The 144179-nt window shown below is 39.1% G+C and overlaps 3 protein-coding genes and 1 long non-coding RNA gene across 11 annotated transcripts in view; 3 read left to right on the forward strand and 1 right to left on the reverse strand.

The window, feature by feature from the left end:
• TMEM244 (transmembrane protein 244) overlaps window positions 1-2715 on the forward strand; it is an 11939-nt gene extending 9224 nt beyond the window's left edge. The window contains exons 4-6 of the mRNA XM_035320809.1: window positions 104-229; window positions 1676-1720; window positions 2621-2715. Coding sequence (XP_035176700.1) covers window positions 104-229; window positions 1676-1720; window positions 2621-2715 — 266 coding nt within the window. The remainder of the gene's footprint in view (window positions 1-103; window positions 230-1675; window positions 1721-2620) is intronic.
• An 8821-nt stretch (window positions 2716-11536) lies between these two features.
• ARHGAP18 (Rho GTPase activating protein 18) lies at window positions 11537-103421 on the forward strand. 3 transcript variants are annotated; one of them, XM_035321668.1, is made up of 15 exons: window positions 11537-11661; window positions 65904-66103; window positions 68203-68438; window positions 70719-70791; window positions 77481-77650; window positions 79872-80037; window positions 82786-82877; window positions 83603-83680; window positions 87099-87258; window positions 89788-89870; window positions 91109-91315; window positions 92139-92285; window positions 97577-97701; window positions 98325-98386; window positions 101094-103421. In XM_035321668.1, exons 1-15 carry the CDS (start codon window positions 11618-11620, stop codon window positions 101183-101185), a joined length of 1935 nt encoding a protein of 644 aa, XP_035177559.1. In that variant the 5' UTR covers window positions 11537-11617; the 3' UTR covers window positions 101186-103421. The 3 variants fall into 3 exon arrangements, with proteins under 3 accessions (XP_035177559.1, XP_035177558.1, XP_035177557.1); XM_035321667.1 differs by lacking the exon at window positions 11537-11661 and adding an exon at window positions 38267-38415; XM_035321666.1 differs by lacking the exon at window positions 11537-11661 and adding an exon at window positions 64321-64601.
• A 15211-nt stretch (window positions 103422-118632) lies between these two features.
• LOC118164196 lies at window positions 118633-141984 on the forward strand. Its single transcript, XR_004749367.1, has 3 exons — window positions 118633-119044; window positions 128626-128768; window positions 141859-141984. It is a non-coding gene; the product is annotated as an uncharacterized LOC118164196 (long non-coding RNA).
• LAMA2 (laminin subunit alpha 2) overlaps window positions 126812-144179 on the reverse strand; it is a 390777-nt gene continuing 373409 nt past the window's right edge. For 5 of the 6 annotated variants that reach the window (XM_035321576.1, XM_035321577.1, XM_035321575.1 and 2 more), the window contains 9 exons: window positions 143783-143999; window positions 140948-141007; window positions 138372-138484; window positions 136563-136752; window positions 133958-134113; window positions 130490-130643; window positions 129979-130109; window positions 129136-129358; window positions 126812-127076 (listed from right to left, as the gene is read on the reverse strand). In XM_035321576.1, coding sequence (XP_035177467.1) covers window positions 126919-127076; window positions 129136-129358; window positions 129979-130109; window positions 130490-130643; window positions 133958-134113; window positions 136563-136752; window positions 138372-138484; window positions 140948-141007; window positions 143783-143999 — 1402 coding nt within the window. In that variant the 3' untranslated portion in view covers window positions 126812-126918. The remainder of the gene's footprint in view (window positions 127077-129135; window positions 129359-129978; window positions 130110-130489; window positions 130644-133957; window positions 134114-136562; window positions 136753-138371; window positions 138485-140947; window positions 141008-143782; window positions 144000-144179) is intronic. The other variant, XM_035321578.1, reaches the window with a different exon arrangement.

Here is a 144179-nt window from a genome sequence, read left to right on the forward strand (position 1 = left end):
GAGATTTTAACTTCCTAGTGTTATTACCTTTGAACATGAGAAAAAAAAAAAAAAAAGCCTTTCAAAACTATGCTTAGTGTAAATATACTGTTTTCATTTACAGTTCTTGTAGTCTCATTGGAAATAACCTTCTTCATTTGTGGTCTGTTATTTGCCCTGGTTGTGGAAGAATGGGTTTGGGATTATGCTGTAACAGTCACTGTTATTCATATCATCATAACCTCAGTTGGTAAGTAGGTTTGCTGCTAAATATATGCCTAGTGTCACAGACTGAAGGACCAATTGACCGTGACTCACCCACTGTACTATGGGACTAATTTTTCCTTGGAGCTGAATACACATTCATCTGTACTTTCCATCCATTTGATTTATCCATGTTTTTAAATATTGGCATTGAAAACTTGATTCTGTATTAGTTGGATTATTAAAAAAATAATAATAACAAAACAAAACAATTTTCATATAAAATTTCAGAGTTTTAGCTTGTAATCTGACAGTTAATGTCAAATATCTAGCCTAGACACAGTTTCTGGGAGGTGTATTCTTTTCAACAAGAAAGTAATATTTGTCCATTTCTGACATTTTAAGCGTTACTCATTAAAACTTCAGCACTAATTCAGAGTAAAAATGAGGTTTACTTCAACAAAGATGAGTCAGAGTTCTTAAGTTAGATAAATTAACTGTATTTCAATGGGGAAATGAATGCATTTTACCACTGAAGCATTTTTTCTTTATTTTCTTATTCTTTTTTATTTTTTTTCCTGAAACTCTTCCCCTTTTTGCAAATGAGGAGAAAATAACTGGCTGCTGTACATGAGCCTCACCTCCACTTTGTGCCAGTACCTAGTATCCTGCTCCTTCTTCTCATGTTGGTTAGCGGGAGGCTGCTATGGCTGATTCAGAAATACATTTTAACCCCATCCACATGGGATTTTTTTTATCCTATAGCAATGAGCTTAATATTTGTATTCTAGAATTTAGGAATTATATCATATGGTGCACTTTGATCTCCAAACAACAACAGAACTGTTACTGTTGCTTTCAAACGGCCAACCAAAGTTCTCCTGCCCTGCCAAAGCATGCACCATGCCTCCTAGCTCCCTTCAGTGCCTCAACAGCCCTGCTGGCTCTTCTGGGGGCTGATACGGGCTCATATTGATCATACGGTGGGCATATGGGTCATTGTACGTGAGATGAGGGTAGCTGCATGACACATAGCAAAGCTAGGTAACTGTGATGATTCTGTGCACAGTTCTAGCCTGTCTTTCATGTGCTGTTATCACCCATTAAACTAAAAACATTAGACAGGTTAAATTATTTGCATTGCAGCAATATGGAAGCACTCTACTAGCTGATCAGTCTCCATTATGCTAAACGTTGTACAGTTAAGTAGTAACAAACCATTTCTTTTTTAGAGATTTTACAATCTAAACCTTCAATTTAGCACACACTTTTAGTGTTTAAAGACGACTTCCAGTTCAGCTACCTTCGTGCAACAGTATGACCCAATATCTGAATGATTAGGACCTCAATAAGAGTTTGCAATTTCAATAAATCTAAAGCATATAATTTCTGAAAGATAACTAAACAGATACTGTATACTGTAATGAAATGTTTGCATATCCTCATACTTATTGTTTAAAAATTTACATTTCTCCTTTACTTTTCCTTGCAGTTATGTCTGAATTCCCTCTGATGTTACACTGGTGGCTGGCATTAGGTAAATTTAAAGTTCAAATCACTAGACTCTGGAAAAATTGCATTTACAGTATGATTTATTTTTCTATTAAATGTCTGTTGTCACAATACTTCGGGAACTGTCAGTATTTAAGGAAGAAATATATTCTTTACATTTACACTTCTTTTAAGGACGCAGGCAAGTAGCACTAAGCTAACATTTGACTTGCCTTAAAAAATCACCTATTTTAAGACCAGAATGTACACAATTTATGTTATTCTTCCTACCAAACAGCAGATATGTTCACATTGCTGAAATGAGCCATGTTAATTCCTGAATAAACAAGCTATCTATTTCATCAAATTCAGGTGTCAAAAAGACAGTTAGCCAAACTAATCTTCCTTGGTACTTCTTATAATCAATGGAAAGAAATAGACACTTTCAGAAATATTTTTTATAAACACTATGTACAGGCACTATGATAGATGAGATAAATCTCAGTCATCACATTTCCTTACAGTGAATAGCAAATCTAAATTTTAGAATGTTTAATTTTCTGTAAAATTAGAAATATAGTCATGTACTAGTATATATCATCTCGGAAAACAGTTAAGGGAGAAAGTGCTGGCTTCTGCTCTTCTTTCTTTTATGATGTATAACATGGATCGACAGCTGTAGTAAATTCCTAAAAGACAGAGACAGGCAAATAAATCCCTTGTCCTGTAACTGGTTTTGTATCAACAACTACCGGGACTGATCTCTGTGTGGGTGGTTAAAGACGGGCAAAATGTTTAAGTAAACAGACCATTAAAAAAAAAAAAAAAAAAAAAAAAAAAAGAAAGAAAGAAAGAAAGAAAGAAAGAAAAGCTGACTAAAGTTTTATTATAATGTTTGTATTCCACTGCAAAAAATAATACAAAACAGTCATGCTTTTTCTTTCAGGATCTGGAGTAATTTCCATGATCTGTGGAGGGCAGATTTTGGCATACTGCTTGTTCAAAGACAACTTCATTTATCCAGTTCTAGATGATTTCTGAAAAGGCACTTTAGAACTTGTGTTTATATTTATATAATTTCAAAGATTTCTTTAACAGCATAACTAAAATGAAGCTAGAAACTGTCTAATCATAAGGCTAATATTTAGCTTACCGGAACTCTTGTATGTTACATTTGTTTGCAACGTCCATGTAATGACTTTTAGCTATTGTATATAATCACTTTTAGTTTTTGTATGTACATTTTCCATTAAGCAATTAGACACACTGCTTCCATTTTAAAACAAATAAACCACAAGGAGGATAAGAGCTCTTGTAAAATCCTCTTGTAAAATCCTAAAAGAAAAAATGGATTTGTATTTAATGTTCTCAGACCACTTATCTGTTGTGGTTTATAAAATATTGACTGTAACTCAGGCTGGAGTCTGGCCTCTCACAAGTGCAGAACTTTAAAGTCACCCTAGCTGGCATACATCATTTTAAGTATAAAGCAGTCTTTACTGGCAAAGCCCTAGCAAAGAAGACTTCTTGAAGAGTGCATATCTCTGCATCTCTTTCCATCTTAAAGCACTCACCTAGAAGGTGCTCAAGACAGAAACAGGCAGACTTACAATCATCAATATTTAGTTGATTCCCTGACTTCCAAGAACGCTACAGCCAAATGCTTTCTGTGACAGCTTCAGGCCATTCTGTTTTTCACTAATGATCCAGTTATGGTGTGACTGTGCTGGAACGATGAAAGGCAAATGCTGCCTACAGTCACTTTTTTATGTATTCTACAGCTGCATGTGGCCCATGATGAAGTACTGGTCTATGGATAGTAGTAATCAAAAGAACAACAAACCTATCGCAGTAGTGGCTGTATCTATTTAACCATAATAAAATCTTAATAGCAAAATTGCTAGGAGGCAAATTCATCTTAAATATATTGTTAGTAATTGGATTTCAACTGCAGTTTGCTTGGAAGAGCAGGACTGGATTGGTGTTTGCACAGGAGCACAGTGTTGCATTTGCCTTAATTTTACACAGCAGATGATGCCTCTGAAGAATATGTCCCTTCAAGATCTAATAAAACATTTTAGAACACATTGCAAGTTTTATAGTTTGTATGTACATTTTAATACTGAAAGTTCATGTACAATGAGAAGCACATTTCAGACTCCCAAAAGTATGGGATTGTCTTTTGTGAATCATAGGTACATAAGTAATTTTAGAGACAAAACAGACATGTAAATACACAGTACTGAAAAGACTTAGACTTTAGAAGGGGTTTATTAAGACCATACGAATTATAATGCACTGTGTACTGAAGTTAGCAGAGACAATTCCAGAGAGTTGATTAACAGACCTGCATTGATGGCTGGACTGAGCCATGGACCACTTTGAGTTCAATGGATTTCTATCTCCATAAATATTAGTTTTCTCAGAGCTGACTGGTGTTATCTGTTTGAAAGACATTTGCATGTTGCTTCTGGATTTTTTTCAGTTTAGAACTATAAAAATGGACGGGAATTAATTAGTCCAATGTCAATCCATACCTCTGTCCTAGTCCATATGCAGTTTGTGCATGTAGGTAGGGTACCATGTGCCAGAACATCAGTGGATTAAAGCTAATCCACGGATGGAAACAAGTTACTATTTTTAAACTGTCAGGATTTTCCTCTATGGGTGTCAGCCCTGCTGCAGCTTGCGATAGTTCTGTTACCCAGTCTAGACATTTTTAACTTTCGTTTTCTCTTTAAAATCTTAAACCACCAGCAAGAAAATACCTTCAGACTATGAAGAGAGTTTTATCCCCAGAATTTCTCCAAAGCATTTACAACTAGGCCAGTGGTAGAGAAACAATCACAGTAAAAACAGTTGAAGATTAACAACCTTAGTCGAGCTATTAAAAACATCATGAGATTTTTGTATTACTTTCAAATATGTAACAGTGAGACAGTTTCAGAATTATATATTATTTGTCATTTCTGTTATTGTTATCTTGAGCATCAATCACAAATATTACAAATAATCTTTAAAGTATAGTCCAAGCTCATATTGAACAAATAAATTTAAATCCCGTAAGAAATATCAGTTAAAGTTGTTTGGGCATTACTTGATTAGAAGGTTTTAGAGGTCTTATCTATACTGTGTGATTTCTATTTGATACACCAAAATGGCACTTTTGAATGTAACAAACCTGGCTATTTCTGCAACAATAAAGAAGTGTCCCACACAAGCAATTTGTATGTGATTAATTGATAACAGTCAAGACAGGTGGGAAAGAAGAGACTCTTGAAGAAAAGAAGGGCAATTCTGCCCTTCTGTTTCACAACAGAATTGCCAAAGACTACATGAAAAGCAACCGGGACATGAAAAGACAACAGGCACATATGGAAAAGGAACAATGAAAGCAGGAAAGGAAAACACAGAAATGGGCAAGATCAGTGAAAGAAAAAAAGACCTGCAGGCTGAACTTGTAACACTGGAACTTCACAATACAACTGCCACATATACGTCACAGTGTGTTTTTTGCTTGTGCCTACATTATTATAGGAAAGGTAGTCTCCACCTCCAAAGATATCCCTATAATCTGTGATTTGATCTGTGGTTTCTGCCCCAGGATGTTCAGTATTCTCTCCTCTCTGGCTCATCCAGGCCCAGGAATATTGACTAATTGAGTTGACATAGGTTTAGTCTTTGGTTATTTAACTCCTTCTGATTAGTAGTCATGAGTTTGCACAGGTGTCATGGGGGTGTAAATATTCTAGAAAATATGGCATGCAGAGGGAGAATTTATCCACTTCTACTCTGAGATTCCAGGCAGAGTTTGCAGGGAAGATAGTTGGAACACGTAAACATTAGCTATAGAAACCAATGGAACAGTACAGAAATGCCATACCTTAAAAGCACCATACTTAAAGTCATTTTAAGATTTCTTTTCAGAGACAAAATCCTTTCCGTCATTCCCAACCACCAACTGAGATAGATTATAGTTCTCCTCAATTCAGTCCTCTCCCTAAATGGCTCTGTATTCACTCTTTTTCCAAATGGTGTCTTGCTCGTAACAAAGAATGTGAGTGAAATATATATTTTTTTTTTTTTCAAGACTCTCAGTTTATATTTCTATTCTAACAGCACTGCCTTTGATGTAATGTCAGAGTGCAAACCACATTGTGAAGTTGTTCTGGGTCCAATAAACTGACTCAACCTTGTAAACACAGCCAAACATAAAACTATACAGTACAGACAATGTAATGATTTTAGTTGGCATTTTCCTAAAAATATAGATTTTAATACTTACAGTGAATTAAACAGAGCTAGTTCTTCAGACTAAGTCCATGATTTTTCTATCTCTCCAAAACACTTTATCAACCACCTTCTTTGTATCCAAACTTAAAAATGCAAGCAAAGCAAAAACCTACAGTACTCATTATTTGTGCACTAGAAATGCTAACAATTGCAATGCTAATACAGGAAACAATCTGAGTAATACTAGATAAACAGCAATAGGTACATGAGTCACCTGACTGCAGTCTCCTAAAATGGATATTCATGCACAAGATTCCTGTGGCCCATAGGCTCCTGTGTAGAAGTAGTCATTGTGACTGAGAGGGCTTCATTAACCAGAGAAAAGATGTGCCTTATACATTCTTATACATTCTTCACTCCATCTTCTGGTATGTGTGTTGTCACACCAAAAACTTGGATCCTCGTTAATCTTCACAGGTATTTAATGCTTTATTTAAATATTTTGTATCTTCTAAATGTGATTTACTTAGAATATTTATTTCTTGGCTTAAGATCCTATGTAATGATCCATCTGCTCAGTAATGGCTAATACTCTAATCTCTCCTTTTTGTGAGCTAATCACAGCCCCAGACAGAAGGCACTCTCTCATTAGATGTCAGAGAGGATAAAGGTCTTAGGAATGGCTATAAAATTTGATGATGTAATTAATACCTTTATTATTGGCTTTAAACCTTTTAGTGTGAGACTGTGATTTTAAGACACAGACTCATGCCCCGACTCTCCTCTGTTCAGGATGAATAATATGGATCCCTTAGGAGGCGTGCCTTCCTGTTCAGAAACACATAGGTAATTATACCTATGTCATAGGGCAAGCATGCTTTGAGATGGAGTTGTACACTACTCCATCCATTTTCCAGTTCAGGGAAAATAAACCAAATAAACATTAGACCAAATAAACATCTTACAGTTGCATGCCGGTTCATATACACAGGTGTCCTCTGCAAACAAAGATAAATTATGGGGAAGATATATGCCTGGACGTCATCCTGACATATAGGATGCTGGACTGGGGATCTGGAAGCAATACTAGGACACAAACTATAGGCAACCAAAACCTGAGTAAAGTATTCCTTTGTACACTCCCAAGAGAGAGAAGAGCAGCCAGCAAAGGGCAATGGCACATGGAAGAGGGTGTTTCAAGATTGTAGTGTCTTTAGTACCCAGGGAGAGCAAAAAAGATTTTGGAGGATATGAACCAAATGGCATACCTGGGAGCAATTTTCTCTCTCATAGGAGATGTGGTGGTAACTAGGTCTGGGCAAAATTTTTCAGAAAATCATTTCTACGCAAAAATTAGTTTTAAGACAGCCAAAACCAATTGCGAACACAGTTAAATGAGTTTTGCTTGAAAAAGAGAGGAGGTCAAGAGTGTCAATGACTGTTCATTTCAGTCACATTAGATTTCAGTTATGCCAGCGAAGCTCACACGGGTACCAGCAAGAAGAGAATGAGAGGTCTGGAAAGGCGGTGGATGTATTCAGATGTAAAGTGGTAAACTCTCTAGATCTAATTCATTATTCGACTTTTTGATGTGTCATATTTTCCAGGAGCTTTTTAAGCTTGCAACACTTGATATGGGAATAAATTTTATTTTCTAAACATTTACCAATGATACATTTAAAGAAAAAACATCAAGTTGTAATTGAAAACCAGCTATTGTTTTCATTTGTCATGAGATGAAGCAACAACAGGTCTTCAGGTTTCAAGCACATAAAAATCAGTTTAGTTGAAAAACAAAGTTGCCTTAAACTGAAATATTCTCACAAAAATCTGCTTAGACTAGAAGGTATTTATATTGAAAAAATAATTCTTCCCAAATGATAATGTTTCATACTTTATTTGTTGCATATATTTTTAGAATGTGTTATGTATCACTAGATAACATTTGCAAAATGTTCCAGTTGCCGAGGTAACTATGTTATTTTAATGATCAGCAAAGAGGATCATTATGTAAAACATTATGTTAATTTCTAACACAGAAAATTGATGTCTTGCTGTTACCTTGAAACTGCACTTTTTTTTTTTTTTTTTTCCTACAAAGTGCCTTTTTCTATGAAGACTGGAAGACTGTTACAATTAAGTGTTAGAGTATCCTTTTCACGCTGATTCTGGTTGATTTTGTAAATAAATAACACAGAAAATGACATCTGACAAACAACAAACAACCATATAGTTCAGAAATTATATAGGAAAAAATGTTCCATGTATTCTTAACTAAAACACATGGATACTTGGTGAGAATTTTAGGAAGGCATATACCTTCCTATAGTTTCACTTCAAAATTTGAAATACATAATTGCTTGCTTAAGGAAGGCAAATTATAAAACTCATGTTAAGTATTGCCTATGATCAAGTATGCTTAAGTATTGTCCATGATGCAGACCAAGTAATGAACAGATCGAGAAACTGACATTTAACTGTTGATACGTTTACTAGATTGTGTATCTCATACAGCAGTACAAATGCCGTATAATTCGTATAATTTTATTGTAATCTTAACAGTTCTTTTTGAAGCTGCAGTGAGAACTGTGCTAATATTATTAGTTTGTGTTGTGTATCTTTTCTCAAGCCTGCTTTCTCCATTGGCGGCGGGGGGGACACTGTATTTCAAAATTATCAAAACTAAATCTCACAAAAATCCTAGGGCTTATAATATTGCTAAAGGACACAAGCCCCACAAATGTAGATAATCTCAAGCTACCAAATACAAGTTTTGTCACCAGAAACTTCTTTTGCCTCTTCTCTGGAGTTTTGTGTAGAGATTGTGTTAAATTATGAACACTTAATTCTCTAGATGGAACTGGATTCTTTTATGTATTAGAACATGATATGCTCAAGACATCTGATAGCTCCTATATTCTCCTGACACTTAATCACATGATCCATTTTAGAGTCAGTGAACTCTTCTGACAATACTCAAAGTGCATTTTGATGGAGAATATATTTATACAGACTGTACCTCTTCGCTCCATGAAGCTTATTTGAATCCTTTCTCAAGGATTTCCTCTGCAGGCAAAGCTGTGACTTCAAAAGACAGCAGCTCTTTCTCAAATTCTTTACCCTTAATTATGCTTGTTACGCTGGTCTTCTATTTCAAGTCACTACCCCTGATTCTAGCAATATGCCGAGGTTTGCTGATTTGTGCACATCACAAAGAGGTCTGCAAGCCAAAAATGTAAGAATATGAAAACAAAGACTTATATTACATCAGTTATATACTGTAAAAAGAACATATAATGATACAGCTCAGAGAAAGCCACCTATTAACTAATAGGATTAGGTATTAATTTCCCCTCTCCAGCAGCTTATGCCTCAGCTGTCCACTATGTGTGACCAAATATCTTATTCTAAAAAGGTCTGCTTTCATCCTTAGCATGGTGAAAATAGAGGGCTAAATTTCTGATTTTCAGAATTATTTACAACTTTCTGATGGGCAGCATTCTGCCGGAAGATAATGATTACACAGAATCCAAAAGTTTCAAGGAAAGTTTTTTTTTAAATGAGATTTGTTGGCAGAAACTTATCAAAACATGTATGTTATCCTGTTGACTGCAGAATTACAACAAAACATAATGTAAAAAAAAAAAAAAAAAAAAAAAAAAGAAACTCAAGCAATGGAGTAAAATAAAACAAACAAACAAACCCAAAGACACAAAACCCTAAGTTAAAGGTGCAAACTCTATTTATTTTAAACATTTGATATCTAAAATCTACTAAGAAATTGAAAACCAGACTTTTAAGAATTTTTGTTTCATGGAAACTTTAAATGTTTGCAAGAAAAAGAGAAAAAGTATTGAGTCTAGTGAGACAATTCATATGATTTGGGGAAAGAACACTTTGGATTATGCTAAGGGATTTGTTATACTACATCTACTTCAGCTTTTTGAATTTATTTATTTTTTCACACAGACTTATTACAAGAATAACTACAAGAGTAGACTTAGCAACTAAAGAGTAATTTAGGAATGCTGGTGAGAAATAAAAAATGCTAAGAACAAATATGAGGATAAAAAGGGGGATCCTTAAGTACAAAAGGAAGCCAGCCATGTTACATCTACTAGAGATTAAACTACCTCTCCCCCACAGATGGAGCAGAGGTGTAAATGGTGTAGAGCAGCATGAAGGGTATGAGGACAAGCAAGTGAAGTGCATGTATTTTTGAGCTGTAATTGACATGAGCTGAGAAATACAGGAAGTACAGAAAAAAATGCTTAGTGAGGAAAATAGTCACTAATGAAAACAACAAGCCCGAGGATCTGGCATATAAAGCTTTATGTAGAAGGGGCTATAAATATTCTAAATAGCAGTATTTATACAGTGGTACAACAAAAAGGATCAATTTTTAACTAGCTCCTTCAACTCTTCTGTCTTTACAGAATCTCCATATTCTATCTGATCCATCAACAAAAACTACACACGCCTTTCTCTTGAGTCTGATATTGTCAAGACTGCGCAGATGGAATGGATTAGAGACTACAGCAAACCAGAAACTGAGTTAAAATTCTTACTGGCCATGGGGATTTCCAGTCAGTTCTTCCTAGATAAACTGAAATACGATTTACAGTACTCAATTTATTGCAGAAGGGTACAGTGACCAAACTGTTACTTGTAGGAAAAAGCTTCTAAATTTTCATTAAACGTATAAGATTTATCTTTGTGGCACTATTTATTTTTAAGCTACCCACAGTCCCCAAATATGTACTGGTGAACTAGGAACATTTTATGTACTGTGACTTCTCTTTATTTCTAGAGTTTCAGTGATTTGAATATTATCAACACAATGAAGTGCTTCATTAGAATAAGTCATTATTTTAAATTAAGCGTTCTGAGACAGAAAATATGAAGTATATCTTTGCAACCTTCCCTTTTACAAGTTAGTGTGCATTATGACCATCTTTGAATTACATTCACATACTTATTTTTTTGAGATTTTTGCCTGGTTCAATGCCCATGATGGATGCATGAGAAAGGCAGGATTAGGCTGAAGGGATATTCTCAATCTGGAGTGGAGCAGAAAGGATGTAATTAATATTCATAATTTGAAAACCTGGAGTTACCACTGTGATCACCTGCTCTGTGACGTGATCTCCAGAGGAACAGAGACCAAAGAATTCTCTCAATAATTCCAATCAAACAGTTATAGAGATTGCATGTGTGTTTTATATGGAGATTTATATAGATTTATATGTGATATTTCCAGTACTTTTCAGTGGCCTACAGGAAAGCTGGGGAGGGACTCTTTGCCAGAGAATGTGGTATTATGAGAAGGGGTAATGGCTTTAAACTAAAAGAGAGGAGATTTGATATTAGGAGGAAATCCTTCACTCAGAGGGTGGTGAGGCCCTGGCACAGGTTGCCCAGAGAAGCTGTGGATGCCCCATCCCTGGAGGTACTCAAGACCAGGCTGGATGGGGCTTTGGGCAACCTGGTCCGGTGGGAGGTGTCCCTGCCCATGGCAGGGGGTTGGAACTGGGTGATCCTCACGGCCCCGTGCCAGGCCGGGGGCGGGAGATGGCGGCGGCGGCTCCGCCTCCGGGCCGGGCCGGCCTCCCGGAGCGGGGCCGGGCCGAGGGCAGCGGGCAGGCGGGCGGCGGCCCCGGGGAGCGTGCCCGGGCGGTGGCGGCGGCGGGGAAGGCGGCCTGGCGGCGGGATGGTGACGGTGGTGACGAAGCTGGTGCACTACCTGCACCTGAGGTACGGGCCGGGGGCGGGCCGGGACCGGCAGGTTCACACTTGCGAGCCTGCGCCTCCCGGGTGGCGGGCGGGAGCCGGAGTTTTCCTCGCCCGCACAGGTGCCCGGGCTTCGCAAGCGGTCCAAAGGCGAAAAGTGTCGCAGGAGGGAGCTCGGGCTGAGACAGAAGCGCAGGTGGTGCGGGCCGGGATGTCCCCGCCTGGCGGTTGTCGCTTGGGCAAATGCAGAAGACCTTTGCCGGCTCCTTCCCCTGCCTCCCTTCTCCCTTCTGGGCAGTGGTTGCTTGTTTAGCAGCATGGTGTTGCTGCTTTTGAACCAGAGCTTCATGGTTTTGGTTGCTATATATTCATCAGGTAATAACAAAAAAAAAAAAAAAAAAAAAAAAAAAAGAATTAGGAAGAAGCAAATAATGCAGGCAAAAGGGGGGACACAGTGAAACAGTTCAGTTATGTTCTTAAACCATCAGCAGCCCCATCACTGTTGGGTGTTTATGAGAAAGGATGCAAAAGTTTACCAAAGTTGTCCAAACTTACAGGTTTACCAAACTTACAGGAAGCTCTTCTCATGTTGAATGAGCATCAGATGTGAATGTCAGAAAATGTGCATGTCTGGAAATGTCACAAGTGGGTGGCCAGTGGCTCATCTGAAGGCACAATGAGGTTGTTTTAGTACTGACTGAACAAAGTGAACAGAATTCGGGTTAGGTGTTTAAAAGTCCAGCCTACTTGCTTTCATGGGAGAGGCGGAGCTGTTGGAGATGTTGCTGCAAAGGGGTCTCAGTAAATGCGCCATGCTAACTAAGAAACTGAATATAATAGTGCTGAACGAATGTGAGTTAGGGTAAGTTTCCATTTGTCACAGCTAAATAAGAGGACAAATATTTCACTGAGTATCACTGGAATAGTAAATAGTGGCAGTAGCTGGAAGGACATGAACGAGGAAAGGCGTTCCCTGGTACCTAGCAATACTCATCAGTGAGAGAGCTGATAATTTCACTCTGAGCAGAGAGGGGAAGGGTACTCTGTTGTCTGCAGGCTTACAGTGCAGCTTGCTTCTAGCACAATTGCATAATACTTTTGTCCATCCACCACACCAGATCATGACAGATAGATCCTTGTCATTCAGGCACAAACAGCAACTATTCGGCATTATAGTGGGCTTATTCTGTTCTTCCATTGGCAAGTGGCCAGCAGGATAACTACGACCCCAGAAAACAGTGGAATAGGAAAGAGAGCATGTAAATATGAGATTGTATGGCATATTCATTAAACAGTATACTTTACGAGCTTTGATTAAACCGTCTTAGTAGGCTTCTGGTTAGCTGTGAAATATTATTTTTTCATTTACATGAGAATGGAAAGGGTAAAAAAAAAAATAACAGCAAGGAAATAGAAAAAATTAGCTATTTTACTGAGTGAAGAACTGATAGGCAGCTGGAGCGCTGGGAAAAATGCTTATCATCAGCGTTGTCTCCCCATGAGCTCAGCATACAGTTAAATGATAAGGTGCTTGGGTCAGCTGTCATCTTTTTATTCTGTGTAAATACTTAACCAACAAGGTCTGGTTCATGAATTGGATTTTAAGCTTCTACCGCAGTTAAGTGAATAACTGTTATGCTAATAATGTCATAAGAAAAAGATATTTGAATGTGAAGGACTGTACTTACAAAGTTGAGAAAAATACAGCTTGTGACAAGATTAAACTATGCCAATAAAATAGTACATTGAGCAGCCCAAACAATTGTTATAATCAGATCCTCTGGGAATCATAATTATGCCTTTAATTCAATACTTACTGAAAAACAGATAATTAATTCAAATTGCTACAGGACTTGCACAGTTAGCAGAAATATGGAAATCATATGAATCTTTTTTAGCTTTTAATTTGACATCATTGCCAAAAAAAAGGATCCCAAAGCTACAGGAAAAATATTGCACCCTTGGGTACTGTATAGCAATTCTGAAAAACGTCCTTTCTGAAAATCAGAAGTAAATACACTGAAATACAGCAGTCATACTTGCTAGGAGAAATCGTGTAGCAATACTTGGTCTCTTACCTTGACTAATTAGCCCTTACAAAGGATGACTTTACCCATTTAAGTCAACAGCAACGTCACCATTCAGCTCAGCCATAAACTTCTAATTGGCTTCAGTCAGACAAAAGCAGGCTCACTGAATGGGAATGGATCAGCCAAGAAAATCATTGTAAAAAATACTAACTTATGATCAAGGGTGAGATGTTTTCATATAAATATGCTTTACATAATTATCTCCACATAATTAAAGATCACACACCATGTGAAAGCAGAGCACTGTACAAAAATGAGATGAGCAGTGATTCCTGAGAAAAACAGACAAAGGAGACAGCAGCAGATAGAACAGCTCCCGAGCACAACACCAAGCAACACAAGCTGAAGACAAAGACATAGACCCGTGAATGTAAGACATTCATCTGGGGAGTGAACATTCAGTGCTACCACGGATATTTCCACAGTAAATTGTATAGCAGAAATTTGAATTGAAGTGTACTTATGTTAGGTACAGTTTCTATTTTAGAAAAATTGAAATAATTTGGCTATATGGGTAGAAAAGAACAGCCCCAGACTTGCAGTGCTTTTTTGGAAATGCAATATTTGTTACAAATTACCTGTTTTTATAACCCACCTCAGAAAGTGGCCACATGAAATGCAGCAAGATTGTTAATTGAAACAGCAACAAATAAACCATTATTTTTCTCAGAGTGGTCATGAGACCCCTGATATGTGCAATTTTTATATTTTAAAAAAGTTGGTCAGCAAATAATGATTCTAGTAGGGCTGTCAGTCCCATCTTCCTCCAGCCTTCTGATTCCAACATCTTTACTCTCACCAGGTTGTACAGGGCTTTGGTACGAGTACAGACTTAATTTGCTTCTTAAAAATCCATGGTCTGGGGTCTGCATGGTTCAAGATGTGGCTGATGGACTGGACACTGCCTGAGGAATATCTCTGGCAGGCCTGGGAAATTTTTCTCAAAGGGCTCTGGGACTCTGGATGGGGCACTACTGCTGCTCCAGCACCTTGTTGTGTGGATGTGAGGGGATAGCTTGAGGAAGGAGCAGAGAGGATGAGGAAGCAGCATGACTCTTCCACCTGCTTGGAGGTTGAAGCTGTTGTTGCTACAAAAACACATAGTCTGGACCTCTTGGTTCGGCATTCCTGTCGACCATACTTGGACGAAATGTTTCCCTATGGAACTTCTTTTTCAGAAGATTCATGCCCCTCTTAAGGCAACCCAGGAAACTGTTGGGATTCCTGAATCCAGCTGGGTGTCCTTGCAGCATAGGTATTGTGTGCTTCTTCCACCCTAGTGTAAGAACATAGCACAAGTGGATACAAAGTTGGGAAGAACTCCCTAGAGCTCCCTAAATCCTATCTTGTGGTTTATTTAAAAAAAAAAAAAAAAAAAAAAAAAAAGGCTACAACCTCTAGTTGATTTGATTAGATAAGCATACTGAGCTTTTTTAAAGATTAAGAAGATTAAGTCCTTTGCCCTTTTGGGTGACCGTTCTGAAACTTTGCTCTTCTTGATGTTTAGGAATGGATTTCTAACTTTTAAGCTACAGTTATCAATAGAAGGTTTCTGTGCGTTTCTTTTGTATTGACGTTCTCCATTAACTTAGATCTCATCCAAGGTCTCTGTATTTATGAGCACTCACAGGCAGCAATTTCAGCTATGTTATCCTTGCTTCTTAGTTGCTCATACTGAGTAGATTCTTTACTTTCCCATGTGATTGTTCCATGTTTGAATACATCTTTCTTGATTAAGAGTGATCAGAGGTGACACTATAATTTTAAGCAATGCCTCATCAGTATTTGATGATATTAACGCTTTGCTATCTAGCCTGACACATAGTAGGACTACCTATGCCTTTTGTATTGTTGTATGGTGCTATGTCTCATGGCTGTCTTATGAACAATTAATATCTCTCATTTCAAACTGAGGAGTCCTCTGGTTTATGGCATAAAATATAGTTATTTAGTCTGTTAAATACATGCATTTATGTCTCATTTTAATTTTTTTTTTCCAGTCCTTTTATTCATCCATTTTTCCTGTACAATAGCCTGGATTTTCTCAAAATTGATATTCCTAATTTCATGCTATCAGCAAATTTCACATTTTTCTTTTTGTGCCAAAGTTATTAACAAAAATGTTAAATAAGATGATTAGTAAGGAGGAACATTGAGAAATTTTAATAGGAAGCCTTCTCTTGCCCCAGCCTGTCAATTCATTTTTCCATATATTGTAATGCTATCTCTTTTCAGCCAATTCTTTCCCCTGTTTATAAACTTGCATTGCTCCCAATCTCTTATTTATGCAACTGTATACGTAATTGTGCTCCTTCTGTGGTTCAATAACAAATGCGATACTGAAGTCCATAAAGGTTACATTGGTTGCATCCCACCTTTTTAATAAAACTATTTTACTACCAAACTCTCTATTTACCTTGGTAAAGCTATGCTGTATTTATTACACTTTTCCATTTCCCTCTTCATCTCAGAATATTATTTCATTCAAAGTTCTTTAAGAGACTTGCACTCACTCTATTGAGCTCTGAGTAATAACTCTAAAGTTGCCAAGACCACAGTTTTTCTCCACCCAAGAGTGTCAGCATAATATATATAATCATATATACAGAATCATCTAGGTTGGAAGAGACCTTCAAGATGACCGAGTCCAACCTCTAACCTAACACTAACAAGTCCTCCGCTAAACCATATCCCTAAGCTCTACATGTAAACATCTTTTAAAGACCTCCAGGAATGGTGACTCAACCACTTCCCTGGGCATCCTATTCGAATTCCTAACAACCCTTTCAGTAAAGAAGTTCTTACTGATATCCAACCTAAACGTCCCCTGGTGCAACTTTAGCCCATTCCCCCTCGTCCTGTCACCAGGCATGTGGGAGAATAGACCAACCGCCACCTTGCTACAGCCTCCTTTCAGGTACCTGTAGGGTGCCATAAGGTCGCCCCCGAGCCTTCTCTTTTCCAGGCTGAACAATCCCAGATCCCTCAGATCCTCATAAGACTTGTTCTCCAGACCCCTCACCAGCTTTGTTGCCCTTGCTTTGCCTAGTCATCTAGTCCAACCTTTAACCTAGTACTAAAGTCCAGCACTAAACCATTCTACTAAGTTCTAAATCTACACGTTTCATAGAATCATAGAATATCCCGAGTTGGAAGGGACCCATAAGGATCATCAAGTCCAACTCCTGGTACCGCACAGGTCTACCCAAAAGTTTAGACCATGTGACTGAGTGCACAGTCCAATCTCTTCTTGGATTCAGACAGGCTCGGTGAAGTGACTACTTCCTGGGGAGCCTGTTCTAGTGCGCAACCACCCTCGGTGAAGAACCTCCCCCTGACGTTGAACCTAAACTTCCCCTGCCTCAGCTTAACCCCATTCCCGTGGGTCCTATCACTGGTGTTTGTGGAGAATAGGTCACCCGCTTCTCCAGTCCCCCTCACGAGGAAGTTGTAGACCGTGACGAGGTCTCCCCTCAGCCTCCTCTTCTCCAAGCTGAACAGGCCCAGTGACCTCAGCTGCTCCTCATATGTTTTCCTCTTCAGGCCCTTCACCATCTTCGTCGCCTTCCTCTGGACACTCTCCAAGAGTTTAATGTCCTTTTTGTACTGTGGTGCCCAGAACTGCGCACAGTACTCCAGGTGAGGCCGCACCAGCCCAGAGTAGAGCGGGAAGTTTCTTGAAGCCCTCCAGGACTGGTGACTCAACTATTTCCCTGGGCAGCCTATTCCAATGCCACATGACTCTTTCAGTACAAAAATTTCTCCTAATATCCAACCTAAACCTCCTTTGGTGCAACTTGAGGCCAGATCCCCTCATCTTAATGTGACATCACTTGAGCTGATTTTATTTTTTTTAATGACTTACTACTGAATTCCCGACTTCATAGGTGAACTGTTTCATTATTAATGGTGAGAGATTATCTGTTCTGTCTGAATTCATTTTCCCAAATGTTGTGGTTTATCCTGGCCGGCAGCTAAGCACCACACAGCCGTTCGCTCACCCTCCCCCCTCCCTCTCTGGGATGGGGGAGAGAAATGGGAAAGTGAAGCCTGTGGGTTTAGATAGAGATAGTTTATTAAGACAGGATAATAATAATAATAATAATAGTACTACTAATAATCCCCGAGCACCTCCCCCCCCCCCGTCCCCCGGCTAGCCACCCCTATCTATTGTTTAGCATGCCGTCAGATGGTATGGAATACCCCTTTGGCCAGTTGGGGTCAGCTGTCCTGGGTCTGTCCCCTCCCAGTTCCTGCTGCACCCCTAGCCTGCCCACTGGCAGGCGAGGAGCTTGACCTTGGCTCAATGTAAGCACTGCTCTGCAACAATTAAAACATCAGTGTGCTATCGACACTCTTCTCATCCTAATCCAAAACATAGCACCCTACCAGCTACTAGGAGGAAAATTAAGTCTATCCTTGCTGAAACCAGGACTTAAAACTTTGCTTCTGTCTTGAATGTGATTTCGTGTTACACTCATCAGTTGTCTGGCTTGTGCTGTCATTCCCTTTATGGAAAACTGAATCAGAAAGTTTACTTTCTTTTGGGATGGACATACCAACACTATTTTTATTGCAATTCCATTCCTATTGTATAACAACTTCACTGCAATATCAGTTGTCTTTTTCTCTATATTGTCATAGAGTAGTATACATTTGTTTTAATTTAAACTGCTAAGTTTCAGGACCTGTCAGCTGTCAAGAGTCAACTTTTGTCAGTTCTCATTTTATTCCTATGCTTTTTGACCTCCACGACACAGCTTTCTTGCTCTCTTTCCCCTTTTCTTGTAGGTTTTTTGCTCATACCAAGTACAGTGTTTAGATAAATCCATTTATTTTTCCAATTGAAGATGCTGCACACTTGTCAGTTGTCTTTATGGAAGTGCCACTTCTTTTTCCTTAGAGGATACTGAACATATGAGAAGCCCATGGTGAGGCTATAAAACAGAGAACTCAAGGTCTTAAAATCTTCAATATGTAAGCCTGAAACCTTGTTTTTGTTTAGAAGTGACATAGGATGAAAAAGCACGTTCACTCAGCAAAATTCTATGCTAGGAAAGACACAGTATTCAAGTAGTTAATTCAGCTCGTTTTGACTAAAAATGATTACTGAAATGTATCAGCTCTACAAAGATGTCAGTCTCTTCCATCATTGGCTCTAAAAGATGGTATGTGATTATAGCTACTTTGAAGTAGCTTAAACCACTTTCTAACCAATTTATTTCAGATGACAAAAAATTTGGCAACTAAATTGAGTGCCCATCCAGCTCTTTGCACTCAATTAAACATGGGTGATATGGTGGTGACTCTCATCTGTTCATAGGACAGCTCTTTGATTAAAGAAGGCTATCACCAATTTGTTGTTAGCATTTCATTTCTGCCCATTCATCTCCAGGTGATACCTCCCAAAACTATACAAAGATGGGAGGATTCACAGAGCTCAGGAAACACTCACTATTAGTGTTTTTCACCAGGCTTGCCAGGTGCAGTAAGGAGGGAGAGGGATGCTGTTACTGTCTGGAGGTGGAGTCTCTGCCCTTTAGCAGGACCCTGTCAACGAGGGGAACATCTGCGAGAGCTGAGTAATCGTTTCCCTCATTCTGTTAGGAAATAAAACAATAACTCTGCTAGACGCACATACACCATTATTCCCTTGCTCTTCCTGCTCAAATACTTATTTCCTCCTGTCTTTGCTGCCTTAACCTCTCAGCCGCAGCCGCTCATCAGCAAAGCTGACTGCAACGAGTAATTGAACAGCCAAATAATCCCATTTCTTATTTGCTGCAACAGTGGTCAGTAGGATCATTGGATACTTGATTCCTATCATGTGTTAAATACAAGTTTTTATCAGCTTTATTTCTTTTTTATACTTTCAAAACCACCTTCCTACTCTCCAGCCTAAAGACGAAGCCAGTGTAGCCATTGGAATCCATCAGCTTGAAGGGAAGGGTTGCATCACTTGACCAATTTTTTCTCTCTGTAGCAGGAAGATCAAAATGAGATCAGAGATTTAAATGAGAAGCTAGAAGTACAGTGAAAATTTTTTGAAAATCCACCCAAGAAATAATGTAGGCAAGTACATTTTACCTACTGAAAGTCAGCAAACCATAACAGCTCTTAGCAGTGTTTCCCACTGAGCTGTGGGAACTTGAATAATTATCAGATGGAGTAATTAGAGACTGAGTCATTTTCTGGAATTACTGATACACAAGTCAAGCAGTGTTATGGCAAGAAGTTGGTGACTTTGTAAAAACAAATAAACAAACAAAAAACAGTATGTAGTAGCAGCTGTAAAAAATACTCTTCCCACTGAGAGTAGCAGCAACAAGCAACGAGGGAACAGAAATGCATGCTAATTAAAAATGCCCACCCAGGCCTAAACATAGAATACAAGTAAAAACAAGTGACAAAAATGACATTTGGAGGCAAACTCAACTCAAAGATGTCCAGCAAAAAGGAAGTAGTCATAGGCATTCAATAAATGTAGCAGGTTTAAGAACTGAGGCCCTCATGCTTCATGTCATCACAAAAATGAGCTTAAAATCCAGGCAAATGTTATTCACAGAATTAAAAATTCTCTTTGTTTCTTACTTAGAGCCAGTCTAAGCAGGAGAAAGATATCTATTTATCTGATGGCCGGGGTGATGGATCACTTGAAAGTGAATTGCTTCAGCTGAGAATCAGGACCCTTGCTGGAAGTTTATGCTTATTCAAGTGACCACAAGAAGAGGTGACACCCAGCCATTGTGTCATAGTTTCGTCTGGACACAGAAAGGAACAAAGAGTGTATACTGCACCAGTAATGTTCAGTGGAAAGAAGACTAGGCACCTTCTAAATAGGAATTTTAAACTAAATTGCCACTGCAGTTTGAAGGAATGTGCATTATTTTGTGCTTCACAGTCCTTACCATTTCCTCTGTGAGGAAGGCAGTCTCTTTAAGCCTGTCCCTAACAGAAAGGCCATTGACTCTTGCAAGCAGACGTGTTATAATCCTAATTGATCAGATGTGCAGATGCATGTGCAGAAAGACGATTACAGTTGTGGTAACATTCTGAGAGCTAGGGGAGAAACGTGTTTTAGAACCAGTTTCAGTCTGTCTCTGATGATTAAATTGAGTCCTTGCCACGTAAGTGATCTGTGGGACCTTCTCCCCTATGTCTTACTGGTGTGGGTTTAGGGCAAAGGGTGGGTGCTAGAGGAGAACTGGTCTCCCATGTGTTTGCCCCATAGGAAATTCTAATTCTACTTAAACAGTTTTGATCCTCTCCACTTCATAGTAGGAAAGCATATGGTCCCACATTTGGTAGCCAACACTAGCAGTAGATTAACCTCTTAGATAAATGCTACAGTTTGCTAGTGTGACAGTAAATGCAATTAGACCTGGGCGTAATGACAGAAGATTCCATAGCCAGAGAAAAGTGCATGCTGTCTACAAATTAGAGACCTGATACTGATTTGTAATTATATATATGAGATAGAAAGGTTTATATCTCCAATAATCTTTAAAGACTGCCATCTGCTTCTAGACAAATTTAAGAAGTAAACTTAATTTGGATAAAAACCTGCTGTGGATAGTTAATTCAGTTAGGGGATCAATTTCTAATAAAATTTAAGGATTGGGCTGTGTGATAATCCTTTGAATTACCTGCAGCAGCAAATTTGTCCTTAGCTTTTGTTCTCTGCAGGGTCACAGTGGCACTCTGCTATCTGCTATGTGATACGCCCAATATGGTCAATAACACCTGATGAAACAAAACTGAAAGAATGTAAAGATGACCTCTGTCATAACAGTAATAATATCAGTGCCACTCGTCAAAATGTAGGTTATAATAGTGCATTCAAATATGTCTTTTTAAAACATAATTGTGATGTTGTGAGAAGTTGTTTTTAAGACTAATCATTTAAAAATAGGAATGTGTGCACATGTACATGCACTTGCTACAGATGGGATCAGAAAAGACCTTCATTGTTACAGGATGAAGAAGATGTGAAATGAGGAAAGAACAGAACAGGAGTGTTTGAATAAATGGCAGTTTGGAGTGTCTTTCTTTTCACAGTCTTTCAGGACTGCATTTCTGCTCCTAAGCAAGAGCTGTTTGCATGCAGTGAGTTTCCTCATACAGGCTGAACTCCCCCTGCAGTCAGTGTCCTTGGCAATTTGTAGAGTTCTTTCACTCAGCAGGGCATAAGGTCAATTTCAATTTGATAAGGAGGAAATCTTGTTGACCTGTATATAATAGATTTAAGTGCAGTATGGGGTGTTATGCTTTTTTTCAAGATGTCTTTAGAGCCAATACAGAGATACCACTTACATGTTTTTGGCTTTGTGTTGCTATTCATCTCAAGATTTACATCAGATTTATAAATCCTGCATGATGTTTTTGCTAATGGAAACATTACTTCATCTATTGCACTGCTAGCAACAGAACACAGCTTTCTTAGGTAAGTCAGAAGTTCAGGCTAGTGTCAGAGGTTAGCTACATTACTCATTTGTGATGAAAGAAAAGCCTCTATTAATGCTTATGCACTAGGATTAGGATGACTTGAACTCTGTTATCACTCATTTTTGGCTCCTGGCATCGTGCTGCCATCTGACAACAACTGTTTCCTGTTTATTTTAATGGAAGTATTCTGGTAGATTGTTTCTTGTGCTATTGCAATCTCAGTGTTATGGGTTCCGGTTGTACTTTATGTTTCCTTAAATATGCATATTTATTGCAATGAAAACCTTTTCAAATGTATACCCATATTACATACAGTATAGTATTGTTTATTTTTGTCATCTGCAGAGTAAGAATCCAAAGAACCAATGTTGTTCTACACCATTTTTAAAAATACCTATAGATAGGAGGGTGTCAAATAGGATAGCAGAACCCAAAGCTTGTCATGAGAAATAAAACAGACATTTGGCGCACATAAGAAGAAAAAAGAAGAGTAAGCATTGCGTGTCATGACACTGTAATTTCCACTCTTGGCGGAAGGCCAAGGGGGAAGCTGGCAGGGTCTTCTGAAGCTCCTGGAGCTGGAAGATCCTGGGTTGCAGGCTGACATCTCCACATTTCCTGCTAGCTGCTGCTTTCCTGACGTTAGGCTGCATTTGCCTCAAGTGTCCCTGAGCTTCAAATTGCTGTAATATGTAGGTGAAGCTTGAAGTTCTTTAACTCACCTGTGACAGCTTGGTGTGGACACTGCTGGATCGTGGGATAGATTGACATTGACTTGACCAACAGCGGCTGGTATGCTCACATATATCAAATAAATTTGGTATTGGAGATTAAAAAAAAAGGTTAGCTAAATAACAAATTATTTCTTGAAATCAGAAGATGAAACGTTTGTAATGTTATAATGTAATGTATAAATGAACTCTTAGTAGATAATATTTTTAAAAAATCTCTTCTTGAGCAGGTGATATACAGAAGAATGACCAATGTTGGTTGTGAGGTGAGAGAACTTAGCCTGAAGATCCTGTCCCTCTCCATGGATGTTTTCTGAATTTAGTTTGGGAACACAATGAAGTGTAGGCATGGACAGAGGAGAGGGGAAAAAATCCGTATTTCAAGTCAAGGCAAATAATTTTATATCTCTTAAGAGGAGAAACTCAGAAATGAAGGATCTATGAAATACGTTATTGTAATTTCAGGTGAATTCAAAGTAGGGATGGGTATATCGACAGAGAATCACAGGCAATGAAGGGCACCTGTTTTGCATCCACTGTTACCCAGCACTGTGTATTTATGCTCTAGATTGTCCTGAGGATACAACTCTCTAATACACCAGAACAGGGAGAAGGATTAGGTCACTTGCAGTTTGGGAACTCTTATGCTGTGATCCAGACAATTAGTTTAAAAAGTCCTATTGCTGGCAGCAGAAATGCTCAAAGCCCTTTCTTAACGTCCAGCAGCAGGACTCCCAGCTCGTGCTGGGGGAGCTGGGCTCATGGCCAAGTTTCCCTGGATCCCCTTGCCACCAGCCCAGTGACTGTTCTGAGAAGTGAAAGCAAAACTGCTCCCTGGGACACTACATATTCCTAGTGGCGGGACAGAGTACAGATGGTCTTACTCCACTGACTGCTCTTCCTAGCACATACACAGAATGAAAAGCAGACTTACTTGAGTTTGACCACAGTGATCTCCGTGGCTGGAACATGCCATGGACAGGGACTGAACTTCTCATTCACTTCTAGAATCATGCTCTGGAGTTTGTGCAACAAATCTGTAATTAAGAGGATTCTTTGGACACACTCTGGTAACATTCATGCAGATTGTTAGCCTAGCAAATCACTGGATTCTGCAGTGCTCTTTGGTACTAGCTGCTTGTAATAATGAGACTGAGTGCAAATATGAATAGTTGGGGCAAAATAAAAACATTGCAAACCCTAGTACATAAAATTAAATATTACAGGCATTTTGATGACACTGCAGGATGTGTAAAAAGTGATCAAATGGTTAGGGATAAAATGGAAGAAAACAAAATATATAATACTCTGTTTATATCGCAGGCCTGATGTGTAAACTGTATTTAATGTCGTCTTTAAACAGCTGAGTTCCTGTGAATATTCTCAGCGGGGGTTCTTTTATTTGCACCATCTATCTCAGTTTAGTCTGAAGGAAATAAAGTTTATTTAAAGTGCATGCTTAGGTTCTGTCCCTACTGTCTCAAACATAACATGGGAAACAAACAGTCAGCAGGACAGTCTGTGCACATCAGTATGAGCAACGTTATGAGCTCTGGGCATGTGTGAGAACGTAATTTTTCGAAGGACGTGGGAGCTGTTAATATATACTGACGTTTTATAGCGAGAATAGAATTTTTTAAGAAAGTCTTCAATTCAGAGATATTCTTAATATTTGTACATTTTGCCCTAGCAAAATGTATTTGGGAGTTGTAGTTGTTTAATTCAAAATATTACTCAGAAATTTGGAGTGCAGAGGACATCTTTTTGTTTGTCCATTGACATTTTTGATATTTACATTTCCAATCAGGGTATAAATACAACAGTTTCGCCTGACTAAAATGCTCCATTAAAATTTAAATACAGGTTTACTTTGCTAATACATAATTCACTGAATAAAGATAACACCAAACATTCCCTGTGAGCTAAAAAACCTGGCTTGCAATTGAGAAAGGGGCCTGTGTTCTGCAGATAAGTGCACTGTCAATGTTATTCTGCACTTAAAATGCTTCAGCTACAGGGCTAGAATTGAAGAATTGCTTCATCTCTGCGACGTGGGAGCAGGGCGAGCTATGCATCATAGGGCCCAGGTTGAGCGCTGAGTTCCTGAGAGTTGATTGTGTCCACAACAGATTAAATGTGATCCAGATTTCCTTCAGAGGTGATGCTTTTAGATCTAATGAGAAAGTTGTATCCTCAGGAAGTTTAAGTAATTCACTCACCAAGTTAATAAGGTGTTTTTTTTTTTTTTTTTTTTTTTTAAAGTTAATTTTTAAAATGCTGTATAATAAAGGTTTGGGGGGATTTTATTCATTTTTTTTTTTTTTTTGCTACTGTACTGTATACTGAATCATAACTTTTTGTCATTCATACAATAGACATTTATACTATTTTTATTGGTACAAGGAACCAGAATTGCTTTTGATTATAGTCTATCTGAACACAAAAATTGCTGCATTGGATTAGACCAGAAGTCTGTATATGTGGTATCCTATCAGCACTTAGAAGATGCCCATTCAGGAGTTTTAAAGCAGGGCTGACATTCACGGTGTTTTCACCAGCTTGCAAACATACGCTGCCAGGCAGTTCCTGAGCCAGATGTTCTCCCTACAGATTGGGTAATATTCAGTGGATTTCTTTTCTGCCAGTGTCTCCCGTCTTGCCTCAAACCTCTGTAAGCTTTTAACCTCCGCAGCATCCTGTGGCAAGCAATTCCACGGCATAATGACACTTTGTGGGAAATGCCACCACCTTCTGTCTGTTTTGAATCTGCTTTTTCATCTTCGCTATAGTTAATTCCCCTTAGTTCTTGTACAGGAAGAGATGGTGAACAATCCATTGGGATTTCTTTTTTTTTTTTTTCCCCCTTCAACGTTTGTATCTTGCCCAGGCTTCACTTGCAGACTACCTTTCCTGCTTTTTTTTTTTTTTTTTTCTTTTGTACTATAATTATAATAGCTGATAGCTATATAGCTAGGGTTACATGTATGAGCCCTGAGTTATAAACTATATAATATAGTTTGAATATTGATACTGTTTAACATAAACATGGCTTCAATTATATTTTGTTTAGGTGTTGGGGACAATCAGCTTCTTAACTGCAAATGTGGTGTGGCAGTGTGACTTAGGCAATAGTTATTTTATTATCAATGTGCATTGCTTACTTCAGTAAGCATGTATTATGCCAGAAGAGTTCACCATGTACTGTTATGGCTTAAAAGACTTTAAATGCCATTATTAGATTTGTAAGTATATTCCCAATATTCTTATGCTTTTTGTATATGCTATATAGGTTGCTATTTAGAAACAGTACACGATCTTTTATTTCAACACCACTGTACTTTCCATCCCCAAATGTGAGCAATACACAGTATATGTACAAAGGCAATTGTTATGAAGCTTCATTTTAAAGTATTACCCTTGCTTTTCATTAAAGTACTTATCTGCAGCCAAATGAATGAGAAATTAGGTTGATTAAATAGTTACACTATTCTGAAATGAATAGCTGGATGTAGGGAGCTCCTCTGATTGAAGCAGGGTGTTTGCAGCCCTCCGAGGCTGCCGGTTGTGGTGCAGGATATGACAGTGCCCCAAAGTTACTCCCGTTTCACAGCTTGTTGGCTGTTAACAAATGATGCACCTACTTCATGGGGAAAAGCAGAGTTCCATTTTCACCCTTGTAACAAGTACTTTAGGCACCACTTAACACTTCTATAACTATTATGGTTATATACTCTAATACATATTTCTGCATAACATTACAGCACACATTATATGTTGCACAGATTCCTTGTGAAAGCATCTTCCTATGATTACTGTAATGAAATGCACTTTGCATAGATAATATTGTAGAACTTGATGTTTCCACAAATAGATAGCTCTCAGACTAGGGCTATGAAAAGGAAATAATCTTCTGCTTGAAATCTATTCATAAATAACAATAATCTTTTATAGCAATTCTGTATTTTTAGTGATGCCCCAAAGCAATTGAGGGGAAGAAAGTAGCAGGAAAAGAAAAAGCAGAAGGATTATTTTGGCAAGCATGCAGCTTTTTCCCCTTAACTTTTTATTCATGAAGACACACTTGCGAGGAACTTGGCCAGGAGCCCCCAAAACAGCATACAGACATGTGATCTCTGTGCTGTTTCTTGGGTAAAATTAAAGCTGAAAGTTTGATGGCTGAGGATTAATTTTCCTAATTTCTGTGAGTAATTTCTGTGCTTCTGCACTCTTGATAACCAAACTATGTCAGTGAGAAATGTGTTTTTTTATTAACAATAGCTGTTTTAGCAATAGCCCTACTGCAGATATAGTAGAACACTTTGGATTGGTACAGCCACCTAAATACCCAAACAGGTATTAAATTAGTTACAAGTACTCTTATGTTGATAAAACTGCATCTGCACTAGGGTCTGCTTTTTTGTTTTTATTTTTATTTTGTTTTCTTATTTTTTTTCCTTTTTTTTCTTTACCAATTCTGGAAGAGTAAAAGTGCAAAGTTAAACTGTACCAAGACCCAATGAGAAAGCCCCCTTTCAGTAATTCTTCTAATTCTTTAGAGAAATGCTCCAAAACTGGGTACTGCTGTGATGAGCGTGAACAGGAAATTTCTTTCTGAGCGTGAAGATGAGCTAACCCTTGGCGATCTCATCATTTCAGTGGAAGTACTGGGGGGAAGAATTGTAAGTGAATGGATCCTTATGGAGTTTCAGGTTTCTGTTCCTTCCTTCCTCCTATTTATTTAACCAAAGAAAGGGAGATGTAAGCATTTGATCATGTTGCTGCTTCATAAAAGACCTATGGAGTGTGAAGAGTGAAGTTTAAATAAATCAAATGGTGATCTAACCAAAAAGCACAAATAAAAAGAATTGGAAAATATTTGTTTCTCCTAAAATTATCCCCAGTGAACAGAAAAACAAGGGAAAAACACTTTAAACATTACAAATGTTTTGTGAATCCAAAACTCAAAGTGAGGGCAAGCAATTTACCCTAGTAATGTCTTTATTCCTCAGAAGAGAATTCACAAGCTCACACTGAGTGGGGACCAGCCAACTCCAGCTGCACCCAGCGTTGCTTTCACTAGTGGGAAAGAAAGAGCACTGAAGTCCTTGTAGTAGCCAGTTTAAAATCTTCCTGAACAAACGTCACGGCAGATAATGATAGGGAGAGGATGGGACTCTCCTGCAGCAGCTGATCACAGAAAAACGTAGCAAGTCCTGAAGCAGAGCTGTGCTTTCACTGCAGTGCTGCATTGCTTATCTCTCCCGCATCCTCTCCAAGAGGAGTGTGAGGCCGCCTGGCATTGCCACTGACGCTGAACTCACAGGGTGGGAACTCAGGCCTGAAATCTTAGTCCCAGGAAAAGGAGCAGAAGGTTAGTCTCTAACTCTGTTGGGTTCAACATTTTGATTCACACGTTCTAGCTACAGAAAGCTAAATGCTACTGTCTGGTCATTTCTACTCTTTTTTTCCAAAGCTTTTTCATGCTTTGATGAAGTAAGGCTACCTTCTTCATATGCACTGATGATCCCAGCTATGGAAGTCTTTCTTGTTTTATGACATAGGCATTTATCATGTCATTTACCAATTTATCTTTTGTGTATTTATCACTATTTGTCTTATCTGTCTCTACTAAGAACCTATCAAAATTCGCTGGTTATGTCAATTGGCAATTACAAAAATTGGAAAGAAGTGCTGGTCATTATATGCATATATGCAATATACAGTCAATGAGTGAGAGAAAACATTTGGACAGTATCCGAGCCTTGCTTGTTTGTATGGGGCACGTGCTGGTTTTGCCACGTTTTTTAGTTGTCCTTCACCTTAACACCCTGTAGCTAGTCCTCCTAAATCTAGATTAGGTGTGATAGCACAGACAGAAGCAAAGCACAAACAATGTAATTAGTGACGATGAGTACTACCTGATTCCACTAACCTACTGAGCTGATATAAATGATACTTTTATGACACTTGTTAATGTCACAGTTATAATTCTGAGCAAATTGCAGACTGTGTGTGGTTGAATCCTTTGGGTGTCAGCCAGCAGGTGGCAACTGGAGGAAAGCTTCTGCAGGTGACCATCCCCACGTGCACTTCTGCAAAATGTTCCAGAACAGCGTTACATGAAGTAGGTGGTAAATTCCCTCAAGAGCTGCAAGCTGATGGTATCAGAAATATCTCTTCTGTAGGTAATATATTCTGCCAAATTTCATTGCCGTGCATGCTCACATACAAGATGAATCTTTTCAGTGAGTTTGTGAAATACCCACCTTATATTATTGAAAGTGCTTACTTCTCAAAGTACAGTTTTAAAGATGGTAAAAGATTAGTTTGGAAACAGATAAAAGAGTTTTTGTAGCCAGCTTACTCTTCAGGGATTGTTAATATGCATGCTTACTGATAAAGAGATGATGCTGTGGCTGGAATAGATGCACCCTTTCAAAAACGTCACCTTTCATTAACACAAAATGTGCTCCTCAGTTCCTTGCCCCTGTCTGTCATACACACACATTCACATCATGTAAATTAACACAGAGCTTTCTTTTGTGGTTGAGGAAGGCTGGAAAAGAGAACCTGATGATTATTTCGTATTTTCAGAGAATCCGTTTCCTGACAAGAAACCATGATGGACTGATGTAAATTCTGAGATGGAAATACTAGTGACCAGATCATAGTGCCTGCTGGCAACTTGATTTTGTATTAGTAAAAATATCTGAAAATGCATAAGGGATGGTGGGCTCTGATCCTGGGAACTGCTTTTTATCCCCGGGCTAAATTAACGCTTCCCCTGATGTAAGTTAGGAGCACTGTTTCGCTTGATCTTTAAGTGACAACGAGGAGCCTTCCTTGCCCTGTGCTCTGGTGACAGCCTTGTGCCTCAAAGCTGCTCCAGGGCCACTTTCCCTTGTGCTGGGTATGCAGATGAAGCCCCCTGACAGACAGCCCCTCTTCCCTGGCTTGCCTTGTGCATGTGTTGCCATGCCATCTTTCTTTGTGGCTCTATTTGTTTCTGCCAGTGAAGCCACACACAATACATCCTCACAGACTGACATTTCAGGAGGCTTGACCAGTTTTGTATGTTATGTGTATTACAGATGCATATATACAAAACGTTTCCCTATATGCATGTGCTTTTTTTTTTTTTTTTTTTTTCCCCTGGACATATGGTGAACAGTATTGTATGTACATCACGTGAGTTATTAAATAACAAGAACCTATCTTGATTTAAATCAAAGTAAATCTGACTGCTGTAACATAAATACCATTTCTTGTGAATATCTTCCAACTGAACTGTAAATGTTATGTTTTTCCTGCAGAAACTACACAGATTATATTCTGCTGTAGGCAAACTTTCAAGTTTAGCCTTCTGTAACATCAGCTATAGCTTCCAAAATACACAGCGCTGGTACTCTATTCTTGCCTTGTAATTCTACAGCTCTGAACTTTGCAGTACAAACCTGTCTGTCACAAGCTCCCTGCAGACAGAGATGAGCAAATTAGCTACAATGAATGATTTATTAAATTTATTCATTTGTGACTGTCACAAATAAACCCTTAGAGGACAAAGGCCTTAGAGGCTATGAATTTGATGCTTTCTCTAAAATTGCTTGTGAGTAGTGTGTGTGGCTACGCATCAGCCTAGAAATACTTCTGAACTTTGAAGTTATTTCTAGGTACATATAGCAATATAGCTGTACCTGTACATGCATGGGTACAGCGTTAATCTTGCTTTGAGTTTATTTCTCTTGCTGTACGACTGGTATTTTTTCAGCTTTTTCATGGGCTGTTTTCAGTCACAAAGAACCAAACAAACACTCAAGTATTTATTTATTGTAAAAGTTCTTGCACAAGTGTTCACGTCAGTTTTCTTTGTAGTTTTTTATTCAAGAGAGTTACATTTTGAATAGTTATGAAGAGCAAATAAAAAGCGTCAGGAATGCTATCATAAACAAATCATCAGTTTTATTCCTGCAGTTTATGTTTGTGAATTTCTTTGTTCTAAATCTGGTCAGTCCTTGTTGCAATAAACCTATTGGAAAACACTTCCAAATATCCTATTATTTAATTCAGAATTACAAGTGCTAAGCATTGCTGTCAAAGCAAATTTGTGCAAAAGTCATAGTTAAATATTCGGTTGTGTTGAGGATTTTTACAGAATGCCAGAATAACAGAAATGAGCCTAGTAAGCTGATAAAAAAAGTGAAAATATGGGGACTTTAATTCCTCACTTCTGATTTGTCTCTGATACATACAGATACAGTTTTAAGAGATGTTGCCCCATTAATGTGATATTTCTCAAACTGTAGTTGGGACTTCTTATGTAGTTGAAGTGTGGTGGCCTTCTTTTGCAGTTTAACTGAATTCCTGGAAAATGCAGTTCTGAGTTGATGCAAACCATTTGCGAATTTATGTTGGATTCAGAAGGCTGTTTCAATTCAAAACAGCAAAATAATACAAATATTGACAGCTTGAAATATTCCATATGAACAGTCTCTGAATTTTATTCAACTGTGTAAAACAAGGGAGAGGGAAACATTTAAGAAAATGTTTTGGGTGAAAGAGAATGATGCAAAATAAGTATTTTTGTTTTTCATATCTGTAAGAAATAACTAAAAATACTTTGCTCTAGGTTACCTGGGTAAGCCTCAGCTTAAAAGCCTTTACAGAGCAATCATTTTCTTTCGTGCAGCCGATGACTCAGGCAATTGTTTCTTTCATTGTTCTGAAGCGCTTGTTGCCAGCCTAGCAGCCACATTTCTGGATAGCCCTGGCTTACTTGGTTTAGGATTTTGTCACAATGTTCATGAGCTTTTCTGACTAAACCGAGAAAATAATCTTTGTCATTGCTGCTGCATGTTTTACTCCACCAGATGTTTCTGCGCTGTCATGAAATCTGCAGACAACAGCAAAATTAGAAGGTTAATGAAGAGAAGAGCACAGAGTCAAAAAGCAGGCTGACTTAGAGGATGTGTGCAAGGGGGAGCATGGCTTCAACTTCCTTGCCAGATGTAGAGTGAAAAAAACATCCCAGTCCCTACTCAATCCTGATCTAAAGCGGTTGGGGAGAATAGCTGGCACAGGCTGTGAAGCGGCATGACAGATAGCTTGCTTTTTAAAGCAGCAAATTGCGTTGTTGTTTCATGTTGGTTCTCCACACTTGCTGCCCCCATCCTCATTTCACATGATGAAACTTGGGCTGGCCATTCTGTCTGTCTAGTTACACCCAAATGCTGGATATAGCAGTTTAATGGCTAATTTAAAGGATAAGAGAGGTAGATTTGGGAGTTATGGGAACCTTCTCTGCTCCTGTGTCTCCAGTGGTTTTAATGTTGTGGGTGTATTGTCCAAAAGGAGAGATAAAACTGGGATTTCTGGCTTTCATACGACAGCAACCTCAGAACAAAAAAATTGAATGCCCCCCACCACTCTGCATGTATCCCTAACAGATTTTGGAATGACCTTCCTTCCCATGTGTGCTCTGATGTGCAAACTGGTCAGCAAATCTGCTCCAACTGTATCATACGAATGTATGTTCAAGTCGGTCATAGGAGGACTGTAAGCACCAATGTGACACAGCCATACAAAATTTACCACAATAAAGTGCTTGTGACATTGTGCGAGATACCAGTTGCTCTACAGAGTTCAGGACCCCCATGCTCAGGGAAGTTTGATTCACATTGGAACAGATGCAGAAAAAGGAAAGAAAGATGGTCAGCAGGATAGAAGATTTCTCTCTGACAGAAAAGTGAAAGCATGTTTAACACAGGGAAAAAAAAAACCTCTTTTGGGAGGGTTATAGAGCTGCCTTGTATATACGTAAGACAGGATTGATCAGAAATATAGATACCATGTGGCAGAGTTTTTCTTCAGTCTTTATTTTCATACACTTGGGGAGCGTATCTACCTGTGCCACATCTAAGTGACACTTTGGGAGCATTAATAAAGACTGAGCCCATCATATGCTGAAAATACGCTGTTGTTTCAGAATTAATGGCATATGTGAAGCGATAGTTTAAACAACTAAAATTGTATCAAACTATTTCAAGAGAAAGTAGGCTTTCAGAGTCACCAGTGAAAAACCCTTAGCCCCCAACACTGATGATAACTTTTCAAAAGTGGTATGAAACTTCAGTTGTGGTATAAAGTTTTCCCCTTAAGTCCTATACCTCATGTTGAGATACTGCAGAGTGTAACAGATTTATCATTTGTTCCCTGTGCTGCTGGATAAGGAAACCCATGCCATTTTATCCCTTTTAAATCACACACCAAAAAAAGTCATCATAGTAAAGCAACAAGAAGTAATACACTGCAGTTTTGGTACCTTTTAATGCAATTCAACGTATGGTGAATAACCTTCATGAATAGTTAGATATTATTAGCCCTGTTATATGGATAGAAGAAGGGAGGCAAGCATGGTTATGAGGATTGTGCAAGGTCACACAGCAAATAAATGTGGATAAATTACCACTACTGAAACTGATATGCCTCTGGGTAAAATTCAGCAGCTGTCTGACCATGAGCGAAAACATTAAAGCAGATGAGATGAGAACCTCATGCAATCAAAACTCCCTGTGATTTTCATAAGGTAAACAGATGGACTGTGATGGGCGAGACCTGAATTTCTCCAAGGGGTGCGTTCAAGAAAAATCAAACTGAATAAACTGGAATAAATTCATATGCTCATTAGTCTTCATATGGATAATCTCAAAAACGGCATCAGTAATTACTGTTTCACCTTTTGCATTCATCACATTAAGAATTACCAAAGCAGCCACCAGAGTGCACCAGATACATTTCAGAGCAACTTGCCGGAAAAGAGAGGAAGGTGTGAATTCCCCCCCACACACACCCCGTCCCCCCTTCTTTTCTTCTTTTCTTTTTGCTGAGGTTTGGAACAAGCCAGCTGTTCAAATTTGTGTGTGGAGGGCAGTGAGGGAGAAGGCCAGCACTTGCAGAAAGCCAGAAGGGGGTTGTTTCTCATACCACTGTTGTGTCCTTGCGGTTGCTTCTGTGTCAGTTCTATGTTGCTTACAAAATTCCCCCTCATACTGAGCTGTCTTCTGATAGTATTGGACATATTTTTCCATAAAGAATGCTATGGAAATATTGAATGTGGGATGCACGTTAGTTTGAAGGATCAGACCATCAGAAATATTCATGATGCAAGGCTAGCAAGGATGTTATCAGCTTTCTGTATGCAAATTCACTTTCTGTGTAAATGTGCACGCGTGACTTCATCCCTATTTTGATATTCAGGGGTCGCTAAGCTGATCTAAAACACCTACATACTAGTACATTTCAAAGTATTGAGTACTCCACATTTTATACGCCATATGTTGCACATTGTAACTGACCATGGCCTCTTCTGTATGTTCACAGGCAACATAAAAACAGTAAAGATGTAGCTTATCTGATAGATGTGGACATCTGCATGTGACCTGCTCATCTAGTTTATCTTTATAGCCTGTGGGAGGAAACAGACAGTTACAGAGCATGATTCATCTCCATGTCCTAAAGTGGATGGATGACATAGGTCAGATGATTTTACCCACTAAAAGTGAATTTCTTTCACGGACTTGCAGTGGAGCCTAAAATCATCTGCACAGATATAGACATCAAGTGCTAAGCAGGAGAAATCATACACTGCATGTGTAATATTCTTTCCTATACTACAGGAAATATACATTTCCTATATACGATAGGACAGAATATCTTTCCTATATATAATATTCTTTCCCATATTGCTGCTCGCGGTGCTCATTAAGGGCTGCAGAGCATTGTTCAAGTGTGTGGTTCTTTGTGCAGTGAAGTGCACCACCACGTGGGGTGTGAAGCTTAGCAAGTGTTAGACTTCATCTTACAATGTATGAACAACTTTCTGATTCATGCCTTTTCTGGCTGTTAGCTGGAATCCTGGAAATGTAATTTGGACAATGGAAATGCTGCCATTTTATCTGAATGTGAGTTAGGTGAGTGAGCTGACTGAGGCATTTTCTTCTCAGTTGAAAATCTCTCTGAACAAATTTTACAGTAGGTAATGCTAGGGAAAGGATGAAACTCTCCTGCACTAGGTCATTACAAATGTATTTTACAAGTCCTGAGGTACAGTTGTCCATTCACTGCAGCTCTGCATTTGTTGTCCGAACACTACAGTATTGCTTCTAAGGGGATCCCTGGAGCTCAGCAGGAATAAATCCATGCTGGACCGTTTAAGTCAGTCTGTGAATTGGAACTTCTAAGCTTATCTGTTATAATTTTCTCAAACCAGAGCTTCTCGGTAGAAGCAGTAAAATGCAGTACTCAGTAAAATTCAGTAGACTGCATTTTTATTTGCTGATAATTGCTGCATCATCAGGAACATGGAATGTGAAAAATCAGCCATCACTTGGAAATTAAAAAAGAAAATAATCAGTGTAGTTTTGGATTTTTTTACTGGAAAAAAAAAATAAAGAAAAGTCATTTTGCAGTGAAGAGTGAAAAGCAGATATTGAGCAAATATATATTCAGTCCTTTTAAAACAGTGATGAGGGATGGTGCTGATGAGGCATTCTCTTTTTAGCACTTGCTTTGTGAAGAAAATACTAAGCATGAGAATCCTGCACTGCTTGGCCCTGGTGACTGGTTATATTAAGTGTAAAGGTACTGTGTGACATCTTAATCTAAATATTTGAACTCTTTGAAGGAGTCTTGGGTTCAGCAGTAAGACAGCCTGATTTGTAATCGCTTTTCTCAATTATATCTCTTTCTACCACATAAAGCTATATGCCTCAAATGTTGCCTTCTTATCTAGCTGATAACAAACAACCTTGCATTTCAAATAAGTATACCAGTACCTTGTTAAGAACAAGAACACTAACTGCAAACTTGATAATTACTGAGTATAAGTTGGTTTAGGCAGAGGACAGACCGGTGAAAGAGGGTTGATACTCTTGTCAGTTTACGGCAATACTGCATCTGTAGATCTAGATTATCTAGCTGCCTCCAGTATAATTTCAGCAAAGAAAACTAAACTGTGCTGGAGTTATGCTGTCATAACAGGACAGAGTTTGATCCTATCAAGCTGTCAACCAGAGTAAAGAAAAAAGCGTGCCTAGAGTTAAGCTCTTAAATCCACAGGAGCTGTTGCATGCTCAGCACATTTGAAGCATGTCATACTAAAAACATTTAAAGAAGGGAATCACTATCTCTGTTATTTCTGAGTTATCAGTAACTTAGTCTCTATTCTCACTTATTAATAGAACTTCTTTCTTTCTAGGTACTTTTCCAACCCTCCTTGTGATACACTTAGAAAAGTGTGCTTATTCTCCAGTTGGTGACTATAAACTCAGTCTGAGTTTTGCCATTCTCTGTCTGCCTCCACTACTCCCCTGTGGACTCAGAAGCATGCAACCCTTCTCCCCATTTTCCATTTGTAGTATTTTTTTTTTTTTTATCAGTTCCTTCTGATGCAATGCTGGCTACATTGTGCTTCTTCATTCTTTTTACAGCGGAAGTGTGGTGTATCCTAATTATAATGTGTTTTAAGTAAGATGCTTATCAGAGGATAAATACTTTACATTTTTACTCTTATGGCACCTAATATATATTATTTTGGGCATAGTGTTTTGGCAAGCACTCATTAAACTCAAACTGCTTTAAATATTTTTACTTTTTTTTTTTTTTTTTTAATCTATTCTTTAAAGGAAGTTTTACAACTAAGTAGAGTATTTGGCATGCAACCAGCTAGCTGAAAATGCCAGGTCCTAAGGCAATTTCATTTCATTTACATTTTTAGTTTTCTAGTTTTAATTTAAAAGGAAAAGGTTGGGTCCTTAACAAAATAATTTTGTATTCTGCATAGGCTGTTCAACAATTAGCCATGCATGCATTTAAAGACAGAGCCAAAGGCAACAGTAAATAGGTGTAGTGGCATATGCTAATAGGGTGCTTTCTTGTCTCATGCTGATGTGCTTCTAATGTGAGCAGTGAAAAGAGATGGGTCTTGCTTGTGTCTGCATGTGAGAAATCAGGCCCCAGTTTTTGCCTGACACAGCCTGAGAGGTGTACTGAGTGCTGTACGTGTGTGCTGAGGGTACAAGGAAATCTTTTCACAGCTCTAAGTTTTACAGTGTTTTCATATCCTTGCTTTTAGGCAAGTTACACAGGTAACTTGTCCCAGCGCACTGCTTTTGGTGCATACTGCTACTTCAGCTGTTGCAGCTGGGCCACTAAGACGCTGCTGAAGTAGCAAGCACAGTGGCCGTGCCTTTGCTTTTACCCTTTTGAAACCAAGGACTTCTGGGGAGGTGGGGCACAGCCTGTGGTGTGCACAGGAGATCTGCCCTGAGACAGCTGGATAAAAAGAAAAATTTCCGCTTACTTCGTAGATCTCCTTTATTGCAATGGATATGTGAAAAGCTTATCGGTACTACTCCCTGTTTTTCATAATTTGTTGTTTAATCTAAATTTGAAAATTATGATTAAAAATTGTCAATTTGTGTACAAAAACATTTTAGTCAAAACCCCTTGGCCAGCTGCCTACAGATAAAACATCGTACAGAAGCCCTGGAAGAGTCAGGTTTTGTTAAAACCGTCAACTCTTTGTATGCACCTAAGACAAGGCAGAAGCTGACCTTCCGTGGTGGAAGAAGTGAAAAGGCCCCTCTGTAATGGTTGGTCTGTTGAACTCTGCAGCGCTTTCCTGTGCTTGTCATGCTGAGAGTCTCCTCAACATTTCACGGGGACGTTACCCTTTTCAGAGGAATAAGGGACAGCCCCTTTGGTGTCCCATAAAAGGCCACCCTTTTAAGAAATCTGGATAAAGTTATCTGCTTAAGTCAATGACAAAATTCAGTTACGTCTGGGTATCACCCACAAACAAAGTCAACAGCTTCCAGGCGTGTGGAGGGCCCTGAAGGACACACCGGTCCCGCTCGGACACGATGGCAAGCTCTTCCTGTTGGATTCCCCACTGGGAGCGATTTTCCAGTGAGTGCAGGTCAAAATTACCGCCCTGCAGATGGTATAAATACTTGAAGGTTGGGCCCTCGAGGTACCTAAGTGCTGGAGCACCTCAAGTAGCCCCGCGCTGAATTTTTCAGACACCTAACTGCAAGCAGGGCAGCTGCACACGGGAAAAGGAAACGCGGCAGTTATGCTAGCACTGAAGCCAGTCCGTTTCCTAATGGCAAAAAAAAAGCGATTCGGACGCGGGGCTATGGGACAGCAGGAGAGGGAGCCCGGCTGCCTGGTGTCCTGCCCTGACCCCGCCGCGCACCGCCATTTTGGTAACCATGGCGTGCGATGAAAACACCGGCGGTGGCGGTGGCGGTGGAGGCGGAGGAGGGGCCCGGCGGCGGCCGGCCGCAGGAGGCGCTGCCGTGGGCGGCCCTGCCCCGCTGTGCCGTGCCGAGCCGAGCCGCCCCGCTCCGCCCGGGCGCCGGCAGAGGGGATGGCAGCATGAGCTGGCTGCCCGGCTCCCGCGGCGTGGTGCTCACCGCCTACCACCCCAGCGGCGGCGGCGGCGCCCCCGGCGGGTGAGCGGCGGCGGCGGCCCCGCGGGGAGCCCCTGCGGGGGCTCGTGGGGCGCACGGGGAAGCGCCTTCGGGGCCGGTCGCGGGCGGCCGGGCTGCGGGCACCGGGCGGCAGGCGGCGGGGAGCGGCCCCGGGGGGGGGGGCTTCGGCCGGCCCTCGGCGCGGCTCGGTGCTCCGTGGTGGTGGTGGGTGGGTGGTGGTGTTGTGACGGGGTAACCTGAAGGAAGCGCTGGTGAGGCCGAGGGAAACTTGCAGAAGGTTTTGACAGCTCGAAAGGTGGTGGTGGGGAGGAGGGCGGCTGCACCGGGCTGTGTGTAACCCGGGCTGTGTCTTGGCATGACGCTGAGGCTGCTGAGAGGGAAGGAGTTTTGTCTTCGCTCCGTCTGCCCTGGCCTTGCTGGAAGTGGCCACAAAGGTCCCTTTGATAAAGATGGGACTTTCACTAACACGGGGAAGCCGGCTGAAACCGGGACGGTATCGGCACTGGCACATGACTTGCACGCGGGCCCAAGTAGAGCGTGTCTGATCAAATTGATTATAATCTCATTAAAAAAAGATAGAAGGAAGTGCTGAATGTCACCCTGGACAAAAGATAACCGATGCGCCATGGTATGTCACGCCGAGTTCATGGCAAAGGCAAGGACCGAACCGAGCAATGCAGCCTTACTGAGTGCTGGAACAGCACAGCCACGGCCCTGATTTTGTTGAGGTGCTCCCTTCCTCGTAACTAAGTGTGTGTGTTGGGAATAAAGGTGAGAAGCAGTCTCCTTTGTTAATTACAGCATTAGAAATGTGTACGTTAGAGCTGGGTAGGACAGGGGGTTCCCACGTTTAGTTTGCCTGAGCTCCGCTGCTGGCAGCGTTACAGCTGCAAAGACCGTGCACGTTTGCCATTTATCTCTCTCAGCTAAGATCCAGAAGGCTGCCTCTCTTTCCATGTGACAGCTTTCAGTATCACTACGTACCCCCCTGCTGCCTCAAAAACTCTTTAATTTTCTGTAATTTTCAACAGGGATCAGAGCTAACGTAATACAGTGCCAGCTGTTTGCATTGTAGTGAAGCAACCCCTTTAGGAAAGACTCATGGTCAACTATGTTGATTTTTTTATTTCTTTTTTCGAGGGCATTCAAAACAATGAACATTGAAGACTGCGTTGTTTTTTGAATGTTGGAGAAGCATGGCACTGGTGCATCCTGGAAAAAGCAGTGCATTGGCTGTGTTCCAGATAAAGTGGCAGCCTAGGAAACTACGTTCCCTAACCATTTGTTTTTCTTCAGGCATACAAGAAGTCCTGCTTCGTAGGACTGCAGAATTTTACCGATCTAATAGATTATTGAGCTACTTTACCATTCTCTTCTGGCCCTTTAAAGGGACAATGAGCCTGTGAAATACTTCCTGTAAAAAAGTCTTACCCTACTATTTGTTCAGCAGGCTAAAATCTAGAACAGCTTCAATGTGATTACTTCCAAGTTTGACAATTTAGCAATGTTGTCTTGACAGTGACAAAGCTTAAATTAGCATCAGAGCTGTCTTTGCTGTAGAATTTATTTTACAGTTTATATTAAAGTAATAGCTAAAGGAATATCTTCTTATATTTTGGATACTGATTAAGGGTGACTTCTATGGTATACCTAAGTATTTATCTAAGAACTTCCTTAGAGAAATCACAACAGCAGTTTACTCAGTCAAGTTTAATTTTAATAGCTCTCCCCTCCATACTGCTTGTTTTCTGCTTGCTTTTCACTTCTCAGCTTTAACCCATTAGATCCACTGTTGCTTTATTGGCTGTCTTGCTGCTTGCATTTTCGTGTTATCTCCCTTTTTTATGATGTCCACGGACAGGCATTATTCTTGTTTTTCCAGTGGAACTGCTTGATGTTAAATGGACTGTGGAAAATAAGAGTGAATCAAGTAACTCGCCCGTGACTCTGTTTCAGCAGCCACTTTGGCCCCTTGTAGGCATGTAAGCCTCATGCATGAGAGAAATGTGAAATTGACGTACCTAAGCATAGACAGCCAGTGCCACTTCAGTTTCTTTCTGGGGATTTTACCCCATTTTCTGTAGCAGAAAGAGCTGCAGGTCCTGTGTCCTATTTGCCAGCCACACACAGGCATTTCAGGTAACAGCAGACTTTTCATAGGGCTCTTTTTGCTTACTCTTAGACAACAGTCTCATCCAGACAGGCCTCTGCAGGACTGTTCCTCTTCAAGAATGAATGTGTTGGAATGTGCGTGTATATATATATATATATATATATGCAACTAAGAATCTCTTTTAAGTGATTATAAGGCAAAGACCAGGTTTGAAGTATTGAATAGGTGGGGAATAGGATATAAAAAAATTGCAAATAACTAGATGCATGCAAAACTAACTGCATGCCTGTGTGTGAGGAAAATAAAATTCTGCTACAGAGCTTTTTCAAGAGCTGAGCTTAAAATGCAAAGTGAGTGGCAGATAAATGATTCTAAATGTGATGGCCACTGCAAGTTGACTTTGCTTTTGTCTCCCTTACATTTGCCTTATCTCAGAGGCTGCCTTTCTGTATTGTCTCCCTGGTTGCACCAAATTGTCATGTGAGTCACAGTCTCCCTGTATGTATCCAATGAGTCACCGTGCTTTCTCATCAGCAGCCAGCACGTGCACTTCTGCTGCCACTTCATTGCACTTCTTAAGCTTATTGCAGAAGACCAATTTGAGTTTTGAAGCTTTGCAAGCCAGTGCCTTAATATCACATTCTCCCAAAGGTCCTGTGAATCTTCATGTTGCTAGTGACTTCTTAAGAAGGACTTCAGCATCTCATAAACACTAGAACATGGCTTTTCTTCCTCACAGGTCAGGTACCTATGGGCACCCTCACTTATTTGCTGTATTTAAATCTTGCATTTGGTTTGCCAGCACTGGCTTGCAAAGTAAGAACCCAGTTTCCCTTAGATGGAACTAAAACCCAGACCAGTTCTGGAGAGAGTGCTGTAACCCTTGGCTGCTGGAAAACAAGATTGCACCTCGTCAGGTCTCCTCTGCCAAATGATGCCTGCCAGCAAGCACCCACAGTGCTGGAGGTTCACTGTCCTATTAACTGGTGAACCCACGTGAATCTGGGAGATGTCAGCCGAAGCCTGGAAGTGTGTGGTGGTGGAGGAGAGGGTCACAGTTAGGTTTTGTTGTGGATAAGAGCCCGTTATCGTGGATTACCGTGCAGATGTGCATAAAATAAAATATTTATTTTTTATCTCCATAAAAATGGGTTATACTAACTTAGTGGTTTGTAGTATCTGTGTTGACTGTTGGGATGGGTGACAAGTGAGGGGCGTAAAATACTTAGTGTTTTCTACAGGCAGCTTTGGTCTAAATCACTCATTCTCAGTTTGATCGCCTTTCATTGTTCAAGTATTTGCTCAGTTTAATCTGAAGATTTAATAGTTTGCATCTCAAGCCAAGAAGAAATCTAGTAGTGAATATGAATTCATGCCTTCTTTGAAGGGCAGTTTTTGTTCTCATTCCTTCAGAGAGAAAAGCTCTCATTCCTTTTCCTCTCTTTTCCCACCAGTGACTCACTCTTGGAATTGAAATCCAGCGAAACCCAGTTTGAAGGACTAAAGCACCATGAGAGATGCTTGTAATGCTCAGTGTGCATGCAACAAACTCTGATTATAACAATGGGCTTGTGGTGGCAGAGCCTTTTGCAATTTCCTTTGCAAGCTGTTAGTACAGCACAGATTTTGGGTTTTCTATATAATCACAGCATTTGTTGTTCCTACCCCCTGTAACCTGTCTGCCGTGATGCCAGTATGGATTCCTCAGCACAGTACCTGCCATGTGGTGCTTGTTTTTATGCAAAGCAAAGATCTATCACACCACAACTGACTTTACAAAACCATTGCAATGTTTTATCTAAGTTTACAGGCTCTATGTGAGTACAAATACCTTAGAAAAATCTTGCCTGCCTTGAATTTGCCTGCTAATTTGAACAGCATTTATTATCCTGTGCCTACCAACATACTCAAATAGAGCTGATAGACAACAGTGTGCTCAGTTGCTTTGTTTAGTATCACTTTTGTGTCTTTTGTGCTTTATGCATGTATAAATATGTAGCGCACTGCAGACCCTTAATGCGTTGCTTAGTTACCAGTGTATTAATCCCACTAACTTGATCTACAGACAGCAAGATGTGGTAGCCCACCATTTCCTTGAGTTTCCCCTTCCCCAGTTTGCACCTTATTTTTTCTTTGAATTTATCTGGCTTCTGCCTTTGGTTCTTGCTATGTCATTCCAATAGAGTAAAAAGCCCGTCAGCTGCCTGTTAATTCATCATCAAGCTGCTGAGTCAGGTTAAGAATTACTAAGAATTACTAAATAAGTAATTATTTTTGAGTCTCTTTGTTTCTTCAGTCTAAAACCATTTTTTGGTGACTCTTTTCTTTAGTTTCTTCAATTTTCAGCATCCTTCTTTACATGTATGCCACTGTTTTGCCTTCCCAGCCTGAATTACAGGGAGTAATTCAGTGTCAGTCTCGTGAGTGTCACCCACACAGGTAAAATCACTTCCATGATGCTAATTAGCACCTCATCCAGTTGCGGGCATGGCTGTTTTTCTAAGCATCCTGTTGGAACTCACCTCAAGTTTCATGTCCTTTGTGCTTTTCTCAAGCCCTTCTTTTTCAGGGCAGTCCTCATTATGCAGACACGGTCCCTGGTTCATGCACTTAGATAGCCATTTAATGTCTGCAGTGTTATAAAACAACATTATTTCAATAAGCTCAATTCACTAACTGACCTGGATCATTCTATGTCATGGATTTAGATTGGATTTAATGCCCTTTGCTATCTGTGGAAACGGTCTATTCAGTTCCACTCTCAGTCAGGCCCTTAAATAGGTATCAAATGAGAATAACTGTGCTGAATCGGTGGAGCTATGTAGCAGAACAGAGAATTGGAGCTCGCTGTATACGGGCTTTTATTTTAATAACGTACAGAGAATGAGATGACATGCTTGTCTACCTGTGAGGAATGTGAAGCATAAAGCCCTGTTAAACATTTTAATTAACAGCTTTCTTGAGTGTGTACAAATCTAGATTGATACAAAGCATAATGCAAGATATTATTAGATGTGCTGTTATAAGCATTTGTATTTTATTTAAAGTTAGAATGCAACTGAACTTCTGATGAGCAAAGTGCCAGGGGAGCCTTGTAAATCTGAACTTCAACATTAGCTCTAATGTGGCATCAGATGAATATTTCTTATTTGCTTCTCTTCTTTTTCTTTGAAGAGCAGAATTATTTAATTTGGTTTTGAACAAGACTAATGGCTTTTTCCATTTGCAGTTACTGGCACTTGATTGAAAAGATTGAAACTGTTACTGCCAATAATTTACTCTTGTTTCATAGCTATCACCAGAGAGGTTGGAGCTGAAAGCCGTAAGGTTTTAAAAGGTTGCTCATAGTGCTTCAGAGACATCTGCAGTGCGAGTACCCAGCTCTATAGTTGTGTTTTTTTACTAGACTGAGTGTGTGCCTTCATTTTCTTTTTTTCTTTTGTGAATCAGAACGCTACAGCTGAACCGAGGCCATAATTACAGTAACTGATACAGAGAAGTTCCCGCTGTGAGTGGCATTGCAGATTCCTGTTATGTATGGGTCACTGACTGTCACTCCAAACTCAGTAAATGAACTTGGCCAGGGGAAGAAAAATTCCACATTAGTAAGTTTTGAGCATTTCCAACGTGACAATGAGCTGTTTTGTGAGGGCTGCTTGTTTTTTGGTGAACCTGTCTCTGCCTTGGAATCCTGATCTCAAAACAATTGTGTGCAGGCAGGGAATTTAAATATTTCTAGCCAAACAAGTATGAAAAATGTATTTTTTTTTGTTTGTTTGTTTAAAGTGTTTGGATGTGTAAAAAAACAATTTGATTTATTTTATAAAGTACAATTTTAGCCACCGTCTTCTGGGCTGTATTTTCGGTGACAACCCAACCAGTGTAATGGGTTGAGCACACACGCAAGTTACCCTTCTGCCCTCCTGAGAAAGCTGAAGCTATGCACTTACTCTTTGGTTATTGTTTTGTGCCAACTGTCTGGTATTTCAACAGAGTAAAAGTGAGCACAGCAAAGTTTACATGCCTACTGATACTGTCCCACAAGGATCACCTGTTCCTTATTCACCCTTGTTCTGTGTGGTTGTTCCCTGCCCCTCCTGCTACAACATCCCAGTCCTGTTAGCTTTGAAATGCTTTCAGGAGAGTTTTGGAGACTTTACCAGTGTTCTACCTACAACACTGTTTCTTTCTAAGGAGGCTTCTTAGACCAAAAGGCAACAAATAGATAAAAATGTATTGGAATATTTACTGTGCATTGCCTGTGTTATTGTTGGAAGAGTAAAATGGTTTGGGGTGAAGTATTAGAGGAGGAGCAGAAGTGAATGTTTTTAGCATACTTAGAAATATGATTGAAGGTATCTCACACATGAGAAAGCAACAAGGTAAGAATAATGCTGTCTTCAGCACATAAATAAATATCTCATCATGCATACTCAGTGCCAAACTGCAGCAGAACAGTTGGTGTGTTTTGCTTGACTTAGCATCAGTACAAATCCTCAATTTACCACTCCTCCGACTACCTCATCTTCCTGTCCACCAGTCCCTAAATCGTCTGGACAGTTTTCACTCGGACTTAGGGAAGTCAGATGTTTTAACTTTACTCCCTGTTTGAAAACCAGGAGAATACTTAAGAGGATGTGTGAGAATTGTTTTGTCAACATTTAGTGATATGGCACTTAGTAAATTGTTAATTTTTTGATTACTTTTAATCAGTTGATTATTTTTAGCTGATTGCTGTGTAATCATCAGAACAATAGTTGGCTGGATTCAAGGCTACTGCTGAAATGTTCCCTCTATGAGAAATTCTTTGCTTTTAATAAAAAACAACATCAAGGTCCAGGAGTATACTATATCAAGAGATAACAGGGAGATTTGTGACTAGTTTGAGAGAATGCAATGCTAGATTGTAACTGGGCAAATAAACCGGGAAGTTCTTGTGTGTTTGTGTCACCCAAGGAGTGATATAGCAACTGTGGTTATAGCTGTGGTCATGAGCCTGTGATCCCAGATACACAGGAAGGAACTTGGTGCAGTGAGCGAAAGCCTCAGCTACTGAACAGCAAGGAAGTACTGGTAAATACTCATCTACAAAGCCAGTACTCATTTAGCAGTCACAGTGGGAGACCAGAGCTATGGTTACCGTGGGCCAGTAGAAAATGCTTTCTCTCTTGACAGTTGCTAAGAGGATTGTAGGTCTAATGACATCCATAGTGTAGCTTCTGGAGCCTCCCTTTGTGATTTCCTTTGCCACAGCCAGGTGAGGGAACACTAGTAACAGCATTACTTTTGTAGGAAAAATCATTCCTATCTTTCCTGTTTGCAGAGGGTGGCTGTGTTCTACTAAGCTGCATCATCTTCTGAGAAGCCTATATGCCAGTAGTCTTGAGGAATATCTTCTTATTCTGTTGAAAGTGTTATCTCAGGAGAGAGATACTACGCTATTTACTAAAACTTTCTATTTTCATCTCAAAAGCCTCGGAGGGTTCAATCCAGCAGAAGTTTTGATGTGCAGTGACAGTGGTGCAGGTTGTGGCCAATTAGGCTGGGATGAGCTGAAAAGAGTGGGGACATCACTGAAAATGGAGTTTCCTTCCACCTTTCACCTACATGTTTTTTTTCTTTGCCCTGGCATTGACATTTATGGTCTGATTGAAATAGGCTGAGCTGGATCAAGAAAAAAAATCCATCTGAAAGCGTGTATTTTTCACAAGAGTTGTTCTCAGACAGATTGGTTTCTTAACCTGACTCAGCAAGTGACTGCATCAGTGACAGCACTGACACAAGGGAAGTTATAGAAACCCACAGAAAAGGAAGGATTTGACAGAACCCTCTGGCAGCAGCCTACATCTGTGTCAGCTTAATGTGATCATTATGGGGCTGTGATTTGACAAGGTAACTCATTTTTATGAGTCCTAGTACTGGCTATGGCCATATCTTGTAAGAGGTTGATGGGATATAATTTAAATCTATTGGTTCAGATTTGTTAAAAAGATAATTTGGTGGCTTAGCTTTATACTGGCAGGTTTTTAGTCAGTTCAGGTACATTTTGTCCTTTAGCAGCCACTCTACAGCTGGTGTAAACTTGACCTCTGGTTTATTTTGCCCTGACTCATGCCATTCAGTGATTCAGTAGTGTGCATGTCTTCTACCTGCAAAAGGCACGTTGCAAAACAGGGAGAAATCCTTGGGATCCAGTGGTGTTCCCTGATGTGGAATACTGTGGAGCACCCACGCCCTTACTATGGAGCTGCGGAGAGCTTGCCTTCCCCTCATCGTGTACTAATTGCATAGTGCAGTGTGCTTCCCAAAAAAAGAAACAAAAGCCCAGCTTTGATTCCCACATACTGTAATGAGGTAAATTAAATCGCAACTTCTAAGTTATAGTTGGTTGTTAGCTGATAAGCTTGTGAAAGCTTGCTGATTGATGCCTTGTTTAAACACACCTTTCTTTGCTCTGAACTTTGCACTAGTAAGGTCACTTTAGTTTCATAGTGCACACAGTAAGTACATCGAAGCAGGATCATAAGCAAGAATAATCAAAATACTCGTAGGATTTCCTGTAAGAAACACAACCTAACTTTTCATCACAGTCATATTTTCTAGTTTAAGGGTAAAAGAGACTAAGGCATTAGGTAATAAGACATTATTACAAATATCAGTAAAAATATTATGTACTAATTAAAATGTTCAAGCATCTGTCCAGTGACCCAAATTCTTCCTGCCTTCTTCTTTTGGAGGAGGATATTTGCACTGTGGTACTTGTTCTTCTTTGAGGTTAAAGCTTAGAAAAATATATATTTGTGTGAATTTCTTATGATGGATAGTGCATACAAGCACAAACTAAAACATGATCTTTTTTCTCTGTGTAAGTAGAAGCTGCTCATGAAAGTTTATGGGAAACTTTATGAGCTTCATGCTGTGAAAGCTGGTATTTGGCACTTTGTACTTCAAATCAGAAAACAGCTTATGAAGACATATGGTAGTAAAATGTGCGATGCTGTCACAGTCTTGGTTTTGGGGCCTTTCTTGAACTTTGGAAGTGAATGTTAAAGTTTAGTCATCTTCTCATAGGGAGTGTGAGGGACATGTTCTCTTAGACATTTTCACTCACTGTTCATTTGCAGAATTATTTGACGCAAATTTCACTAAACACAGACCTCGATATAGGCTGTTACAATTTCTGTTAAGTTTCAATTTAAATATATGTATATATTTAATCTCTGAAAGGCTCAACTTCTGTTTTTGTTGTATACTTTCGAAGAAGCGCTAAGATACATTGTTAATTAGCAGGTGAGAGTTAGCAGCTAGCAGATAGTCTGAAAAATGCAGCTGGAGCCAGACTGTGGGTCAGCACATCGGCACAGGGCCATGCCAGTGAGAGACAGGGCAGGGGACAGTGTGGGACGGGACAACAAAGACTAATTCAGCATAAGCAACTTTACGTGATGGTCTTTTCAAACCTTGAAAATGGTGTATTATATTCTAAGCCTGTACCTAGAGTTTCACAGGAGCCTGGAGCCCGGCTCTTCAGCACCAAGGTGTTCCCTGTCCTATGAATGCCAGGCCCCCTGCAGTGGGCAGATCATCTGGATGTGCTGAGGGTGTGTGGCCATCACAGTGTGCCCAGACCTTAGCTGAGCACCAGTGTGAGCCTGCCCAGTTTTTAGGTATGTTGCCTCCATCCCCAAAGACGCAACTGTCTGCATTCATGTGGTTTGAGCCTAAACTGGGAAACCTTTCCTGCAGCCCGGGTTGGCCTTTTTGTTTTTCTGTTTCTTTTTTCCCTTGTGTGGTGCAGTGTTGACACAGGTGCACAGCCTCTGATTCTGGACAAGACTGGTGCCTTTTGTACCATGCTCTATTATGTTACTGTCTTGGAGCTTTTTGAACCCTATTTCTTTCTCACCCTCATATAGGGTATTTTCCAATAAACTTGTAATTGAACTTTGATCCAATAAAGCTTCAGCTGCTTAGAGGACATTTCTCCAAGTAGCTTATCTTGCACAAATCACTAGTAGGAGTTACTGTTCTTATTAAACAGAAAAATCAAGGTTGCGGCTGAATATGCTAATATGTTTTGTTCAAAACAGTGGACAGTTGCTTCAAAGCTATTAAAACTAAAAAAGTTTTCTGGTGTCCACCAGATACTCCGTAATATTGTCAGATCTTTGGGGAAAAAAAGGCAAAAAAAAAAAAAAGCCACAAACCAAACCTGTTCATAAGAATATTTGGGAAGCTGGAAGTCTAGAAATGAGAAGTAAACAGGCAGTTTTTCATTTTACACACCATTGTTGTAGTTAAAAAGGCTATTCACCTATCACTTTCATCCAAAGCTTCCTAGGTGACTTATTCAAGTAAGTTATTCCATTATACCACCACACTGTGGGCATGAGAAACTCATATCTGTTTATATTTGAAGTTGAAGTTATCTTACTTTTATATGACCCTGGTATAGCTGAACGTGTTTTTTATCCTTCATTTTATTTCTTAGAAACATTCCCCATTTTTGAATTCAAAGAAACATTTATGCCAATACATTTTTTATAACTGAATTATTTTCCATTTGTTTTTAAGAATTTGTACTCACCAGTAGTTTACGTTGTATTAAGATTCTTCTGAAGACTGATGAAATTTATCTGAATCAAAATATTTGTATGAAGTAAGATTTTTTGACATAAGGTAGAAAAACAAAACTGTTCAGTGAAGCATACCCTAAAAACTGCAGATACTTTTCAAAGTAGAAGCAACACTTCTGCAGCTTATAGTAATCAATGAGGAAACTGTAATCCTTTAAAGCTTCTATTTTTATCTTCAGCTATCGTGTTTTGATTCCATGGCTTGTCCTGAGCTAGCTGGAGACTGTCCTTTGTCCATTTCAAGCTGCTGCTGTCACCAGAAGCCATTGGTAGTATTTTAAACAAGGAAATAATTTGTAATAATGCGTGTAATGTGTAAAGTATTTTTCTGTACACAACAACATGTTTATGTAATTGCTGGAGCACTTCTTCTGCATCTGTGTACAATCACAGGTGGTAGTAGAGAGTACATAACATTGCTCTTGTTCTTCTGTACACACTGTACCTACATAAGATAAAACAAAACAGGAGTTTATGCCTTGGTTTTATGGTTTGTGCCTTATTTGAGGTTTAATGTGCTTTATGTGAAGCACTGTATTCCTGTTAGCAACAGACGTCTTCTCCAAACTTCCCATTCTGTAGCAAGCTGAACCATCTTCCTGCTGCAGGCATTGCCTCGGAAATACCTGAGTGTTACGTGGATGCAGAGTGATCATTCTGTTTTCCTTCCTGTATCAATGGTGGCTTTTCACATCCTCCTTGTATCTATGGTGGCTTCTGACAGTGCATGTGCATGAGACTTTCATGAGAGGTAATGAACAATGTAAGGGGTGGGCTGCAGCAGCATGAATAAACGGGGATAAAACCACCAGTGAATCAAAAGATCTTTTCAGTGAAGGGACAGCTGAGCTCTAAAGAAGGTTTAAAAATCTCCGCTGTCAAAATTCAGTCAATAGCATTTTTAAAATTAAGTCACTTTTAAATGAAGTTCCATATAATATGGAATCCATCTGGCCCTTGTATAGCCTTTTCAGCACTAGAAAATGATCCCCTCCAGCTTCTACATTTTGTGGTGGGATCCCTGAGCTTCTAGGGTACAATTGGCTATTCTTCTGTGACTGTGAAAGCATAAAGCAGGGATTCTTCAGCTGGTATTTAGAGTTCAGTATGAAGATACCATTACACCAGAGGCATGCTATGGAGTGTGGTCTTTAGCACCACTGAACCGCCAACGGCCATGCAAGTGGTGAAAATGCTTTGTCTGCATTTGCATAGCAGGTCTCCAAGTGCCTCTAGCAAGGACCTTTCAGCCTTTATTGTGTACCGGGTGAGGTGCTGTAAGGCCCTGCTTGTTGCTGTCCTTCTACAGCTGTGTGGTGGATTTTACCTACCAGCATGTGGTTGTCAGCTGCAGGTTGTGTGGGAGAAGGGGCTGGTGCCGCCTCTGAAGGAGGGGGCAGGCAGATACATATGTGCACGGTTGTGGCCAGTGTCTTGTCTGTCCCAGAAGTTAGGTTACACTGCTTGGTGCTGAACAGGTCCAGAAGAGTTTCTGTCAGGTGTGTGCAGGACATGGCTGAATTGCTGGAGGCAGAAATTGGCACCGCTTCTGCCACATTTGGCGATGCAAGCCCACTGCTAGCAACTCCCAGAGAGCCTTTTTGTCCTGTGGATCAAGAGCAAGATGTTCATCTATTGATATGAAAGCTGCCTGGTGGCTGGCCTCGTTAGCTCTGGGAGGTACAGAACACGTGTCTCAGGCCTTCAAGTTTATTTTATCCCTCATCAATAGTTGTCTGCCAGGGTGGTCTGTCAGTCAGTAGCTTGGCAACTTTGCCTCATGCAGTCCACCATCTTACTGCTGTCTGAGCTCCGTGTGCTGCCCCGTCTGCTTCCAGCTGGTTGTCATCTTGAGAAGGGTGGGAGAGTACTGCTGCACTGAGGGGCCATGGGACAACCAGTTGTCCCAGGCTACTGAAAGGGCATCTACATCCATCTAGTGTCCTAAGGAGAAGGCCTATGACCCTTACAACAAGGCCTTACAACTTGTCTTCTTTCCATTACCAAGAATCCCCCATGCCCCATGTTTCCTTTTCTCAGAAGTGGAATGGTTGTCAGCAAGTGGGACTCTGCCTGGTCATCATCTGTCTTGAGTCAGCTCCCCATAATGCTGAGGAAATTATTAAAATTAAGGAGATATGACCAAAATATCTTGCATGTTCCTTCTGTAGGATATACCAAAGTCTTCCTGCCCAAGTTTCTCCAGCTTCATAGCTTGGAAAAAAGCCAAGGTGGCTGGCATGCCCAGCTGTGGCAGACTTGCATGTGGATAACTGCTAGACAGATGTGACTCTGTCCAGAAAAACTAATGATAAGGGCCAGACTAAGTCCTTTGAGTAGCTAGGAAATGCAAGTCTTCTGCTGTGTCAACTTGAATTAGTAATACAAAAGAAAAAGCAGTTGCACTGTATTTTGTGTGAGAGGTGGCTTAGCTGCTCAAAGGGTCACAGCATTGCCTTGGACGTCTCTTGGTGACCTCCAGCAGAAGAAAGCCTAGCTGCTGATGGAGGTGCTGTGCTGAGGTCATGCTGATGCTCTTACTGTGGACGTTGACCTGTCGCTGTTTCTGAATAAAGACATACTGTCTGCTGTGGCTGGGGAGGGTGGTGACTTGCACTGAGCAGGTGGCGTGCTTGAGTTTTGCATCTAATTGACTCTGCTAAATATTGTCATACAGTCCTCTGACAGACCTGGTGGCTGGAGCTCTCCCACGTTGTCTCTCCTAGTAAACAATGATACCCTTCTCTCTCCCCTGAATAACACTGGGTGTGTGACAGGCTGGCTGCCTTCTTGCTTGTGCTGTCTTTGAAGAGCTCTTCCAGTGGGTATGGAGGGATCTGGCACATGGCAGGGTCTGGCGCATGATTTTTCAGGATGTGGATTTGTGGCACTCCAAGAAGGGTGCTCAGAAGGTGTTGTTTGAGTCTTGTAAGTTACTGTAAAGGGCGGGGTGGCCTGGAGGTGTTGTTCTTGGGCATATCTGCCCTGGGACAATCTAAAGTTGCTCTGGTGTGAAGACTGTGTGAACATAGAATGAATTGCAGCTGAAGAACATTACTTGGGGCACTTTGTGAAAGAGACAGCTTCAGTGTATTACCTCATTTAAGACAATTTGTATATACTTGTTAAAAAAAAAGTCATTTATTTTTAGAGGGCATTGTACAAATCATTCTAACTGATTTATTTCTGAATGAGATTTATAGTTCCCTTGCCGTTGCTCTGTTGACTTACAGTGTAGGTTTTAAAACCCTTCGATGCTAACAAGTGTATGCTTTCATTTCTGTGTTAACCTATTGGCACTTGTACAGTCTTCATAAGTATATAATAAGACTTTGCCCAGGTGCCTTATTTTGTTGAGGGAATTGTTCTTTATCTTTTGAGACACAGTTGGCTACTTATATATTTCTTGTAACCTAAAATTTTCTTGTATCTGAATGTTTCCTGTATCCAAAAAAACAAGATTGCAAGAATGCATTTTCCATGGAAAAACAACACCAACAAAGCGACAACACAACAACAACAACAACAAAAAAACACATTAAGAATGTTTGTAATTTAGTATGCCTGGTAGGAAGGTGCTGAACTGTGTCACCTTGTCTGAACTTCAAGGATGTACTTGTCACTCAGATCAGGCTCTGAGATGTTTGCTTACTTCGCTGCCTCCCCAGCCCTGTTGGTATGTGCTGGTTCTGCTGTGATGCAGGGTGCACCCCTAGTGCTCAGGGAACATCAGGGATTACTTCACAGCCGGAATGCCACTGGCATCCTCCCCAATATGGCAAGGTGGTGTGAGGGATGGGGACAGGACAGAGCTGTCAGGCAGTGCAGGTTTGGAGCCAGGATTGGACTTGCAGGGTGCCCTGCAGCTTCTGCTCAGTGTTGCCTCAGATCTTGTTCCTTTTCCTGTCTAGAAATGTCACTGCTCTGTGCACCCAGATTAAATGCACTCGGGATGGCTGTCTTTCCTCCTTTCCCTTTCCTCTGAATTGCAAGCTTTGGCCACTATCATAGTACGATGCTTTCAAATTAATTGGAATGGAATTTTTGTATGTGTCTTAATATTGAACACATCATTTTTTTCTATGCACATATGATTTGGTATGAAAACATCTGGTATTTATTTGTAGATGTGTCTGGTAATGTGAAGTACGTATGTCTAGCGTTGGGAGCTTGGTCCTCTAATGAAAAGTTATGGAACATAATACTTGAGTACATAACATTGTTTTGTTCTTTTGTACACACTGTATGTACATACAGCAAAAGAAAATAGGAGTTTATAGAAACACTGGCATATAGATTGCACCTAATTTGAGTTCTAGTGTGTTTTATGTGAAGCACTGTATTTTATTTTCCCTGATTATTACTGGGGTTGTTAATCATAGCTTCCTAGTGTTACAAATAAGTGTTATTTTTACCCTGCTTACACAAAGGAATATGTCTGAAGTTGAAGTCAGGGATTTAACCTCTAGCTACATGGGGACAGTTAAAAGAGTACAACATAATTTTTCAGTTGCATTTTTTGCTGGCAGTTGTCCCTGCACTCAAGTGTTTTGTTTGGGCATCTAGGGTAAGAGTTAGGGCTAATATTAGCGATGCAATTATTTTGAAAGGACTGATTGATACTTTGTCACAGCATTGCTTTACATAACTAATTGCCATCTTCTAAAATAGAACAGTAATTACAAAGAATGTTATCAGCTGAAAAACCGCCTTTATGTACCACATACATGGTGACTTTGAGAGTGTTATCTTTCACGTTTGTAAGATGCTGGTAAAGGAAGGGGTGTTGGTTAGGAAGGAAAACAAACACTTTTCCTAAATAACTTCTATTAAGAATTATCTTTTATTTATAAAGCTAAAAAATAGTTTTTTAAAAAACTTAATAACAGTAGTTAATACTTAAATTCCAGAATTTGCAGAATCCCAGAATGCAGACCCCTTGGCTGCATGCTTGTTTTGACGAAGGTAGTTTAAACTAAAGTTGATAAGAGCTCTTTTGTTCTTTAGTCTCTATAATTCTTAAAACATTTTCTTCCTTATTTTATGAAGTAGCACATTTTTTTTCAGCTGCAGAGCCAACAGCTTTTGCATGCTGTGACTATCAGCCTTCCCGTTCTGACCAGTTTTGAACGTTCCCTCTTGCCTTCTGACATCTTCCACGAGTATGTTTTGATGAACTTGCTGCCCATGTGCCCACGTGGAAGAGTCTGCTTTTTCAAAAATAAAAAAATAAAAAAATCAGACTTAAGATTAAGACAAAATGTAATGCTTTTAGAGGAAACAGGAAAAACAAGGGTTATATGTGTAAAATTCTAGAGCAACTAATAGCAAAATACAGATGGGATTGTTTTGTAGGGTTCGTTTTTCATTTTGAATAGTTGGTCCTACTAAATAATTGGTTATTTACTCTGCATGTTTTCTGTTTACTTTTTCTTAATTTCCAGCATTTGTGTCTTCTCTGTTTTTGCCCCTATTGTTTATTTTCTATTGTGTTCTCTTTGCCTGTCGCCTCTCATGGAACAAAACAAAGCCTCTTTTCAGACCTTGTTGTTGGAAGTTCTGTCATTGTATTCAAATCCTGAGGCCCAGACCTTGTTACCAGGTAGCACAGTTGTGAAGGCTGTGGCAGTCATTAAGTGGTTGGTGACATCCTAGCGAGGGAGACCCCATCTATGAGAACAGATTAATTACTCTGGATAATTATTTCCCATTGCTCCTCACGAACTCAACATCAGAAAACCTGTTGTTCCTTCTTCAGTGTCACCTCCATTCTGGATTAGAGGACATTTCCACTGCGCGTGGAAAGTTTTTTCTAAGCTGTGGGAGTGAAGCAACTGAGCAGCCGGAGCTCTTAAATTACAGACCAGGCTTTCGTGAGATGGCTCCTGCTAGTTTCCAAACCTGCACATGAAAACATTTGCATATTCAAATTGCTAGCTGTACATCTGTATACTTAATTTGTAAGTGAAGGGACGGATTTTTTTTTTTTTTCATACAAAAACCATTAAAGCTTTGCAGAGAGCTTGGTTGGAAAAAAATCATGTTTTTATGCTTTTTCTGTCAATATTTGGAAAAGAAAGATGGTAGAAAGTGGAGAGGGAAGGACAGAATCTGTACTTCTGAGAAGCTTTCTACTTCCCTGTTTGTCTGCTGACATTTAGAGGCTATCAGCGATATGAGGTGGGGGGGAATATATTAATGTATTTTTCTTTTCTTTATTGGGGTTCCTGCTGGGTCATAGGACACCAAGCCTTTGGCAGTGCTCATTAGTGCATGTGACAGAGAGGGCTGCCCACAGTTTAGCTGCTACATCCCTGGAGCAGATATTCCCTGGGAATCTGCTTAGAAAATAGATTTAGTAGGAAAGGAGAAGTTGCAAAGGTTCTTGAGAGTCCTGGAGCAGTTACCCTCAAACACAAAATGTAAGAATTGTGCGTGGGTGCCTTTCTCAATCTCTTTTCTTATACTGAGGTGACAGTGGGTGTTTCTGCTGTGCAGTGAGTCTTTGGGAAGGGGCCATGTGAAGGACACAGCTGGATCTGGGCAAATCTCCATTGCTCTTACGCCCAGGCTGTGGCACTTACCGCATGGCACCTAGTAGAGATGTTCCACCAAGCACATTTGCCTCATGTACAGCCTGATGTCCTTTGGCCTAGGAGGTTTGGTTGCAAACACCTTCTTCCTGATCCTTGAACATGACCTAGCCCACACTGCGTGTCCCTGGGGGTGCCCTTGAGGCCTCTCTCTCCCCAGGCCTCTTGCCTTTACGTGTGCTTCTTGGCCTTGCTGGCATTTGGCTTGTTTCTGGACAGGCCCGTATCCCGCCCTGTCAGTGGTCACTGCTGCAGGCAGCTCTGCTTCCTGCGCTCCTGTCTCTTCCAGCTTTTGTACACTCACCCACTTTGTCTGAGTGGGTCCTTGCTGGTGGCTCGTTTGGATAATGAGAACAGTTCCCTTACAAAATGTCTTGAGACTCCTGCATGGATTTTCTCGCCTGCTGTCTGGGAACACTCATGCAAATTCGTTTACAGTTTATACTGAATGTAAGGATTATGTTGTAATAAATTGACTGGGAATGTGTGCCAACTTCCTTCAAGCATAAACAAAATGACAGGATTGTGCTGTAGGCCTTATACTAGTAACTAACAGGGTTATAGGTCTAATTAATAGGTCTTTTAACATGGTAAGAGCTAATGCTTTTAGAGAACTAATTGCTTATAAAGGCACAAAGTGCCTCCGATATCATTTCATGGCTGTAGCTGTTCTTTAGTAGATGGCCCTGGTACTTGCCAGGATAGCTTAAATCAGGCTTTGTTGACATGCTTATTTTTTTTTTCCACTGTGAAAAGAAAAATAAATTATTTAAATCTTCCCCCTCTGTGCCTCTCAATAATGGAATGACAAATACTGTATCTATTTCACTTCTTATTTTATGCTCTTTGATATTTGTAGAGCCTGAAGTAATCTCACACAGGTTTTATTCTCTTCTTTGGGAGATTAGTTCCAGTGGTTCTCTTCGAAGATTACACAAAAAGTGTACTTTAAAAATGTATACGATGTATTTGAATATTTTTTCCAATAAGCAGCATGAGAGTTGTAGAGAACATATTTTGATGTATTTTCATGATTGATGTTAATTATAGAGAATAAAAGAATTAAAACTGCAGAGGAAAACAAAAATGCCCATATGGAGACAGGTGATGTGGAAGTCATTGAAAAGGAATGAGAAAGACAGATAACTCACCAAGGGACAGAGCCAAAAATATGACAGAGGAGATTCAAGTGGGACTGTGTTTCCCCTTGATTTCCCAGCCATGTGCACTATGTCTTGTTTGCAACTAGAGTTTTAAAAAGAATTGTATGGAATGGAAATATACTGAGTCAGTTTGGAAACTGACTTCTCCTTTCGTTCAGTGAGGTAATGACTTCCAGCCCCTCTGAAAGCATGCACGAGCTGCTGAGGTGCTTCTGAAGTGGGGTTGATGATAACAGTGATGTGACTACTTATACAGGTCACCCAGCTTCCCTCATCCCCTTGTTTTTCCCACTGGCGGATTCAGCGCTTCCAGGAACTGACTGCTATTTTCCTTTCTAAAACATATGCTTTTGAACTAGAAATGTATGTTTATGGGAAAAAAAAAAAAAAAAAGAATACGTCTTCAAAGCCTTTGGGAGTCTTCATTTAAGTAGAGCGAGAATTAAAAGGAGTAGGGTGGCAGAACCTGAGACAACACAGGCTACCTCATTTTGTCAAAGCAGAACTAAAACCAAAACTTCTGATACTACTTCTCTGTTTACCTAATAGTAATAATATTGCAAGTCTGTTAATAAATGATCTATTTGAAGCTCTAAAACTGAGTATCATGAGATTTACCTTTCACTACAAGAAATAAGCAGGTGTCTGGAATACAACTGTTACCAAAAAAAACAAGGAAATGCAACTAGTTTTGTCATTTTGTGGGGGACTGGCTTCATGGTTGCAGGTTTCAATCCAGAATTGTAATTCTCCTTTTTTTTGGCAGTGGAACAAGATCACATTTATCGCTAAAGAATCTGGAATGGCAAATTAAACAACTTTTATTTATTTTTTGCAAATATTCTAAAAGTATAAATGTTATAGTTTTAACATCTTTTTTGATAAAAAAATATTTCATGTATACATACACAGGGGACAGTGATCTGTAACACCATTTTTGATAATGTGTGTATGTGTATCAGTTTACCATAATTATAATTTACCTAATCATAAGTAAAATGTAGATGGAGTCTAAGTGGCTCTGTAGGAACGAGATGTCCTATTAAAGGAAATGTCATGAAATATTTTAATCTTCTAAGCTAAGAAACGTTGCATATAGTTGGGGCAGATTAGTTTTTGGCATAGTATCTGCAATCTCCTATCTCTGGTGTAGTGGATTAGAATAATAAATGTAATATTCTAAAATAAATGTAATATTCTAATAGTTGCCACAATAATAACTGCTATAGTCTAATTATTGCCACAGTTTTCTTCCTGTTTTCTACAGTGAGGTTGGGGTTGTGAAAGAAGAGGGAAAGGTCACGCTCAATAAGGTAAAATCTTACTTAAATAATAATGAGGATATATCTGGAAGCAGTATAGGATATATAGTGTAGTAATGAGGATTTGTCAAGAAAGTATAGTGTATGTGTGTATATATATACTTTTTTTTTTTTTCTAATCTCTACAGTTTTGAGCAGGTATTAGCAGCAGCTGAAGGTATTACAAGAAATCCTAAGAGACCTACCTGATTCTCCTTGCTCAGCACTTTTTGTGCTCACTTAAAAAGTTAGCTCTGTTTTACACCCTCTTTGAAATCACTTTGTACTCTGGAAGGTGAACGGAACTTTGCCTCACTTCCAACTTCTCTAGCTTTTCTTTGGAGCTTAAGGGGGATTTGTGCAAGTTTGTGCAATTGACATTCAGAATTTCCCATAAGGTCATCGAGTAGCTGTAAGAAAAGTCTTAAGTTGTGGGAAAAGGAGTGCTGAGTGTCTATTCACTGAAAATACTGGAAGTTATGTTGGTTTGTTACTGTTATCTTTGTGTGTCCTTTATGACTTTTTTGAAAATACTGAGTTGCAGGAGAGTTTGCAGTCAGTCATAGAAAGAACAAGTATTAGACAAGGTGGAAAGAAAAGGATGCAGTTGTTGCCCCAAATGGCAAGATCTAAGAGCTAGAATAAAAAGCTATTCAAACTAAGCTATTCAAACTAAATTCAAACTAAGGATGAAGTTTCCGTCATGCCTTCTAAAACTTAGGAAGCACTTTAATAGTGGTGAGAAATATCTTTGGATTGTTCTAGACACCAGATATCCAGATTTGGGTCTCGTTAGGTATTGTTGAGGTAGAAACCAATTAGAATGAGTGACTTAGTAATAAATATTCTTGATTTAACATGTTCTTGGAGTCAAGGCCTTTATTTTCATAGCTGATCATTTGGGTTCTTTGTCTAGCTTTGTCTAGAAACTGTGAAAGATGAGAGTGCCTCTGCTAGGTGCTGTGGCTGTGGGAAGGTCTGTACGTCACTTCCCAGGCAGGCATCTCAGGGAATGGGATGCTCCAGCCAGGCAACTGCTGCAACCACTAGATTAGGGCTTTCCTGGTTAATTCAGATGGGAAGTCTTTGCTCCCTCTGGTGCTACTTGGCTTCTTGAAAGGAGGAGAGGGATGGGGGAGCTTATCTTAGTCCCTTGCTTCTGTAGTGCAGCTCTCAGGATGAAAAGTGAGACAGGAGACCACGTTGTTTCCCTCTCCTTATCTTTTTCATTGTTCATTCAGTTTGCAAAGGACTTGGGAAGTCCTGTATTTATATTTAAGAGCACAGTATCCCATGCATGTGATTTACTCAGTAAATAGTTATCAAAATGGGTCACAGTACCCAAAAGTTTTTTTTTTTTTTTTTTTTTTTTTTTTTAATTCGGTTATTTAAATCTAGTTAGCCTTTGTACAAACTAAAAATTACTTACAAGAATCACTCTTTGTAACTCCTATATCAACAAGATAATTCTGTTCTGAGAGAGCTGCTCTATTTATAGGCATGGTGCTGGAGTCTATCACAAACACACAATAAAAGTGCTTCCTTTTATCTGCCTTGCAGCTCACTGTGGGTCAGATCTCAATCTTTAAAGCTCACTGGTCCATGGGAAAAGACTCCAGAGATCCGAGTATTATTCTTGTTTGTGTCACTCACTGATTTGCACCATGAATTTGAATAGCACGCTTCAGCTCTTCAGGCCAAGTACCCACCCCTCTTTTCCTTTCTCACAGCCTTTGTGCATCTTGTTTATCAGGTTGTTAACTCTAACCATGGGTTTGTATGATGCTCAGCACCAATGAGCCCCAGTATCGGCTGAAGTATGGCTACAGTGCTGCTCTTAATAGCTTTTATGGAGATGGCCAAATGGACACTGGCTTTGGAAGTGATGACTCCATTTACTCGGGCATTTCAGAAGCTGCTGCTGACATAGGGCTGCAGTCAGCAAAGTGCTCTTTTATGGGGTGACAGAGTATGTTTAAAGTGGCCGCGGTGCTCAACATGGTGCGTGTACAAGAACCCCAATAGCAGTGGTTTATAGCCAGGATTACTTAAAGAAGCTTTTAAGGTCAAGAGTATGAAGATTGTATTTTCAGAGTACAGTTTTAGTAGATGTAATAATCCAGTCTGACAAGTAATTATAGCGCTTGCTAGTTCAATGCTTTTTTTTTTTTTTTTTTTTTTTCATTGTTCTCAGTGATGAAGGTTAACTAATACTAGCCAACATCTGTGAAACTTTTAGTCTGGTAAGAAACTGAATGGACCTTCAATTTAGAGTCTGTTTGAAGACAATATTAAGACTCCCATAGGCTTTGTTAGGCAGCTGTGTAAAAGGACCATGTTTGTTTAAGCCCCGAAAGCCGAATCCTAACTGAGGTCAAACCCAGTAGTTAATCAGGTGGTCTCTTCCCCTATTCCAGCTGTGACACTTCTATAGTTGTGACAGTTTTTATTCAGGAATGAATGAGGCCTGAATTTTTGATTCAAAAGTTTGAGAAAAAGGTAGGAAGAAAGATCTCTGAATAGAAATTCATGATGTATGTTTTGAAAAAGTGTTTCCCACTCCTCTCTTTCACTTGCATCTCATCCATTCTTTCTTTTTTTTTTTTTTTTTGCGGAAGAAGATGACAGATTATAGGGACTGGAATCTTTTTGTTTTATGTTCACACAGCATGTAGAAGCTGGATTTTGTCCTTTACTGTAGTCAGTGAACTCTCATGTAGTAATAGTGTCAGAGGAACTCCAATTCTCTTTCAAAACTGCTGTGCTATTCTGTTTGGTTCACCGGTGTATTCTCTAGTTTTTCTGACTATGAACATCCTTGCATTTAGCACTTCTACCGTTTAGTTTATTTACACATCTAATAAATGCATATACATCCATATATATATAGTATGTAGGGATACCATACAATTACTATACTTGCATAGTGATGCAGAAAGGAAGATCATACTCGGTTCCAAAATTACTGGCTAGCACCACAGAAATGACAAAGCTATCTTTTCCTCATCACTCACTGCTTTAAAATACAACATAATCCATATTCCTTAAGGGAGAAGAATGGAAGTAAAGGTGAAATTAGCTTTCTGTGAACCGAATTTATCAGTAAGACCAGTGAAAGTGCACCTTACTAACTGATTACTCTCCAGCTGTTGTGGTTTACCTGTGATAGGTATCAGCTATGAACTGCTAAACAGGCAATGGAACAGACAGGGAGGTTAAGATTTCATAGCTAAGATTTTCACGGGGAAGAAAGGCAACTGCAGTATTAAGTGACCATTGATGAAATAAAACCCAGGGTGACAGAACCTGAAGAACATTCTTTTTTAAATGTGTGAAACAGTGATTAATTTGAAGGGTCACATTTTCTTACATGCTGAGAAAGGAAGCAGTTGGTCACCAAAGGAAAGGCCTAAGAAAATATTTACATACAGTTCTTCTCCGTTAAGTACTTGCCACAACATGAGGCTTCTCAGTGCTTAGTGAAAGAATCCAAATCTGGTTTCTTTCCATATAAATTGTGTCCTCATAATTCTCCAAAGTGTATAACGAGTGGTGTTCATTACAAGAATTGTTTTTAATGGCTCCCCTCTGGAAGAGCTGGAGTGCTTTGTCTCGCATCCTTGATGTTCCTAATAAATGCATCTCCGGTGATTGGGATAAGCAGATAACTCTGGTAAGAAACTGCAATAAAGGAATGTTTAATTATATTGAAGAATGGGTTTTCTACCTGGAGGCTCAGTTTTGTACTGAGATAAGTAGGCAAAAATCTTACCGACTGCAAAGGGCATGTGTCTGAGTTTCAGAGGTCAGAGTTTACTGTATAATTTGGAAATGAAAGTATTACACTACGCCCTGTAAAGCTATCTGGAGGGTGAGCTATTCAGTAGTAATTAGAAATAGATGTTAATAAGATTTTAATGGAGTTTGAGTTTGTTGTTAGCTAAGACCTTAATGGAAACAAGTGTTTTCTGGGGAAAACCTGTTGGAAAGTGAGTTTACCAGTTAGTAATCTGGAATGCTAAATACATTTGAAAATTATTTTAAGTGACTGTGTTTATTAGAAGAGGTTTACATTTTCTGGGGGAAGGAAAGAGATTTCCTTGAAAGTACTTGTGAAAAGCAGCAGTGTTCTTCAAATTGTAAACAGAGAAGCTGAACAACTGAAAACCTAAGAACATGCTGGAGAAGTGACATATTTCCTGCAGCCACAGTAATAGTTGGATTTTTTTTTTTTTTAAATGGACTGTTGAATCTTGAAGTGAATGTGGGATGAAGTATTTTTTTTAATGTCTCTCTCATCTAGGTTCTTCAAAATCTTATTACTGATTTTACTGATTGCTTTTCCCCTTCTCTCTTTTTTTCTTGGTTGTAACTTGTTCCCTCATATGTGTCTTTATTTTGTGATACACAACTAGTGCTTGCTAAGCATATTTTTGGAAAAGGATTGAATTTATTGGAAGGTCTCATTGGAAGTCCCATGTTTTGGTCTTGTCAATAGATATGTAAAAATGAAAATCTGATTTGACAACCTTTTATTTATTTATTTATTTATTTATTTATTTATTTATTTATTTATTTATTTTTGTCTTTTTCCTCTATGCCAACCATATGGTATCAAGGTTGTACTCATTATCCTCAATGGCTCTTTCTCTTGGTTGTGCCTCATTTTGCCCAGAGGTTATAGGACAGGCACAGACGAAGAAGCCTGGCACCACTGCTGTGCAGATTACACACCAAAAACTGCTTCACCGGCATCCTTCTCGTGTAGGACATGCAAAGAAACTGGAACCAAGCAAAGTGTGTGAAGGTCTGACCTACTTTATCAGCTGAAGTTTTAGCAATTTTCTTTCGCAGTGTGAACCTATTTATGTCCTGGCCCATAGAGATGTTAATTGTGGGTGTGGAAACGTGCAGAACAAAAAGATGGCTTTGAAAGGGTTTGCCACCTAAACAGAAATTGGAGCTAGCAGATTGATAGCGTCAGACCAGGCAATTAAAAGGAGGAGTGAGGAGGGTGTGAGCAGCGTGATGATCTGTGGCCTCAGCTCCTGAACGGCCCGAGTGCTGCTGCCTCTGGCCCAATAGCTTTAGTAGGACCAAAGGCAAAATGGAAGGTGGAGGAGAGATTCGTAGCAGAGCAGTGACGTTTCTGTGCAAGCATTTCTCGGGAGGTTTTCCTGGTTGCTCACGTGCTTCTCGGTGATGGCTTTCACTATGCTGGATGGCATTATGGCCTGTGCAAAACTGGGAGGTGCTGTGCTGATTCATCAACAGGAGATGGAGAGGTCGGGCTGTGGAGAGCCTTAGAAGAAAAGCAGCCTACATTTGTTCGGCTAGAGCAAACCTGGGAGCTGTCATTGAAGGGTGCAGTCTCTTAGAATTAAGGGAGTGTTTTTGATAATGCAGCAAATGCTCACAGGACCCTGAAGATGGCCTTGAGTCTTTGTGCCAGGTGCCAGCTGTGCATTTCAGGGCACAGTCTTCTCTGAGGTGTGATTTAATCTGGGGAAGCTAAGGAGCTTTCTTTTCTGGAAGGACAGGATGAGCATTTCCATGGATGTGTGGCTTAGAGCAGCAGCCTGCTGCAGATGATCTCACCTCAAATTGGCAGAGTCCCCCAAAAGTGCATTCTTTTACCGTATCCTGTCTGTTGGCTTTCCCTTTTGCATGGTGCTCAGTGGTGGTTAAATTTCAGCAGAGGTGGGTCAGCCAGAGCAGGTTGTTCCAAAGGTGAAAGGCCACCAAAAACCTGCCAAGCAGCTTTGAATGGTTGACCGGAGAGAGATGATAAGCTGCAATCTGACCTCCCTTTCTCAGCAGTCTGCTCCTGGGAAGGATCCAGCACCTTTGGCTGTCAGAGGCAGGAAGGCTGAGCCATGCCTGAAAGCCCGGCCAGCTTTCCGAGCGGCTGCACTGCCCCTGCTCTGGCTTCTGAGGATGCTTCTGACGTAACTCCATGCCCATCCTTTTACGTAATTGCTGTTGGATTCACAAGCAGCCCAGATCAGAAACAGGGCATGTCTGTAAGGAAAGGGTTAAGCACCAAGTTAGCTGCATGGAGAAATTGTACTTATTGGGCAGCACGCACTGCAAAATGTTGTTATTGCTGCTGGGGCACAAGCCCAATGCTCCTTTATGTATTTTTTTCTTGGGCATTTGTGTAAGGACAGGATCCAGAATGGTGTTGGGGTGTGTATTATCGTTGTAATTCATCGTCATTTATTAACTTGTATCTGGAGCAGAGAGGCAGGGCGGGTTGAAACTGATAGTGGTTCCATAAGGCTCTTTACCTTTAAAGGCAAAGTCCATATAGTTAGTATTGCTTATCAGAGAATCAGGCACGTATGGTGTGAAAGGATCAGTGAGCTGGACATACAAGGGGCTTATCTTCAGAGAGAAAGGTATGTTTTTTTTACTTAGGGGTAACTAAAAAGGGTCAGTTGTCCCAAGATAAGACGTAGGGACTAGGTGCTTTTGTTTTCATTCTAGATAAACTTGCAAAGTCACCCAAATGGGAAGGTAGGACTGACTTACTTTACTGGGTTTGCATTGCAATAAATGTACAACACTTCATCTTTGCTGTGTTTTTCTCTTGGGATAACTGATACTTATTACTTAACCCCAAACATAACCCTGCCTTTTTTAAAATGTGGAGACAAATTCAGGCATGAAATACATCTGAAGCTGTCCCTGAAGTGTTAAGGACTTAGTATTTTTTATTAAAAGGAAGAATTCGGATATACTGGCATAGTAGTGGAGTACCTTAGTTTAGAAAGGACTGCTGGAAGTTATCTGGTCCAGTCCCACATTTTCTTTATGATACTATGAATCAGGCTGTGGCTTCTGTTTTGCTATATTTGACTGTAGGGATGATCTGTAGCTTCGGTTACATCATAACAACCTTTGCACTTTTTAAGATGAGTTCTTTGCTGGACCACTGGTAATTTTTGCCCATAGCTTAATGCAGTCAAGATTAGACCTAGAGGTTTCAGCTTGTTGGTTTCTTTTTTCTAATGGCAGCTATAATTAAAATGAAAGATTGCTATTTGAAGATATATTTTGCAGGGTGTATTGGAAACTGGTAACATCAAACTATAAAAATGGTAGGCTTTCAGTCAAAGAGGAAGCAAGATAGAAAGAAACAAAGAGTGACCTTGATCAAACATTTAGACTCAATAGTTCACAAACCATAACTTTAGTAGTTCTACTTTGTCCTATCACACTTATAATTAAGGTCATAGATACCAGACTAAACATAAAAAAGAAACAAACAACAGAACTAGAAAAGCAAAGCAAAACCTAGGGGTACTGTCAAGCTGTAAGAACTTATTAATGAAGAAAAGTGCTTTTCAAAAATTCTTCGTGAACAGTTGTGCTGGGAAGATACATACCATGAAGTTAGTGGAACTGACTCTTGAGAGTTGAATTAGAGATTTGATGTAACTACGATTACCAGAACTTGGAATTGTTATTTCTTCTTTAAAGATGGTCTTCCTGTGCCATTCCAGATTGGGGGATATGTATAGCAGAAATGTTAAATTAAAAATATATTCTAGATATTGAAAGTAATTTTAAATATCTTGGTTTGCTTGTTGACAGTAGCTTGCTTTGATACTTTGACAGGCTAACTGCCTTCAGAGGAATTAATATATCCTGTATTTTAAAATACTAACAAAGAATTGCTTTCTGTTTTATGTTAATAGCCGCCGTTCTGGCCAGTATACAATGAACCATGACAATTGCAAGAAGACCCCAGATGGAGCGTCATTTGACCGCTCAGGTTCCCAGGACTCCTTGGATGAACTGTCTTTGGATGATTATTGGAAGGAAATTGAAAACATCCATGAAACCAGAAGAAATAATCATGAGGAACAAGAAACACTTGTAGTGAAAGAGCCAGATGGTAATGAAAAATATTGTTGTGAATGATTACCAGTGTGCTGATTTAGGGATTTTCTTTTGTGTTATTTCAAGAGATGACACCTACCAAACACATTTAGATGAAAAAAGGGGCTCTGTTGAACATGCACTGTTGAAAATTTATTTGCCTCTGATAAATAACAGCAGAAATAGACAGTGCACTGAAAGAGAACTGTATCAGAAATAAGTAAAAGGCTGGTTTTACTTTAAACAGTATTTGCAGAAAATGAGAAAGGTGCCTGTAGTCATAAACCTTATTTTGCTGTTTACTTTGTGTAAGTTGTTTGTTATTGTAGCTCTTGTGGATCCAAGCCTCATGCTTAGGAACACAAGCCAATGATTAACTGTTTAAGTTTAGTGAGTAACTTCTAAACTTTTAACTGTCTTGGTTGTTCATTTGTATTGGTTTTGTGTCTCTGAAGCATCATTCCTGAGGGTATGATCTTAGAATATATTGGGCAATTTGCTTATTTTTCTTGTCATATCAGACAAAAGAGAAGTAACATCCTTAATTCCACTCTTCTCTCAAAAATATATCTTTTTTTTAACATTGCAGTGTCTGCCCCTCTGATTCTTACAAGAGGCCCACAGACTCAGTAAATTAAAATGGTGAGCTTGGCATTTTGGTATGGCCCCAGCAGACCTTGTTCTGCAATGTATGAGTCTCTTTTTTTTTTTTTTTAACTCCAGCTCAGTGATGCTGATATGCCTTCAGGCTCTGCACTCAAAACCCACCATTTCCTTTTTACGTATATATAGCCTTCTTCCCCTAGCTACCTCCAGCTCCAGCTGTTGAATCTGGCATGAAGCCCAGGCATGGAGCCCAAGCATGAAGCCAAACTCAGCTCAGCCGAGTTGATGAGCTTGAACAGATGTTGCTGTGCTGCACACCTTGCCTTATGTGCAGCACCTCATTTGAACGGGTGCTACTGAATGTGTGAGACACTGCATCTGGCCCACAGGCTGGCCAGGCTGGGGGCTCACTTGAGACACAGCCATGCAAAGACAAGGCAGGGGAGAGACAAGGTATGCCTTGCTTAGATCTGCTCTGGAGGATAGGCATAGACCTCCTTTCTTTGCCCTAATAACAAAATCTGCAAGAGTTTTGTTAGAGAGTCAGGATTTGGTGGCACAGCCATTGCAAAATTCATACTTAAGATTTTGTATCTGTTTTCTGAACACTGTTAATACCCATATGCCCCCTTGGACAAGTACTGGGCACGGAGGGAAACTGCAGTCAATAGTGAAGTTGACATGACTGCTTAGGAGCACTTTTGATAGCTTATACATTGAAATGTTGCTTGAAAATTTGAGAGGGTTGTTGACATTCAGCACAAACTAGACTGCTACTGACAGAACTTAGTGTCAATATTGAAAAAAAGAGAAGTATTATTAGAGACATACTGATTTCAGAAGTGGAAGTTTTGCCATAGGTGACAGTATTTAGTGGCTTTCTCCTCCTTCATGTGCAGTGATGTGTCAAGGAAGGATGCCTTACCAGCTGTAAGACTAAAGCAACAATCATTTTATGGGCTGTCAGCAGTCTGGAGACCATGTCATAAGAACTGATTAAAAAATAGCATTAAGGTGACTCCTGTAACCTGGTTTGTCCTTCATTAAATTGAGCTAGTGGAGAGCTGTAGGATTAATATATTGAGAAAACTGGGCAGAACCATGTCAGCAAAGGAGCTAAAAAGATTGAGGTTTGAACTAAAAATCAATGAAGCAGCAATGATCAGAGGCTTTCAGGCTTTCCCATACACATTTGTATCTAGGTAACATTTGTAAAATGGTATGTGATTTAATAGAAGTGCTGTCAGTTACGATAAAAATTGTCCCATAGCAATCTGTATTGGATTAACCATTTTAAAAGCCTTGATATGATACGTTAACCCTTTTGAAGCACTTTACAAACAACAGCTTTTTTCCAGGTTGTGATAGCGTAAAGAATTGTCCCATATTGTGTATTCCTGTGGACCTTTCCCTGTGAACTGCAGTAGCTATATGACGTCATCGTAATCTGCTGTGTTTAACAATACTGGAAAGCCAACATTTATGCTCATTTCTCTTTGCCTGGCTCAGAGGGAGAACTGGAAGAAGAATGGCTGAAGGAAGCAGGTCTGTCCAATCTGTTTGGTGAGAGCACGGGTGATTCCCAAGAAAGCATGGTGTTCTTGTCCACATTGACCCGAACCCAGAAGGCAGCAGTAGAAAAGCGAGTAGAGACTGTCACACAAACCTTGAGGAAAAAGAACAAACACCACCAGATTCCCGATGTCAGAGATATCTTCAGGCTACAAAGTGACCCAAAGGAAAAGGTAAGTTCCTGGATGTCATTTCTTTGCTGACAGAGAGGAGAGAGGGACAGGTAGGGGAGGGGGGAGAGGAGAGGGAGACAGAGACACAAAAGGGCTATTTCCAGAAGATTTGTGTGTAACTTTTTATCAGTTTCCAAGGGAAATTCTTACTGTAATTATGGGAATAGCATTGGTCCAGAGTTGACATTGCATTAAGCAATTTTAGTACGTAGAAATGAGTAAGTATGTTGGTCTTTTGTTACTCAAAGGGGATGGATAAAACAACCATTCTGTGGTCATGAAACTGGATTTAGTTTTAACCCAGGCACAAAAATCATGACAACAAACACCCAAAGAACAAACAGAAGCCTACACTTTAGGTGGTAATGCCTACAGTCATTCTGAGAGATCTGACATATAGGGGACAACATGGCTTATATTTACTAGTGTGGTTGTTTGTTTCTTTTTTTTTTAAAAAAAAAAAAAAAGAGGAAATAAAGTGACATGAGCCTAACATCCTCTTTTTTTTTTTTTTTTTTTTTTTTGGCTAGGCATTTATGCTTGTTATTTTGGGGGCTAGACCCCTACACTAACTCCCAGGACCCCTCTGTGTCATTAAACTGCATGTGGTGAGTTGATCTGACAGGTCCTGAAGAAACTCATTTCCCCTTGTGGTTTATTGAACAGAGGAGCTCCTCTTCCTCACGCAGAAAAGGGGAAGGAGGGAAACAGAGACTGTAATTAGAATTCCTCTTCTGCAGAGAAGCATGTCTGTCCTCTCTACTCCCTCCAAAGCAAATGGATCTTCAGCTGTGAGGAGAAACAGGCTGGATGGCAGTACAGCACTAGTTTACCAGATCCCAGCCCCATCCCTCATTCTTTCTCCTGCTGATGCCGTGCAGCATGCATCACAGTCGCAGGGGAACCATGGTGGATTCTGAGAGGAGTTAATTTCCTCCCTCCCCCAGTTGCTTCCTCTCCTTGGGCAGCTCCTTTCATATTCAGCAGAGGTGAAGTGGTAGTGGGGGCTGTTTGTAAGCTCAAATGTGTATTCTGGAGGCAAAACTTCCTTTTGATGTTCTGCTTTGCATGTGGTTACAGAAGAGATAGTAACTCCATAAAAGATTTCCAGGATCTGTTTTGGAATTGACTACACCTAAAAATTACAAGATCAAATAGAAGAGCAATTTAGGTAAAACATTATTGCTTAAAGCAGTATAATTTCCCTTTCAAGTATGCTATTTCAGTCAACTACAAGAAATACTCATGTTCCTTTTTAAACTACATATTATAATGTCTCAAAATCATATGTTACAGTGTTCTGTAGACTTCTGTTTCTTCTAAACTACATGTTTTGATACTGATGATATCAAAGAGAAGTAATGCAAACAGACAGATGATTGTAGCTATGTAAGATGTACACAATAGGTCAGTATATTGATTAAATATAGAAATAAGTAAAAAATAAAATATAAAATCCTTCTAAACCTCTCTTCCTGACTGCAATAAAATAATATAAATCTAGGCCCTCAAACCTATGTTGCATTCCTTTCTTCAAAGCAAGGTAATTATTCTGAAATCATTGCTTGTCCTTATTCATCTAATCTGTCACAAAAAGCCTGTATTGAGATACCTTGTACAGCCTCTCAAGGTAACTTGTTTCAGAACTTTATCACTCTCCCATCATTAAAAAGCTTTTTCTGTAACAAAAAAGGACTGAAGCCATCTACAGCTGTATGAAGTCATTCCAATTTAATAATAGTCTCTGAAAATCCTGCAACCTCCCTTCACCTGGGGGAAGGCAGGAGGAAAGGTAAAACAATAGGCAGTATTGTGATGTTTCTGCTATTTCCTGCCATATTCCTGCCAAAGAGAAGCTAGACTTTTGGTGCCTTGACAGTTTCCCAGTCTGCTTATTTGTGTGTTTCTCAGTCTACTGCTACTGATACGTGGAACAGTAATAATATTCTGAGCAGTCATATTGCCTTTCCAGCAAACTATGGCTTCAGGTCAAAGACTACATGTTCTTATCCCTTGCAACACTGGAAAATTAAGTCTTATACCCACTTACCGTTTTAGGAAGAGGGGGAATGGACTTAATTACCTCTGTCTTAATTACCTAGATTTCAGATCCCCTTAGACTTTGTCAAAAGGATTTCAGCTGAAACACAAAGATGTGCTTCTGTATATTCTTGGATTGCAGGAGGATGTTTTAATCCTGCACAGAGTCAAAGGAGTTTCTACAACCATGTATTTGGTCTTTACAGGCATGCATATTTATATTTATTGTTCCTTTCTTAGGTCTGTGATGAAAATGAACCCTCAGCTGTAAGAACAACTGAAAACAGAAGTGGAACACAGGATGAAACAAAAGGTAATGCCAGACAGAAATCTTGTGGATTTTTTTCCTCTTCTGTTTGTAGTCTTTCAATTTCACAAGCTACTACATAAGTCCATATTTCAAGTAAATTTTCAGCAAAACAAAATGCATTTCTTATGAGAAAACCTGGTCTAGCCTGTGCTGTTGTGCACTTGTAAAGTGTGGCTGTAGGTTGTGTCTTTTGAGCCATCTGGGAAACCTTGTTTTTTACCAGTGATCATCTCATAATGAAGTCATCTGGGAGAATTCTCCTCCCATAGCTTATGCTTAGGTCTTTCCTGCTCCTTAATTTATCCCTTCTGGTTTATCTCTACTCTACAGTACAGGAAATGAAGCACTATTATACGTAAGCTCATCAGTGCATACAAGAGAGCAAAAACAAATGGAATATAAATATACAATAACGGCGAGAACTGGCTATATGTCTGAAGCTCAAAATGAAGGAAAAACAGAAGAAAAAAGCTGTTTACCTTTTTAAGGAAAATGTAAAGGAATTAGCATTCTGTGTGTGTAGGAGTGGGCTGGTTCAACAGCATGTGATTATGCATGAGTAGTGCAGTACCCATGGAAGACCTGCAGAACTCTGCCCTCCCTCTCACTGCCATGTAGGACAGAGCATAACAGGAGTTCTTGGCTAAATCCATAGTTTCTGTTTTGAGAGTATGAATTTTGATGAAAGACTTTGACAAAGCTTTGTGCTGTTCTTCAGAGCCAATACAAAAACAAACAAACAAACATGTTGCCCTGTATCTTACCCACATCCTTGACCTGGGGTAGCACTATATTGCTCTACCATCATAGGTTTTGCTGTAACAATCAACACATTAGCTGGTAGCCATTCAAGCTTTAAGATACTTAATTGCTTTTCTGCATTGTTTATAAGTCTTTTTTTTTTTTTTCCCTCCTTCTTCTGGGAGACTGGATAGCATGTAGGTATCATATAGGACCCTACAGTCTCCTTTAATAGTCAGGCAGGTAGATCAAGTTACCTAATACAAGCTACTTATTAGGTAATTAAGCCACCAAATAATTAAGCCACCAAATAAACTTGTGCTCCACTTTTAGAATACTGACCTGTAGTTTTCTGGAAAAAAATTGCTTTAGGATTAAACGTAGAAAAAAACAACAGTAACAAACAATACAGGATATGCTTAAAAGTGGAATTGGGAGAGATGAATATAAAACAGCTCTGAATATCACTAAAACTGTGCGTTTCCAGAAGTGTTGTTAATCCTTCCCTTCTTCACTCTCAGCAAACCTCACTGGAATAAGAACTGTAAAAAAAAAAACCTGGGAAGACTGCCAGGCTGCTGGTTCAGCAGAAGGGAAGGAAGAGATGCCTGGTGCTTGTGTCAATAAACTGCACAGTAGGACCCAGAGCTGGAAAATTACCAAGCAATTATTACAGAGTTTTTATCACATCTGGTTCTTTTTTTCCAGTGCCCCTAATGAACCCTGCAGAAATGGGAAATTCTGAAAGGCAAATCCCATATGCTAACTCTCCACAGCACAGATTGTGATGTGGATGGCAAATGCAGCCTTCTTCCATCCTGATACACTTCTGCTCCTGTCAACATGCTAAAGTGGGCTCTGCTCCCAAGATTAGAGCAGGAAGAAAAAAACATCCAAGTTTAGTAGTGCTTAAAGCACTGCACCTGTTTCACTGCTGTGCTGTGATCTTTCCTCCAGAACGATGGTCTAATTAGTGTTATACAAACAGTGAATGAATTTAAGGCAAAAAGTAAACAGTGCTTGATATTTCAGAGATACTAAATATTTATGAAATATAAATCCAAAGGCATTATATTAAAATGGAAACCCTCTTTACCAAAGAAATACTAGCACTTTCACCTGAAAAATGTGAACACCATCTCAGACAAAAAATTCAGAACTTAAATGGAGATTTTGTTGGATTTTTTAAAACTCTTGGAGTGAATGAAGGCTCTCTGGCTCTTCTCCAAAGGTGATGACTCTGTTTCTAATTTAGTATTTGAATGCGGCATTCTCAAGTGCTTCTGCCAGAATGAGTGTACATGAGGTGTGTGAACCTGTGCTCATTCATCCTTTCTTGCCTGTCTGACACACCTTGTTTGTTGTCTGAATAATGCAGGCAGACTCAGAGGATGCTACAAAACCATTATGTTTTCATTCTTTTCTGCCTGATCCTGATCAAAGGCAATGATTTAATAAGTTCCTATGTTTCTTCTGTTAATAAATGCATATTTGAAGTTTTTTTTTTTTTAAGGACTCTTACTTACTAGTTCAGATGTTTCTTTGTTTCCTGTAGGTACAGGAAATATCTACAAGAATAAAAAAGAAAATCTAGAATTGTGTGTTAAGCTGACAAAATATGTTATCATTTTAACAATTCATAACACTGAAATCCTGAAAAGCTAGCAATATGTTCACCAACTACAAAAGAAAAAATACAATTCTCTTTTGATGCTTGGGAAAAGGAATAAATATCCATGTGGCTGAAACATTTCAAGAAATAAAAAGCAAAGAATAAACAGATGTAAAGCTAAATACTCATTATCTTAAATAGGGGAACAGCAGAAGTCAGTTTACTGTGGGACTCTAGTTGTCCTCCTAAACGCAGTGGGTTAGCTGCAAGGGAAGAATGTTAGATAAGACCTGTGTATAAGGGCAACCTCAAAGCTTAATGATGTGGCAAATGGATGAAAGAATTTAACGTAGTAGGTGTAACATGAGGGAAAAGAGCTATAATACTTGCTTCTTGATAGGAAAAAAGACTGAAATGTGGTTGTATTTTTTTAACTGAGTTTGTTTCTGCTTTTGATTTTAAATGATAAAAAATGTATGGCTGGAGTGATAGAGTGCTAGTGAAAAGATTACAAACATCTATTCTCTATTTAAAAGTCAGCTATGAATTAGCGTTATAAATAGTTGTTTTGTCAGTTAAAAAAAACAGCCATCCTACATTTCCAATTATCAATTAAGATCTATGAGTATAGCTTTGTGGCTACTCTTTCCTCTAGCATTCTCTAGCAAAACAAGGAAATAACAAGGTTCACACTTCTAATGTTTTCATGTCCCATTAAAAAGAAACCCCAAATCCAACTCCCCAGCCCACTCCTGAAGAATTCCCTTCGTTACATGGGATCTTTAAAATAGCACTGTCAACTGGGGAAAGAGTATAGGACTAATTTAAAATATGGCTACCACATCCTCATAGACAATATTTATGTTTTCTGTATCACATTTGCATTTCTCATGAAATACTGCCAGCAGTTGGCAGGTTGACAGAACACTGAAGCTGCTTCCTCTTACAGCTGCTTCCTAGTTAATAAATGCACAACAACGGGAACAAGGCTGTACAATAAAGAGGAAACTCCCTGCAACAGAAGCAGTCAGACTTTTAAAATGTACACACCATTACTAAGACATCTGCTTTAGATAGTGCCTAGTATGACCAGAGGTCTGAAATAGGAGCTACCGCTTTATTGTTTGTTAACATCAGATCTGTCCCATGCTGGTAGGAAGTATGTAGGTCATGTACAGGCAACAATACCTTGGTAGAAGTCTTGGGGTGACAGTGAACTGTTTTCCTTCAGTTCAAATGCATTAAACAGCTTACATGATGTATGTAGGTATATGGACATGGAGGCCAGAGATCGAAGCCAGAGAAGAGTTTGACCTTGTATATGTTTGCTTCGTGAGGTCTCATATATCTGTTTACTGAAAGCAGCGGCTCTAGTTTCAGGATCAGCTTAATCTGCAGTGTATGCCTCAGGAGTCTTTCAGGGTCTACTGAGAGTGAGCAGATGCCGCTCTGAAAAGAGCAACTGGAAATACACAACAGGTTCATTTCGGAAATATTTTATTCTACTTCTCACAGTATTGCTTGGCTGTAAGTAGAGTCAAACACCTTAACTCAAACCCATTTCTCTTTTTTCTGGAACTGTCTTAGCTCCAGATCAGTTAAATTGAAGTGGGAGTGGCTGCATTAAACATTGTGCCCTGCCGGGTAGTGGCTATTAGTGGCTTCGGCCATTTGCCTGTCTATCAGAACCCGAGTTTTGCCCTAGCAGATGGAGGTAACTTTCAGGATTCGCTAAAGCAGAGCAGTGACTAGTCTTGTCTTACGTGTTGTCTGTCAATTAGACAGAGATACAGTTCAGAAGAAAAAATCAAGATGCTATAATATTTTTTCTGTGTGTGTTAAATTAATGCTTTATATGTTATTTGGGTTGTATGTTTGCAGCTCAGCTTTTTATCAGGCCCCTGGAAGTATCAGTGTAGGGCAGCACTTCCCTGATGCCTTCTCCCTTAATCAGCCCAACCACAGCCTTTCCCCTGCTTCAGGGTCAAACGTTGCTGCAGCTGTAACTATTCTCTGGGAGATTTTCTGGCCTTGTTTAGCATGGTTATTCCAGGCCATGCAAAAATTTCCCACGGTGGTGTAAAGAAATTAGAAATTATGTTACACCATATTGATATACAAATGCATATACACTGCTGATGGTTCTCCTCAACTCATGTTTGTTTTCCTCCCACTTTTTCTGTGCTTATTGCATGTTATCTTTGAATGGACTGCAGTCTCCTGTGGGTAGGAGTTAGTGGGAGAATCATGGTCCCCTTGAAATGAGCAGTATTAATTTGCTTATATTTGCTCTGGTTTTAGGAAATTTGAATTCAAACACAAATATATCAAGGTATTTGGAATGTCTTGTAGGAATAACCTCATTCTGGCTGTATCCTTTAAGAAATACTACATCACAAGTAATGCTGGAGAGATCAGAATCTTTATCTGGCTAAATTATCTTTGGTTCTGTGTATTAAATTATTTACAATACCGTTTCCCTTTTGCTTCTTTCCCAGTATCTTTTAACTTTGGACTGAAAATCTATGGTTGATTTCATGTGTAGGAGTACACTTCTTTTTCTAAAAGCGGAACTGCCTCTCCAGATTTTTCCTTCGTTTTTTTTTTTTTTTTTTTTTTTTTAAATATTCCAAATTTGTCTAGTGTTTAACTGGTGTATAAGAACAAAGAGAAGTAAGGTGGTTATTCTATACTTAGTCCTTCCCTGTACCATGAAGCATGTCAAGACAGATTTGAGGGACCTAGACTCTTCAGACTGAGGTGAGGACAGGAATGTCAGGACAACAATGTGACCTGTGTAGTGCCCACTATTCCCAGACGTTACTCACAGATGCATGGGCTGGATAAGCAGGCGTTGAGGTGGATTGGAAATGGGCTGAATGGCTAGGCCCAGGGATCTGTTTGCAGAACAGGTGGTGGGCAGTGACACAAAATCTAGCTGGGAGTCAGTCAATTACAGGAGTCAGTTGACTCCAGGGGTCAATACTCCAGTCCCAAGTAACATCTTCAGTAATAATCTGGATGATGGGAAGAGAAAACCTGTAGCAAGTTTGCAGATGACACAAAACTGGGGGGAGCGGCTGTTACACCAGAGGAACGTATTGCCGTGCAGAGGGGCCTTTACAGGCTGGAGAAATGGTCTGAAAGGAACCTCGTGAAGTTCAGTAAGGGGAAATGCAAAGTCCAGCAACTGGGGAGGAACAACGCCAGGCACCATGCTGGGTGCCACCAAGCAGGAAAGCACCTCTGCAGAAAGGGACCTGAGGGTTGTGGTGGACACCAAGTTGAAACATGAGCCAGTAATTTGCTCTTGTGTCAAAGAAGACTAACGGTATCCTGGGCTGCATTAGGAGTGTTACCAGCAGGTCAAGGGAGGTAATCTTTTACCCCTTCTGTTCAGCACTGGTGAGGCCACACCTGGAGTATTGTGTCCAGTTTTGGGCTCCCCAGTGCAAGAGGGACATGGACATATTGGAGAGAGTCCAACGAAGGACCATGAAGATGATGAAGAGGCTGAAGTGCCTCTCCTATGAGAAAAGGCTGAGAGAGCTGGGACAGTTTAGCCTCAAGAGAAGAAGGCTCAGTGGGATTTTATCAATGTTTATGAATAACTGAAGGGAGGGTACCAAGAGGACAGAGCCATGCTCTTTTGAGTGTTGCCCATTGCCAAGAGGCAGCAGGCACAAACTGGAACACAGGAGGTTCTGTCTAAATATCAGCAATGGCACAGGTTGACCAGAGAGGCTGTGGAGTCTCCCTCCCTGGAGTTCTTCAAAAGATGGTCCTGGACAAGTGGCTCTAGGTGACTATGCTTGAGCAGGGGTTTGGTCCAGATGACCTCCAGAGATTCCTTTCCACCTCAAACATTTTGTGATTTTGTGATGTTAACATTTTGAATTGTAGAATAAACATGGTGTTTTGCTTTTGAAATTGTGACAGCAGGAAAAAAAAAAAAAAAACTGTTTTGTTTGCATGATATTTCAGTGTTTGAGGCTGGAACGTGATGTCAAGAAACTTCTGATGCCAGAGCCATTTGGCTGTGGAAGATCCTGGTAATCTGTTGTTTTTTTGAGGTAGATTTCTTATCTTTTCATAGTAGAAAAATACGAGAACGCTCCATGCTTTGGCAGAATTATTCTAGAAAAAATACTATAAGAGATGGAACCTTGTAAGAAGCCAAATTTTCAGCTGGAAAAAAATGCAGAAGTCAGTATATTTGTAACTAGAAAGTTTATCCCTTGCACAAGATTAATTTCCCTGTTTTAAAAGGTTTACTCATGCAATGAGTGATGCTCAACCCTGCTGCTGTTGATTATTTTTTTTTCTACTTTGTTTTCAGGTCCTAAGTTCAGTGTTGGAACTAATGAGCAGAAGACCCCACCTCAAGACATGCCATTTTCAGAAACTGACATCAATTTGGAGATACACTTTGCAGAACAGGCAGCTAATACCAAAGACAGCTCAGTAGGCAAAATGTGCAAAGGTGGAGGTGGTGACACTCTTCCCCTGGTATGTTTCCTATTTCTTGATCTCATTGTTTGTTTTGAGTAGTTGGTGGTATTGGTTGGATGATATTTATCTGATACTGGGTGAATTAGGTTTAAAAGAATATTGTTGGACGGAGCTCTATGGGGATAAACCTTCTCAAGATAACTCATTTTTGGGAACATTATTCTCAATAACATGGAAATTACAACTTTTATGCCTATTTATGTCATTGTTATTCTAGGAAAACCCACTTCATGTGTACACAATAATTGACTTGTAATATTAAGCTGGAAGAGTGGCTTAGTTGTACACAAACTGTGTCCTTAGTTCATTTGTTTACAGACCCTTTACCTGTTACCTGAGGCGAGATGCTTTATCTCTGTAGTAGTAATATCTGTCATCTTCTGAAAAGGATTAGTGGATGCTTGTGGAAAACTTGTGTAGTTATCCAATGCAGATAGGTGAGGGATGAAAATGAAGAGCAGAATGGTCTGTAGAAGTCTAAAGTGAAGTGGTGGGAAGCTAAGGATTACTTCGCGCTGTTTTACTTCCCACTCAAACAAAAGACTCATTCAGAAAGAATCAAAATAGATACTACGGGAGATCCGCCAAGTTGTTCTGTCAGTGATCTTCAGGCATCTCTTTAAGGACCTCTCTTTGCCTAACAGTTCATGAGCATGAAGTTACACGTGACCTGCAAACTAGTGACTCCTGCAAAAACCATCTCTTTTGTCTAACTGTATCCAAACACTTCTGAGTAAATGTAGTGACTGAAGTAATAATGTTTCACAGTTCTTCAAACACTTAATTTAGATAAAGACATATGCAGTTCTTTGAGTAGTAATTACCCCTTGTATCCTAGTTTAAACATTATAAACCAGACACTAATGGCTATTTAGAAATGGATTCTGAAGTGTTTGAGTCACGTTTCTGTAATGCAGCTTATAACAAGGAAGTGAGAGCTACAGTCTATTTTACTTCCGTACACATATATGTGTGTGTGTACTACATACAGTCATGGACTACCTATTATCATAGACTCACAGAATGGTTTGGGCTGGAAGGGACCTTAAAGATCATCCAGTTCCAAGCCCTCTGCCATGGACAGGGACACTTTCCACTAGGCCAAGTTGCTAAAGGCCCATCTGACCTGGTCTTTGTTCAAATCAATGAAACATTAAGGCGTGGGGGCTGACTACATATCTACAATTTGTAAATTATATTTACTTACAGTTTAAGTATGTACAATTGTAGCCATGTACCATAGCTACCAGTTCATCTGTGCTATCACTGGCTCTGTACAGGATGAGAAAATCATTCTGGAGTACCATATTTTTTCTTTCCAAATGGAGAGGAAGGCTTGTCAACGTTCCTGCTTTGAGTCATGCATCTGTTAATGTCAGGCACAGGCAGTTGTCTTACTTAGAAGGCTGCTGGTGAAGGATGGAGTTAAAAAACTCTCTCTCCCTCTCCCTCTCATTTTTGCTCCCCATCCAGTTCTCCCTCTGACCCCCCTGTCTGAACTCAGTTATTTATATTGGTGTCTAACTACTGCTTCTGAGTATTTATTGCAATAGACATGATCCGTTATTGCAGTTCCCCCTTCCCTAATAAGGGAAACCCTTTATTCTTATTCATTTGGCAGTCAAACGTGTTATTTTGTGTGAATATGTGCAGGGGGATTTCTGTCCCAATTTTACATGTGTAGGATTGTGCGTGGATGGCTATTCCCACTGCTATAAATTGCAAAAGGATGCAGAAAGTGGGTGGGTGAAGTTTACAAGCCAGACAAAGCCAATCTCTTGTTGGAGGTGCCCAGTGAAAGGGCAAGAGGCAATGGCTATAAATGGCAACAAGGGAAATTCTGTTCTGTAATGAAAAAGTCCCCATATGAGAGTTAAGCACTGAAATGGGTGCCCACAGTCGCTGCAGAATTTCTGTTATTGGAGGTTTTCAAAGTTCAGTTGGACAACGCTTTGAGCAAGCTGATCAGACTTTGAATTTAGCCTTGCTTGAGTGAGTAGTTGGATTAGATGAACTCCAGAAATTTCTAGGAACCTAAATCCTCCTGTGACTCTAAAATTGTCTGCTTTGCAACCTATTTGGGGGATTCTTCCATGACACAGTTGGTAGCAGTAGGCTTCACAATGAAAAGGTTGGGCCCTGAAGGGAGCACAGCCTTAGAGCTAAGTAATTTGTTACAACTTGGATTATTCACTGTGCTACAAATCTCTGCTTTTAGAATTTCAGACTACCAAAGGACAAAACAGGTACCACAAAGATTGGTGACCTTGCCCCTCAGGACATGAAGAAAGTCTATTCTTTAGCACTGATTGAATTGACAGCTCTCTATGACATACTTGGGACAGAATTCAAGCAGCAAAAAGCTGCAAAAATCAAAACCAAAGGTGAGTAAGATATTCTTCTGAATATCTGAAGATATATTCTGAAACAAATTGGTTTGTTTTAATCCAGTGAAACTAAGGTATCTGGTTATTTATGACTTTTCTGGAGAAAATTTGTATTAATATACAAATAGTAACATAGATACTGAACAGCATTTAATTAAACCCCTTGACTCAAGGCACATTTTAGGCAAGTTCATGCACAGTCACTCTAGCTAAGGGACTGTGCTCTCTGTATAAAGTTAAAACTCAGGCCAGATACAGAGCAGATAAACAAGGAGAGAGGAAGGGGGGCCTTCCTCTCAGTAGCATGGTGTACAGGAGGAATCAGAAATTAGTATGATCATATATTACCTTATATGATCATATAAGATAATTACCTTATATATTACCTTATATATTACCTTCACAGAAATTAGTATGATCATGTATTTGCTGGGAGAGTATTTGTTTGTGTTCTTTGAGGGTATTCTTCTCCTGCTCTCATGAAGCTAGGTACTGTGCCACTCCTACCTGACTTTTTGTTTTCCTTGTCCTTGGCTAGAGATGCTGGGAGCCTTTGTCACCTGCCTTCCTGTTATGTCTGGTACAGACTTTCCTGTATCACATAGCCATGCCCATCCAATATTTACTAAGGCCAGAATTCAGTTTTTGCTCTGAGTGGCATCATACCAAGTGGAAGTTTAGGTCTTTTGCAGAGGATTTTGAGGCAGTTGCAACATGTCACTTTGTTCTACAAGCCTATAAAGCATAGATATAATCACAGTGTTTTTCTTGGGAACTTAATACACATGGAAACCAATTTAAAGATGCTAGAGATTTTCAGTGCTTTATTTGTTTTCTGGATTCCTGGCTTCTGCTAAATGTTTTACATTAGCTTGAAATGTATTACTGGTTAATCACAAGCCTTCTTTGGCCAAAACCCTGTTCTCAAGGTTCAGTGAATGTGACAGTGCAATAGCTCAGTTTAAATAATTGAAAGCAACTGAGGAGGCTGAGAGCTATGCAGCAAGATACAATAGATTCTTCAGAATACTTCATTGGCTTTACAGTAGATGAAATAATTTCTTAAATGCAAACGACATACAGAAGCATCTATGAGATATTGTTCCCTTAAATGTATTTTCTTCTCGCAGAAGTGCTTATACTATTATTAATACACAGGGAAGAGACAAAACATTTACTTATATTTTGGGTTTTAGTTTTAATTAATTCTTCTTGCCAAATCTTATTGCTTATTGAGTTTTACTCATAGCATTATTATCTACATGACAGGCAGTCATGAGGAGTACTGAATTGGTTAAAAACTCTGTTTTTCCCCAAATTAAAAAGATGAGCTAGACTTACCAAAATGTGTAGGAAAAAGAGTGACATGTCAGCCTTCCTCCCTTACAAGTCTTCTTTTGCAGTGTAATGAATTCAGTGCCTTGTTGCTCTACTTGTCCCCGTCCTCTTCATTCAGGAAGTGTTTGGCTAATTGATTTGTACAAGGGTGGATGTATTGGCTGTTCCCTTTTGTGCTTGTGTACATAAAGGTGATGAAAACATGATTCTTCTGTGGAATGCTGTGCTGTTGCCAACTTGGCCTTTTTATTGGCCTCCTACAGTTTGCTCTCCAACTTTATCTCAATAGAAACTTTATCGACAAGATTGTCAAGGTGATAAAAACTATAGGGTATGGCTATTGAGTCTATGTATGAATCTATATACTGTACTGGTAGACTTTTTATTCTGTTAGACATACAACAACTCCTCGATTTGGCACTTCAGATTATGTTTCTTAGATATATATGTCACATTCCCTCAAGGGCTGACATCTTTATAGTAATTACAGCTGTTCTGTGTTCAATATTGGCATGGCATCATACCACACAGGAGCTTTTAGGTGCATGTAATGTTATATGCCATTTCAGAAAAATGGCACATGCAGCAGTTACCAGTACTTGTGACAGAGTTCTTTAGCAACTGACTTTGGGTTAGTAGTTGCTGTGTTTCTGAAGTCATTCTCTTCTATTCAGCTGGGCCATAATCACATGTGTGTCCCATTTACTTCAAGACTAAGGCTAGTTTTGCATCAGGGCTAGATTAACTGAGACTAGGTTTCTTTTTTTTTTTTTTTTGTTTTTTTTTTGTTTTTTTTTTGTGCTACCTTAGCACCTTGTAAAGGCCATTTTCCAACCCAGACTTAATTGTACTTTTGCTTTTCAACAACTGGAATAACAATTTCAACAAGATGTTGAAAAAAACCACAACACATGAAGGGTTGAAAGCGCTTCTTTGAAACGGTTGTAGGGAGGTGTTGAGAGTAGGTAATAACTACATGTTTAATTTTAGTAGCCAAATTTTTGATATTTTACACATGCCTTTTGCATCTTGACTATAACTTGCACTGAATGGTGAAGATCTTCATTCCACATTCATCATTACAACCATTCCACAAACCAGAACCATGCAGATGGTTCATTTATGCAATTTGCTTCACTTTACTGCAGAATATGTGGATGGCACTTTGAAATCCAAACGGAAGAGTCCTAATTTACAGTTGAAGGAAGAGATGAACGAGTCACTTTAGCCACAATGTTTTGTGTGATAACTTGATTGACAAAGACATTTAAACACTTTGAACAAAAGGTCAATAGCTCTGAATGTATTGAATAGGATTATCACTTCAAAAATACAGTTTGATGCCACTTCCTCATGTGTTGGAACAGATGAGGATAATAACTCAGTTTCTTTTGCTTTCTTCTTCAGACTCTGGCTTGTTTGGTGTCCCACTGTCAGTTTTACTGGAACAGGATCAGAAGAAGGTGCCAGGCACCAAGATCCCACTGATTTTTCAAAAGGTAAATAGGCATAAACAAGTCAACTTGTTCCATACCTGCAAATGACAATCAAATAACATTTTGTCCTGAATTTATTTGCTCCCTGTAGCAAAGCTTTCTCCAGTCAAAGTTATTTTAATTTTCATTTGCAGCTTTACTTACTAATTTAGTAAATGTGATGTTTTGCATGTTTTGTCTTAAATGAATTGAGCTTGTTTTTTGTTGCAATTGCTTTCTAATTTATGAGTATTGTGAATGATTACTGTGTTCCAGGATACTTAGATCTTAGTACTGAGTAAAAGTACTTAGATCTTCTCTGGTAAAGTTGTAAACAAGAGTATCTGTGAGAAAGTTAGTACTGTATCTCTAATTCTACTGTAATTATTTTGAATCAACATTTTAACAGGGGTAGTAGTTGGGATTTATTTTTGAAGCCTGTGTAGTTCTGGAAAAAAAACCAACTGCTTCAGTCTCTGAAGGAGGTCTGTAGACAACACAGTTTTCTTTATTAATAAAATAGACAAACCTCTTTAATTGTGTTCATAAAATGCATGAGCCGAGAGCCATATTAAAGGTTTTATTCTACATCTACAACAACTCTAATCCATTTCTAAACTGTATTTGTGTGCCTACATGTAATATATGTTTGTACACACGAGTACATAAAGATTCCAGTATATTAGATCTATCTATGAGTAATTTTTAATTGGCATCTTCATTCATGCAATTTGGTTTGTGTTTGACAGCTGATTTCCCAGATAGAAGAGGCAACTCTGGAAACAGAAGGACTTCTTCGAATACCAGGAGTTGCAACAAGAGTAAAGGTAAAGCATTGAATGGATTCTCAGCACCTTCAAAAGCTTATCTGCACTCAGTGATTGTATTTAGTCATGAAAATGTATTTTAATGCCAGGTTGTTATTAAAATATTCAGAAAAAGAAATGAAAATCTCTTCAGAAAGAAAACTGGGTTATATTAGCCAGGAAGCTGATGGTTTGATCCAGTATAGTTTTGGGGAGAGTTCAAGTTGGAAGCAGAGTCAAGGCTATGTTTCAAATTCAGTTGTGCCAAAATCTCATTAATTCTTGGCACAAGCTTTCCAGCCTCTTGCTTTTTCCCTGAACTAGCTTAATCATCTGAACAGTTCATACACAGTCTTTCAACCCCAGGAGAAAGCTTTTTTTCTGGCATTGTGAGCCTGCTTTAATAGCTAGACTTAACCCGTGTTACAGGGCCAGGCAGCCAACATGCACTGAAGAACCCCTCAGATTTATTTTTATGAACAGCAGTGTAACTGCTCAGCTCTCTAAGCGCAATCTTGTTAGGCACGTCCGTTCACACTGACACTTTGCAGAGTGAGTGCCAATTACACACAGACTCTTCCCCAGTATTTGCAGGAAACTAAATACACAGTATGATTCACGCCAAGAGTCAATGTGTTAAAAAGATGGTCTGCGCTGGCTTTAAATGCTAAATAGAAAGGATAATTTAAGTGGATTCAGCTGTCTGAAGACATCTGCCAGCCGCTGTCATGTCGAGCTTTGTCCAGCAGCTGGTTCATTAGAAAAAAAATGAAATAAGGGAGTATTACGGAAACTGGCTTTGTTTATTTACCAGTAACTATGAGGTTTTTAAAAAAAGTTTCCTTCATTCTTTATTTTCCACTCTTCATCAGTTCTGCATACTGGAATGATTTTGGAATGATTTTGTTTATTTGTTTATTCTTTGATCTTTATCAGTTTAATACAATTTCCCAGGCAGAGGATCATTAACTATTTGACTTTCATTATTTTTTTGCTTATTAATTTGCAGAAGCTGCTTCTTTGAATTAAGTAATTGTTTTGTTAGTAAAGACGTTACATTCTTTTACTTATTTAAATGGAAAACTTTATAGGGAAACAAAGAATTTGGCATACTGATGGACCAATGTTCTCTCTAATTTTATTAAACATTTTTTTCTCCTGTAGAAAAAAATATTCCTTCTTATGTATCTTCACAAAATGGTGCAGATAATACGAAGAAAAAAAAAATCACTATCTTACTCTATAGATTTTAGAGTTCTAATTAAGAAAATATATTGCATATTTACAATACCCTATAGTTGAATACATTTATTGTAAAACCTAAGAGTTGGTCCATTAAGATGCACAGTTGACATTTCTGCTCTTGCCTCTCTGATAAAACGATTCATTTTATCTAGTAGTTTAATTCTACATTAGCCACGGTGATTTAGTCTAAATGTGGGTGGAAGAGCTGGAGAGGCTCAGAGGGAGAATTTTCATCTTAATTTCTAAAGCTTGCTTTTGTTGATGGGAAGGAAATGATACCCCACTTGACTTTAGACATCTGAGTTAGTATCTTAGCACCCTTGAACCTCCTATGTAATGCCTGAAGACAGAAGATCTTCCCTGAGGACAGTTGAGAACATCCAATTTTCATGTCAGTCTCAGTGTCCACATTTTCTTTGGAAATAGATCCATTTTCCATTCAAAGTTAAATTCAGTGAGAACAGTATCTTAAAAATGTATCTAGTACTCTCTGTCCAACGTGCCCTTCTTGTTCAGATAAATAATTAAGTCTACATTCTTCCATAGCATTTTCTCTGACTTTGTCTCACATTCGTTGCAAAACAAGCAAGTATCTTGTTCTCTGTTGTGGTGGTTTTACCGTGCTAGGCAGCTGAACACCACAACCGCTCTCTCACTCCCCCTCCTCAGATGAGGAGGGGAAAAAGTAAAGGAAAGAACAACTCACGGGTTGAGATTAGGATAATTTAATTAAAATAATAAAAAAAATATTAAGGAAATATTATTATTAATTAAACATTTCAACTAAAGGGAAAAAAAGGGAAAGGGGAAACGGGAGGGAGAAAGGGAATAACAAAATAAAACAAGTAAAGGCTATGTGGAAGCGCAGAGGAAAGAAATTACTCTCTACTTCCCACAAATGAGTGATGCTTGACCACGTCCTTGAAGCAGGGCCTCAACGCACGTAGCCGGTGTTCGGGAGGAGGACAGATGTTTTTGCAACGAGAGCCCACCCCTCCCCTCTTCTTCCTTTTTCCACCTTTTATTGCTGAGTGTGACATCATATGGTATGGAATATCCCTTTGGGTGGTTTAGGTCAGCTGCCCTGGTGATGTTTCTTTCTCACTTTTTTGCCCACACCCTAGGAGGGTCAGAGAGAGTCCTGATGCTGTGCCAGCACTTCTCAGCAGCAGACACAACACTGGTGTGATACCACTGCTGTTCTAGCTACAAGTGCAGAGCTCAGCACTGTATGGGCTGCTGCAGGGAAAGTTAACATCCCAGCCAGACCCAGTACATCTGTCTGGAAGAACTTAGGCAAGGAGAAGGTAGAGGCTTGCTGAGAGGTGCCTCCAGGGCCACTGGCCTCACTGGGACAGGGATTCTGAGGCTGATTCCTGCAGTGCCAGACTGGGAAACAAATGAAGTGTGTGCAATGGGACTGATGCTTATGTGGGGACTAAGAACAGCTCAGTCATTGCGGTGTTCCCATGCTTAACATCTCTAGTAGCTCAATTGTAGCACTATCATGAGAGCGGGGTTTACAAGGTGTCATTGAGACTATCAGTGCTGTTTATTCTGCTTCTTAACAGCATATTTTGCAATCCCCTTCCATAGACAGCTTGACATCCAGTGCTAGACAAAGGTCTATGTGTCCAAAGGCGTGAAGTTCCTTACAGATGGCAAGACATCCAGTTATCCTGTCACCCTAATCTTTTCCCTTTACTTTAAAAAGAGAACCAGCCTCACCTTAATGTATGTTTTGATAAGAAACTGCGTGTCAGTGTGCCATATTTATCTAAGAAGATGGTCATGCATACATTAAATCAGTACCCTTTGGTATGTAGTTTCAGGATAGTTGAGTATGACAGCCACATCTTAATATTTCTGGGGAGGAGGAGAAGCCATAACTCTTACATGAATGAATATGGTATCTGGTTCTTATATTCCATATGGCCCCGAGGCATGCCCATGGGGTTTCTTCCTGTATAGTTTGGCAGTCTGCTGCGTATTACTACTTGTTTGCATTCAGTGCTTCTGATCCCCAATTTATCTTTTTGTAGCAAAAGATCGGTGGCAGCTGGAGTTAAGTGATATTTCAGATATTCCCTTTTTTTTTTTCCCTTTCAAAGTAAGGAAAATACTGCCATGTGTATAATGTATAACTTCCAGCAGACGAATGTTATTGGTGTTCTTTGTGTCTACTGCCTTTCAGAGTCTTTGCCAAGAACTGGAAGCAAAATTTTATGAAGGGACTTTCAACTGGGAAAATGTAAAGCAACATGATGCAGCAAGTCTTTTAAAACTCTTCATCCGTGAACTGCCTCAGCCACTCCTCACTGTAGGATATCTCAAAGCTTTCCAAGATGTACAGAGTGAGTAGTGTCCTTTCTGTCTCAGTTGCAAAGAAGTGATACCAGTGCAGAGATGTGCTTCTTTGCCATAGAAGCATTTTCATTAATATTCTCTGAAACCAAAAAAGAACAAATAGGACTTCTCATCAAAAAGATGGGTACATTTTTGCTAATGTACAAATACCATTTTTCATGAAACATCTACTTCAGTAGTTTACACATAAAATAAAAAAGCACACTGCCATTTTCTGATATGTTTCTAATAGTCTTTAGAACTATTATAGAAGAGTTATAAGAAAGTTATAAGAAAATTATTTAAGACGGTATCAGTTAATAAACAATATTTATTTCAGAAGAAAACAATAGCAAATATACAATAGTTGTGCAGAAAATCCAATAAATGGTAGTTTATACTGTTTAACATAGTCATGGAGGCTATTTTATCCATATACACCAGGAAAAGTTAGACCAGAGTTGTCAGAACTGCTGGTCATCCTTGATCCCTTGAGATCAGTAAGTTCCTGTGAAAATGTCCTCCTTGCCAACTGGTCACCAAGACAGTAAACATACTGATTGTAATAGAAAGGAAGCAGCTTTGTGGAGTGAGGATCCACAGACAGTTAACTCCCCAGCCAACACAGGAGTGTTGGTTTGAGACAAATCTATTCCTGTCTTTTTGTAGGCTGAATGATGGCTCATTTCTAAGGGTATTTTCAGGGAATTCCCATGGACAGGCGGTCAATCTTAACTGTTGGCTGTTTCACTCTCCAGTTTCAGAGCTCTTTTCAAGGTTGCAGGCCATTCAGTTGGTGTGCATAGGAGCTGGAGCTTAAGCCTGTTACATAGTGGTGATTTTGCAGCAGTGAGCAGCAAATTAAAGCAGGCCAGTATGCTTTCAAGTGATGCTGGCAGCTAACAGCTCCTCAAGGTTGTTCCACTTAGCAGATACTGATTGGAGCCAGGATGGTTTCTGCTTGCCACTCCTGAGCTGTCTGAAGGCTTATGTGGTTTTACTTATCCAGAAAATACTTAGGTAACAGGATGCAACATAAATGGAGCCAAAGGATTTGATATAAAACAGACATAACACTTCATAGCCTACTATTGTTTAAATTGTCTGCCCATTGTGTGCATGCAATAAGATCAGGTGTTAGAGAAAAAGGGCCATCTTTGTGACAGTGAGCAGGATTTTTCAAGAGTGTGGTTAGTGTGGTTAGACTTTCAATATTTAAATATTTAAATGACTTAATTTAAACAACTTTGTTAATTTAAATAACTAAAAGTAAAACGTTATTTAGGTGAACAGATGGAAAACCATGAATTTTAATTGTTTTGCAATTGTGTTTTTACTTAATTTCCAAATAAAAGATTGGTTCTTACTGCTTTTTGAGCATTGTGACATGGGGTTTTGGAACTAAATTTAATCCTCACTTTTATTGTATGACTTTCTATGCGCATATGTACACTGTTGTCATTGCTTGTATGTTTTAAATGACTATGTAATTTGCCACTAATTTATTCATATCCCTACTTTTTTATTATGGTAGGAAGTAGTCAGCAAGCTGTTTTCTGTTTCATAGATGAACTTTGTTTTGGCTGTATCTCCCAAATAGTTTTGGAAGACACGTATTTGAAATAGCAGTTCAGTTGGAATCCCATTAGAATACACAAAAACAGCCCTGTTGGGCTTGGAAATAGTGTAATAAAACCATGTCAGGTGCAGGTACCCCCTTCTTCACCTGCGTTATGTATGGCTTGGTTGTTAGGAATCTGCTGAGAAGACTTGCCAGAGCACTTTCCCTAAGGCATGACAGGAGGAAGTTTATCACAATAACAAACCTAAGAGAGCTGGGGCTTTCCACTGCTCCACCCTGGCAGGACTTAGGAACCTTTCTAGGAGGCAGAGAAACTGAGGGATGCACTCATCCAGCATCTTGGCTGAATGACTCACCACCTAGCAGTTGGGTAGATGGCAAAACCAATGGCACTCTCCTTTAATTAAAGCTTGCCACATTTAGTATGACATTTACTGCCGCAGATATGTGTTAAGCTTCTCTGCTATTGTTTTTATCCCCACTGGTTTGCCACTGCAGCTGCTGCTGCTCATGTTGCTGGAGACCTGCCTTACTCAGCAACCCGTGGTTATTCCTTCTGCAGGGGTGACCTGGGAGACGGTGCAACTGTTTATGCAGTCAGACAAACTGTGGCAGCAGTTTTGAATATACCTTGTTGTATGCTGGGGCACAGGCTTAAAAAGGGAGGAACCATTAGCTGACTAGTTTTACTTCATAATATTGCAAAATAAAGAATCACAAGGCATCTAAAAAGGACTGCCAGAAGATTGTTGAGTCATACAGCAACTGAATCACATGAGACCATTTGGAAATGAGTATCAGAAAAGAAGGATCTGCCAGTCCTTTGTCATACTATCACAACAAGCCATATGTGTGCATTCAACATTTTACAAGAGGTTTCCACTTTAAAATCATACTGTTTGAAGAAGACAAATGACAATTTAAAAATACTGAGGTTCATGTGCTTCACTGGCAGATCTTCCAACGAAGAAACAACAGCTGCAAGCTTTGAATCTTTTGGTTATCCTTCTACCTGAAGCAAACAGAGACACTCTGAAGGTTAGAATTGCTAATGCTTTTTTCCTGCACAAATATTTTGTCTGTTTCTGTGAACCCACTGTGACAAATGATGTTGTCTTTTAGCATCCTTTTTTTCAGTTCAAAGTTAATGCTGGAATTAATGATTCTTTTTTTTTTTTTTTTAAAAAAAATTATTTCTCAGAACTTCAGAAAAAAAGCATGACTTAGGATCCTAATTCCTCCCAAATGACTTTAAAAGTATGATTTGAATTTTTTCCAGGAGATTGCAATAATCATCTCACAGTGAATGACTTCTTCTCTTACAATTTTTTTTCCTTATTTTAGAAGCAGCAGTTATTATTTGAAATGCAAAAAAACAAAACAAAACAAAACAAAAAACAAAAACAACAAAAAAAGTATTATAATACTATGGATGAACATTTGCTTTTATGAAATGGGTTTAGCTCTTTTGTTTCATTCTTCCCTTTTGCCCGTGCTGTGTGTTTCAACCCAATAAGCAAGAAATTTACACTTCCTATTGATACTTGCAGCACATGACTCTTGGAAACATCCAGTTTGGGCTTGTCCTTTTGTAGCAAAGCCAGCCGTCTTTTTTCAGAATATGCTTACTGTTTCGCTACAATGAAAAATGAATTTGCAGGATTTGTATGGAGTGCAGAGTATCTTCTATTATAGCTAAAAAACCCTGCTAATTCTTATTGTTTAAACATAGCTTCCTTTTTGAGTTATTTGCTGTGTGGAAGCACTCAGGAGGGTTCCTGGCTTGAGTTACAAATATCTGGAACTGAATTAATTGAAGACTGATGGTTTGTAATTGGCTACCTCTCATTCACAATGCAGTGTGGTTTACTCATGAGTTGTGTACCGTACAGAACTAGCTATTCCATGTTTCCATGACAGCTGGCATTATTGTGTTCACTGTCTATTTAAGAAAAGCCAATAGTAACATTTTCAAAAGTATCTGTGTGATGATACTTAATGCACCTACATAAGTGTCTTACTCTACAGGGCTTCAAAGTCACTTGAATATTTTTGAAAAATGTTATCCACAAAGTTAACAAGAATTATTTACTTCATTACTTAAAGAAAACTTGCATTGCAGTCTTGTGAAGGAACATATCCACACTTCTTATTCTAATTGCTTTTAATGTAGTTTTATTAGGTATAAAGAGATTTTTCCAAGAATATGTAGCAGCATGTTTCACTCTAACTTTTTCTTGTGCAAAGTTGAGCTTTAAGTTCTGCTGTAATTTCAGGTACTGCTTGAATTCCTCCAACGGGTAATTGATCATCGAGACAAAAATAAAATGACGCTAAACAATGTTGCAATGGTTATGGCCCCAAACCTTTTCACATTTCATGGGTTTGCCTCAAAGACTATCGAACAAAGCGAGTTTGTTATGGCAGCTGGAACAGCAAATGTCATGCGCTTTATGATTCAGTACCAAAAACTCCTCTGGACAGTAAGTGTATTCCTAAGGGGGGGAAAAAATACATAAATTTCACAAACAAGGCATCTGAACAAAGAAGTAAAGCGAACTTATTTCCATGATTTAAAGAAAGATCAGGCCCATTCACCTGGGGCCTTGCTCATACATAGCAAGACGGGAGTGAAGCACAATCATATTTACATATTGTGGTGGAGTTAAGGTCTGATGGTCAGAGTTTTAGTATTTAGCATGTACAATAAGTCAACTCAAAAATAAGTCCTTGGGGAATCCTTGTATTTGGCCTATTGGTAGGCATTGTTACAAGGAATTTATTCTTTTCTGCTTAGAGATTTCCATAGCACACATGCTGTTTTAGTCCATTTCTCTTTTGGGCCAGACTTTGTATTATATAAAACATGTTTTAATAAAAACATGAACTTGCGTCATGGTTCTCAAGCAAAGCTCTCAGACAGACTGGAGAACTTCGAGCTTTGGTGTCCATCAGGAACTTTAAACAATCTTGGCTTTTGCTGCAAATGTGCAATAGTTACTACCTCCATGGTACAGATGATGTAAAATGTTCTGAGTGATTTATTTATTTATTTTTTTTCCTGAGGAGAGTAAAAACACTATATGATTCCAACTCTCTTCCTCTGAGAGCTTACTGAAGCAAATACAACATCACAAGTGTAGCGTTTTTTAAATTGTTTCACAGCTTTATATTATTTGAATCTAATTTCTACTGGAAATAGGTATTTTTTTCCAGTTCTACTTAACAATCTGTAAATTTACAATGTTTGACAAGTTATTTATGGAAGTGATATATATATTCATGCTTACTATCTATATTATCTAGATTCCCAAGTTTATTGTTAACCAAGTGAGAAAACAAAATGCCGAAAGCCAAAAGAAGGAGAAAAAAGACAAAGCTATGAAGAAACTTCTGAAAAAGATGGCTTATGACCGGGAAAAGCATGAGAAACAGGACAAGGTCCCTAATGATGTAAGGAAACATGTATCTGAAATACTATATTAATAAGATTACCATCTCTAGTGAAAAAGTGGCTATAGCTGAGAGGATATCTGCATTTATTTATCAGAGAGTTTCAATAAATAGCAGGTTAATATATGGGTTTCATAGTTATGGGTTACAAGCATGACACATTTGGAAGGTTGGGCAGTTTATTTTTTCCTCCTATTTTTCAAAATATTTCTATTTTGAAAAATGATATCCCATAGATCATTTCAATTTGGGCATCTGAAACAATAGTATGTTAGGTCAGTATTTGTAGAGAGAAAAAGTGTTATGACACCTGTTATTGTACCAAGGTTTAGATGCACTGCTGTCTAACGGAACTCTGTGTGTTTACCTAAAAACAAAACCAAACTCAAACTCTCTACTAGGTTGCAGTGTTTCATATTCAGTGTTTGGAAACTAAGCTAGTATTTAATTATCCTGCTTATAGGAGCTCCTACACCACTGAGCTCTGTGTCAACAAATTTAAGTATTCCTGGTAACGTGAAGCACGTTAGAGCATGTCTCCCCTCTCTCTATTCCCCCAAAACAAAACCAACAAGCAAAACCAAACAAAACCACCACCAACAACAAAAGACAAAACCAATGTGAAAACTGATAAACTGCTTCTTAATTAGCTATTGTCCAAATGTCCCCTCCCAACTTATCCCTGTGAATACAACCTTTAGTTCAGTGACTACTGCTAGACCCATCAGTGACGTCAAGGCATGTAGCACTCTTCATAACTCTTAAAAAAGACAAAAAAAAAAAAAAAAGAAAAAAAAGAAAAAAAAAGTTCCTTGGCAATATAGTGTCATTATTTTCCTTTACTTCAGAAATATTTTTAATTGAGTTCCTCCCACTGACTTTTCAAAAATATATCTCACACATCTTTAAATTGCTTATTATTTACAATTTTAATGAAGTTAATAATTACAATTGATAAGCTTATTAGACTATACAGAATAGCATCTAAATTATAATGCATTTGAAATTTTTCCTATATTTTAAATACATATGCAGATAGCATCAAATATATGTGACCCCATAACATACTGAATACTTACTGAATTAAGGTTCTATGAAAATATCGTTTTATGGGTTGAGGTCATGTTGAAGATTCTGGTCAGTTAGAGACATCTTGTGGTAGTTTGTAAAAATGCATTGGTCAGAATCTTAGCAAGCAAGTGCATGGCAAACTCATAAAAAAAAAAAAGGGGGGGTGTGTCATATTCTGCTAAAAGCACAGTTTGTTAACATCATATTAAGATAAAAAATAGCATATGGTGAATATATTATAATATGTGCCGTATCTGCCTGGTTTGATCCTATAAGTATACTTTATTTCCTTTTTTTGTTTGTTTTGTTTTGTATTGTTTTTTGTATCTGCAAAAAGATGGATCCTTTGGACAATTGCAGCCAACGTCTGCTAGAACCATATACCTACATCCTATCTATACCTAAATGAGGTTCCTTTTGTATGAAGTATTTGACATATCATTAAATGTCCAAAATGAATTAATTCCTCAGGTGATACCTAGCCATACTTTCATATTTATTTGAATACATTTGAAGGAATCTATACACAGAATCTGCTATTATCTACAATTTAAAAATAAAGCTAATTAAATATTGACATTTGCTTTATACTGTCTAATAAGAAGAGGGTTCTTTGAATACGATTCAGTTGAATTAACAGGAGCTGACACTTTAAAGAAATGCTGCCATCCCCTGTTCAACATGGAAATAACAGCAAATACACTGAAATAGGCAAGTGCTTTTGCAATCCTCACAGGATTTTTTATAATTCAGTGCTGTTCATTTTTGTAGTAAAATATGCCTTTTTAATCCACTAAAGAGCTAAGAGTGGAATGTCATGTAATACTTACCCAAACTTCATCCCCAAACATAAATATAAAGTTGCTTTTAAAGAATTTTCTTTAAGCCCTACAAATCTTTGGGGATTCCCTGCAAAATTAAATGGTAGATTTTTTTCTGAAATCCTTCATTCTTATTCAAAGCATTCCATAATTTGGGTGCCTGAGAACAAGTACTCTTAAAATCATATTCCCAAATATGATATGGCTTCATTGTAAATTACTTTTATACGTTTTTCCATATAGCTAAAACTAACTCCGTTCTTTAAGAAAACAAAACAAAACACTTTTTTTTTTTTCAATTTTCAATATGAATTGACTTAATTTGAAATTGAAGTGATCTAACTGTGCAGTTTGTGAACTGAACTCCACTATTAGTTGACAAGTGAGGTACTTAAACTTGTGGTTAATCACCACTCCAGAGAAGGCTGTTTGTAGCTTTTAAAAGTTAATCATCCTGCTTGCAGCTGAATAAACACTAAGTGAAAGTTGCTATGTTCTACCACATGCTATGGTACCGCATGTGGTTAAACGTAGATAGCCAGAGCTTGTGTCACTTCCATAACGTTCAGAAATATCACAGTATCAGCATTCTCAGTGACAGTCAGCTCACTCGGTAATCTGCATAAAGGATAAAATTTAATCTTATCTATGATGAGGCCTTTCACTCAATCACATTTCCCCTTTCAGGACAGGTTAAACAAAAATTACTGTGCAAGGAGAGCAGATTTGGGGCAAAATCTCTGTGCAGTGATAAAAGCAGTTAATGGGGCTCATGAAGGCTGATTGCTTTTCAGAGCACCTACACATACAGCTCTACGTCCCATGTTTGTGTTAGGGAGCAAGTCTTTATGTTGCTGTTGGTGTGTGTAGTACTCTAGGCCAGGCAAAGATAGATGCTCTCAGGACTAGGTATTTAAGTACTAACATAGCCAGATTTATACCATCTGTCACTATATTCCTGCCACTATTGTTCCAAAATAGCAGTCGTGTTAGTGGCACATTGCAATGCTACTGGGCTTCTCTAATACAGGTTAGAATAACCAATGTGTCCTATAGACATTCTGTTTGTATAACATGTTTGAATTTTCACAGTATAAACTTACTGACCCTTGCTGAATTTGTTGTCCACTGTAATTCCAGATTATTAACTAAAAAATATTGGTTCCTGCTAATCCATGTCCCATTATACAGATGTACAGTCGATTGTCCCAAGCAAGGTGTGATACTTGGCAGTTCAAAGAGAACGACTGCATGCCAATTCTTTCAGACTTCAGCAAGTTAATTTGGAATTCCAGATTTGTTCTTCATAACATTTGTGCCGCGTTCCTGCTTCGTATCATTTGCACATTCCATAGGTACATGTTCTATTCCATCATCTGTGCAGTCACTTCATTCCTGTCTTATCCTAGCCTGATGAATATCTAAGTGTATCACGCAAAATCGACCACGAGAGACCCAGATCCTACAGCCAAGCATCTGTGGCTCTTTTGTGAAACATAGATGGAGCTTTCCCCAAAAAGTCCTAACTTGAATGTTCTAAACTATGCTATGCAGAGAACATTCCTTCTGCAAGTCAGCTCCTAGATGGTTATGGTCACTTTTTCTGTCGTACCAACTTGCGTGATGAACAGGCTAGAGGATGCTCAGTGTCTGTTCTTTCTTTAGCTGGGCACCAGGAACATACAATGCAGCTCAGCATGCGTTATTCTGTAAAAGCAGGTAGTAAAAGTGGCAAAATGTATTCATTAGCTTAGCTAATAATGATTCTGTTTGAATAAACAAAGTAATTATTCTGTTTGATCTGTAATGCTACAGCTCTCTAGATGTTTCTTGTTCCTTCTCTCATACACTCAAAGCAGGCTTTTTAAAATATTTATTATATTCCTGCTGTACAGAGAAAAAGACTTATCCAGCTGAAGTTTGAAAAGTCTCCATAAAATGAGCTGAGACAAACTAACAGAGAATTGTGTACTAAAAGGAAAAAAAATTACTGTGCTGAATGTGATGAAAGACCAGTTATTTACAACTGTAACTAACCTTCGCATCTTTGAAAGTTTCCTTTCCTTTTCTCAGGAAGTATGATCCCAACAGTTTGAAAAATGATAAAAGATGTTTAAACAGCAGTTAGCTTTCTAGCTAATAGCTACAGCCATTATTTCCATAGGTGGAGGCCTTAAAGATAGATAAAGGGAATTAAAGATAGATAGGGAATTGCTCTTTGAGATCAGTTGCAGCCTTATGAATCTTTGATTGCACGTTTACTATGAAATTCTCAGTTTGGTAATTCTTAATGCTTTAGACATAAATAGTTATGTCTGTTATTTCTAAAATTGATAATAAAAGGACCAGATATAGAAGGATTGTCTGGTTAAAATTACTTACCATAGCACATCACCTGTGTATATTAATGAGCCTTTCTCAAGCTGTGCTGTGAAGCTGTGCTTCTGATTCTGATCACATTTATACTTGTTCTCCACTAGTTTAGCTCAAATGGTTTCAGAGAAACTATTCTAGATTCCTAGGTGCCCAGATTTGTTCATTGATTTTGGAAGAAGAAATGTTCAGCCTTAAAATTTCAGTAAACAGTGGGGAAAAAAAGAAGAGAATGAACTGTCATAATCAACCTTCGCTACTGATAGTCTTAGATTTCTTTTCCTATCAAAATGAATACATTCAGGTAAATGGTAATGTAAGGCAGATAGAAAAATTACCATAAGATTTTCCGGAACAGAAATTAGGACCTTATTCACAAATAAATTATGCCTTCTGTAACTTCAATTGCATGTACTGTAAGTTGAACAGAAAAAAACATCCTTTGGAGCCCTCTTTCTCTGTAAGTAATATGATTGATATTCATCATCAGGGATTTCTGAGTTGAAATACAATACAAATCCATTATGTAGTCAGACCTGCAGGTTGGCTAGCTGAATATATTCTGGAGAATAAAAAAAATAGAGATAAAAAGCTGCTGAAGCTTTTTTTAATGAAAAGGGAAAGGTTTCTTCTGGAAGTTTTAATAGGGGTGGTATGGAGGAGTTGCCTGGCGTTCATGCCTACAGCAAGTCTTTTCCATATCAATCTCATGTGCTTCTTGTCATACCCAAGAGTGTTCTAATAGAGTGGTAATTGTTGTTGTTATTCTTAACATCTTTGAAAAATAATTAAATACTACTGTTCTTCTGTTCTAGAGTTCTTCTTGCTGTTAAAAAGAGATTTGAAGTTCTGATGTAATTTACTGAATTTCTGTGTACTTCTCATATTTCTGCAGCAAAGTGCAGTAGACAGTAGTGGAGTGCACTTACAGAGCACAGTACTGTTACTTATTCCATACTGTATTTTGAGAAACTCATCAAAGCCAGCTGCTAGCAGCTTTGTTCCAACACCATTATTGCTTTACAGGCTGATGTTCCTCAGGGAGTGATACGGGTGCAAGCGCCTCATCTTTCGAAAGTTTCCATGGCAATACAGCTGACAGAAGAACTGAAAGCCAGTGATATAGTAGCAAGGTTTCTCAGCCAGAAAAGGTACAAACACATTTTTATTTTCTTAACTTGTCAGGAAAAGTGGTTTTTCATATTTTCTATCAAGAAAGAAGTTTTAAAACACTTTCAATCCAAACGAGTGCATGAATCTTAGGGTCAAATTTATCCTGTTAGAATACATGTGTGAGGAATTAACTTAGTGTTTCTAATACCACTAAAGCGCATGAAGCCTTCAGGAATGCATGAGTACTGTTAGTAGAAAATCAACTGCTATTTAGTCTGATGGGTCAGGAATACATTTGTAACTTTCTGGGGAGAAGGAAGGATCTCCAAGAAGATAAATTGAAGAAATAAATGAGAAAAAGAGAAAGAAAGCATTTAATTAAAAATCCATTTATATATAACTGTATTATAGGTTTTGGAATATAAATACATGAAAATGTTACTTGTGCGTTGATTTAAAAGGAAAGCTACCTTTGAGTCATTCAAATCCATTAGAATGGGAGAAGTTTTAATCAAGCTTTTACATCTCCTCTGTTTATGGGCATAATAAGAAATCAGAATACACTTAGCAAAAAAAAATAACACACGTGTTATTTGTGTACACGTGTTGGTGTACAAACTCTTTTGCAATACAGTTAATCAGTGTTTTCTGTTCCTGACAGTGGAAATGTTCAAACACTCAAGAAAGAAGAGGTCTTTCTTTATGAAATAGGAGGAAATATTGGTAAGGATGGCTTCTGAACAACCTCTATTGCTATAATAGGATTTCTTGGCGCTTTGTCCGTGCACTTCACTGAGTGACTGCATTTATTCACATCCCTAATTCTCCCTTACACTGAGGCAGAAAGTTAACCTTGGGGAGAAGGAAGCAGAAAAGGTGATGTGATCATCATATTAGTAGTACGTTATTATCTCTTCTAGAGGAAGATGGCTGCTGTTACAGGTGTTCCTGCTACATATGTACGATGAAGAAGCATGAAAAGGTTGAATAGAAAGGTGCTTGAAGTTCATCTTCTTCATCTCTTTGTATTGAGGCATAATAAATGAACTTACAGCCCTTTATGCCCTGCATTGGAGTTTTGCTTGCAGGTTCCTACAGGGAAATAACCACTGAACCAGAAAAGTGACCTAGTGATGAAAGACGGTTAGTCTATCCTGCTCTGTGTAACCACTGATTAAAGCAAATAGCAGATCAGCAAGGTTAAGTCCAAAGGATGATGTTGAATGCAGTTCTGAAATTTTCTTTGATGAATGCAAAAATATTTTTACACTACTAATCAGTTCCCAATCACAGTATTTTTCATATATTGAGAAAATAAACCAGAAAACTAGAAAACACTTCTGTACTGGACTTCTGTACTGTATTGAACATCTTACATTTGCTTTTCCCTTTTGAAGTATGGCCTTTTAAACTTTATTTGAAGCTTTAAAATTCCATGAATACCCAGTACTTTTGTACTCTGCAGTTTAAAATCCTGTACATTATTGCTGTTTTTAGCATTCTTCGCCTTTATCTATCCACTAATTTAAACCAATTTTTCTAAACTGAAAAATTTAAATGTAATTAAAAAATAACACTTTCCTACTTTCCCTACAGAAGATATGTTTTAGTGTTTTTACCAAGTCTGAAGGCAAAAAATAAGTTACTAAAATATGTGAATGCCAGATGAACATATTATCTGTTCTTTTGCCTATCCAGTATGTACACACATTTGCCATGCCTGTTAAAGCAGCTTGTGATCCCAGATGTACAACTGTTTTAGAGGAGGGGACTATCTTTTTATTGTATAGAGGTGTTACCATTTAAGAAAAAGTTTTTCCAACAGAACTCCTGTGAAACTGGAACAAGCTAGTATCACATCAAGCATGTGACAGAAACTGTACGGCTCTCTTGGAGCAAATATGTGGCCAGTTGTAGATTAATTTTTTTATTTTTTATTATAGAGTAGGTTAGAAAGTTTAGATGCTTCCTTGGTCTGAATGACTTAACAGACAATTTTAACTTTGATCACCTCTTACAAATACTAGTGTTTATTAATACTCTCAGCTGAAATAAGAGAAACTCCCTGATTTTTACATGCTGTACAGGTAAAGCCAGCTGTCCTGATCTTCAGTTTCTTTCCTTTTGCCCAATGGGACTGACTCATGCACAGGGAGCCGAAATGGGAGACTTGACAGGCTTGCAATATACTCCTGTACTTTCACTCATAACTGCAACATGAGCAATGCTACCATCCTTTCCCCTAATAGATGGGGCTGATGAAGTCTCTGGACTCTTTTTTTTTTTTTTTTTTTTTTTTGAGTACCTGGTACACTGTAGGGATTCCAGGCACTGCACAGAACTTCTGCTATTGCTTTGTGACCAGGACTGGATACAGAAATGATAACTCACTGTCCCTGTGCTCCCACTGAGAGTCTGGCCCAGGAGCATGGGTGGTACATGGCACACAGGCTGGGATAAAAATGCCGGAGGGAGGACAGGCTGCCACCTGGCATTGAGATGGGGTGGAGAGGGAGCAGAGGGAGCCTACTCAAGTAGGGAGTCTTGCCAGCTTGCCTGCTCTGAGCAGGGAGTCCAGACAGCTGGCAGGCAGACCTGGCTGCAATGTAGCACCTCAGCTTGCCTCCTGCTTTAGGAGAACATATTTCAAAAACGTCTGGCTGGCACATTAAAGAAGCTGCGAGCCATTTATCCCAACCACTCGAACGGTGGAGTAGGAGAGGAGCTGTGATGCACATCTGCAAATGCATGAGATGATGCTTTGCCTGTGGGGTAATGGGAGGAGTAAGCAGATCTTGATGGATCAGCATATGATATTTTCATCATAGCTACTCGACATAAATTAATTGCTTATAGTGCACCAAAACCATTGTACTGCTTTTCCCTCCTTTGATAGTAATCATTGCAAGTGCTATCCAGAATTGCTAACCAAGAGAAGCAGGATGGGGAGTAACACCTTCTTAGCAAGGACAAACCTTGCTCAAACTTTCTATTTCAGAAAGGGAGAATAACCTGAAATTTTAATGGGCTTCCATGCAAATTTGAATTAACCACAAGAGAACCAGGACCCTGCTTTCTTTTTTTAAAACCTTCACATAGAGGAGCTCCCATGCACCTGGTCTGTATGAAGAATCGAACACAGTGCCACAAAGCTGGACTTCGTACAGCTTCCCCAGTGACAGTCCCTGCTCTTTTTCCCTCCCTCCATCTCTGCTCTACTTCTTTCTTCCCCGAGACATGGGAAGGATAAGAGCACTCCTAGGCTTTAGCTGTGCTGTCCATTGTTAAACCCTGCAGAGGTAGCTTAAGAAACTAAATTGATCAAAGCAGCAACTTTGAAAATAATTTCATTTTGTTGTTGTTTTGTTGTTGTTGATACTAATGTAACCACACATCTCTCTTTTTTTTTTTTTTTTTTTTTTCTTCCTAGGGGAACGTTGCCTTGATGATGATACCTACATGAAGGACCTATACCAGCTCAACCCAAATGCTGAGTGGGTTATAAAATCTAAGCAGAGTTAAGCTCACAACAAATGTCGAAAGAACAACCTGTGGACTTTTAAAGCTGAATGTTTTAAAGGGATAGTTTATCCTTTCAACATTCAATTGTATTATATGTATTAATAGAAACCTACCTTGTGAAAAAAAAAGGTGGTGGAAACCCAGCAGTGATTACCAGTAAATTTTCACTTTTACTTACAGCAAAATATCAGATAACACAGTTTTCCCACTCATTTGTTATGAGAATAAGTCAGTTAAATATTTTAATGGCACTAATCTACCTTGATGATACTCCCATCTGGTAGGCTTTGTTTCAGAAGAGTTTATTTTTCAAACAGATGCTTAACCTCTTTATATTAGAGATCTACAATCTGTTTGCGTAGAAGTGTGTGTTCATGTAGGTTTTTGCAGTGTTATTACACTGGAGAACCAAATCCTGATCAGCACTTCTGGATGGTACAGTATTAAAAATATTTAAAACTGTTTCCCAAGTAAGTGTGAAATTCACAGGAAAAAACTGCAATGCAATACATTTTGTCTTTGGAAATCCTATTTTTTTCACTTTCTAGGTGGAAAAAAACTATCTGAGAAAAAAAACAAAAACTGTGAAAATGCTTTCTATGCAGCTTTTTTTTTGCTAGATATTTTAAATATTTTTTATCCTTATTCTGGTTGATTGTATTCTTGATGCTATTTTTTTAATAGGACCATACGACAAGGTGAGTAATTTTGAAGCTCACCACTCTTGGCAGTGTCCTTTCCGGAATATTGTCTCTACTAGAAAGACCTCTAGGTTTTTCAGCAGTGATATGCAGACATGTTGCATAAACTGGTTCCAGGTTTTTAGGACATCTGATAGAATGCAGAGCATTTTGTGAACTGCCAAAACCTGCCAATTACTAGCGCAATAAAAACTTTCAGCATTAATAACATGAATACAATAACTGTGGAGAGAAACTGTAGCCTCAGTTTCATAGCTAGCAAAGCACCAAACCTTTCACTCAAAATCAGTGTAAAGGTCTACCGTGGAGTTTACATAGGCTTTTTGGATGTTATCTACCATCTGGGCTATCGTAGATGAGGCTAGAAATCAAGTCCTGATTTCCTTGACTGATATTGTCTAAACCACTTAAAAATTAATAGTCCAATGATGAACTATTGCAAATCCTTCTCTTTGCAAGGGAAGGACTGAAAGCTCCCTGTGGAATTCGCTGATGATGAATTATAGACTGACATGGCTTATTGCAGCACGAAGAGTTGTGGACTGTAGCTTCAGAGCCCAGGTCCCACAGCAATGCTTTGGGCTCACTAACCTGTGTACCGCTTTACAATTTATTTGAAAACTAGCTCACCAGTGCTTAAGTGCTCATACCTGTGTGCTGACTACCTGAAATAACTACTGTGAAATTATAGCTTAGGAACTAAGTATTTTCTTTCAATGCACACACGATTATATTGACCTCTTAGGGAATATTCTACATACAATCAAGGGCTGGATTAGATTTTTTTTTTTTTTTACTTGATCAAAGCTGATTAAAGGAATCAAGGGCCTTTCTGCTGAGCTTTGGATATGGGCCCTGTGTTGTTCCCAAAGTAACCACTGGAACTCTCCATTTTCTGTACAAGCAGTGAAAGAAAACTCTGAAAGGTCATAAAAAAATTAGGCACCTACAGATTAGTTATCCACAGCGTACGAACAATATGGGGGGTGTAAGTATTTATTGTTTTTTGACGGTTGTCTTGATAGGGAGAGCATGTAGGGAGGGATTCTCAAATGCAGGATGAATGAAATCGGAAATTGTTCTAATGTGGCTGTGCTGCCCCCGCTGCTCCATCTTGTCAGGTACCCCTACGTGCTGTTGCAATGTGCCATTATGGGCAAATCCCATGAGACAAATCGTTTTTGTCAATAGAACAAAACACACTCGCTGTCCTTTAAATGTAAGGGACTGAGAAACGGTGAAATACTTAGGTAAATATTTATAGATCTAATGTAATAAATAGAAGATGTTTTGTCATGTAATACAAAAATGATGTGTGTTCTTTATAGTTCTGTAAAAGATTGCTTGCTATTGCAGTGCTAGATGTTATTTTAAGCAGGAGCAAAGTGCAGAGGATAGAACAGCTGTACAGTTTCAGCATAAAACTACAACCACCCTCTGGCTATGATCTTTTAAATAACTTTGTTTCTGGTTTAGTGCCATTATCTTTTTTTTAATTTAAAAAGCTCTTTTATAATTAAATATGTTTTTTTTTTTTTCTGAATTCTCTTCTCATTTATTATGTTAGCATGCAAAACACAAATGACACCAAGCGGCGGTTAGTTTTTAATTTCACAGTTTACGTCTTTGCAGGTAGTTTTGTAGTTCTGTGTGTGAAGAGAGACACAGCTCAGTATGTTAACAGCAGCCTCGCAGACCTCGGGGTGAAGGCCGCAGCTGGCCGTGCAGGCTGCCCAGCACCCTGAGGTAACGCCTTGCAGGGCGAGGGGGCAGCTGTCTGCTGGGTGCCCACTGAAACCTCCATCTCTCTACCCTTCAGCACCCAAGAATTAAGAGCCACCAGCCCCCAGCTGCCTGCCACATCCATGGCCTCTGGGCTGTCCTCCTCCAAGACCTCTGGAGGCTGCCTGGGCACCCTGCTTGGGGCAGCCCTGCTGGAGCATGGGCCTTGGGGTTCTCCTCCGATGTCATCTACCCGATGCTTCTGTGAAGCGTTCAGTAAAACACACCCGTTTAGTAAGCATTTAAGAGTTAAACTGCAGCAGAAAGCTAACTTGGTGAGAGATTTGCTGAGTGATTTCCTCTAATGCACCTAAATATATCTAAGGATTAGATCTCTGTTGTACTTCTATTTCTAAAAGGTTGGAGGCACGCAAAAAGAATGAAATGTGTATTGCACTAATTTTATAGCAGTGTTTACAATAATTATTTTCTATGTAGAGCAATGCTTATAAGATCTTCAAACCATTATTTGTGTTTGCACACAGACTGCATCTGAGACAGGTAAGTACTTCTCATCTCCGTTTAGCAGATGGGAAAACTGTTCATAAATGGTTCGCCTGCAGCCAGAAGGGGCGAAATCAATCTGATTTGTAGAAACTGAATATAATCTTCCAAAAACTGTTTTAAAAATCTGCTGTATCACCAATAATGGGACTTCAGCAATCACGAATCTGACTTCAGGGGACTGTTTTAATAAATACAATACTGTGGTTTTTAGCCTGGTTTCCAAAGGAAAGGTGTCTGGGGTAATCTTGCTGCCTGTGTGTGTCTTCCCCTAATTACTTTTGAATCTGCTGGCAGACTTCAATAATTTTTGGCAGAGAGAGTGGGGGGAGGGAATATCTCAAAAATAATTAAATTTCTACAAGCTTCATAAAACGAGGCAAAGGGAAGGAAGACAGGCAGGACAAGTCCTTTGATCAAAGGAAGGATGACAGCATAAATTCAACCTTTATTTAAGCACTGGAACAGAGGCGGTAGAGAGGACATGCGCGTGCTCTGAATGTGGAAGGAGCCCAGAGGCAGTTAGCATCGGCCGTGCTCGTGAAAGCCCTCGCCTGCCTTGCCTTCTGTCGTAGGAGGCTTCCTCACTGACTTGATGAGAGTAATTGCTGCTTGTGCTGCAGCTGTTCTCATGGGCTGGCTTTTGTGGTACAGCTTCTCCATAGCTTCTGATTAGTGGGGCTCATCCCCCTTGGGCTCAGTGTCTAAATGCTCACCCTCCCTGCTGAGCTGTGCCCGCAGTTAATGCAGTTACCTGGGAGGTGGGTGGCAGTGCATCTGCTCCCTCTTCTTGTAGGACTCTTGGGAGTTACCTTCATCCTGGACAACAATCAGATCTGAAATGTGCCACTATCAAATGGTAGCCTTCACAAGCAGTAGCAGGAACACGATTTGCCTTTCAAGTTGTTCAGAATTGTGCAGAGGTGCTGGTTCAAAATCCCTACAGATGTTACCACTCCCTGATTGCTCACTTTTGGCATAATAGAAAGGATCCGCCATTCTTTCAGTGTCTCTGTAAGAGCAATAAGCAACATTCATTCATGCTGAGAGCCGAAGTCTGTGTATTTTACTATTATATCTTACCATTATGCCTCTGTAACACATTGCTCTCGAAAATGTCTGCTTTCTGCTTTAACTGGCTCAGCTCCTGTGATGGCATATTTAGAGATTGGGTCCTTCAAAGTAAGCCATCTCTGGGTTTCTTTCCCATGGGACTTCCTGGGTCTTCAGCGCAGTGAAGCTACTACATGGCTATGTGAAGGTGTGTTTACCATCCGTCGTAATTCACTGCTGTGCTTGGAGAGCGAGCGAGGAGATCGGGCCGTGGTGGATGCATGCCCATACCTCCCTGTCAGACAGGGCATGGCCAGCCACGTGTCCGTCCCCTGGCATGTACGTGACTGTAGCTCCACTGCCTCTGCTCGGCGTTTCCTGCAGTGTAGGAGCAGCACGTGGCAGCCCGGGGCCAGTGCTCAGGTGTGCGCCTCCGCTGAGTACGTGCCGAGAATGCGGGGAGCTGCAGCACTGGTTACACACCTCTGATAACCTCTATTCATCTCTTTGACAACATAAATAGTAGTGAATCAATACCTGTTGGAGAAGGTGAGAGTTTAAAATAACATATAGTGCTCTGTTAAAATATCACATAGAGACTTGCTCTCTACCAGTGGCCACTTGTGTTCTTGTCTGCTTTTCTGCCATGCTTCCTGTCATCCGTACTGGCAGCCCTTTGACTTCCTAAACTGATGTATGTAATTTAATGTTTTCCTCATACCTGCAGATAGTCACAAGGTACATAACTCATTTATGTGAGGTGATGCCTCAGTGATGTACAACTGCAGTGTCCAATTGTCTGGACACGGTGAAACTGCGAGGACTGAAATGCGCACAAGAATCTCACAAGCTTATGTCAGTTACTGGAGTAGCCTTTGCTGGTTGTCAACGTGCAAATGTGTGACTTGCTCCAAGTGACCCAGAATAAATTAGGAAATACATAGTTGTACAGAAAAGCTCAGGAATCTGATTGAGGCTCCAAACCTTGGGTTGCATTAGATTAGCACCTGGAAACAGTTTCTTGCTTACTCACTTTTTTCCCTAATCCAAAAAGAGATAATTAATTTAAGTCTTGCCTTCTGATTTTGGATTAGTCTGAAACTTAGTATATGTAACCTAATATAATTGCCCTAATAATATTCTTGTGTGCTCCCACATTTTGTTGTATAATTTATAAGGCAAATAAGCTCCCAAACTCTTACTCTGGATGCTCATCCTCTGCTATAGTCTGCCAGAAACCATCCTTATTCATGAATCTGCTTGAGCCTGCATGAACAGAGGATTTTTCTCTCTCTTTTTTTTTTTTTTTTTTTTTTTTTTTTTTTTTCAGCAGGAACCACACAGCCTGAGTTGGCAAAATGGCATTGAGTCTCTCATTGTGGGGAGCTACACATCTGTGAAAGACAGAGCTGAGAGTTGCCTATCTCAGTATTCCAGTCTGGCTCCTTTTCTTCTGTGCGGTCTCATACTTACGCAGTACAGCATTTTGCTTTTCGGACTGTAAAATCTTGGGATGCAGCCAAGAGATATCCATCAGGGATGTTGTGTTTTGTTTAAAATGCTTGATCTTCAAATAAGCTGTATCTTATAAGGGTATAAGGATGATAGAGATAAGAGCAAGTTTGTGAAACCATTATTGTGCAGTCTTGGAGTCCTAGCTAAAACCTGTGCTGGTGCTTTTAACGTACCATTTCGAACCAAAACCAAACAAGCAAACAAACAAAAAACTTTCTTTTCATTGGGTTTAGCAAGGAGACAAAGGGCAATTCTGGCATAGTTACAAGTTCAGAGATATATATATATATATATATATATTTTTGCAAAAAGTAGGTCAGAAAACATACTATGCAAAACATTTTTCAGTCATTCAACCTTTTCTTAAAAAAAAAAAAAAAACGTTTATTTTTTAAATTTTGTAATAAAATACAATTGTAACAAAATATAAATACTGCAGAGAAGGTATTCTGATTTTTCTCCAGTTCTGCTTGGCTAGATGGGTAGAGGGAGATGCAAGAGAATTATTCTGGAAAAAAAGAAAAATCTTATTGTTGAAAGTATTGTTAAGAGAACGATGATGGGCCACTGTGTGAATATGAAATGGAGTACTTCAGGAGGATTCTTTATTCTAGTTCCTTTCAAGTTGACAATCAGTTCTGTAGACCAAATGTTACTGTCATCCATGCAGCAATGCTTCATCAGATGTCTTCTAGGAAGAGCTGAAAGCAGAGAACACCCACGCCACAGTCAGCCTGGAGTGAGGAAATGTTCCCCTCTAGATGGTGTGTGTGCTTTGTTTCTTTGTTTCCTTCTTTTTAAATTGGGTGTGGGGTTTTTTTGTTATTGGTGGTGGTGGTTTTTTTTCTCTTTGAAGGCTGTAGTTGGGAATAGTGAAAAGTGAGTATAATTAGAAGTATTTTTCTGTACAACCACAATGCGGATGTTTTGGGGGTAAATATGAAATACACATGATTACAATAATATGCTCTTCATTTTTCTTAAGAATTTCTAGTTGCTTAAATCTACTTGGATCATTGTAAGAGGAATCAAGAAAGAAAGACCAAGCAAGTCCAAAACACTGTTAGTAAGGCTAGGAAAAAAATGAAAATTCCTGAATTTTACCTGTAGCTATGGTTGATGTGCTGATGAAGACAGGACTGGTGGTGTCCCATGTCTGTTTATTGTGTGCTGTCTCACAAGTCATTGTATAGGTGAGATGTCCTTAATCTTACAAAATAATATCCTAAAGATTCCCTTAAAAAATGCTGAGGGTGGGCAATACTGATTAGAGTGGCTATTTTTCATTTAACTCTACCTTTACTTTTAACTAATTTTAGTCCTCCCAATTTTTATAAAGCCCATTAGCAATATGTAAAAAGTGTGTTTAATTGCTTTTGAACCCCTGCAAAGTGATGGCATTCACCACATCCTGTGGGAATGAGTTTTTCAGTTAACTGTGTATCGTCTCTTTGGAAGGGACTTCCTCACACAGTGAACAGTCCTACATGTTCACATTTGTCATGTCTCTTACGGTTTCATAGGCCTTCTTGGCTGTCCTTTCTCTGGTCAGAGTTGCAGCTCTTTTCATTGTCCTGTGTGCAGAAACCATTCCAGAAGCTTGGTCATCTTCACTGCTCTAGTTTGAACCTTTTCTTGTTCTGTTCTGTCCTTTCAAGTTAGGGGAAATCAGAAAGGTACTTTCCAGTTGCAGGTTTTCAGAAGGTGAGTTGCAGGTTTTTCAGAAGGTTTGTATCTATGATTACTATGTTCTGCAGTATATTAGTGCTCCCTCTGCCCCCTTCCCTCCCCATCCCGGTTTTTGATATCCCCATCGTAGTAATATTCTTAATCAAATCCAGGTGTGTGTGTATATTATATATATGTATATATATATTTAAAGACTTCTGGTCATGCTTCCCTCCCTCTCTCTCCCTATTAAATGTCACTCTTCTGCTCCACTCTGTCACTTGCCTTTATTTGAAATTGTGGAGCTTTTCTGTAGGCGATGTCGCTCTGAACAGTTTGCTCTTCTACATCTGCCTTTGATTTAAAATTTTTCCATAACCTTGAAAGTGGTAGCAACATGTTTCTGTAAAGGCTTAGGTGAAGAATATTTTTCTTGTACAATTTTCCCTCTCTTCCTTCTGTTCCTGAAATTCCCTCAGGTGCCATGGGACCTTCTGTACCACTTCTGTAACATTGCAATGTAAGGAGCATTTCAGAGAATGCTACCACTGGTGGTGTAGTCTTTAACTTCTTACCTAGTCTACTTCTTGTTTGTAAAGGTATAGGCCATAAAAACAGCTCCACTCATATCTTTATTCGCAGTTTATGAGGTTTTTAACCCTTTAGTCCATTTAGTCCTGAAAGTAACAGATATGAACAGATTCAGTCATAGCTCACAGTATTGTCTGCCCCTCTCCTAAGAACTAGGACCACTGTCCTGACCCCATTTAGAGAATGACTTCTGTTTTCATTAACTTGATCTCGCACCATGAGACTTCTTGCTACATCAGCTCCACCACAGAGGTGGTAACTTCATGTGTTTTTATTACCATTCAGCTAAGGAATGATCTGAGCAGTTCAGATGGACTCTGTTGGTCCAGCACCTGGAGAGGCACAGAGCTGTTGTGGCACACAAGCTGCTGCTAATGTGAACCTCTGCTTCTCACACAAGCTGAGCTGGGGATGTTGCAGGTGCTGACTCTGTTGGATTGCCCTGGTGCCAAGCTTCATGGTTCTCTTGAGACCCTTGGGGAATCACTGTGCCTAGACTGATCATCTTTGTCCCTGCTGCAGTGTCAAGGCCTGTGTTTTGAAGTTTCTGCCATGATTATGGATATATTTTGTAGGATCAGCATTGTTAGCCTGCTCCTTTGCACTATTGTAGCATTTTGTACACAGTAGAAGGAGTTCAAGAGAGTCCAGATCCCTGTGCAGTTTGTCTTTGAATACTGTCTTAAATATATATAAATGTAAATTTTGCTTGAGACACGTTAATGGAGCTGTAAGATGTTTTTATTCCCCTATAACACCTTCCCCGTAGTGTGCTACTCAAAGGATGTGATTCCCACCTGTGGGCAACTCTGCTTTTCTTTACCTTTTAAATATTTGTCTTTTAAATTTTGGAGCCAGTTTCTGACTCCGTGCTGGAGCAGCTCCCAGTTCACAAAAGCACAGCAGCTCTCTCATGAGATTCACTTAAAGAAAAAAAAAAAAAAAAAAAAAAAAAAAAAAAAAAAAAAAAAAGGCTGGGACCCTGGCACCTTAGCAGCACAACAGTTTGTCAAGGTGTGCTTTGGTGTACTGAGGCAGGAGGAATTGTGCTTTCTTAATAGGGCTTTGTCATTTCTGTGCTTAATGTTGTGTGAAACACTTACAGTGCCTCTCGAGACTGAGGTTTTTGTCTCCTTAACAGGCTGCATCAGAAGAGGCAGCGAAAGTTTTGAACCACTCACTCCTTGCACTGCCAGTCCTCAGCTCTGCTCTGCAGCAGCTCGCCTTCAGGGCTCCAGGTCTCATTTTGAAAGCACACAAACGCTTGCCAGCACCCCTGACCCTATGGCCCTGAGAGCTCGCTGAAGAATCAAAATGAGCAAAAGTGAAGTGCAAAGCTACTTTCTCCCTACTTTTTAAAAAGAGAGTGCCTCTGGAAGGTCAGCACAGCACTGAAACCGTCCCTGTGAAGGCCGCCTGTTTTGATGGGGTACCTCTAAGTGGCATTTCAGAAACTGAGGCTTGTTGGATTGTTGGCTTTCTCATCAAGGGTTTGCTCCAGCACAGTTCCTCTGCTTTCTGATAATTTGATTATTAATTACTACTAAGAAAAAATCTTGATGGAATGCAACACTTCCCCTTCATATATTGTTTGAATCCTGATTGACTTTTGATTGACTTCTTTTTTGTCCTTCCAGTTCAGAAAGTCTATTTTCTTTCCCAACTCGTAGTTTTTTCTCCCTCTTCTTTTTCCACCCCTTTTTATTACTTTCCAGTACATCTGTGCTGTTTCAGCATCCCCGTGACCTTGAAGGCAACCGTACCATGTGGACCTGAAGAAGGGCAGCTGTGCCTGCCTTATATTTGTAACCCAGCAGCTAGGTTTCTGCAGGCACTCCATATATTCAGGCTTACAGTGACTGCAAGACACCAGCAGCCCTGTGCCCTTAAGATTTGTCTCTTCATTCTCATCAAAGACCTGCTTAGAAATGTTAAACAGCCTCTGTAATTACCCAGTCTTTCTTAAATCCTTTTTCATGTGTCACACTTCTCACAAATGCAGTTCATTTCTGAATGAAATAGCATAAGTACAAATGATCTTTTCTTAAGTTATTAATTTATTTATTCTCTGACCTTTTGTATCACTTTTAAGTATTTACAGTGTCAGGAATGCCTTGGCTGAGCATGTTTCAGTATGACTTTTATCTGCTTTTGGCTTCATTTAATGTAATTGGTCCTCATCAATGCACCTGCTTTCTAATCTCTGGTGAGGGGGTGGGAGAACAAAGAAGCTGGAATTCTTAGTGTCAGATACAGAACATTAATCTCAGAAGATATGGGAACGGCCAGGTCTTCAGGATGGAGCCCCACTTTTACCCTTACGTATGGTTACCCTTACATATGGTTCAGACGTGTGCATTTTGAATAGCCTGCATGGCAGAATGAGTTTCTCATTCTCTTTGCTCAGCTCTGTAGGAAATGAGATTACTTCTCAGTTTTGTAGGCAGAAAAAAAATTAGAAAAAGATGTAGCTGTGAAATGTAATACAAAATGAAACTGGAAGCATCCCTGTTCCTTGTTTTACAACATGGGCAGAGGGGAATGCTTGGTGAAACTGAACAATGTCAAATCAGTATCTATCAAAATCTGAAATTGAATATTTATATAAATAACAAGGGGCTGATGTTGCAGCAAGCAAAGTGAAATTTCAGCTGGCTTGTTATGTGGTTTGGACTGAATGCTACATTCTTCAGCTGGAAGTGACAGCAGCATGATGTAGGATCTTGTTTGCTGCAAGCTGAACAAGATAGCCTATTCAAAGAGACTTGTAGGAGCTTGAGGCTGGTGTAATTTGTTCTGTTGAGAAGGGGTCTTCTGGGATAAAAGCACTGGGAGTAATGACAACAGCTGGGAGAGATGGGTGAAGGTTTTCTTGTGATTTCATAAAATCCTTTGAGGTATTTGTATACCCCAACATTTTTTTTTTGTTGTTGTTGTTTGTTTTTCCTCCTGGGAGACAGACCTTCAATACATGATTTCCTTTACTTAGGAAAAAGTGTGAGGTGAGGCCGGTCTGTGGGAGGGGCTGCTACATGCTGAGCTGATGAAGTTTCAGAAGAGAGCTCCTTCTGCATGTTCATAAGCCATTCTGTACTTGTCAGAGATATGCCTGAATCCATTATTCCCCCGTCTGCCTACTGAAGGGTCCTTGAACATAATATAGCACCGGTATGTCTGTGTCTGCTCTCTGAACGCTTGGGGTAGATGGGGTCTGACTGGAAGCAGAAATTTCCGTGTCCTAATGGGCCGGTGAAGTATCACAGCCCAAGAAGTGAAGAGGTGGGTAGAAATTATGAGCTCTACTGGGCAGTGGTGACAGAGGAAAGATATCAGCCTGTACTGGGTCTGGCTGGGATGTTACCTTTCCCTGCAGCAGCCCATACAGTGCTGCGCTTTGCACTTGTAGCTAGAACAGCAGTGGCATCACACCGGTGTTGTGTCTGCTGCTGAGCAGTGCTGGCACAGCATCAGGACTCTCTGACCCTCCTAGGGGGTGGGCAAAAAAGTGAGAAAGAAACATCAGCAGGGCAGCTGACCTAAACCACCCAAAGGGATATTCCATACCATATGATGTCACACTCAGCAATAAAAGGTGGAAAAAGGAAGAAGAGGGGAGGGGTGGGCTCCTGTTGCAAAAATGTCTGTCCTCATCCTGAATACTGGCTACGTGCATTGAGGGCCTGCTTCAAGGACGTGGTCAAGCATCACTCATTTGTGGGAAGTAGAGAGTAATTTCTTTCCTCTGCACTTCCACATAGCCTTTACTTTTTTTTTTTCCCCCTCCCTTTTCCCCTTCCCTTTTTTTCCCTTTAGTTGAATTGTTTAATTAACAATAATATTTCCTTAATAATTATTTTTTTTTCCTTTAATTAAATTATCCTAATCTCAACCCGTGAGTTGTTCTTTCCTTTACTTCTTCCCCTCCTCACCTGAGGAGGGGGAGTGAGAGAGCGGTTGTGGTGTTCAGCTGCCTAGCACGGTAAAACCACCACAGAACCAAGCTGAGCTCATAGGCTCCAGAGAGCAACATGACCTTGGTACAGTCACAGTCCTTGTAGGGCTCCTGGGCCACATTCCTGAAAGAAGATGCAGAGACCCGGTCAGTGGAAGCATTGAGAACTACCAGACTATAAAGGTTACAGTAGAGATTGGGGACAGCAGCTATTAGCCAGTATTGTAGGACCTGGGGTTTAGAGGAAGCATTATGCAACCTAAACCTCCCCTGGCACAACTTGAGGTCATTTCCTTTTGTCCTATTGCTTGTTGCTTGGGAGAAGAGACCAGCACCCATCCTGCTACAACCTCCTTTCAGGTAGTTGCAGAGAGCAATGAGGTCTCCCCTGAGCCTCCTCTTCCCCAGACTAAACAACCCCAGTTCCTTCAGCCGCTCCTCACAGGAGTTGTATTCCAGGACCTTCAGCAGCTTCGTAGTCCTTCTCTGGACATGCTCCATGGCCTCGATGTCCTTGTAGTGAGGGGCCCAACACTGAACACAGTACTTGAGGTGCAGCTTCACCAGAGCTGAGTACAGGGGGATGGACAACCACTTCCCTGGTCCTGCTGGCTACACTATTTCTGATACAAGCCAAGATGTTTTGGCCTTCTTGGCTTGCCCCAGCTTCAGAAGTGAACTAGTGTTGAACTAGTGTATGTCAGCATGTCTTTAAAGGGAAAATTATTCATGTTCTCCAATAACAAAAATATTTTGAATAATGTCATCAGTCTGTTCTTCCACAGTCAATAGCATTTATACACAAGAAAGAAAGAGGATTTATGAAATGTGCACTGTATAGTGCTTTGTTGCATATTAGTAACACTTTCCCAATCTTCATCGTTAGGCTGGATCAAGAAGCCATAATAGAGAGGATGACATTGTTAATGACATTGCTCTATCAGTAACTTGATCTGCAAGTGCTGCAATTGCATTTTAGGCAATGTTGAGTTTCTGTTTATGAAAAAGAACTGAAATGCATATTGAGATCCAAAACTTCATTCTGCAAAGATTCCCAGGTGTTAACCTGCTTAGAAACGAATGCAAAACATTTAGAGTGACATTTTTTTTGGGGGGGGGGGGGGGCGGAGGGAGAGGGGGGGAGTTAAAATTTCCCTCATGAACACGATATTTACATGTCTGCCAACTTTTCACCTTTTGTGGACCTTTCAGCTCCTTGGGAAAAAAAGGGTGGAGAGGTAAGAAAAAAAATAATCTATAAAAGTATTTGGAATTCATTCACATAAGGATTTGCCATTTTGTTGAAGATATGAAAGCTGTGTTAGCCTTTAATTCTGTGTACTGACTTGCAGTGGGGAACAGGGCAGATGTATAGATTATTTTTTTTTGTTAATATGGAGGTTCTCACCGTATCCCACTGAGTACCATACTGAAAATTGACCATGAAACATTTCAAAGAAGGGGTGTCAGTAGTGGATGTTTTTGATATGATATTAAGTTGAATTGAAAAGATTAAAAATATTAATAATAATTTTTAATTACTTTGACTATAAATAAAATTAAACAATATACTCTAAGTCAAAGCCTTTGAGGAGGCTCTGCAACATTCAAATTGCTTGCCTCTTCTTCTCAATGTAGTTGATACAATCCTGGTAGTCTTCATGGTTATGGATACATAGAGAACTTTGTAATAAATTTTACTTCCATAGAAGCTGTTGTGCATGTTTATGCTACAATGCTGAAGTGGGACAAATAACCCTGTCTGCAGCTGAGTTAATGTGTTAATCCAATTTTACAAGTATATGAAGAGTTCTAATACCATCTTCTAATACCAAGAAGAGAACCATCTAGCAATAGCTGTTAAGGGAAAAGGAAAAAACAGGGTTACTGAGCAAGAAGCCCAGCTGCACAGCTCCATGCTCGTCTGGCTTCTGAAGCCTCCTGAGAAAGCAGCACCACAAGCTTAACATGTACTGTACATACAATAATTACATCTTTTTCAGCTGGCATTGCTTTATGCAGTTTCTTAAAGCAGAGGGATTGGATAGAGTGTCTGATAGTGAACTGCAGGGAAGCAATTTAGAAATGTAGTAATAAAATGCTGACTGGAGTATTGGTCAGAGTGAATTACCTCAAATATGTTTTCAGTTTCTGATTCTGCAGTGCTTCCTCTAATTTCTCAGTTGCCTTGAAGGGACAGTAGTTCTCTGTCAGCTTACTCAGGCTGGGTTTGCAGACAACATGGCAAATGTTGTTGGGGCAGGCACAAAGAGGACAAGGGGAGGACAGGAAAGTCAGAAACTGAGGAGGAAATAAAATGTCTCAATGGGCAGAGCAAAAGGAGTAATTTTATCATGGTGTAAGCTGTTATCTCCCTTGAAGTAGGAGAAGCCAACTGGAAAAAACAAACAAACAAAACAAACAACTAACCAGCCACAGGTTCCTGAGAGTCATGCAGTTGCTCTCTGATCCATGAAGAGAGTCATTTTATCTATGTTGCCACAACGGCTGTCTCTTCCATGCACTTGTCCCATTAAATAGGCTTCAAGATAAGGCGGTTAGTGATGAGTTATGTTTTTTAGTTTGAAATTGCACTAACTATAACCAGATCAGCAAGAGACAGACTGACAATATGTGCATGTCTAATCTGCTGTGAAGAAATGAAGAAAACACACCTTTTTAAAGTAAGTTCTTGTTCGTTCCCATGGACAAGGATGTCTGTTTTGAGGGAAGGAGCTGAGGAAGTAGAGGGATGGAATTTTTTTTTTTTTTTTTTTTTTTTTTTTTTTTTTTTAAACCAACATCGCTCTTTACTGTGCAAGCATAAAAGGGTTTGCTATGTCTGTGGGACTTCTTTAGAGATACTTGATTGCCAGCTGTCATGCCACAATGAGGTAGAGGAATGTGAGATTATATATCATCTCCGTGTAATGTAAGGCTAGATTTCTATGAGCTTGAGGAGCCTGTGTGACTGATAGCTGTGTGCCACTGGCAGCGTTGGCAGCATTCCTGAAAGAAAAAATGGTACAAAACTTCTCCCAAACTGACCATCCCCTGGGAATTTCTGCCTCCATCATCTTTTCAGGGAGACTGCGATTTCTGGAGATACACCTGGGCTGCCTTTAATTCAGGACTGCTAGCAGCAGCTAGCAGGTGACATGGATGCCGTGAGTATACGGGGCTGCAGCTGAGACTCTGTACAGTCCTTGGATCATTTAGGTTGGAAATGCCCCTTAAGATCAAGTCCAAACAGCAACCTATAGTCCACAGGGAGACCTTTCTACACCATTTGCTGCTGTTTGTATCACAGCCAGAGTGTATGCTCTGTTAGCAATTTTTAACTTGGCAGTGTATCAGTACATGGCAAAGAAAGTGCTGTGTGATCTAATACACCCTTGCAGAGAAAATAAAGGAATTAGGCCACTGCAGCACATTTTTGCTTTATAGACCTGTGGCACACCTTGTGTTCCAGATGAGCTGGGTTTGGGCGGGGGGATGCTGACGGCTGCAATCAGTTTTACTGAAACAATGGACCAGCTGCACCTGGGTTTTTATTCCACTCCTGTGCTGGAAATAAAGCAGTGACACCACTGCGGCTTGCTGTATATTTTTACTAGTTATTTGCCTCACTGATTTTCTCAGGATACACCAAATTGTTACATAAATTTCCCTGAGTGCCCAAGCAAGCCTAATTGTAACTGGGATAAATCCAGAACTGAGTCTTAGGCTGAGGGCTGTGGAAGATGTGACTAATCCTGGACCTATACCACTGGGTAAATTCTACTATGCTAAGTACTGTGCTATAGTTTGTATATAAAGACTATAAAAAATAAAGCCAATGCTCAGCATAGAAAAGAAGTACATTTTTCTAAGAAATAAAAAACCACAAGACCAAAACCAAAACAACAAGAGAAAACAAAAAATAAAACCAGGACTCAGATCCAGGAATTTAATTCTATGCATAGTGTTTAGAAATCCTGTTCTCCCTCATTTACCAGTTGAGAACCTTGCTGAGTAGTCTGAGTTGTTACATCTGGATTCACATCACATTTTTTGGGCAGACAAGACATAGCAAATCTTAACTGCAATCTTAAAAAGCAAATTAAACAAAAAAATGTGTTCAAGATCCTAATTGCAGTGTTTTAGATATCTGAAATTTCAATGCAGCAGGCAGAAATCTCTTGGTGACTGCTGTTTAAAGAAATATATATATATTTAATTTTCTCTGCTGTCACCCAGTGGTGCTACCGTCTTTACACCCTTTCCCCCTCACCTGCCTTCCTTTTCAATGTCCTTTTCCATAAAAAAAAATAATAAATAAAAATAAATAAAAAAATCTCAGTTAAATGAGGCACAACACATTGACCATGCACACCAACCTTTATAAAAAACATTGCCTTGCTAATGTTGTTTCTAAGCTTTAGCTGCAAGGTTCTCAGCTGGCAGTCATCCTACAAACATGCAGTTCCCCTCATTTAGCATCAACCGGGATTAATCCTTAATAGAAATATTAAAAAAATAGTAGTTGTTGCAAAGCACTGTTAATTTATAGGCCTTTCATGAGCTTTACACCTGAGCTAGGGAGCATCAACACCCCATGCAGTAAATAATTACTTCTCAGTCACAAGAGAAGTGACTTTATTAGTGCTATCACCGTTCAGGACCAATGTTCATCAAGGTGCACCAGAGCTACTCAAGCATGAACAAGGAAAATCTGGTTTTGGTAGATCTGTACATAATTCTTTAACATGCTATATTAGAAACCGTAACAGTGTCTTACTAATTTTTGGTGGAGGTTAGCATATAGGGAACTAAAGGCAGAAGTGGCAAAGGAGAAACAGCTGAAGAGGAATGGTGTAGTTAATGTGTCGGATGACTTAATTTCCTGGATTTTATGGGTTTGAAATAGCATGCTATTTGCAGCAAGCCCAGATTACTATTTTTGGTTATTAATAGAAAAATGGATTTCTAAAGCATTTTAAAGATAAGCATTTCATAAAATCTACATTTATTAGTTGTTTGTATTAAAAATTTGACAGTTCCCAAAATTAGCCTGCTAGTTTGAGACTTCCAGCTCTAGTTATATACTTGAGTTTATTTTATACTTATCAGCAAAAAATGTTTGTATTTTGTTACTAGTTTTGGTATTTTTTTTTTTTCTTTCTCTTCTCCTTTAATTTCAGTCCTTGTCAGGTGGATCCTGTTTTGGGCATCGTTCATTAAGGGCTGAATGTGCTTGTGGCCAAAGGCAAGATATTTGTTTCTGAGGGGTTACTTTGCAATGGCAAACCAACGTGCCTTTTGAGGTGCTGTGTCAGAGACAGAGCCAGGTGACTCAGCCATATTTACATTGCTATAAAAAAAATGTACTGACACAGAGCTCTAATAATTTTATGACCTTCTCCCCAAAGGGAGGCAGTGTGCTATGTGGCTGTGATCTTTAAGAATGACTATGGTTTAGCTAATGCATGCGTTAGCAGGGATATTTAAATATATCTTTCTCCACTGGTTCCTTTTCATTACACTGGAAAATGAGCTTTAGCTGCTTTGGTTGCCGTACTTGATAAAGTTATGTACGCTTCTTGCACTTCTGTTTCTAGAAAAAAAAGTACTGGAGGCCTCAGACTGGCTAATGAAATGAAGAGAGAAACACGGTCATTAGTTGGAGTGGTGTGGGGCTCCTGAGCCAACTCTTCCACTGTAATGAAGCATTTGATGCTCTTAGGAGACTTGCTTATTTCAGTGGGTAATGGCTCTGTTTATTGAGTTTGCACAAATGCATTTGATTTAGTCAATTTAGGCTCTGCATTTAAGCAAATTATGAGGTAGGTAGGACTCGATCAGCAAGAGGTAAATTAGTTTGAATGCATATAGAAGGATCTTGCAGAGGGCAAATTTACAGTCAAACTGTCACATGGAAATCATAATGTGCAATACTTGTCAGGTTTGACAAATGAATCAGGATTGTAAAGTTGCCCTTACCTTGAGGTGTGCCTGCATTTGACCAGCAACAGAACTGAAGTGGTGTGTTGTCTTGAACTGGCTCAGGAGAGAGAAACCTACATAAAGCTGGAGTCACTACATTTAAAAAGGGTGAGTTAAAAATCACTGAAAGGTTATAAACTGTCCAGCTCCTCTCCCCTGGTCCCTGATCTTTGCCCACTGCAACATGTGCCAAGTAGGGCTGTGGGTGCTGATGTTTCCTAGGGACAGCTGCTATCAAAGCAGAAACCTTGGCTTCTTCAAGCCCTTTCTACTGTGTGCTTTTATTTCCCTCTGCCCCCTCCCCCAGTTGTTAATGGTTTTTTCTACCACAGGACCATTTCTAGGTCTAGAGCTAAGCCTATCCATCTCCCTTTCTAGACTGTAGGGAAAAAGCTTACTTTGTTTTCTTGCTTGCCCCAAATCAGCGACATATGAAGTGGTAGATAGAGAAACAGGTTTTTGTTTTGTAATTAATAATTTTAAAAATTAGTAAAAGGAGTATTGCTACAAAGAAACGTCATCACTAAGGTGACTAATTATAGATTACCAGGGCAAAATAATAAGTAGCAGTCAAAATTGTATATTCTTATATAGCACAAAACAGCATGTAACAAAGATGTTACACACACCACAAAGAGGAACGACCTCTTTTCAATTAAAATCACCACAGAAAAGAGAAATGCCAGTAAAGATATTAAAAAAAAAAAAAAAAAAAAAAAAGTAAATTAATTAGTGAGGACGTTGTGATTTTTTTTTTCCCCAAGGATTTTTTTTTTTTTTAATTTCAAAAATGTTTCAGTGGAGAGGTGGACAGAAAATGGTCCATGGACTAGGCAGCTAAGTGGTAAACTTAATTCTCCATCTGCTCTAGTACTTTTAACAATTCCTAAGCAGCAGCAACATCTGATGTCTTTTATGGAAAAATACTTTAGACACTTTAAAAATACAATGTGCCAATACCTGCTGGTATTTGAGAGCACATGGGTACCTTAGTTAAGTATATGAAAATATGTAAAAGATTAAAATGACATACCTGCTGGACAACGTATACAAAGGTGTGATCATTGTGGCTGTGCTTGCCTTAGTCTTGCACTGAATATATTAGCACCTTGCAAACTTGTTCTTAGAGCATTGAGGCAGGTGCACGTTCAGCTCACTGTACCTCTTTGAACCCTGCCTTACAAGGTTTGAGGTGGCTTTGTTGAATTTTGTTCAATAACGACTGCTCAATCCTTAAATGTAGCTGGAAGGTAGCGCTGTTGCCTTTAGTTTGTATTTTGGAATGTAATGTCTGGATGCAGGTTTCTGTTCCTCTCGGTGGTCCCTCTGTAGGATGGGCGCCAAGTAACCCAGTCCTGTGGCTTTTTTTTTTTTTTTGAATTGGTTGAGAACAGAAGTGCTGTGGTACCAACAGGCCAACTCCTGTTCTTACATCAGAGTGGTTCCAAAGAGTGTTTATCAATATGGTGACAGGCACTTTATATATATAAATATTTATATAAAAGAGAGTGTTGAATTTTCAACAATTTTCAAAATTTTCATTTTTTTTGTTGTTGAATTGAAAGCAGCAACAATTGTAATCTTCAGGAGGTGTGAGCAACACAGGGAGAATATACAGACACTTTGAGCGGATTTTATAGTATACTTTTTCTTTCTGTCATCTACATGAGAAAAGCCAGAAACAAACCACTGTGAGCCATTTTGCATCTGGCTCTGGCGCAGATTTGCAGCTGAAGTACTCCCAGCTGCAGCAACCTTTTTCTCTGCCCTGCTATAATGGAATTCCTGACCTGTTTATTTCCCTCTCAGAACTGTCCACACAGCTGTACAAATGTATAATCTCCTATCTAAATCCAAATTCAGTGTTTTGCATGTTGTAATCTTTCCCTTCAGTAGGTGAGAAGTGGGTTTTCTCATTTAGGCCCACCTCTTGTAGCAAGTAGTTCTCATATATTATCTTAATCTTAGGATTTTCTGTCTGGCTCTTCTGTCCAGCTGACTGTGGCCTGGAAGAGATGCACTGTAGTATTATCCATACCCTGGCCTTTTCACTTTGAAATTTTCTACAGAACAGCAGATTTGTAACAGCAGTCAGAAGCCACGTTGATTTTTTTATATATATATTTTTTTACTTGTCTCAGTATCGGTGAATTCCCAACCAGTCTGATGAGCTATTCCTGCCACATTCACCCCCTTTGTTAAATTATTTGTAGTTTAAGGAGAAAAAAAATGCTCAGATTATCAAAATGGACTGAATAGTAGCAATAATACAGCCATTAGCAGCAAGAAGTGTACTTGAGTGAATATGTGTGAAAGGTTAATTTCTTAAGATGCTGCAGTTCTGTGACAGATGTAAGTGGCTGTGCTTCCATCTCAGGTTTGTTGAGATGGGAATTCATTTCTTTGCGGGAAGCTCAGAAATTTCTTGAGGAACCTATTTAGAGAATTTTAGGTGAGTTGTTTGGTCAGATATTTCTGTATGGATGGAAATATTTGATATTACCTGGATTTGGAAATCTTTCTCTAAGCTGGGGTTCTGCTGTGTTTAGTCAAGCGTAACACTAACATTGGGTGCCATAGTGAATTGTGGCAGGGCCAACAAGTCCTGTTGGACAGAAAGCTTTCACCAGTGACATGAAATGAAGTAAAATATCCAGAGTGCAAGCGGGCTCATCTGCTGCCCCTAGAGTGACCATGGTTTGCTGCTTGCTGGTCATGGCGTGCTCTGGGCATGCAGCCCTGCTGGCTGAGTGGAAGGAGCAGATCAGCCTCAGCATCTGGGCTTGCAAGCCCCAGAGCCAGCAGAGCTCTGGAAATGTCACATGCTGATATGGTGATAAACGAGAGCCTGTTGCATTTTACTGGAGTTAGTTCCTTTGGCCTTTTGAAGTAAAAATGGATCTGATATCAGTAGCAAAAGACTGACATGGCATCTTTTGTTTCTGAGCAGTAATATTTCCTTTCAGCTGACAATTGACTCCCACCTCAGCTGCAGGACATCTTTTTCTGCCTTGTAGAGAACTAAAAAGTCAAGAAAGAAAGAGGGGTGATAACTTTCCCTCAAGCAAGTTTAACATAAAGTTTTTTAAAGAGGAAGAAAATAAAGGGGTTGCTTGAACAAATGGTGAGTAAGAAATATTAGAGACAACTTGTAGCATTCAGATCCTTGCTGAATCCACGGGTGGGGTAAACTGACACAAACACTGGCATCACTGTAGGGCCATCAGTCTGTGTTGTCTTAGGCCTGCCTTCACTTCCAGGCATCTCAGTGCCTAAGAAGGCTCTAACCCCAAGTCATTCAAAGCTGTGGAGGAGAGGCCCTCATTTATTCCACCTCTTTGTGCCCTTGAGGGATGTCAGGGCCTGCATCGCTCCATGCCCTGTGGTCCCTCCATGCAGAGGCCTGGGCACATGTATGGCCAGCTCTTCCTACTAACATGAAACTCCTGAAAGAATGAGGCCTTTGGCTGTTAAATCAAATTCATATTACATGGTAGCACAGAATCCTAATGAAGTAAACCACAGGAAATTTACAACTCCAGGGCCTCAGCTGCCAGTCATCCTTCCTTGCTCGTGCCAACTAGAAGTACCAAAGTTGTCAAAATAAATTATCATTAAAAGGGGAGATGTCACAGCAGGTTATTCAGCTTTGTGGAATATTTTGCAATGCTATATATCATAAAAGTTAGTCTTTCAAATGCCAAATATCTACTTTCATTATCATTATTACAGACTAAGTCTTAAATACTAAGTGGCAAGCAGAAAGCGCAGGTTTAATTTTGTACTCAAACATCCCTTCTAAAAACAGGGGAAGAAAGAAGTGACTCTAGTATTAAGGAAGTTTTATGCAGTTCTCCTCAGCATAAATAACTCCGTGGCCAAGTGAAAATTGTGAGACTGTGTTAGATTTGAACTACAGGTTGTGATGTTGGTCCCAGTGGGAGTGTGAGAGGTATGAGAGAACCAATTGATGTAGGTGGTTTTTTTTATTATTATTATTTTTTATTTTTTTTCCCTAGACTTTTATTCCTTTGCTTAAACTAGATACTTAAGTTTCTGAAGTGCTGTCATTTTATGCTACATTGACCACTAAACTTGAAATGGGAGACATTTGATTTTTGGAGTTAAAATAGGTGTATAATACCAGGAATCATCTGAGATTTCAGCTACTTGAAGAAATTATTTATACTCTTGAGTATGAAGAATAACAGCATGACTATATGTAGACTGAATAATTTGGGGTCTGTGTGACACATCAGCAGTATATTTAAGAAATTCTATAGAAAGTTCTGGATAGTTTTGTGTCTATTTATGAAGCATGAGGCAGTAAAGGTGATGTTTCTTACATATTTACACCAGAAGGTCGGCTCATATGTATACTGTAAGACTTGATAGACTTGAATTGCTAAGGTTTTGATATTGGAAAATGCAGATTAAAAAAAAAAAAAAAAAAGTATTAGATTAAAAGATACAGTGGTCCAGCTATAGCACCTCATTAATTTTTTCTGAAAATAACCTTTTTCATTGCATAGGATATTTTCAGAAGAGTTTTATAGGTTTTCATAAACCTTTAGACAGTTGAAAATAGCAAAGTCTTCTTTAAAGGATTAAAAACTGTTGTGTACGTGGGGATGGTGATCTTTTGTAGATCCTTCAGTAGATAAGTTCTCATGAAACTTGTGCCATACACATTTTCTTGTTGGTCTGAACAAGGGAAAGATGGAATTGGCATCCCTCATATTTTCTCTGTTAAAATAAATGAAAAATGGATTGGATTTTAAAGTATTTTTTCCTGTGAGCTCTAAAGAATAATAATATGACAACAAAATGGTTTGTTCTTCATGAACTTCTATAAAAAGGAGAAAGTATGATGAGGTAGAAAGCACAAGTATATTGCTCCTTAGAAAGAGTTTAAGTTGAAAATTGGGTGTATTTGAAATTGAAAACACAACTTTTTTTTTTCATATGTATCTCTTTTCCTAAAGCTAGAGGTGAACAAGCATTTGTCCCATGCACAGAGTGAATCTTTGTCATAAAGGCTTCAAGCTGACCACACTCAAAAAGGTTAATCTTAAATACAATTTTAAAATCACCTTTTTTTAAAAAAAAAAAAAATAATTTTGAACCTTATTAGTGAAGACTATTTAATGCATGCACAAAAAAAAAAAAAAAAAAGTAAAAAATTCCATATGCAAAAAAATCCACCAAAATAAGATTTTAAATACTTGTATTTTATAGATGTATGTTTTATTACAGTCCTGAATTGGGACAATATTACTGCTTTTGGCACATTCAACACTGATGTATCCAGCAATCTGTTTGAGCTCTGAGGCTCAAAATCTCCTATTTTCAGGCATTTTCAGTCTCTATTGGGAACCTACCAATCTATGAGTCTGTTGTATAGCACAAGGTAATAATAGGCAACTGGGATCATTCCCAGATACTCTACTGAATCTTCAAAGGCAAAAAGCTTTTCTAGCAGTATTTGATGCACCCACTCAATGATCTATGAAAAAAAAATAAAATAAAAGTTAGGCAGTTTTACAATTTGCTTTTAACTTGTCCATTTGCTAAAGTAGCTGTTGTTTCAGCCTACTGAATTTATTTCTTTCAGCCAAGAACAGCAGCTGGTTGCTTCTTTCCACACAAAAGTTTAAGAAAAGTAATAATGTGCATTGTTTCATTGTTTTTGCTTTGTCCCACGCATTCCTCCCAGGCCATGCAAGGGAGAAATAACTCAACAGACCACAGAACATAAAGGCCTCTTTTCCCCCATTTCTTTACTGCAGAAACTCCAGTATTTGTTTCTAAGGCAAAGCCATCTTTATGTGAAAGACCATTGCAGATGTAGGGCTACGCAGACCACTGGCAATTCCTTGCCTCTGAGGAAGGATGTGGAATTAATTCCTGGCATTCTAGTCTCAGTTGTCTGAATTTCCCTTGTGTCCCCAAGTCTGAAAAAAAGTATAAGACTTTGCAGGCAAGCTTATGTTGAAAAGAATCCAACATGCTGAATAGAAGCTCGAGTCTGGGGAAATGTGTTTCTAAACTAGTAAATGTCTGTGTGTGATGATGGGCCAAATGGTTTGGCTGGTCCAGGCTTTGTGTTAAATTCACCCCAATAATACCTTCCACAAGTAAGTCTTGGAGCTTCATTTATTCATATTTATCAAGAATTTTGGAAATAATCAACTTTTTGAAATGTTGTCCCCTATTTTTCTTAAGCTTCTCAAACTATCCTGAAATATTATACGGATGAGAGTAGGTAAAATACAAGGAACATTAAAAATAATAAAAGAAACACATTAATGTTTTATGGTAGTCATGATAGGAAAGGGTAGAAGTTATAGTAATGCAGTATATTTCCCATGATTAGGCTTTTTCAGAGACAAATACATGCTTTAATGAACGCATCAAACATGCATTAAAGTTGCACAACAATTAACTGTTTGTTAATATTAAAGGACCAGCTGCAAGTAAAAACTAGAAATACTTACCGAAGTCAATTACTTCAGGGCTTCCCAAGAGTCAGATGCTTTTTTTTTTTTTTTTTTCCAGGTATATCTGATGAATGTTAGAATCCCCAAACCATTGGAGTGGCAATGAACACATTTATTACCATCTCTTAAATGTACTTTCACAGTTTAAAGTTTTCTCCTGTGGCAGTTTAGAGAAGAAATTGAATGTCAAAGAGGTTGTTTGTAAAATACAAAGCACCCCTGCAGGACTGTTCTCTGGCAGCACAATTTTGCAAATATCGTATGCATCCTTTTTCCAGGCATGTCAGAAATTCTGAAAAAGTATATTCAAGCTCACTGTGGGGGGAAAAAAATGACTTTCCTTTTAATTGTGTGGTTGTGCTGTTTTACTGCTGAGTGTAAACTGCTAGGTTTTTCTTCTGCTGTTGCAGTCTGTAGGTAGTTGTTTTTACATTTGTACAGTGTATTCTCTGCATGTCCAAGCACAACCTTTGCAAAAGTAAAGTCTGACAATTTGAAACAACCCACAGAAAAGATAATCCATACTTCAGTGATGATTTCATAGTCCTCTAAAACATACAGAGGAAAATCACCAGGATTTAGCATTTTAGTGAGAATCAGGAAAGCAAATTTTTTCTTCTTATTGATGTTTAAACTGCTATTCACTGAGTTCTCTAAGTTTTACTTAAGGGAGATCTGGGATTGCTGATGCTTTCAGAATACCTCACAAATGGACAGTGTTGAGAATTAGAGTCTAACTTTGGAAGCTGCTTTTATATTAAGGGTTTGAATAAATAAATTACAGTGAAGATTAGCAACATGTACCATGCTAGGAATCTTCTACTTCATAGCCTCTGTTAAATCTCAGTGCTGTTCAGCAGAAATTTTAGGTGCAGTGTTTTTCTGTAATAAGGCCATATAAACCAACCAAGCAGAAACATTTTCCTTCCCTGCACTTAATTCCAAGGCCATAGCATGACAGCAGCCACACAGAATACATAAAACTTAGCATTTCCTCAGTGAAATTTTCATTGGAAATATTATGATCACAGAAAATTTTTAATGACTCTTGGGAGTGTCCAAAGCAAGCTTTTTGGAAGTAAGTTAATATGTCTTTTTTTTTTTTTTTTTAATGAAGGACAGAGGTGTGTATGTATGCAAGTGCACTGTATTAAGAACAGAAAAGGAATGTAAGTTCCACAGCAAGGGAACATCCTGCATGGTCTCCCTCAGCAGAAGTATGCTGAAACACTTCCATTTCAAGCTACAATGAAAGAGAGAGGAAAAAATGTTGCTTTACACCCTTAATGAAAGGCAGGGAGAAGATTACTTCTGGCATTCTGTTTGGGAGGTACCTTGAAATAGCCATTTGAATATACCACAAAAACTACCCAAATATTGCATGAAGACATTTTATTATGAATGCAGTGTGTATATAGCTTTCTGGTTTTGTTTTTAATCTGAGGTGCTTATACAAACAGATCTGTATCAGCTGAATGACAGTTAGTTTGCAGGACATGATACCGGTTGAACACCCTTCAGCTCCAAAGCTTTGCTAAAGTTAATCTCTTGAGCTTTAGCTGTACCCTTGGTGAGCTTCAGAAATCGAATACATCCTTTAAAACGGATATTAGTGGTCAGCCCAAACTGGGTCACACCATCTGAGGGAGGGAAAAAAAGGCAAAAGGAATTAGATACGTTTGAGTTGATACTTCAGTTTGTTCAAAAACAGTCCTGCCAAAGAACAAATGTCCCCAGTGATATATATATATTTAATGTTTTATTTGCTCTATATCATCTAATATTCTCAAAAAGTGGCAAACATTATGAGTGAATATGATAAATATAGTAGTAACAATCCAGTCTTCTTTCTGTTTCCTATCCTATCATGACAGTGGCAGAAGCTGAAGACATTTAAACTGCCATTATAAACTATATAAATCAGGAAAATAGGTAAATGAAAGAAAATGGCCAAATGACAGTTTGTTACCTACAAGTGGTGTATGACAGATACATGCTCATCCTGCCAACTTCAAAGGTATTTATCCACAACATAACAGATGAAAAGGGGGAAAAAAAGGCCAAAAGTGATGCAATTTTCATTAGCCCTAGTATCTTGAGAAAGTCATTTCCTCAACAATGTGCTTCAGCTGTCATATAAAGAACAGTTTTCAAACACTCTTCCTTTCATTTTCTTTATTTCTTCTTGCTTACTCTTTATATATATGCATTATGTATATATATGAATTAAGTATATAAAGTGCTCATTATCATATTGATAAACATTCAGTTCTGATGGCAGGGGTGAGAAGTCAGCCCGTTAGCACCTCAGCACTCTTGTCGCTTCTGTTTCCAACCAATGGAGAAAAAAAAAAAAGCCACAAGACTTTGCTATCACCCTGGCTGGATGGCATTTAATACTGCTACATCATCAGGGTGCAGGGAAATCTGTTGTGAACAAAGGAGGGAACTATCCTACTGTGAATGGACTGTGATAGAAGTGATGGTTGTTTTGACTGGAACACTGAAAATCTTTATCACAATTGCTTGAAATTCACGGCTGAACTTGTCTCTCTCTTCCTAGTGAAAAAGTGGCTACAGGGATGCACTCCAGTACAAATCTAGTGATTGATACAACTAAGGTTTGCAGAAATACTTCATGCTGGTACAGACTGGCTGGCCGTAGCATTGCAGTGTTTCACATAGGATGTGTTTCCACTAGTTCAAGCAACGTGTGCATCCTTGTATAGGGAAGAGTGGTAGTAGAAGATGACTAACGGTCTCTATGGATAACCAGTAATTGACATCCTTGCTCAGTCTCTGGCACTATCTCCTAAAACCATGTAGGAATTTACTTAAGAGGAGTCTTCCCATATTGATCTCAGTTTGCTCTAGAACAGACAAACATTGCAAACTTACTTAGTTCTTTTGTTTGCCAACTAGAGGGAAACTATATTGTAAATACAACAGAATTGACAGTTTGCAAACACCTTATCTGTGTTTTCAGAAAGCAAACTGCTATTAGACAAGCCTGTTGATTTCCTCTGAACAGATCAACTAGCATTCATTGTCAGCATAGTGAAAGATGAAGCTAGCTGCAGAGCTCAGCCCAGTTCTGGATCCTGTTCAATTACTTTTGCTAGAAGCAAGATATCTCAAGGACTTCCAGATTAATGAGTACGAAATTTTGATTAGTTTCTTTTTTCTTAGTTTCTATAGGGTCACTAGACTCTACAGTGAAAACATTCATCAGGAAAAGGTGTTCTCTCACCTCTGTGCAAGCTGTTGTCCACATTCCTCAATTCCTCATATTTTACATGCTCATGTACACACAGTGCCTTGCCTCCTCAAGGGTATGTATGCATTCTTTCAGTAAATTTAAGTTGCCAAATACTGATACTATTGATTATTAAAAAGAAAGTTTTAATAGGGAGGCTGTGTGCATTGTGAGCAGCAGAAGGCAGAAAGTTTGCCTGCTCCTCTGTGACCGCATCTCCATTTGAGACTGGGCAGGGCGGACTGATGAGAATCCTGTAGTGCTGCAGAACTTCTAATTCTGAAATGCAGCTGGATGCAGAAACAAGCATCCATGCCAAGTGATACAAACTTAGGTGTTCTTATCCACCGACTTTAGCATACTAGTCCTAATTGCATTTACGATGTGCTCTAGCACTGCTGCCTTGGTAACAAGTAAAGCATTACTTGTGCCTTAATGCTTACCAGGATATCCTCCGACAAAGACAGGGTCGTTAGTGTCTGCTGAGGTCGAGGCTCTGTTTGGACTGTTACCATCCACTTGTGTGTCATCTACAGTCAGCTCTAAACGGTGTTTGATCTTGTTTGCAACAACCTTGTGCCACTGCCCATCACACAATCTGTTTGGTGCATCAGGCTCGTAGATAGCAGAGAATCGGCCTGCACCATTGTCAACATGAAACATCACCTGAAAAGCATGCCATCAAAGTGAGATATTTCGCAAAGCAGGTACACAGTTCTTTTTTTTCTTATTATGCTTATGTATTTAAAATCAACAACAACAGACTGCACACACTAAAGCACTGATTTAATAACATTGTGTCAATTGCTGTCCTTCTGCATAGTCTCAGGGAGGGTCTGCATCATGCCACTCATATAAACGAATGGAAATGTGCAAACCTGTTGTATAGTTTGTCATCTTTTCATGTTTGTTTTAGTTTTTGAGTCCTCTTTCTATGCACTCTCTAAAGAAGCTCCTTATAATAACAGAATACTGACTGGTTTACCAGACTGAAATAAAAGATTCATATAGGAAACTAGTACTATTAATGATGATGACTTTCCTCAAAACATTTCCTGTTCAAATTTAAGCATGGATGTTGTAGTTTTGGGAAATTAAAGTGTTACAGAATCTTTTAGAATATGTTTGTAAAAGTGTAAGAATCTCTGGATGTATGGAAAGTGGCAAGTCTTGATATTGACTGATATATCTGGAGATTGGAGTAGTAAGTTTGCATTCAAAAAGTCTTTGAAAGGATGCTTTTTAAAAAGAATATTTACAAAGAGTTAAAACTACTTCCTACTTACTTTTCCATCCACTAATTCAATGCCAAGCCCATCCATTTTCTGGCTGCTTACTCCTAGGAGCACACCATTCATCTGTGTTGTGCGGAATTCAAATTCCACTAGCAGATCTGTTCCCACTCTGTATGCACCAACTTGGAGAGAAAAGGGAAAGTTTAATAAACTGAAGTATGTAATTACATTATTCCCAGTAATCACACAGTGCATTGCCAGTAATGCAAGGTAGTACCTTGTATAGTACCTTGTATAACTTAGCATTATTAACGCACTCCATTTCATTTGAAATCATGTAAGAAACAGTTACGGTGGCTGTACTTCGTGTGAGACCTTGCTAGAAAGTCATATATTCCATCCTGAGGCAAGATAATTAAAAATTGTAAGTGGGATTTTCATGTGGGATGTTCTGGTCTCACTTTGCTTCAAGTCAACAGGAGTTAGATTGCACTGGACATTTTTGAAAACAACATCTCCTCTTTCTTTGTCTTTGCCTATCAGCAAAACTTCTGTTTGCTACCTGTTTTGGCAAAGCCTGTTCCATCGAAGTACGTTCCTTTCTGGGCAGTGACAAAGCACTTTCCAACGTTGAAGCTTGAAGTTGGGTTATCCAGGTCAACAGGTGATTCTGTCATTTTAAAACTTCTGATGCAGCCGTCAATGCTATAGGTGACCTGCATTCCATATTTCAAACAAAATGTATAACTTTGCAAAGCAAACTGAAATGCTTAGAATAAAGGCCTACATTTTGTCACTAAAAAGTACCTTTTCTTTGTGGGCTTTATGGAGCTGGATAATACTTTAATTTTATGTGGCTAATCCTTAATATCTGATTATAATTGGTATCTAATCTCAATCATGCTGAGGAGGAATTACATTACTTTTCAGAGATGTGATCTGAGTCACATCTATTTGGCTTAATGGGGGACATAAAATAATACACTGCATAATGAAACATAGCAAATTACATCAGCAATGCAGGAATTTAATGGCCTATACTTTACCTTTTTAATTGACTAGGTTATGGGGTTTGCAAGTAGACAAAGATACTGGATACAGTTCTCTAGGCTGCTGGTAATTTTATGAGGGCTTTTTTTCTCCTCCTTTTAATCACTTTACTGTGGGTCTACATGGTAAGACTGAGCTAATGGATTTAGGCACTTACTGATATGAACTGTGCCTCTACATAAAAGTTGTTGGCCATACATATTTTCTCATATAATCTATAGGGCCAGCGACCGTTCTGACAATGGCCACACCAGTGACCAGAGAGCTGGGTGGAGGCAGGGGATGTCCTCAGGTGTATGGGTGCTCCGGTGCTGGGTAGCAAACTGCAGCGCCAGCTTGGCTTCTGCATCAAGAGCATCTTTTTGTGACTGCAGGTGGGTGGCATGGGCATGCTGAAGCTGATGATATGAGTGACATCCTGCCTGGGGGTCAGGAGTGAGGGGCTGCCCAAGTCCCATCCCAGTGGGACCTCAGGAAGCCATTTGCATTTTCCCTTCTATGAACTACCCTAGAGCTCTCCTTCCCAAGGTACGTAGATGCTGCTTTTTGGTTCTCAGCTTTATATAGAGGCCTAACTTAATGTCAGGAAAGTTTATCCCTGATAACAGTGGGAGAGAGGAAAGTGATAAATATGCACTTTAAAGAAGAAAAAGAAGACATATTCATAAGCAATGCAAAACAAAAGAGCAAAATAAAAATCAGTTCATATAATAAAGTAAAAAAAATATGTATAAATACAGAAAGAAGAAAGGAACACCTGCAGATGGAAGTCTTGATTCTGCACACTACCTTCTCTAATAATATCCTGACTAGCAATTTGAAAGACCTTCTAAAACCACCTCTTAAAAAAAATCCCTTTCCTTGTAAATCAAAGCTGCATGTAGTGTGGTATATATATCTTATTACTACTAGACAAAACTGTTGTCCTGGTTTTAGTTAGGATAGAGTTAATTTTCCTCCTAGTAGGTGGTAGGGTGCTATGTGTTGCATTAGGATGAGAAGAGTGCTGATAACACACTGATGTTTTAATTGCTGCAGAGCAATGCTTACATCTAGCCAAGGACTTTTCAGCTTCTTGCTCTGTCCTGCCAGTGGGCAGGCTGGGGGTGCAGCAAGAGCTGGGAGGGGACAGACCCAGGACAGCTGACCCCAACTGGCCAAAGGGGTATTCCATACCATCTGATGTCGTGCTAAACAATATATAGGGGTGGCTAGCCAGGGTGGGGGGCCGGCTGCTCGGGGATAGGCTGGGCATCGGTCAGCGGGTGATGAGCAATTTCATTGTGCATCACTTGTTTTGTACATATTATTATTAGTATTATTATTATTTTTGTCCTAATAAACTGTATCTATGTCAACCCACAGGCTTTAGTTTTTCTTGTTTCTCTCCCCCCATCCCAGGGAGGGAGGGGGGAAGGTGAGCAAACAGCTGTGTGGTGTTTAGCTGCCGGCCAGGTTAAACCACAACACCTGTACAAAGTTTTCATGGAAACTTTAGAAATATCAGTGAATATATTCAGCTCTTTATGTATCACTTTTCTGTCAGATTTTTCAGAGAGACCTTCTAAGTGAAAATCATCTCCAAATCAACATTATGTTACCAAAAAAATCCCATACCACAAAACAATTCTTACCATCTTCACCGTGAAATTCAATTATAGCAATCAAGATTTGTAGACAACTTGATAACATTCTCTAACTTCAGAATTTCAGTTTCCCAGTAGAAAAGCAAACTTGGTTATACTTTAGCATGCTAACAGTCTATATAATTTCTTTTGCTGAAAGTAGAGTTTGGCGTGCTTAAAATGTGACATCTGTTGATGTCAAACAAGTAGGTATCAGTCTTCTGATAGGAAGCCAGCCCACCTACCACTACATGCTAGACTAGTGTCTAAAGAGGTTGACATCTGTTTAGCAGAAAGGCCGAACTAAGATAATACATGCTTTCAAATTTTAATTGGAGTCTTAACATGAAGCCTACAACACAAAGTTCTATTAATACATCATGAGATGTATTTTACTGGGAATGATTGAAAGGCAAGCACTGATTTTTACCTTCTGTGAATGACATTTGAAGTCACAGCTTCATTAAATCCCAAAGCACTTAAGACTGTCAGAATCTGACATGACTGTTATTGCCACACTGAGCCATTTATCTGCCTGGGTTCCCTCTATTACTTCTGACATGAGCAATAGGTAAGGATTTAGTGTTACCTTTCTCCTCAGATTAGTATTCGTAAATTGCAGGTGTATTTCAAAGAACACAATTTGATAGTATTAGGAATTATATTTTTGGGTAGCTATGTATGCTTTTGTTTTTCAGTGCCTCAGATCTGTTTAGATAAATCCATATGGTCTGGATGAGGGAATACAGTGTTCCTATTTTATCCTAGAGTTTCTAGGCCAAAATGATATTAACCTCTGTTTGCCAAAATATCTTTCATGTCAGCATGAAAGCTGGGCATTTAGGCTGAGACAGTGATAAATACGCACAGTAGAGGACAACAGAGTTTTCATGGTCTTACTTCAAATACATTCTCTCCTAAGCTAGCAATAACAACACAAACCCAATTACTACAGTAAGCAGCAGTACTACTGAGTACTTAGGGGTAGTTTTGGCTTCTACCGCTTCTCTTAGGAGATGTTTTCCCTGTCTATTACCTCTCACTGCAAGATGGATTACAGTCAAGAGAAAAGGCAAACGATATTCAGGAACTTATGCTCTGGCTGTGTAGTGATCCAAGTGGATGCAAGTATATGGATATTTCTACTTTTCTGTAACAACAGCTGTTAGTTCTTTACATGAACTGGGTTCTGAGTCAGATCCTCCCACTGAAAGAAGTTAGTATACCTTCAGTAAGATCCATTTTATCAATATTCAAGAGCAGTCTAGGGAAAAAGCAAAACAAAACTGGGAAGATACCAGTACCAATTGAGACATACTTAAGAAGCGTATAATAACTTAGTTAAACTTGCTTACCGGACCAATTCTTCTAGTTGTGTAGTTAATGGGTAATCCTCCAACATACAGCATCCCTACAACATCCAATATATCAGCCTTTTTGGGGCTAACAGTACTGTTTGAAACGCCATCTACTATGAGGTTTCCTTCTTGCTTGGTTCGAATTACTTTTATCTAAAAGGAAATGCAAATGTAATACAATTAGAGACAGTTTCCTGAAAACAAAGTGTTTTATATATTGTAACAAGCCTTACAGTCTAAAATTTATAATATAATAAGTGAGAAAGCAGTGGTAATCAGAAGTACTTGGCTAGCAGTTATGGATAGTGTCGATGGATCAGAGTTTGCAAAGTTTTGTGCAAACATATGTCTGCCTTTTAATTAGATTTGAGTCAGAAGGCATAATGACTATTACTTATTAGAACTTTTGAAAGGACACGGGGTTCCTTTTGAAAGAGAAATTATTACTATCATAGGCACACTGTAATATTCTTTTTCCTAGAATCAGATAGCAATGTTAAGTACCAGTAATAGTACATGCTGAATGTTAGTGTCACCTGTTGCAAAGCTTTATTACAGAACATTTGCAGACATTATTGAGTTTACTATTCCACTAGTTTGGATGTGCCTCAGATTATAGTTCAGGCTAGGGTAAATATAATACCAGCTATGTTTGTAAGGCTTCTGTTCAGACAAATGCATCACATGGAGGACATGCAATTGCTGAAGAGTTGATGAAAATCTATCCTAACAAATGTAGGCCAATTTCTGTCCAAAGATTATACTGAGGTCTCTGCAAATTAGTATAATAATGTATCTGTATAAAAAAGGGATAAAAGGTAAAACGGAGCACATATTATCACAGCAGATTGCTAAAGAGAACAGGAGTTAGCTCAGTGGAGGAGCAGAAGCTATTTTTCTTTGGCTTTTCTTAAATGTGGCTGTTCCTGCTTTGATGTAGCAGCAAAAGGATGTCATGCAAAAGGAATAACTGAATACTGACATGGGGTGCCCAGGTGGCAAGGGACTGAACCTGGTGTTTCTAGACAACTGTGAATCTGAGATGGATAGTTACACCCTGAGCAGAAGGAGAATTTGGTGAGTGAGAAAGGAAATGGGAATGGACAGTCTTACAGAGGACTTAAAGAGATAACAGCAGCATGAAGCAGCACAATAATGAAGCCTGGAAGGAGGGTTTTATCAGTGCCATAGCTTCTGTAGGCCTGATGGAAACATTTCAACCTAAACCAATTCAAGTAGAGAAACGGTAGTCACCAAAAGGATTATTTTAAGGAAAGCTCCTGCTTTCTCAGAAACAAAAAGTGTGTTTTTTTTTTTTTTTTATTACAGAGGTTGCCTTCCTTCCACCCATGCCAAAACTGATTTTCTTTTGCTTTTCGGGAGCTGTGAATTTAGATCTTGTCTCCATTCTTTCCTGTAAAAATGGGATCTACAACGGTCCATCTCTCACACAGTACCAAGTTGCATGCTCGAAGAGCATAACCTTGCATTGAAAATTACATGCTCAAGTTAGAATATAGAGAAAACAGGGCTAAAAGAGTAAAACACATCTTTGTTCTGTATTTATAGAGGGTACAAGGCACACTAGTTTACTGTTCCCAGGCATTAAGTAAAATAGATAAAATAATGACTACAGCTTTATTTTTTCCCATTATGAACCACTTTGCATTTGGAACAATTGATAGCATCAGAATGTTCCTGGATAATAATAATAAATAATAATAATAAAATGAGAAAATAAAAATCCTGTGGAACAGCTGGAAGTGAAGCAGAGAGAGACCAAGGATGACTAACAAGAGGGAGTGTTAAGAGCATAATGGGAAGTGCAATTAGACTTATTCTTGTTTGGTGATAGAGATGTGGATGGGGACTATACAAATACCTATCCAAAATGTAATGTCTCTTATAGCATATATCTTGAAAACATAGTTACGTGGTTTTCTTTTCGTTATTGGTGCTTTCAAGCTTTTATTTCACCTAATGAATATACTATGTGTTGTTCTTGGCCCAGTAAATACTGAACATCATGGTTGTGATATTGTTCCTTCCCTTACCATCCAGAAGCCACAGGCATTGCATATATTTAAAAATACTTCCTCTTGTGAAGTCACATAAGCCAAATACATCCATTAGTATCATATTTAATCCCTAATGAATTGAATTAATAATGCAGGAAAAAATTACTTAAATGTTAATTTCTTTCCATTGTTCTTAGCATTACAGCTGAACAGTGACATTATTAACATATAAACAACTGGCTTTAAAGATGTATTCAAAGATGACAAGATGATACTCACTAGAGTCCTATTAGGCAAGAAGAAACATTTTCTGCAATTCCTTACCATACATGGAACATATTCTAAATATGTCCAGAAATACGTGCTTCTTGAAGGAGAAAATTCAAGGATCAACAATAACTTATTTTACTAGAATACGTACTGTGTACTTAACATTGCACCTCAAAGCACAAATTTTGCAGACTACAGAAATGTCTAGTTGAAAGGTTATCTTGTACAAACTATATTTTTGCAAATATCTTAAGGCAAAACAAAGCTCTCTCTCACCATTACAGAGAGTAATTTAGCGTTAGAGACTATTATACCTTGTGCCACTGGCCATCATTTATTTTGCTGGAAATCATTGTGTTGGTGTCTCCACTCCCCAGATCGTAGCTGAAGTAAGGCAGTCCATTCTTTATCTGAACAGTAGCAAAATCAGCATGGTTGATGCGGGCCATATAAAACAGCAAGCCAGAGTCAGCCATGGTCCGGATTTCAAATTCAATTGTAAGTCTGAAAATCAAACAAGCAAGAAAAAGGATGCAAAAGAAAAGATATTCAGAGTAGACAAATTATCAGTAGATAAAATTATCTACTTTACTTTTTTTGCATTCCTCTAACAAAACCTTACAGTTAGTGGCCTATTTTACATGTCCAACAGAGTTAAAAAAAATAATTTGGTCACGCGTGCATTGCATTTCACACATATCTGACCCCTGACAAATGAGTGTTCATTAGTCCTGTTACTGTGGAAATATAGAAGTGCAACTTTGGCACAGAATTTGGAGAAACAATTCTCAGCTGCAGCTGTTATTGCTAGAAAATCCCAACATTTGTAAAATTCCAGAGTAAAAATCCATCTTTCACACACACAATGCTCACAAATAAGAGACAGCTGTAGTGACAGTCAGCAAATGTTTAGTTTCTAGTGAGTTGTATTGCCTGAAGACAGGTTACCAAACTTTTAAAGATGCAGAGGGAAGACTTTACAGTTGGAACATTAAATGCTAATTTTGATTTCTCCTAGCAAAATATGAGAGTGTGTCTGAGGAAGTCTGCTCTCTTGTGAAGACCATTGACCTGACTGATTGGTAATGCTGAAAACCTCCCCTTCAACCAGCCTCCCCTTCAGAAGCTAACAGGTAGGACAGCTGACAGTGAGGGTGAGGCCCCACCCCACGCAGGATGCATTTACTGCTTTTGTGAGTCTTTCCTTCTCATCAAAGAACCCTGGGAAATGATTTAGATTATCCGAATGCAAAGGTTGTACTGGAAGCAGATCACTAGCCCAGCCCTAGCTGAGTTGCAACGTCAGTACCTGAAAACAGTTGATTATATAAACATGAAAAAACATTGCATGAAAGCAGACGGACCTGAATACTTATTTGAAAAGAGCACATGCGAGGACCATAGGATTATACTTTTCTTTTAATTGTTTTCATAGTTTTCTAAAATTAGCATAAATGAAAATAACACAGTACAGCATCTGTGTAGGTAACAACTGAGTGTGAAGCTGATGGACCTTTAAATTAGTAAGGCAGCAAAACTGCTGAGTGGTGTGGCATAGCACATTTGTTAATGATCATGTGCCTTCACAGCAAAAATGAGCGATTAACAAGTTACAGCCTCGCAGACCCATTGAAAATATCTTTAATCTTAGAAGGAATTCTGGGAATTCCTTGGCATGTCAGTGTGGATATGTATGTTTGATTATACTTCAAGAGGGCAATGTCATTTCACGTTTGCTGTGCACGCCCAATCTCAGCTACTGCAAGAGACGTAAAAAAAGGTTGGCTTATTACCATAAATTGTCAGGTTACTGAACCTAGAAACTTCCTTCCAAAAGGCAACCTATGAACTCTGTTGGATGACCTAGTTACATTCTTCTGTTTGTTTTTCTTTAAGTCAGCCTAGGTTCGTTAGGTTCTGCATGTGCCCAAACCTTTACAAAAAAAAAAAAAAAAAAAAAAAAAGGTAAACTGTTCTTGTGAGGGTTACTTGGGTGGACACTTCATTGCCTAGATTCCACGCTTTAACACTATCTGTGTTTGTGTCCATAACTGTGGGAGAAACTTTTGAATTTTATTTTGATATAATTCCATGAAAGCTCATTACTGAAATAAACCATGTACCTGTTTTTCACTTTGGTGTCATCAAATGCGACGGCAATGTGGCTGTTCCTTGAAAGACCGAATTGCTTGCCACCTTCCAAAATGGCTGGTTCTGTGTCAGCAGCACAGGAATCCTGCAAAATACACAGTGCTCATACAAGCTTCATGTTTTGTATCTCAGCTGTGCACCTGCTGGAAGTCCTCCAGCTGTCGAGGAATCAGACTATTTCTCCTAGTCTAGACACCGCCCTGCAGTTTTCTGGCGTGCTGATGTCTCATCCCACAAGCTGAAGTTATAAAGCAGTATGACAGGAACTTGCTTTAAAAGCAGAGCTCATTAAGCTGGTTGTAAAAGCAAATACAAGTAATATACAAACATTGCTGCTTTCATGCCATCAGTGGACATTTACAAGATTCTTAAGTGTTTTCTAGAGTACTTGCTCGCTTAACTGAGTTTTACACTGTAGGATGCCCTCTTACAGGAATGAAGCAAGACTTAAACTTGAACAGCTATGCTGTTGACTTGAAAACTAGTCAACTTAAAAATGAGATATAAATAGTTTCAGACCTTGCAGTCAGCGAGTCTTCATTTTACTTCTTTATATTTTTTACAATTGTATTCTTTGTTTAATATGCTGTTATTTTCTCTGTTGCTGTTGAAAGACCCTCACCACCAACAAAAAAAAAAAAACCACGACTGACCTATAGAGGTAACAACTGTTAAACTCCCTGAGCAGACACTTTACCCAGGGCATAAATGAAGAAACCCCTCCCGGTCTGCTTCACTTTTATTAAACTTAGAGTGATACAACAATGACGGGTAAAATATCTTCTGCCTGGTATATTTTTTCCTTTTTAATTTGACCAGGTCTTCTAATCTCTAGCCCAGAAGCTCTTGTATGTGGGTGCCTGGAGCAATGAGACACCATGGTAATTACCAGCTCCTACTCATGTCTAGCTTTTACCTCCCACTGAGAGTATTGTGAAGAAACTGCTTAGAGGATCTAACACAACACTGCTAGGACAACAATACTACAGGGAAAAAAAAAAACAAAAAAACAAACAAACAAAAAAAACAAAACAAAACAAAAAAAACTTTCATAGCTGCAAGCTCTGTTTTTAAGCACTGTAGCTGATATCATTTTGGGTTGGTGACAATCTGTTACTTGAGCCCTGACTCAGCAGGGACCTGCAAAGCACAAGGTGAGTTGCTTTGCAGACAAAGAGCTCTTTCTGTGAAACAGTTTGAAAATGTCATGAATGACTCATCAGCCACTGAGATTTCAAATACAAAGAGGATTTTTTTTTTCCCTTCTCACTCAGGTTTTCAGTAGTGTTATATTTTTTGCTTTCACACGTCACAAAGACCTTCACAACAATGAAGAGAACTTCTAAAATTAATTTTCTCCAATAATGCTCTGTATGGAACATGACAGAGCAGAACACCATGCATTATGACAAGTACACATCAATGTGCAAAGAAGGAAAAAAAACAAGGAAAATTCAGCAGGACCAAACAAAATTATGAATGTGTGATTACAGTCTTCCAGTGATCATCAAATAGAAAAATATATTTTATTCTCTTAATGCTGGGTGAAGTTTTTAGTTATTTAATTATTTTAATATTTACAAGTTTATCATGCAGCTGCACAACTATGTTAGTAATAATTCTCTCTCTATATTATAATATATATACATTATATACACACATATATATATATTCTGTAACAGTCAGACTTGCTAAAATTTTGAGATCAGGACTAGCTACTGGTGCTGGAATGACAGGAAATAACTGAAAAATTAACTAGCACTTTCTACTCTACTTTCCTGTGGCATATTGCATAGTCAGAGGACACATTCTGACATTAAAGTGCCTGCTAGATTGGCTTATGTTAGAGAAAGGTCTGGCTCTGACACTGCAGCTGCATCCCAGTTTTTCTGCATCCCAGCAGGAAGACTGTAAGGAAGTGCAAGATGTGGGGGAACGTGCCAGACACATCCACAATGGTTGGAATCATAGCAAGCATACACTGATTAATTATGGATAAATACTGATCAGTAAAAAACAGGTTGATGAGGAAATGTCAATAAAATAAAAAAAAACATCCATAGGGCATGCTTAAAAATGTCCAGGTTGTATTTATAAGCCTATTTCTGCTTTCACTTCAGCTAAGGACAGCCAGCTTAACAGCCTTCATAAGACTGCCAGGTAAGTACGGATTATCAACCCATATTAAAATATCCTGGCTCTGTAATGGTTTTAAGGTGTACTACATTTAAATGCCTCTGCTTAATAATCTCCCATACTACCTGAGAGCCTCAAGACTGAGCTCTTCAGCTGCACTTTACTTCAGTCTTTTCGGGTGTCAGGGACTTGACTGGTAAGTCAAGAAGCTAAGTGTGAATCACCGTGGAAATGAAGAACAGAAAAGCCCACTGATGGACTGTGTCACTCACACATTCTTGACAAACAATGCTGTATTAGCAATCACATAAAAAGTAGGAAAAAAGGTAGCACAACTGAAACAGTACCCACAGCTCCTCAAACAGTGTTAATAAAGCAATGAAGTAATGCTTGGAAAAATGTTGGAAGATACCGTCATGAGGTCAAATGCAGACGTAATGCTGGCGCTCTTCATTTCAGTGGCAAACGAGTCCTGAGAAGCAGTGAATAACATGAGGCAGAAGCAGCAGTTACCCAAGCACAGGTCTCAGTTGAGAAACATTTTGGCATTCATAGCAAGCAGCAGCAGCAGACTGGTGACCAGTGCATTTCCCAACTGTTGTACTTCTAGATCTTGTCTTGCCTCTAGTAGAGGATTTTTTTTTCCATTTGGAATTAAACTCCCCCTCCCCCTCTCCATGGAGATGCATAGTCGAGATCTAAAAGAGCTCCTAAAAGGACTTAAATAAAACAGATACCTTATTTAGGCTTCTTACATGGAAATGACTTTTTGCTGTATATTTTCTGTATACAGTCTTTGTTCAATGAGATTATGCATAACTGTCATTATCTCATTATTAAACAACAGTTTATTATTTTGTTGCAACATTCCCCAGAAAAATACTTTGGAGAAATCAGATAAATGTAAAAATGGTCCACAAGCTTACCTTATTTAAAAAATAATAATAATAATAATGTCTTTAGAATTCTAAAACTGTTTCATTTTTTCTGAACAAGAAAGTGGAATAATAGTATTTTATTTAGATTTTTATTTTGAACACCTGTTTCAAGTTATCACAGCTCTCGATATGTTATACAAAACTCACCTAGTTATAATGGGACTAGTTTCTGGTATTAATAAATAGATAATATTCCTCTCATTTTCTGACTTGCCTTTCTTATTCTTCCTTGCTCCTTTTCACACTGCCTGGTTCATCTGGTTGGTTGCAAATTACTGAGTTAGGGAGGTGTCTGTGTTCAACATTCTGCTTGGGAAGTGGGAGAGATGGGGATGTTGCTCAGAGTTAAGTGTTCCCCAGCAAATATTTCTACTTGTACCTCTAGAATGTGGGAAGGAGATTGATAACTCACAGGAAGGGATGGACATCCCCTGAATACACAAAACATGAGGGCCTCTGCAGAGAACAGAGCTGGGATGCCAGTCACCCTAGAGCAATTCCCTGAACTAGATACTAGGTAAGTATTATAAATGATACTCCTGGGCAACCTGATCTAGTAGGCAGTATCCCTGCCCAGGGTTGGAACTGGATGATTGTTAAGGACTCTTCCAACCCAAGTAGTTCTATGATTCTGTGATCAGAGGTTCACAGGTTCTTTTTTTTTTTTTTTTTTTTTTTTTTTTTAACAATGCTTGATCAAGGGACAATAAAAAATCCAATATCTGCTAGTTTGACTGTGCTCTTGCATAACAGTGATCATTAAGAGCAGCTAATCCTTTTTACCTTGTTGTTGCATGGTTCTTCATCTTTGTATGGTAGCCTTACTATGCTGTATATATGCTTACTTTTAACTCCAAACAGAAAATTACAATTACTTCACCTTGTGGGAATTAATCAAAAATGATGCCCTAGAGCATGAATGTCCAGTACATACAATTCTGGGGCTAGTAGCTAGGTAATAACTAAGATGGACCTTGCCTATCTTGAACCCTTAGTTCCCATTTCCAGGTACACATATGGTTGTATGGGCTTTGGAGACTTCAGTAATGCCTGACAAATCGTTCTTCCACATGTATCTGGCCATGAAACTCAAATATAAATTAATCTTAATGAGATTTTTGTCCTAATTTTTGTGTCATTATGTTGGTAGGAAACCATTGCTAGACATCCTGCCTATTTTCAAGGAAAACCAGATATGAATTCTGAAAATGAGTCAGGTAACAAGGAATGACTGATGAAATGAATTCATGTTCTTTTCTCACTAGCTGACAGACTAGATAATATCCCTGCTTAATCCTGACTTTTCATCCACTGTGGAAGCTCATCCCCAAACGGTTAAAAGATCTTGGGAAGCCAATCTGGAAGAAACTGTCCAATTCACTGACTCTGACGTATGTGATATATATAAAAAGGGAAATGAAATGTTGGATTTGTCAGCTTGTCAAAACAGTCTCACAATACTGTAAATTTTGGTACTGTAAATAAGCTCCTAACTGTGAAATGTGCAGTCCTTTCATGCTGTTTGGAAATCTCATCCATACTACATAGTGTATACAGCCATGGTTTGTATACAGATGTAACAAAATGCAGAGGATTTTTCTCCAAAGAGTATACTCCAGTGGATATATTATCCAGTTTAATATTTAGATATCTAAGCTTATATCTTTTCTGGTCAGTAACACATTGCATCAACTTGTAAAACTGCTACATGTGTGACAGAAGTTCCTTCTTAAATGTCATTGTATATGACTGCTTGCTGCTGTCTAGCAGTTTTAAATTTCTGGCAATTACTATTGAGCTCAGTTCAGCATTGACTGGGGTTTTGGTTATTAAGTCTCCTGACAAAATTTATGAAATAGCAATAAAGGAATTGTCATATTAAACACCTCTGGCCTACCTGTTTCTTTATCCTGTCACTGAGTTAGCGGTTAGCATGTGCTTCAAAGAACAGCACAAGAAATATTGTAATGATGTGGATTTCCTACAGGAAAATTTCCTTTCCAACCCTGACCAGGTATTGGTAGGCTTACATCCTGAAGTATGAGGGTTTAGGGATAAGCATGCAAGCCAAAGGGAATTCTACATAATTCTTTAAAATAATGTTGTGATAATCCAAGCAAGTGAAATCAACCAGTTTTCCATTATCCACAGGTTTTACTGATCTGCAACAAAGTGTTCTCTTTACAATATCATGCTGAATTGTTGCTATTTTTGTGAAAAAGAATACTTCATTATTCTTGGTGGGTAGTTTTTAATTTTTGCCTTGTAAGAGAAACTTTTCAAGCTTTACCTGAGTGATCTGTACTTACAAGTGCTGAAGCTAGAGATGGCGTTGGAGGAGGTGGGGAGGCTTTATCAGGAGGTGTTCCTGGTTTTTCTTTCTCCCCATCTGGCTCAGGTTGGATCAGGACTGTTGAGTGGATTGGTTTATCTTCATCCTCAGGTGGCCTAACGTCTGGTTCTAGAGAGGGACATTGGCCAATATCTGCATTTTCAAAGGACACGGATTGAGCAAAGTCCATGGGGCTGAGAACACACAAAGAAATCAAGGTTTGTCATTAGTTTTTCTGCTTCTTTACCACCCGTTTTTACAAAACAGCTAAGTAATTTCACTTTGTGTCACGTGACACAACAGCCAGGATTTATCCCATCTGTTTTAGGTACTGAAGTGAGACATTTAAATTAGAAGTGATAGTCACAGTTGGC

Source organism: Oxyura jamaicensis, chromosome 3, assembly GCF_011077185.1.
Source record: "Oxyura jamaicensis isolate SHBP4307 breed ruddy duck chromosome 3, BPBGC_Ojam_1.0, whole genome shotgun sequence".
In the NCBI taxonomy this organism is placed as follows: domain Eukaryota; kingdom Metazoa; phylum Chordata; class Aves; order Anseriformes; family Anatidae; genus Oxyura; species Oxyura jamaicensis.

Coding starts and splice junctions, on each gene's coding strand:
- ARHGAP18 (XM_035321666.1), top strand. CDS start 64,336: ATGTATTTTTTTCTTGGGCATTTGTGTAAGGACAGGATCCAGAATGGT. Junction 80,038..82,785: donor TGCAAAAATCAAAACCAAAG/GTGAGTAAGATA, acceptor TTTCTTCTTCAG/ACTCTGGCTTGTTTGGTGTC. Junction 98,387..101,093: donor TGAAATAGGAGGAAATATTG/GTAAGGATGGCT, acceptor TTTTCTTCCTAG/GGGAACGTTGCCTTGATGAT.